Source organism: Fundulus heteroclitus, chromosome 12, assembly GCF_011125445.2.
Source record: "Fundulus heteroclitus isolate FHET01 chromosome 12, MU-UCD_Fhet_4.1, whole genome shotgun sequence".
Taxonomy (NCBI): Eukaryota; Metazoa; Chordata; class Actinopteri; order Cyprinodontiformes; family Fundulidae; genus Fundulus; species Fundulus heteroclitus.
Window position 1 is genome coordinate 826067 of NC_046372.1, and position 121762 is coordinate 947828.

At 42.4% G+C, this 121762-nt stretch overlaps 2 protein-coding genes across 2 annotated transcripts; one reads left to right on the plus strand and one right to left on the minus strand.

Moving 5' to 3' along the window:
• Positions 1–1493: 1493 nt before the first annotated feature.
• On the minus strand, positions 1494–10609 carry cdk7 (cyclin-dependent kinase 7). Its single transcript, XM_012861373.3, has 12 exons — positions 10460–10609; positions 10225–10284; positions 10106–10139; positions 9953–10020; positions 9788–9856; positions 7021–7131; positions 6808–6926; positions 5845–5944; positions 5685–5771; positions 5460–5609; positions 2441–2579; positions 1494–1871 (listed from the first exon to the last, which is right to left on the minus strand). Exons 1-12 carry the CDS (start codon positions 10523–10525, stop codon positions 1843–1845), a joined length of 1032 nt encoding a protein of 343 aa, XP_012716827.2. The 5' UTR covers positions 10526–10609; the 3' UTR covers positions 1494–1842.
• Positions 10610–28788: 18179 nt separating this feature from the next.
• Positions 28789–85448, plus strand: setbp1 (SET binding protein 1). Its single transcript, XM_012861330.3, has 7 exons — positions 28789–29753; positions 42243–42849; positions 65389–65756; positions 65859–67769; positions 68856–69063; positions 69149–70214; positions 78909–85448. The coding sequence occupies exons 2-7, from the start codon at positions 42415–42417 to the stop codon at positions 79415–79417; spliced, it is 4497 nt and encodes a 1498-aa protein (XP_012716784.2). The 5' UTR covers positions 28789–29753; positions 42243–42414; the 3' UTR covers positions 79418–85448.
• The last annotated feature ends 36314 nt before the right edge of the window (positions 85449–121762 follow it).

A 121762-nucleotide genomic window follows, 5' to 3' on the forward strand; every position in this document is an offset into this window, starting at 1 on the left:
ACAGCCATTTGGTCATGTTAGTGTGTAAAACCATTTATAAATAAAGTTTGCTTGATTGATTGATGGAAATTAAGAAAGAAATATCTGAGTTGGGGCAGCAAGGTGGTGGCACAGATGGAGGAACTTTTGCCTTGCAGCAAGAAGATCCGGTGTTTGAATGATGTCTTTCTGCAGGGGAGTTTGCATGTTCTCCCTCTTCATTTGGGGGTTCTTCTCTGGGTACTCCGGCTTCCTCCCAAAATAAGTATTTTGTTTTAGGAATAAAATTTTTTTTGTTTTAACAAAACCGGCAGTGCCACAATCAGCCATTACCCTACTGCCAATGCTTTGTTCAAACGCTTTGTTGTCATCCCCCTTCCCCTCATGTTTGGCACCAGTTTTTATAGAATACTGTAACATCAATACAATAAATCATTAAGGTATAAAGCCTCCCTTGGTAAAGCAAATCTGTTTGGCATAACAGCGGCAAACAGAACACCATTCTTTCTATGAAGCAGACACCAAATAAAATGAAAACTTCTATTTGGTCTCTTTAGGTCTGCTTGGATTGTGGCACATCAGTCGGTGGGGATGTTCATTTAATGGCTCACTTGACTGACAGCAATGGGAGCTTAAAGGACTGGTGTAGAACGATAACACGAGATCGTTCCCCTTGTAACATATTGATTCTAATCTTGTGAGTACAGGGAACATATTATGGTTTTACACTCTCTCAGCCTTTAATTTGTACATCTTAAGGATGTACCAGCTTTATTTAGTGGGAGGTGAAATCTCTTTTTTCCTCCTGTGTAATTTCCACCCTTGCAGTTTATCTGATCAGAGTTGAGCTGCTGACAGTGAGGCCTCCCTGACATGGCCCACGCTGCTAAAGCTGTGTTGCTGTTTGCCAGAAGCTGTCCTGTGACTCAATCTCTCACACTTCAGTCAACGTTTGGCTGCCATCAAAAGCCAAAGCTTTATTGTGATTGTTAATTAAGACAGCCATCAGTGGGATGACTCAGAACACAACACATTGTTGGTCAGATAAGCAGCGGATGAATCCATGTTTGGGACTTCAGGCATTCTTGTCGCCAAACCTACCTGGGGAGTCCTTAAAAATGTCTTCACATACGACACAAAGCTGTCGCTGCAGCCATACAGAAAACACATTAACTTGTAGTATTTCAAAAAAAGAATTGAAATAAAACCATGCAAAGAGAAAAAAAACAACAAAAAAAAACGACAACTTTATAGCTTATGTGATTTCATTGGAGGGATTTGTGTGTGGAAGCTTGTTCTGGGAGAGTATATTTTAGGACAAACAAAAAAATGTCCAAGGAAACTTTATGAAAACGACAGACTGTAAAGAAATGAAACCCAAAACAAGTTTGATTTTACAAAAATCTCCGGCTAGAAGCTCTAAAACGTGTCATACGATCAGTCCAGACTAGCAGACATTCATAAATAACACTAACCGTTTCACGTGGAGACAGTGAAACACAAAATGCACAATATCAGATTTGCATTCATATCATTTATTATTCATACATAAAAAATACACTCATGACATGAATAAGACTTGTGTTTTTTTTTATGTAACAAACTTATATATTCCCATGAGCTTCCAGAGTTGAAGCATCGATGAGGAACCATCTTGAGCCTGAGACCAGCAGCACACAGGATATCCTGAGGTAACCTAGGTGGACAGTCCCCACATAAATATTATTGCTCCCAGAAAGTCCTAAAGTCCACCTCATCTGAGCCTGGCTCTGCTGAATCTGGATTTTCATTTAAATCCAGTGGAGATTCCTGCATCCCAGGAGAAGTTCATAGATTTCTTCTTATCTAGCAGATCCCAGCAGGTCAGAAAATGAGCTTCTTCTTCATTACGGCTGAAAAACAAAAACAAAGATATTATGAACAAAAGATCTACACAATGTGTCTACATATGGAAAATAGCATACTGACTCTCTGCAGAGTATCCTAGCATGACGAGCTCTCTATAATATAGCCTTCAGAACTCAGCGTGAAGTCAAGCCCGGATATTTTCCAAACCACAAGGAGGAGCTGGAAAAAGCTTTGAACCTCCCAGTTCCACCAATGCTCGGGCTCCACTAAAACAAACCTTCCCACTAACCCGTACGTGCATTTTCAGCTTCAGAATAGCCTGCATTGCTAACTTAAGCTTTAATTACAGCCAACACCCACACAGTGAATTGCTAGTTTCAGTGTTTGGGTGCATTAGATTTAGAACATCAGTGTGCGGAGCATGAAGGTAAACTGGGGTTTATTAGGTACAGATTTAAACCCTGCTTTATGAAGCTTGGGTCTGACAGGGCTGTCTCAATGTTTAAAGCTAATTTCAAAACCAGCGGCAATGTTAAAAATGGTGCGAACAGCAGTAAATAGTTAGATCTTTAGCTCATGAATGCAGAAGAACGCAAACATTAGTTTTAATTACTTGTATCCAAGCCCTCTATTTTCCTCTTCAGTCCAACCGTTTCCTTCTCCCTCAAAGCTTCAGCTGAGGCGTTGGGTCGGGGTAGCTGGGGACCGGGAGTGGGGCCCGGGCGATTACTGAAGTACTTCATCTTTAGAGCCTGGAGAATAAAAGGAAAGGACTGTCAACATGGATTCAATATGGAACAAGTTAGAAAATAAATTCTAAGCTCAGTCCAAGTGGGCTTGTATGAAGGAGTAATACAGCGATCAGGGGACAATCCGTCTGGGGAACCACTGGAGGCAGATGGGCTGAGTTTAATTCTTACAGTGGTGGTGGAGGGGTGGAAGGCCAGTGCACAAAATCCAACCTATAAACTTTTAAAACAGTTTGCGTGAAGCTATGTTTTTTTTTTTTTAACTATTGTTTATTTTAAACCAGGTCTCAACTTCAAATCAAGGTCTGCATTATTCTTGTGAATATTTAACATGTCAATTCAGAACATTTCAACCAAAAATGTCTGCATTGCCACACCGACCACCTGGGTGCAAATCGTTTTTCACCCAGAGCTAAAAAGTAAGGATTTAGGTGTAACCGGCACACCTTAACCCAGACCCCCAGTTTATTTCCACCGCAGAGAGCAGCCAGCGCTTACTTGCATTTATATCCCTTGAATTTTCACATTGTTTCACATTCCAGCCACAAACTCCTACATATTTTACTGGGATTTTCTAGCACAGAGCAGCAAATAGCGGCACTTAGTTGTCAATTGGAAAATAAATAACTAATCACATTTGTACAATCCTCCAGGACTGCCTTGTATTTAGCTGTGTCCATCTTACCATTAAGTTTGTCCAGCTTCCCAGTCACTGAGGAGAACCACCCCCACACCATGATACTGCCACCACCGTGTTATGTTGTGGTGTGCAGGGAAGGATTTAGAAATCTGATGACATTTTCAAGGCACCTTGGCTGGCTTGCCAGGATGTTAATGAAAAATAAAGGTCTACAGAATGAAAGGAGTCACTAAATCTGCAGAATATGCTAGAAGGTGATCACATGTTATACTTCAATTTGTCTCCTCTACATTTTCAGCGGTTAGGGACGTTAAAAAAACAAAAAAACAAAAACAAAACACACAGATAAGGTTATCTAGGAACTAAAAATAAATTGTTTTTTTACTCGTAAAGTCAGTAAACTTCTGCCAACAAACTGCTAAACGAGGCAGCTATTAACCTGATCGCTAAACCTGTTTTTTAAGCAGAGGTAAAACATCTTTTAAACTGTCAAAGAAAACAAAGTAACAGAAATCAAGTTGTATTTTCTGCCTTGAACTCTTAAGATGTGTTTTTTTTCCTTGTTTAGTACCATAATAACATGTTTTATAAATCCAGAATGTTATGCCGTTAAAGTTACAGTTTTTATTGATTGCTTTGACCTGTTTGAAGAAACTGGCAACCTCTCAGTTTTCAGCGTCACCACCTCAGCAGAGCAAAAGACACTTCTTGCAAATGAGTTAACCCATTTTCATTGGTTTGACACATTTTCCCCACCCTTTTGCAAAACAGTTAACACAGATGTCATTCATGCAGTCCAAACTCCATTGCTTTAGCTGTGGCAGCAAAACAGAAACTATATGTTCCAATCTCTTAGAAACTTCTTGATCAGAATGAAATAGCTAAAGCACCTGATTGACACCTCTTTACACAATTTTGTAAAAACATTTTGCAGGCTTTACGTAAAAGGTGCGTGCCTGTGCCTGCATGTTGTGTGTTCTTTGGAAGCATGGATGGTCTAAGGCAGATGAGAGTCAGAGTAAGAGGTAGACGGGTAAGGGGAAGAAGATTATGAGGAAGAGGAGTCCGTGTACGAGGTGGAGGTGTAGCTGGAAGGGCTCAATTTACAGATGAAATTCAGGCAACTATGATTTATCATGTGGTAAATGTGGTAGCTGGGGTAGCTGATGGGGTAGCTGATGTGGTGAACAAAGAGTCCAACCTTTTCTCAATAGAAACACGGTTGCACCCATCGAAAGAGTTTTTCGATGGGAGAGCAGGTATTGCTGCTATAAAGTATATACATCTCTATATATTCCTATAGAGGAATTCTTCATTGCATGGAGATGGAAATTATATGATCACCGCCCCTATGAGCAGATGTCCGCGCTCAATGCAATGACTGCTGCTGCCCATGATATACAGTAGATGCAGAGGCATGTCAAGGATGGATCAGGCATGCAAGAAGATTTTTTCCCCAGGTGCATCGCAAGGGAAAATATTGAGTGTGATGAAGATGAGTCAAGAGAAAAGAGACCAGAAGAGACAGACAGCTCTAGTATCTTCTGTTGGAATATTTCATATGTAGCCACAATTTAAAAAAAAAAAAAAAAAAAAAAAAAAAAAGAATAAATAATCAATAAAATTTGCATCACAACATATCTGACTCTGGATCAATTTTTTGCAAGAAGGCAAATTTGACTACAAAAGAAACTGACATGTAAGCGGCGTACAGTCTTTGGCTACAATGAACCGGCAATGCTGCACTGATTCACATTGAGTGTGGTATTTTGTATTTTGTTGCTCCTTGTGTAATGAATAATTGGAAGGGCTCAAACATTTGTGTGCAGGTTGTGTTGTTTGAGGGCAAAATTTGCTTTTGGTTCATATTTTACACGTTATGGCAGAGTTTTAGCCTTTTGCAAACAAAATGTGTAATTTTGACCATTGTTGCCGCTGTTTAGGCCTCTGTGTTAACTGTTTTGAAAAATGTGGATTTTGAGTTGACTGCTGCGTCAAAGCAATCAATAAAAACTGTAATATCAGGTTATTGTTGTTATACTAGAAAACGCAGGGGCAAAAAAAAGGTAATCTTAAACTTGATGGTTTTAAATTGTCCTTACATGTGGGGGAGGGGGGGGGGGATTATTATAGCTAAGAAAGAAAAAAACATTTTAAAGCATATTTTCTTTCATAGATAGGTCCCCACTAATAACGCAGGGGAGAAGAGCTCCTTTTGTGTGAGTGTTTTTTTTTTTTTATACCTGTGTAGCCGTGGTCCTCGTTGATGGGTTAAAGGTAAAGAGGCCTTGCAGGAGCTCAAGTAAATCGTCTCCAGCCGCACTAAAAATATGCTCCAGAGGGGTGCCAGGAAACATCTTGAAGGACACGTAGTCTGGTAGGCTGGTCATCCCCTGCAGAGACATTCGGCAGATAAACGTTAAAGGTCTCACATCTCAAATAAATCCAGAAACTAAACGGATACAGACAGGCCAGGTCTCTTCTGTGGGAGTCCCGAGAGCTTCGAAGATTTTGGTCAGTTGGTCAAGATCCGAGTCTCCAGCAAGAAACGGTATCTGCAGTTAAAGGAGGTCATCAGAATACAGATAGAGAACAGGTCATGGCACAGTGCTGCATGTGGTTCTCTACCCGCAGAAGCAACTCGGCCAGGATGCACCCCACAGCCCACATGTCGACGCCCACGCCGTACATCCTGGCACCAAACAGGAGCTCAGGGGAGCGGTACCACCTGGAAAAGAGACAAGGTACAAAATTAGGAAAAATGTCACAACTAGAACAGAGAAAAGCCAAATATTCAGAGAAGTCCCGCTTGCAATTTGCCAACTGGAGAACACAACAAAGATGTGGAACGGGCCCTCTGACAAGATCCGACCAAGACTACAAACTGAACACAACCCCCCTATGGTGAAACATGGTGGCAGCGGCGTCATGCTGTGGGGGTAATTTGTTCAGCACGGACAGGGAAGCTGGTCAGAGTTGACGGGACTTAGCATCAACTGAACCGGGGCAGAAGGTCACCTTCCAGCAGGAACACATACCTAAAACGTTCAGCCAGAACTACAACTGAATGGTTTCTATGGAGAACTGAAATGGCCTAGTCAAAGCCCAGCCCTACATCTAACTGAAAATCTACATCAGGACATTTAATTGCTGTAAGCAGGTGTTCTCCATTCATACTGACTGAATTTGAGTAATTTCGGAAAGAAGAATAGGGAAACAACTCTTTAAATGTGCAAAGCAGGTAGAGACATGCCCTAAAAGCACTGCAGCTGTATCTGCAGGGAATACTAATATAGGCACTTTCACTTAAAATACTGTAGGTTTGAGGTTCTAATTTGACAAATAAGGGAAAAGTTCAAGGGGTGTTAATAATTTGCAGGACAATACATATATCCAGTAAAAGCACTAGGCATTCTAATTTGCTCCTCTGTTTATTTTAGCTAAATAATTGCAATCAACCAAAATTCCTATTTTAGAACCCATATTCTAGTTGATATAATGCATGCCGTTTCTTTTGATCACATAGATCCACGAAAGATCCAAGACAACGTCTCTTTATCGTTCTGTCTGTATTAGAACAACATCTCTGACCTGGTCACAACTTGATGTGTGTATACTCTGTTGGGGCTGCCAAAAGCTTTGGCCAAACCAAAATCGGCCAACTTCAGCACCCCGCTCCCGTCTAACAGCAGATTGTTGGGCTTCAGATCCTAGCCATGGAAAAAAAAAGAAGAAGAAATTAGAAACCAGCATGAAATATGTGGTTATGATGTACGTGTCTCTGTTGTGTTTACGCTCTCTTACCCTGTGCAGGACCCAGTGTCGGTGCATGAACTCCAACCCTTGTAGCGTCATGAGGATGTAGGCTTTAATGTTGGCTGGAGTTAGGACAAGGCTGGTGTCTTTAATGATGACCTGAGAAAAAAAACAAAAACAAAACACAAATATAAATATCTAAAGCAAACCTGGACTCACGATCAATGATTAACTGATCAAATAGAGATAAAACCAGAGGGAGAAGTGAAGGAAATAATATGGAGGCCTAAAAACAGAAATCACTCTAATTCAACTTTACACCCTCCATAGCTACACTGGTTTTCAGAGAGCTTTAGAAACAGGTCATGTAATGTCATTAGTAATTAAAATAACAGTCAGGGTATGCTCTTAAAATAATATCTCAGCTTCACACTTCAGCCTCCCCTCTCCTTAGTCTTCTAACCACGAGCAAATGATGGCATACATTTATATCCAGAGCCAAGACCAGATTGATATTGATTTTCTTTAAAGCATGTTCATCTTGCGTCACCCGCTTCAAGCCTAAACGAATTAGTGACGGCCGCCCATCTGGAGCCCTGTGTGCTAACGGAGCGCTAAAAATACAAAAGCTCTGATGCCTTCAAGCTTTAGTGATGCCTGCAGACTTTATCGTCCTGCTCGTGTTTTCATTGCTAAATCGTAAATGTGATCTGACCTTACGGTCAATTTTCCCCTCTTTGTTTAATGATGAGAAAATATGGGAACTGTTTCGCAGGTGTTAGACAAAGAAGCACAGGAAAGAGGGAAACAATAAAAAAAATAAACATTTGCTTTCAGGTGTTTCCTTCCATGATTATTAAAGAGCAAGAAGAGATAAAAGAGTAAAACGTAAAATAGAACTTTTAAAAACATTTTACTGACTTAAATCTCCAAACACAGCAGAGACAGATGGCCGCTGCAACATCTGTTCTCGGTCAAGTAAACACTTAGAGTCCTGCCGCACAAATTGGTTAATCCAGGGAAATTCAGGAACAAATGCGAAACAATGAGATTTAGCAGTCTGGAAAAGGTTATAAGCCATTTCTTAAGTTGTGGGACTCCAGCGAATCACTGCGAGAGCCATTAGCCACAAATCGACAAAACATGAAACGTTGGAGAGTCTTCCCAGGAGTGGCCGGCCGACTAATACTCTGGGGAAAAGATGAGTGTCCCATTACATCTGGTGTAAAAGTAACAGCTTTTCAGAGAGGAAACAACGTAACAGTAAAATGGTGGTGGTGTGATGATTCGGGGCTGTTTTGCTGCCTCAGGTCCAAGGAAGACATACTGTGGTAAATGGAGCCGTGAATTCTGTTGTCTAGCAAGGCATCCTGTAGGACAATGTCCAACTAGCCGTTCATGACCTTAAGCTGGAGCTTGGGTCTCGCAGCAGGACAACGATCCAACACACACCAGAGTCTAAGACTTTGGAGTGGCATAGTCAAAGTCCCGGGCTGTATCCCATTGAGATGTTGAGGCATGGCCTTAAAAATGTCCGCTCACATGTTCAAACCTACAATGAGGCTGAATGAAAACTATTCTAGCAAAGATTAATGGGCCAAAACTCCTCCACAGCGACGTCAAAGACTCAAAGTCAGTCATCACAAACACCTGATTGCTGTTGTTGCTGCCAAGGGCGGCCCAACAAAGTTTAGGTGGCAATCCTATCTTCACACATAGCCATGTAGGCTAGGATTTTTCCCCCTTCATAACAAAAACCTTCATTTAAAAACAGCATTTAGTGTTTAATGTGAAGCTACAGCCATAAAGCCACTGTCTGTATTGTAGTGTTTCTACATAGGAGTTTTTTTTCTGGTTATATGGAGCACAGAGTCATGCAGCATTGCTCCTCTCCCACGATTGCAGAGCACTGCTGGTCAGCTGACTGAAAGAAGGTTGCTCATACTTTTTATTTGGTTATGAGAGGAAGATAAACTTAAATGTATGGGAATCATTCCAGACGCAAAAAAAAACAAGGAAAGCTCAGGTGTGGAAACTAAAGGAGAGCCAAGCACCCCTCTTAATAAGGTAATGTCATTTTAAACCTGCGTTTGATAAGCTCAGAGGGACCGCTGTTAAGCGTCGGTTGCTTACCTGAGCCGACACCCGGATCAATTACTCAGCTAGGTATACTCTATAGAGCAGGACAGCACAAAAACATAGTATTCTACACAGGCATGTGATGACTACTACTAGATCTAGCTGCCGTTTAGATATATGTGCTTAAATTAATGTTAAAAATAAATCCACCTGATGTTAGAGATGGCATTATGTGTTATGTTTAACATAATTTCACAAGTTAAACAATATTTAAGCAGAATTAGGGATAAATGTTGCTTTTCTATAAGACCGGTCTGTTTAGGGAAGGTGAACATAAAGTGACCGTTCCTACTCTTGTCTACCAGGCTTAGCACATCTTGTCTATGTCCTTGGTTCTTCATCTGAACTGTAGAAAATGACTCCCACCAAGGCTGGCTATGGATTCACTGTCGTCCTTGGGATGGCATTTTTTTTAATTTTTAATTTTTTGGAAAGAGTACTCAAACATTGATGTTTTGGGGAACCAGAAATCTACAGATTTAACTACGGTGTTGTTTGTTGAAATACTGTGCATAAGGCCAACTGATTCTCTAGTTAAGATGTCTTTAATTAAATGATTAAATGACCTATTAGTTAAAAAAATCCTGCAAACAACTAAATGAGTTCTATGTAACAATAATAATAATAATAATAATAATAATAATAATAAATAATAATAAAAAGAGACAAATCTCACCTCCAGGTCTGTTTCCATGAAATCAAACACCAGACTTATATTTGATTTATGTCCAAAGGCATCCAACAGCTGCGGCACATTGAAGCATAATATTAATAAAAACAAGCATTAGCTTGTCTCAAAAGTTTGGACTCATCTATGTTGACATAAAAACCAAACGCTTACCCCGATGATGTTTGGGTGATGCAGCTCCTGGAGCAACTTGATCTCTCTGAGCGCGGTGCGGTTTATACCTGCAGGGGAGGAGGACCAGCACTGAAACAATCTGCAGCTTGTCGTTAGAAGAGGAGTAGCTTAAACAAGGAGGCCATAACTCACCATCTCTGGCCTCCGTTCTGTGGCCGACCTTAATCTGACAGAAGCATGAAGACAAGCCTGGTGTTATTTATTTAGCGGAAATCACTGTAAAGGTTTAGCAGCGCACGGTGTGATTGTACCTTCTTAATAGCAACTATCGTGTCAGTCCGTTTGTCTCTGGCTTTATAGACCGTGGCGAACTGCAGAGGAAACAGAATCTGTTCATCATATCTGGCTGAACTCAGCAGCAGCAGCAGCAGGGCTTTGTTGACATTAGCAACCAGCTAACGCTAACTACCTCCCCGCCGGGAGCTCCGTAGAACCGAACAAACAGAAAAATAAAACAACAAAATTGAGCGCTGAAGCGATACCTACCTGACCCTCTCCCAGGAAGTCCAGCTTCTCGTACCGTTTTGCTCTGGTTTTCACATCAAGCGCCATAATAGCGGCCAACAGCTTAGCCGCTTTACCTACACACACTACTTCCTGTTCTGTTAAAGGTCCGCCGGTGTTTCTTCTTCTACTGCCGGGTCAGCACAGGCCGGCGTGTTGACCCAGCGCACCAACTGCGCCACCCGCTGGTCAAATGAGTCACACAGCAGGTGAGAAATTGGTGTTGAATGATTTTGCGGGTTTTCGATTTGGAAAGCTCTTATTTTTCAAAACTAAGAGGAAGACTTTTTTGTTTGCAAAATGAAACGTGTTTGTACTTTATTTTACACGATTTAATGAAAACAGAATACAAATAATATGGAGCTATGAAGTACCTTTATTGTCCCACAATGGGAACATTCTTTTTGGTGTGACGGTAGCAGAAACAAGGAGAAAGAAGACGCGACACTTATACATACGATTAAATAATATAGAGGGGAAAGCTAAGCATAAAGTTATGGTGTACAGCAGAAGAGAAAAAAACTTATGAGAAATGGGTTGGGGGGGAATCAAGTCCAATGATTCTTAAATAACAAGGCCTATTCAGGTAAAAATTAAATATTCTAATTAAAAAAGGAAGAAAAACAACGGCTGATTTACAGAACAATGCAGTTTACCTGCTGAAGTTCTTTGACACGACTATAGCTGCACTTTTAAATTCACAAACACAACATAACACCGGCGCTGCAAGCAGCTAAAGCTTTTTTTTATTTGTCCATCAAATTTCAAGTAAGTTTGATTTTGCTTTGTTCAATAGACATGGGCTTTAAGATAATTTTTCCTGCATGATTAACTACACTTTTGGGTTTTATCCCTGTTAATTTGTGTTTTAGTTAGTCTTTTCCCACTCCACAACTCAGGAAGTCTTTGTGTTGTTTACATTTATTTGTGGGGATTCTTCATTTACAGTTGTGTTTCCTTATTTCTGCATTTTCAGTGCACTTTATTCTAATTATTATAAGAATAAAGCGTCACTTATTATTATTATGTCACTTACTTCGCCTTTTTTGTCTCACTGGTGAGGGTTGTTTCCGTGTTTACTCTTGTTTTACCTTCTGTAAAAGCACTTTGTGTTACATTTGATTGGAATGTGCTCTGTAAATAGTCTGATTGACTGATTGCCACATTCTCCAGTCTGTCAACACTGCAGTCAGACACATCTATCCTACTTTTCTTGCAGCTGATCAGCAAACATTTGTGTAGAAAAATACAAATGACTACATCAACAACAGGAAAAACTACTAAACCTTTACACTGGGTGGTTAACAATATGCCCCCTACGTAATCATGATACAAGTGTTTCACTGCTTCTAATGTTTTGGTCAAACGTCACTTATTAAAGTTGCTTCTTTTGTAGCTGATTGATTTTCATACCTGATAAATATTGAGCTTTAACAATATGGGCTTGAATTTACGTCTCGTAAAGAACACTTTTATTTGTTTTCTGACTCTCAGTCCCAGGTAGCCCAAGACAAATACAAATGATCTACTCCTACAATTTTTCCACAGATGTATTATCAAACCAATTTCAGATAATATTATAAAACATCCACATAAAGCAACCCATAATAGCAAACTGAAAACATGTTCAAGGTAAATTTGTAAACCTGCAAGAATGAAAGAAGAAATGTAAACATTCTTCTTTTTTTCCATGTCCTGTCTGATAGTTCAGCACTAAGAGCTGCTTTCTTAATGTCCCAGAGGTCTCAGAGTTGAGAGTACATATCAGAGCAGAACCAAGCAAAGACATTTTCAGGTAAGACCCAATAATCCACTAAGGCAAAGATCTGCAGGCCATCCAGCAGGCCACACTGCAAAAACAAAACTAAAAATAAGTACAATTTTCTTGAAACTAGTGTATTTGTCCTTGATTTCAGGAGGTAAATAAGATTATATGCCAATGGAAAGAGTCATTTTAACCCTAAAATAAGATAATTAGATATACTGCACTTGAAATAAAATAGGTTGATGGAGATGAGTTTTTCCTATTCTAAGTGCAAAACTCTTATTCCATTGGCAGATTATCTTATTTACCTACTCAAATAAAGAACTAATACACAAATTTCAAGAAAATTTGAACTTATTTTAGTTCTGTTTTTGCAGTGCAACTATTGCTAAGGCATTTCACCAACCAAGCTCTGACTGCTCTGAAGGTTGGAACAGGGCGACGACAAGGACCAACGCACACGGTTAAGATCACAAAGGAGTGACTTCAGGAGCGCTTTGTTGAGACATTTTTGTGTAGACTTTAGTTAATATCACTTTAGTTATTATTAAACTTTTTTGAAAACCATAGCAAACATTTATTTACTTTAGAAATTGTTAACTGGACCACAGCCATAGACACAGATTTACCACAGCCACCAGTTTTCTAAGAGCTTAGAGGAAAACACACCAAGCTGGTATTTGCACCACACAAGGGCAGTCATGAGTTCACCTGATTTCACCTTAAGTAAAAGAGGCAAGAGGAAAGTAAATGGGGCTTTCAAGAAGAGAAACTGAATTTTGTTTTTTTATTAGCACTGTCTGTAATCAGTGGATATAATATTTACGTTTCCCTTTTGTGACAAACAGTTGAGTACAATCTAGCCCCCCAGCGTCACTCTGTGGTTTAAGACACAGTTGATCAGTGTTGCATAAATTTCATTTGATGACGCTGATCCTCTTCTTCTTTCTGCAGGTTCACTCTAAACCTCAGGGCTACCTCTCCCTTCCTGTTTCGTAGACGCGCTCATTTGCAAAGCAAGTGCAAACAAGAAACATTGTGATCATTTCTGTCTAAAGAAGATAAACTTGATTAGCACATGGCAATAAAGTGTCATGCTGATTTTGTGCTAATAGCTGTGCAAATCTGGGAGCCTGTTTTGATCCTTGAGCGTTAAGTTTCCCACAATAGGATATTGTCTAGTTATGAGAATGAGGTCTCATATAAATATGTAATATGAAATCATGAATATTACATCCTCCTATAAAATGCACACGTGGAATAAATGAATAACTGGTTTTGAAAACTTCTGACAGCAACTAACATTAGCTATGTTTAAAGTTGTGACTGATTGTCCAGAACCACCCGGCATTCATTAGTTTGATCATGATGCAGTAATCTACAGAGTTTCATATCTACAGGTTTGCTACAGCTTGTGTGATTTGTGCCAGTTCTCATGTCAAAGTCCGGCTTAAAGTCAGGCTAAGTGTAAAATATGTTGACCTGGGGCCTGCTTAATGGTGCACTTTAAACTTTTTTCAAGCACAACTTTCTTGTTCTGGTCATTTTCTTCTCTGCATGCCCTAAAAAAAAAAAAAAAAAAAAAAAAAAAAAAAAAAAAAACCCTGAGATGCTGCTTATTTAGTTTTGGACACACAGTCCTGCTGCTCAGAATATGGCCCATGATTGTTGAGGTAATTTTATAAAAAATTATGGCTTTCAGAGATGATTTTCTTGTATAGAGTCACTGTAATCCTCCTCCCCGTCCTCTTCCTCCCACCATGTACAAATCACTTTGTGCTGTTTTTATTCGACTGAACATCGGCCCTTGTTTACTGGACAAACTGTTCGTGTCCCAGAGTTTGAATGCGTGTTGCTTTTTTCAGAGTAAACCTTTTTTTTTTTCAGTTTTACAGCATGTTTATGTGTGTCACTCTGACAAGTGTGTCTTGTGAAGAATATCGTTCAAAGTTGTTCAAAAATAAATTGAGTTTGAAAAAAACAACCCTAATTATTTAAAAATGTTTTCAGTTAATTGGTTAAAATATCCTAAAAGTTTATATTTTAGATTGGGACACAAAATGGAAAAGACTTAACTTACAACAGAAACAAAAATATCCACCTCCCCACTAACCTTGACCAGCTGTCCTGAGTAGCATCCCCACAGCATGATGCTGCCAACACCATGTTTTAAGATGGGGGATGGTGTGTCCAAGGTGTGGAGCTAGTTTTCCACCCCACACAAAGCTTTGTATGAAGGCCAAAATCTTTGTTTTGAATCCTGGCCAAGGATCCTCTGTGTTGAATAAATCTGTGTTAATTCCAATAACTGATCTGTTTTCCATCTTTGTTGTGCAAACATCATGGAGACTAACGTTTTGACTCCATCTGTGTCTTTATCAGAGTCACAAGTGAACAGGGTAACAAGGCAAGTAATTGCAGCCCACCTGTGTACAGAACTCATTAGAAGCACAGCAAAATAATGCTGCAAGCAAGTGTGTTTACTGTGCTGTTACACTCCCAACCACTTTACAAAATACATACAAAACACAGCATTTGGTGAATGAACTGAATTGATAAAGGGCTTTTCTAGTCATATACTAGAGCTATATTCACCCAATTGCAATTACTGATATACATATTTTCATATACCGATGCACCGATCGGCAATTAGTGGGTAAGCACCATCGCCAGGGGCACATCGACGTGTGACGGGGGGATGTTGGAAGGGAACCCACCACCTTCCAATTACAAAGACAACCACTCTACCCACGTAGTCAGGGTTGCCATATCACAAACCACTAAACATGAAAACTTGCCAACCAAGAAATTATTCAAGTTAGAGTTAAATAGTTTTTGGTAAAATAGCAAACTGAGTAACTAATCATAACAACTAATTTGAAATTTTTAATCCAATAACCAGGAAGGTAAAAATACTGTTGGTCTGGTATTTTATAGACTAAAGTAAAAGATTTTCAAAAAATAACAAGGTTACAAATTCATGCAGAAGAAAGCCCATATTTTGCCCAACATAAAACTGATGAAACGAGTGCTTACAGCAGTTAATGTATATACACAGTGTTAGAACTGATCTGATTTAATGTGGGAAAAAAGTGTAATAAGACAAACAATAACGTAAAATCATTTACACATTCAAGTGTTTAAAAGAATAAAAGGAGATCTAAGTAAAACACATCTATCATTACAAAATAACAGATTAGGGCAAAGAAAACATTTTCCCAAATATAATGTTTATAAATAATGTTTGTGCTTAAAATGCTTATAAATAACTAATATTGCCAGTAGTTAATGTATCCATGTTAGAACAGTGCAAAGTAATGCTGGTGACAATATGTATTGTTTTCAGTATTTTCACTTGACCTGTAATTGGCTCAGTGATCTAAGCAGGAAGAAAATATCATTAAACCAACAAAGCTTGTGTTCAAACAGGAAGTCTCACGTCAACATAAACGGTAGATGTGTCTCTCAGGTGGAGTTCTGGTTAAAATAAGTCTGTTCTTTATTAATTGAAGTTAGTTACGGTGTGTAGAGTAGTCAGAGATTTCACTCAAGTGAGAGTAGCAAAACCTTTTAATAATATTACTCAAGTCAAAGTAAAAAGTAGAGTAAAACTACTCCTCAAAGTAAATTTCACTGTGAATATAACTATGTAACTACCCACTGCTGCTTGTGTTCAGTGTATAAATCAAGCATGCCTCTCTGACAAGCAAAAACTTAATTATATCACCTGCACTAGAGGTTAGGGAGATATCATTTTTAATATTCTCCAAAACTCCAATGATGCTGCAGAGCTATGTTTGGCATGTACATAAAGCAGGGCGTTAGCACGGTACATATTTGTATAGTGGTCTAAGGCTCAAATATACGGGTCTTCAGAGCTCTTTTAGTTGGTCCAACATCAAACAAACCACATAAACATGTCCAGGGTGACCTGCTCCTCTTGACCTTGCATAGAATATGCAAGTATAGAAAATGGATGGATGATGAATGTCTGTCTAAGATATAAGGAAAAATCAAAAGATGCATGTAAGCAGTTTAGAAAAGCATGAACAAAAGTCTCTAAATTATAGTTCTTTTATATTATATAGAAATGTAAATGTGTGTCCCTCTATTATTGATAATTGCACAAGTATAACGGGATCACAATTCCTGATAGTCTGGCTTTTTCCAGTCTGTTTTTTTCCTTCCTCCAGTTTTGACAATGGTCCCCGAGGACTCTGCTCTGTCAGTTAGGAAGTTTTGGTGATCCATGCACCACTGAGCACATCTCTACATCCCATCCCCATTCACAGTAAAATACCACCACATCCCACAGGATTAGGCATGCCTCCTCTCTTTTGACCCTACTTGTCTCCTGCCTCACACATTCACACAAACACACTGCATGCTCACACTTTCTAAACACTCACCACTGACTTTCATTTTAATGTTAAGTTTGACAAGGGGAGTGTGAAGGATCAGCATGCCTAATGCCCCCCCCCACTCAGATGTATGCATGCTCTTGGTCTGACAGCTCACAGATGTGACTGACAGTATGTGCCCATGCAACCGAGAAGAGGGGAGAAGACAGGAGGATAAAAAGAGAAGCAGCGCTCCACTCTTTTCTGCCACCAAATCATCAACCTTTAGAGACACACAGAGGCTGAACTAAAGCGTAATGTTGTCGTCCTGTGGTGGCTGAAACTCAGAGGCTTTCAGCTTTAAGATTAATGCGACTTACTGATCTCCTCTTATTGTGAACTGATCTGAAAGCATTCTTATCTTATTTATTTAAGGCTTCTTTTGAGACACAGGGCCAAACAAAGCTATGCTTACCCCCTCATGTCTTTCACAATTTTGTAAATTTGCAACCACAAATTTTATGGAGTTTATTGGGACCATGTACGACGGACCAAGACGGCAAGATTACAAAAAAAAATGAACAGTGATTTGAAGAGTGTGAGGTCATTTTGTATTTAGCTCCATTTACTCTGTGCTTTTCTTCAGCAAGGAGAGGAAAGCTGGTCAGAATTGATGAGAAGATAAATGTAATACAGGACATTATTGGAAGAAGATCTGTCTCAGGCTGCAGAAGCAGAAGAATCGGGTGGAGGTTTACGTCCCGGCAGGATAACAACTCTGAGCCCCGTGCCAGACGGTTTAGATGAATGCATGTCAGTGTTAGAAAAGTCCAGTCAGTCACACTCCGCACTTTTCAGATTTTGTCCCACTCTAACTGAGGATCTCTGGTAAGACTTGAAAGTCGCTGTTCAGAGATGGTCTCCACCCAAAATGAATGAGCTTGAACTGTTTAGCACAGAAGACTGGACTAAAACTTCAGTTTAGATATACCCAAACAGACCTGTAGCTGTATTTACAGTAAAAGGTGAATATTTATACGAAGCATTGACTCATGGTGGGTGGGGGGCTGAATACAAGTGCAGAGAAATTGTGAAAAGCACACATAATTTTCCTACCTTTTCACAATCATGCCCTACTGGGTGCTAGTCTATTGCATAATATCCCACAAAAATACAGACGTTTTTGTCACAATAGCGTGACCAAATGTGAACATGTGTGCATAACTTTGCAACACAACTAACACCTTAGGATTCCCCCCCATGTTACTTATTCTGACTCATGTCAGACAAGCAGATGGTGGCGCTGTCGAGCTGAGGTGTTGTGTGCATACCCCCCCCCCCCCCCCCCCCACACACACACACACACACACGAGTTCAACGGGGCAGGAGGAGAGTGAAACCACAAGGCTGTTTATCAAACGCATAGGAAGTGGGTGTTGTTGAGCGAGGACGTGTCGCACCACCACATCCTGCCACTGGGAAGCTGCTTCAGATGGGACAGTGTTCACACAATGTACAGTAAACAACAAATGCAGGCCAGGTGTCTTTTTTTTTTCAGTTTTGTAGTGTATGTGTGCACGGGCGAGTGTGCGATGTGGCTACTTCCGACATCGCACCTTATAGCTACGACTATATTCACAGAGCAGGCTGTTCGAGTGCCCACCCTGCAAGATTTCACAATGTTTTGCTTGACATTTCTCATTTACTCTCCACTGCAGCCTCGCGTACAAGCAGATCTGCTTTCATCTATGGAAGTAGATCTAAAGTATTTGTGCATTGTAACTGTGAATTTAAAGTCACGGAGAGAAATGTATAAGAAATTTGTAATTGTGATTGGTTTTTTCGCACTGGCGTGCAAAAAGGTTTTCCACAAGCACGACTCAAAATTGTCTGGCTTGTATAATAGATGTTGATTTTTTTTTTCCTTTCAGTTTCAGTTCACATTTATCACCTTAGTGATTTTTTAAGAACTTTGTAAAAAAAAAAAAGTTTAAAAAGTCAAAAGAGCAACTTTGACCCTGTTGATGGACACGTAAGCCATGAATGATTCAGCATTGTGTTTCAAACACCTGCTGCATGTTTCTGTCTTTGTTTTACTCACAGGGGGAAGTGCCAGTGTGCTCTCATCTGGGGAGTTTTCCTCTTTTCTCTTTCTGACTCTTTCACACACACGCACGCACGCACGCACGCACGCACACACGCACGCACGCACGCACGCACACACACACACACACACACACACACACACACACACACACACACACACACACACACACACACACACACAGCTGTATTTGACCACAGGCCTGGCTCTAACACAACAGGATGTTTCGGGGTGGATGTGCGAGGTGTGAATGTTCACACAAGCTACGACAAACATCATGACTCTCAGAAGTTATTATTTGGTGGCCTAATACACGGCGACGCTTAATCTGTTGCTTTTTTTTTTGGTCTGCGTGAAGAGCAGCAGCAGAAGCACGTAAACCAACATTTATGACACCTGACTGCTGAGTTATCGCTCCCTTTGCCCTCTTCGTTCCTAACAGATGTCTGCAGTGACAAGACAATGAGCAAACAGAGGGACAGCAGAAGGACAATCTTTATCTTCTTCGCTGCAGCGTGTTTACAAGCGATGTAGAGATCCATCAAATTGGTGCTGTCTGTCCCGTGATGCTTCGTTGCATGCCAGAACTGTCAGGTTGAATTTATATTAGCCCCCCACTGCTCTGTCCTCCTTCATCGTGCACCAGGTCTTATGGAGGACTTCAAGATGAGCCCATTTCTCGTCGTTCATCTCAAACAGAGCCAACATTATGATAATATCCCTATAAGTAGCATTTGGGGTGGGGGCAGTGTCATCTCAAAGACGGAGCCAGCATGGACTCCACAGCCGACTGCATTTAGGGCTGGCTTTGTTGTTGTCTTAGCTCTCTCATCTGCGTTGTTGTTATTTCTGTTCCGCTCCGCATCTCCTCTCAGACGTCCTTTTATCGCTCTCATTAAAACTATTTCATTCCGAGCCCCCAAATGAAGATCAAAGTCTCTTTGGTTGCATGCCTATATCCTACGAGTCGGGCTCCATATGCAAAGCGCAGGTGGCCAATTGAGCGCTCCAGAGAAGCCAACACACTGCTTGCAGAGCTGCTCTATTTTAATCGAATGCTCTAAATAGCTAGCAGTTTGTCCGATAAGTCATGGAGGCTTAGCCGTCTTCGCTGTTGTTGCTATGAAAGCGACGATAAATGACAAGAGGACTCAATGGGGGGTAAATAAGTACACATCAAGGGTTCTCCATGGTTCTAATGGAGGTTTTGACATGCCCTTGAAACCACATGTTGGTAACAACCCACATACACAATTAAAAAAAGACGATAAATTACGTGTCATAAAGTGGATGACGTGGATAGTTATAAAACGTGGAAAAAGGAGATCCAAAAAGGGAACAGAAAGCCATGAAACCAACTGAAAGCTGGCAGTGTTAAGAAAAAAAGACTTACCCTTATCACTTTCGATTAATGTCGGCTGGTTTAATCATAAATTACTGCCTGTAAAAAGCTTTTTCATGACCCCGGTATCTCACAAGAAACATCTCCTGCTGCAGGAAAGCAAAGCGCTCTCTCATCCAGAATTAGTAAATATACAGGTACACATTTGCCTACTCACAGCACAACGCTCCACTGCTGAAGAAAAAGCATGCTGAAGCTTGTTTCCGGTTCGCTGCAGAACATTTGAACCGTCCAGATAAACACTGGAAGAATATAGTTTCATCAAATGAGACTGAAATTAAACTTTCTGGACGGTGTTACACACTGGGGCTGCTGTGGCTTGGTGTGAAGAGTAGTTGTCCTGCAACGTTTCATTCTGGCTTTCAAGACCGCGCATTGACCGTGGGTATGACTTAACCCCACCTAGCCTACTGACCTGCATTTGGGTGAACGTGTAAAGCGTTGCGTGCACGGCTGGGTGAAAGAAGCTGTAATGTAAAAAAGCCTTGAATGTGCAGTTTGACTGGAAAAGCCATATACTATAAGTTCAGTCCATTTACCACTATGACCAACAGTGAGGTATAGAGAATATCATGGTGTGGGACTCTATCTGCAAATGCTGCTGGCAGACTTTATATATCTGAAGGAACAGAAAAACGCATTGAGACATACTTCACTAGAATGTTATGAAGAAATGAGGTTTGATTTTTCAGCAAGGCACTGACCCCAAACACACAACCAAGAAGACTCTTGGATGATTTTAGAGAAAGAAAACAAGGCTTCTATCACCCGATGATCCATCGAAGGAACAATCCATCTTACTATTTTTTTCATATAGGAGACGTCTTGAAGTTGTCACTCCAAAAACAAATTTCTTTCAAGTGGTCAATAAATTTCAGCAAGTTTATTTAATACTCATTTATCATTGTTAATTATTTTAACAACCATAACTATATAGTTTGATTTATTAGTTTGGATTTCTATGTATGTGTAGATTACTAAGGTTTTACTGACTTTCCGTTCTCTAAGTGCTTCAGGATGGATCTAAAACGAGACCGCTCAGCTTCCTATCTGCAGCTTATGGCTTTGGAAGTTATCTTTGGAAGGTAAATGAAGGAGAAGAGTCCATCTGTGTGTTTCTGTGTGTATCTGCAGCTGGAGACTGCCTTCAATAGCACGCTATCCAAGAAGCCATTCACTTCATTAACCCCTCCAGATCAGAGAGGCCTCAGCAATCAGCCTCGTCACGCGTCCCATTAGCTCTCCCTTCTATCACGATGGCCCTCGCTCCTCCTGACACCCACAAATTCACGCGCGCATCTCATTACGCTTCGCAACACACAACTCCGCAGTCCGCGTTTCCAAAGACGTGTCCTTCTGCACTCACAGATCAGCACACTCCTCTGCTTCCAGCCCTATTACCTCTGCGGGTCCCAGGGGTCCCTCGGCTCTGATGAACCCTCAGCTGCCCTGTGAGATTAGTGGACTCCCTGAGAAAAGCCCCCCCCCCCCCCCTCATTGATTGAACGCAAGTCTCTCTCCTGCTCACAATGTCAGCTCAAGGTTGGCACGTCCGCTCGGCTTCTACTTCAGTCCTGTCAAGTGCTGCTGCTCTGTCATTAATACCAGAGTCATTTCATCTCTGCTGACTCCGCGGCTCATCCGATTCACAAAGACAGCGAAGCAACTTTTGACATTCGCTTGTGTTTCTTTGCAGCGCTTCTCTCCATTGGCCCCACTCAGGGCATTTATTAATTGTTAGCTAATGTTTCCCTTGACTTCTTCCTGCCATCTCCTCTTCCCCCTTTGGATGGAACCGCGGATGCACTGATGCAACATTGAAACTTCAGCGTTTGATAAGGCGCTTTGAATGCATGATTTCACTTTTAATGTGTTGCACATTAACTGAAGGAAACCATGTTTTTTTTTTTTTTGCATCCCTCTCGAGGAATAAAGATCCTCTTTACCGAAAAGCCAGAGAGATAGAGAGATGAGAGAGTAAAGGCACTTCAGATGAACGGCTGGGTCGTAGTTTTTGACGCTGAACCTGACGAGCGATGAATGATGCACCAGATTTCCTGCAGCGGTGAATAGAGATGAAAAGATTATCCAGATATTTGGATCGTTCAGGCAGGAAGGCTGCCCCGCGCGCTGCTCCTTTCCTGCCTTTCCTCATAATTCAATATTTACAGTTTAAGCTGGAAAACGGCTCCCTCTCGGCCCTCCTGGATCCGGTATCCATGGCAGCAGATTGGAGAGCAGAGGGCTTTCTTCTCGTGTCTGTATGTGTGCGTCTCTGAGAGGGTAATCTCTGCTGATACACTGCCATTGATTGGTTGTTAGGGAGCAGCTGTTGACCCCTCGATCTCTGGGGTCCCTCTGTGCTTTCACACACACACCCCAGATCAATGCATGTTATGACACACACACACGCACAGGCGCACGCACACACGCACACACCCATCTTGTTATTCAAACATCCTTTCTGAGTCCCCTTGAAAATGATAAAAATCAACCCAAATTTAAATGTGGCATTAATTTGAAGTTAAATCCCTGTGGCTGCTGTACGACCATATTGGAACAAATGAGTTAATTTACTTGGCGTAATTAAAATTATTTCAGGACTCCCGGGGCTCCAACATAGGGAGCAATTTTAAACGTAGCCATTTAAAAAGTCTCATTATTTTATTACACATCAGGCCCCCATAAAGGATAGCAAACTGCAAATAGATACATATAGACCATAAGACAATGTATAACACAGTGCTTTGCAAAAGTATTGATACCCTCTGAACTTTGTCACATTTTTTTACATTACAACCACAAATTTAGCTGTAATCATTACACTTGGACGCCTTTTGGGGGGAGGCCTCCACCAGCTTTACACATCTATGGTAAATGTTGCCCATTCCTCTTTGTAAAACAGCTCAAACTCAGTCAGACAGGCTGGATAGCCGGTGTCCTCAAGCAGCAGTTTTCATGTCTTGCCATAGATCCCTAGAGTTCTAGGGTCTGGTGCTGGACTTTTACTGAGCCATTCTAACTCACGTATCCTTTATCTAAACCATTTCATTGTAGCCCTGGCTGTTCATTCATGGTTGTTGTTCTACTGAAAAGATGAATCTCTGCCATAATCTTCTTCCAGCATTTACGGGTCCCCCTGTCCCTGGTTGGGAATGTGACAGGCGGGTGATTTTCAGTATTTGTCACAGTTTATTGCTGAAGTGAAAGACGACCCGAATGCAGTTAGGAGGACAAAATAATCATAGTACAAAGTTCGTATTTAATAAAGTAAAGGTTAAGTTTCAATAATAGTGACACAAAGGCGTCAAAGAAGCTAAACTGAAAATAATAAGCAAACATAAATGATGGAAGGAGTTTGGGGCACAAAATCGGAGAACAACGCAGATGTCAGACGGTGAATCTGATTTGAAAGGGAAGCGGAGGATAAAAACAGAGGAGGAAGATCAGGTGGGTCTAACCTATCATAGGCCACATCTGTGGGAAAAGCAAGGATCTACAGAGCTGATGGAAAACTGGAAAGGAAGGTCTGAGAGACACAAAAGGGAAACCACAACTAAACAGAGCATTGCCAAACAACAGAGGCAGGTCCAGGATACAATATCCAGAATGGACAAAGAATATCAGTAACAAGGAAAATAGGACAGAGCACTCTGCACGAGAAGAGACAGGTTGCCGAAATAAAAGTGGAACTAGTTGATGTATTCCTTGTTGCACAAATGAATAGAACAACTACACTACAACGCTCAACCAGGTGACCTTGGGGGATGGTGTCCTGCAACTTTATGACGTTTCCTTGCTTCAGCACACCTGAATAAAATAACTTGCTGGGCTCTGTAGAACTTGACTGCGTTGTTAGAAGGTAACTCAACGGTTTAATTCAAATCTGTTGAACCTTGGACACATCTAAAAGTTGCAAGACACTGGCCCTCGGAGACTTAACGCCCTACTCCATTAAAGATTTAAAGCAGAGAACGGGATCACAAAATGCAAAAAGAAAAAGAAACGGAACCCCCAGGATCACGAAAGCTGTCTAGCACACTGCATTTGGCATGTGGGCCAAAAATTTTAATTTTGGGTTGATCTTATCAGAGCACCTTCTTCTATGTGTTCACTTCCTTCTCTTGTCTTCCCTACCAGTAGCACGCTTTAAACAGGACTTGTTGTGGCTTTGGTTCAACACAGCTTCGTCCTTGTCACTCTCCCATAAATGTTAGATTTGTGAAGGGCTCGGCCAACACTAATGATGATTCTTCCACCTGAGCTATGGATCACTGTAGTTCTTCCAGAGTTACCATGGGCTGCTTCTCTGACTAATACTCTCCTTACCTGACCTGTCAATTTAGGTATAGATGGTCATGTATCGGTAGGCTTACCGATAGGTCATACTTTTCCCATTTTCAGATGACTGATGGTTTCTCATTAATGTTCTCTCATAAATCTCTGAAGCCTTTGCAGAACAATGCAAGTTATGGAGGCGATTGGTTGCACTTGTTTTTATTTTATGCAGATCAGAGTAAAAAGGGGATGAAAACAAATGTGTGCTGCACATTTTTTGAAGACCATGTCTCATTTCCATTCACTTCAGGAATACACACAGTGGCGGTTCTAGACCAAATTTACCGGGGGGGGGGGGTGGCAAGGTGGGGCCAAGTGGGGCCAGTGTATTTTCATAGGGGGGACAGAACAAAAGAATGAAACAATAAAACAGGGCAATATTTAATTGCTTAAAATATTAAGTGAGCCACTTGTGGCTCTGGAACTGCGAGTTTCAGACCCCTGATCTAGCGGATGGAAACTGTGATCCCAGATCAATACGGCTGAAGCTAAACATGAAACACCTTAATTTTTAAATCCTTGTTAGTACAAAACCGTTAAGGTAAAAAATAAATTTGGTCAAAGTGAACAATCAGTTATGATTTCTTCACCAGTGCATATAAGAAGTGTATTTAATGTTATGACTTTAGTACAGGGGCCATAACAAGGGCCAGGACCATTTCTACAGGGGCACTGGCCCCGGTTGGCCCCTGTCTAGAACTGCCCCTGAATACACACCACTTTGTATTGATCCATCACATCCCAAAAAAACAGTCAAATCTGCGATAGCAACCTGACAAAACGTGGAATATGTGAAACATTCAGCGCATTGTTTCTCTCATAGTTTTTTTTGTGGGCAAAAAGGAGCGACACTGCTGTTAAAAAAAACAAAACAAAAAGAAAACCTCCCTCTCAATCCACGCCCGCAGTCTTCTAAGCACACAAAGACACACTGAAGCAACACGTCTGTGAATCTGATGTATCTCAGCAGGGGAAGTGAAAAGTATCAGCATACAGGCTGCTGATGGCACTACAGAGTTCTAACTACAAGCTCGGAGCTGAGTGTTTACCAACTACTGGCTTCACGGAGCCTCCACCCTAATGAAACATCTCACAGTGGGCGTTCTGCACAAACACACGTATACATGCAAAGGGCTGGGCCGAGTAACAGCTAGTAACCGTGGGACACTGAGAGCGAAAGGTCATCTGAGATCATTTGCATGGCTTGTCAGCGTTGAAGTAAGTTTCCAGTGCATGGAAGGTCAGATTTTGCATGGCACCGTGATACAAGCCGGAGCCCTGAATGCAACGTGGTGACGGAACAACTGCGGCCCATTCACGAGGGTTTGATGCGACTTTTCCATCCTCCTTTTATTCTGACATATTAAGGGGAAATCACCAGCACTCGCATGCATGCACACAACGCCCACGCATCAGCAGAGCCTCTTTAGTCTCCCTTCATTCACCAGCTCGGCCCCACGCGAACGCCCACCTTGTTTTACTCTGAATAAAATGTGTGGGCGATGTGTGATGTTGCAGCTTCTGTCTGACTGGGCACACAAGTTAAATTAAAGAGAAAGTTTACTATTGCTGTCAGATCTCATCTTTGCACATCAGCCCAGGACTGCAAACGGTTTCCTGGTAAGACCGAGGTGAGAATTTTATTTATAGGTTAGCCCACCTGTCTGCGGACGGTTTCACGTCAAAACACCCCCGAGAGTATGAACAAGGACGGTAAGGTCTGTTATTACACATCAGAGGTTTGCTTTGTGGTCGCCTGGAGAGAAGCAAAGTTTAACTATCTGATAAATCTACTTGTGTTTGTGGGTAGGTGAGAGGATTTTCTCCAGAGACAAGAATATTCTATCATTTCATAATACCACTGTAGACCGGCTCTCTAAAAAGGGATATATGCAGTGTTTTCTAAAAAAATAAATAACGATTGTGCATGATAGGGATCCAGGTACTCAGACCTGTAAGTGTTCGTCACATGGAGAAAGAACAGGAGGAAAGAAGTTTGTGTGCAGGGTGTGTGGGGTCTGCAGAGATGTTAGCTGCTCTTTCCAAACCCTGGATCTGCACAAGTCCAGGATGGAGGGACGGTCAGATGAGAACCGGAGGGAGGGAAATGTTCCTTCTAAATGAGAAGGTCCTTACAGGAAGGAGAAAACAGTCAGCACCTCTCCACACTCATTGGCACCCCGTAATAAATTTGTTAAAAAGCCTCAAAAGGCCAAAATAATCTCTGACGAGGCATGGGAGGGAGTCTGGATTGAGGCTCATAGAGTTACAAACTCAAATATGTGGCGGGAATATAAATGGAAAATTATTAGCAGATATTTCAGGACCCCAGGTGTGGTTGCCAAGATGGATCCTAAAGTACCAAGCTTGTGTTGGAGAAATTGTGGCTCAGCGGTCCCCAATCATACACACATTTTTTGGTCATGCCCCAAACTTCAAAACTTTTGGGATGAGGTGTACAGAACTATAAACCATATTTTCCCAGGAGTTATACCAAAGGATGTTGCAGTTGTGGTACTTGGTATTATACCAGATGGTTTGCAAGGAAGGGCCAAAGCATATCTGTTAAATGTTCTTTTTACAGCTGCCCTGAAATGCATCACAATAAGGTGGATGCAGCTGGAGCCTCCTTCCTATGACTTATGGGTCCAAAAAGTAAGGGAATTGTATAAAATGGAAAAGATAACTTACTCATTAAGACTTCAAAAAAACACTTTTAGCCTGCGCTGGGGGCCAGCAGAAACAATGTTGATGTAAAAAAAACCCAACACGTTTGTCTCTTGGCATATGATGTCTAGCTATCCCTCCCAAAGTGTATCCTTATTTTGGGGTTGTATGAAGATGAACCTACAATTGTGACTAAGATGTTTATTTATGGAAAACTTTATATTGTCAACATTTGTGTCATGTGCCTTTAATGCATGGTTGTATCATTGCTCTGCAAAAATAATAAAAGTCTAAGTTCTAAAAAAAAAAAAAAAAAGCCTCAAAGCAAATTCATCTTTTATTACCGTAGCATAAACTCCCATGGAAAACTATGGAAAAATAAATCCTCAAATGTCATATTTAAAGGAGAAAATCTCTTTTTTTGTTTAACAAAGTCACTGGTGCCACAGATAATGCCCCTCAACAATTCCTAAAATAAATAGCACTAAAGCCAGCTTTGATATCTATTTTACTTATTTTTAAAGTAATCAGATTATTTTGCGACTTGTAATTAGTAATCCACGCCTTTCACTTTAAATATGCCATGACACCGGGGACCTTTTCTTCCAGTCACTTTCTATATGGAAAACACAAGAGAGGACGGATGTTAACTGACCTTCACAAGTGTGGAAAAGGCGAGAAGAAATCAGCTTTGCGTCTAAACGTGTCAATATTTGCGATCAGAGATATTAAAAGGTTTGAACCAGCTAGACAAAGAACCCGAGTTTATCTTAACTGGCTTCGGACTCTCCACAACAGCCTCAGGATGCTGTCTCCATGTAATCATGCTAGGATAAGAAGAAAAAACATTTCTGCTTAGCATTACAAGTGTAAACATGTGACGTTAAACACTAAAATGATATTATGTGCTTTAGTCAGATGGGACTAAAACTGAGCTTTTATACGAAATGAGGACATTTTTGACTGAAAGTCTGGGCCTAGCACACCAAAGCATAAGGACAAAGAAACACAGGAACGGTTCAGCAAAAACAAACACCAACAGTTTTGCAGCAATTTAACTCTGCATTAAACCTGCAGCACACGTCCATTAACTACTTAAAACGTATGCCTATTTCAGCAACACTCAACTCCTCTGCGTGTGTCTGCTCACTGTGAAGTACGGTGGAGGTTCCGTGATGGTATGGGCCAGTTTTGGCTCGTGGGGTCTACTGTGTGTTGGTTTATCATATAAAACTCAATTAAGATACTTTCAGTCGTATGGTCACAGTGTGAAAAAACTTGGAAAAGTTTAAAGGGGCTTTGGCACATTGACAAAGTACTCTAAATATCCCTCTGACTGCTTTTATGACCGTATTAGAACAAAGCATTTCATTTATTTGGCACAATCGAAATTATTAATATACATCCAAAGCTACATTTTGTCACTGTGTATAATTTAATGTCATGATGTTTTAGCCGGAGTGTGATTACTTTTTTAAACGTGCATGATTCCCCTTCCTGATTCTGTTTCTCATGCATGCGTGTTAACCAGTGGAAGCAATGATTTCTCCGTTGCCAGCTCAGACTCAGAGCCTTTCTCTTAGATGCTTGTTATGCTTCAGCCCACCCCTCCCCATTAAACTATCAGCATGTCTCTATAAGCTGTCCCCTTGGAGAAAACTGGGTGAGGGCAGGTGGATGGGAGAGACGAGGGAAGTGTAGAGGCTGCTCGCAGCCAGAAGGAGGCGGTGTCGCTCCTCCTCCTCCTCCTCCTCCTCCTCTCCAGCGGTCGGCGGCTCAGCTTGGCCAGAGCTTCCAGTCTGCTGGGTGAGATCATAACCAGACACCGGGCTCCGGGACCTGACATTCACCGATTGGAAAAGCAAAGAGCGAGAGAGAGACGGAGGCGCACACTCAGGAGAGCGAGAGAAAGCCTTGATCCAGTGCAGCAGGCGCGCAAACCCCCGCGGTCTCCAGCCTCGGCTCTAACCCGGTCCTCCGCTGCACGGACGCGGCTCAAAGCGCGCTCTGTTGTCGCAGGAAATCTTTTTCACCCCCCTCGCTGGATTTCTGGCTTGTAGTCGGATGCGGGCTGCTTGTTTTGACTGCAGTAACAGAGCGGCTCCCCCTCCTTTCCCTTCTTCTTCTTCGTCTTCGTCTTCTCCTCATCCTCCTCCCCTCCTTCCAGCCGAGTAGCGGATTTGCGAGGGATCTCAGCGCCGACTCGCCAGCGATCCCGCAAGGCACCGGGAGGGACACGCTCTCTGCACCGCTGCGTCTCTTCTCCGGCTTGCAAGGAGCCCCCGATCGGTCCTGCTTTCTGACACAGCCTGGACACCACCACCAAGTTTCCGCTTGGATTTTTTTTTTATCTCTCTCTCTCTCTATTTTTTTTGTTCGTTTGCCTACATTGACTCTCTCATCGGATCGCCTGCAAGTCCTATTTCCCCCCCCTCGCTCTTCTCTTTCCAAAGCGTTGTTGACGCCATTTTCCCCGGGGTTTTCTGTCAGAGAAAAAAAAAATCATCCACATTTATTCCCCGGCAGCCCCTGACAGCTCCCCGGGAGGCTGTCAACCCGTCCGTCGCCGCGTAAAAATGTGTCTCGGCTAAATGGATTGTAAATGATCCTGATGAAATATTCACATGTTAGAACCGACTGTGTGACAACATTAGACATGGGTAAGTAGCCGCGCTTGACTGCGCGCATTCCCGCACCTGAACGCACCTCCGCTGCTGTCCATGTTGGCGTGCCTGTGCTGTTGTTGGAAGTGCTGCTTGTTTCTCATGCGGATCTGAACCGAGAGTCGTGCTGCCGTGTTCAGGTAGAGCTTGTCTGAGAGCGGGGTTGTTGCTCCATGCAGTGAGCGTGTCGAAAATGCTTGCAGTCACATGCCCACAAATAATCGCACTTGGACCAAAGCGGGCAGATTGGCGCACTTAGGATACCCAAACAGGACCGTGTCTCCCTTGGAAGGGAGGGTTTGTTATCGCCGGACAGCACTTTATGTGCGGCTTATCTGCGGCTTTGATTGGGTCTTTTCCTTAGCAATATAGGAGGAAAGGCTCTACTGACTCATACAAAAAAAAAAATGCTCTGATATTTTCCAGTTGGGATTAGCCATGTGCATCTTCATTTGACATTGATAATCCACGACATTGTGCAGTAAAACAATCAGGTGTTAGTTTTTTTAGGCTGTTTTGTTGCATTTAAATTATTTGCTAAGACGTAGGTGCATTTTTAAGACATATTTGGATTTTGGGGTTAGTCCCCAACGTCCAAAGCCCCATTTGTGCGTGCACAATTATGTCCATCAGAATTGCCATTTGTTTTTACGCCACCGATTATCAGTTGATTATAGGTGTGGACTTTGACTAGGCCATTCTGACCCGTGCATGAGTTTTGATTTGTATGGTTAGGGTTGTTGTTCTGCTGGAGGACGGAAGCTTGTCTCTCTTGCCAAGTCTCTTGTAGCTTCAGACAGGTTTTCTTCCGGGGTTGCCCAACTCCGGCATCTTCCTCGTCCCTGCTGAGGTAAAGCATCCCAACAGCATGATGCTGCTCCCACCGTGTTTCACTGCAAAGACGACGTGCTCCGGATGATGTTCAGTGTTAGTTTTCAAATCACACGTGCTGGTTAGAAAGTTTAATTTTGGTCTTATATTACCTTACACCATGTGCCACATGTTTACTGGCTCCTCTATGACTTGCATGTTGCCACTCTTTTCATATAACTCAGATTAGTGGATTGATAAAACTAATAGTTGTTCTGTCAACAGATTTTCCAACAGCAGTTGTGGATATCTGCAGCTCCTCTGGAGTTAACATACATGTCTTATCTAGGCGTTTCTTTGATTATTGCTCTGTTTTCCTGGCCTTGTCGCTTTAGGGGGACCTCAATATCTTGCTAGAGCACCACAACTTCACCCTCCTCTTGCACGACAGAAACCATTGGGAAGACCTACCTGTAAGAAACATAGGGCCAGCTAAGAATAAAGGAAGGGAATGAAATCCGAGTCAGCCATAGATTGAGTTTTTCTCCAACAATTACTTGACCCAGATGGGTCTGCCATGAAACAAAGGATTAATAAGCAGAAAGGCGTCTCTTGCGCACTCTTGAGTATGGTGGAGGTCCTGTGATGCTGTGGGCCGGTTTCTATTCCACAGGCTTTGTGGACCTTCTTGGAGTGCATGGCATGACGAAACACGAGGAGATTAAAAAAAAATATGACAGCATCTGTGGCTGCTTGATCTTTTCTCAGGATGATGATCGACTCCGTCAAGAGGACGATGCATCCATCAGTTGCTGATTAAATAAACATATGCGACTTCTTGTGGCTGTGTGTGGCATGCAAACGGGTATCAAATCAATCCTGCGGCAGATGTGCAGTATAACTTACACAAGTTTTTTTTATGTTTGATAAGAAAGAACAAGTGTAAATATATATGCAGCTACGTCTAGTTTGACGCATATCAAGTTTTTTGGTTTCTTATCTTTTTAGTCACTACCGCGAGGCCCCTCTAATGGGGCCTATTCAGTAGTGCCACCCCTTTGTAAAAAAGTACTAATTGCAGTATTTAAAAGTTTGACACATATTGGAATATTTGTAATCAGACTGGAAGAAATGTTCACCTCACTAATCCAAAACTGCTCCAAAATCAGCTCTTTTTTTTTGCTAGAACTGGCCTCTTTCCTCTTCCTTCATCATTGACAGTCCATCACATAGGATCACGTTGCGCAGCAGAGAAAGCAGAAGATGCTGGTTTTGTTTTCTGGCTGTGAAAGTGAATGTAATTTCCCTCTGTTTCCAGGATTTACTACGTGTTCAATTCAAATTGCATGCAATAGTTAATCCCAGAATCCGTAGCTAATTATTTGCTGGGATTCTTAATCCTTTATCATTTTTGCATCAAATCTGTTATGCACAAACTCTCACTCTGTAGGAGTGCTATGGCCCCTAAGCTTCCTCCATGCAGTACAGAAACTATTGGGACACCCAGCCTCCTAGAAAAGTAGGGCTGATGGATAGTGATAAAGGATAAGGAGCAAAATGGGATTCAACAAAGAATGAGGGCTATGTGGAAAGGCATCTCATACCCATTGTTAAGTAAGGTGGAGGTCCTGTGATGCTGCGGGTTGTTGCTCTTCCACACATCACGGGAACCTTGTTAAAGCGAAATTACGTTATCAAATATAACCATGTGGCTGAATCAACGCAGAGATATTTTTTTTTTTTAACCAGACATAAAACCGGCCTCCTTTTAAGAGCCACCTCAGTCTGCAGCGCTAACCTCTATAGAAAACCATTGAGGTGAGCTAAAAGATGAGTGCATGAGAGATGTTCACGGCAGAAATTCACGAAGCTCTGGTGGAGCAATGCTGCAAGATGCACACGTTTCTCCCACTTTGTAGGTTGCATTGGTAAAAAAAACAAACACCGCTGATCCTCACTGGATCAACGGCTGGTCAGTTTTCCACAGCTAAGAGAAAACAAGAGGCCAAAAGTGCCGGTCTTCCTGAGAAAGGAGCGCATCAGCCTTTCATAAAACTTCAGTCCGGAGTAGATCAACCTGAAGATGAGCACGGCTTGAGGGAGACGAGAGCAGACGTCCGGTCCGGTCTCCTGAATATGTAGGAGTGAAGTTGTGGAAGTGAGCTGGTGTGCTGTGAGAAAGGGCAAGCAGTGGATGACCAGGCGGGGGGAAAAAAGGTGATGTTGAAGGATGGATAACAGAGGTGATTTCATCGATCCTGTCTCGTTAGCACTTTCGGCACCTGGGGCAGCGATTTCTTTTCTATTTTTTTTTTTTTTGCGTGCATAAGAAGTACCACGCTGGCCGTCGTCGCTCCCTATTAGGTAACAAGATGCTTGTGCCACCTTTAAATTAAAGCATGAGAAATCGATTAAGTGTATCCCCTTCTGGGCAGAGGACCTCGGGTCGAAAAAGGATCACAGGGAGGGAGGAGAGGGGAGGAGGGAATGTGAATGGGATCCAAGGACAAATCCAACTGTTGGCAGTCTCTCTGAACAGAATATCGGCACTGGAAAACCTTTTGGCAGAGCGCGCTGAGAGGGAGTGAAGGGGGGGTGGGGTGGAGGGTGAAGGAAAGCGGTAGCAGAGAGAGAAGAGAGGGAGAGAACAGAGGTGGGGAGTGGGGGGGGGGGGCTGAGGTGAGGGGAAGGAGGAAGACAGTTGGGGAGTAGGGAGGTGTTTTTTTTTTTTTTTGCTGACAGCCATTTTGTGGCTTCTGCTGCAGTTAAAATGGTTTAACATTCATCTGCTTGTGCGAGGTGTAGTTAGGTGAGGATGTTTTCCTTGCTACCTGGCATATGGCTTGTCCTGAGGATTCGTGTGTGTGTGTGTGTGTGTGTGTGTGTGTGTGTGTGTGTGTGTGTGTCCCCCTCTGCATGAGGCAATTCCAAGGACCATCATTTTCAATTATGGCCTCCCCCACATGTGGTGTTTTATGGTCGTCTCTCCTGCTACCTTACAGTCAAGCACATGCGTGTTGCCATCCATGTCAGAGACAGCAGCGTTCTTGGAAATCATGACCTCTATAATGATCACTTCGATAGATCCTTCATGTTGCCAGTGAACTTGGAGAGCTCGGTTCTCTGCTTGTGAGATCTGTGAACAGAGCCGGTCCAAAAGCTGTGTCGGCCCCTAAGCTGTATTTGATTAGGGGCCCCTTCAAACAATCATAAATCATAAGAGCTTACCTAATATCCCCCTTTATATCCATGTTCAAACATTAATGCACTACACCTCTAGTATATGGTCCTGTGGAAAAGTGTTTGCCCCCTTAATCATTTTTGTTTATTTTCACTTTTTTTGTCACTTAAATGATTCAGATCATCGAACAAATGTTAATATCAGACAAAAAAAGGCTGATTAAATACAAGAAGCAGTTTTAAAATAAGGATTTTATTTATTAAGGGAATATAAAAAGGAACTGCCATTAAGGGTTTGTGATAGCAGGCAAAGAGTTGCTTAGTAGTGGAGGAGTTTCAGCCCACTGTTCTTTGCAGAATTATTTTACTTTGTTTGACCTGTTCAAGGTCATGCTGCAGCACTTCAATCAGCTTTAAGTCCAGACTTAGACCAGGCGCTCTAAAACCTTAAGTTTAAGGTCACAAACTGTTCTCCTTCAGGTTTTTCTGGTAGAGAAAAGAGTTTGCCGTTTCTTCATTTGCAGAAAGTTATCCAGGTGATCCATTATACTACCGCCTCCAAGGTTATTTATTCTTTTTTTCAGAATTATTTTTATGTCAGATATAATGAATGAATGCCATGCAGTGGTTTTACCTTTGTCTCATCAGTATCCACAGTCCAGAATGTCAGACTGTGGATACTGGATTCTTATCGGGATGCTTTTAGTAAGCCTTTGGGTTCTTGCCAGTCTCTGCTGGGAAGGTCCCCCTGCTGCTCATGTTTTCTCCATGTGTGGTTAACGTCCCTCACAGAGGTTCACCGGAGGCCCAAAACCTTAGAGATGACTTTTTAACAATTTTCAGACTAATAGATGTCTTGTTTTCATCTCTACTTCAATCTGGCTTGATTCGTGGCACAATGTGTTGCTTTTTGAAATCTTTTAGCCTGCTTCTTGTTGCCCGACAGTTTCTGTTTTAGCGATCTTTTACATATAAGAACAGATCTAGATGTAAGTTTGCTTTCAGAAAAAAGAGGGTATTGACAGTTAATTTTTTGATTGATTGTGGGGGTACCGGTAATTACATTTACAAGAAGTCAGGCATTTTTTTCTTTTATAAGGAAATTATCGTTTGGAACCCACATATTTTTTTTAACTTTAATATATTAAAACTTGTTTGATGATCTGAAAGTGTGGTAACAAAGCTAAAAACAGAAGAAATTTGTTTAACACTTTAAACAGCATTATTGTATTTTGTAGAAATGCACATAGCAATCGGTGGGTGACCAGAATTGGCCGACTTTAAGCATGATCAACTCTGTCAAAAATCCTCATCTCTGATCACACCAAGAGCTTCCTGGTCAAACTTAAAACATACCTCTCCAGCTTGGAAGTTGTCAGTCAGACTCCGAGTTAGTTATTTTCACTATCAGTGAGGTGCTGTCAGGCAACAAGAGAGCGATTAAGAGTGAGTCTTTCAGCAGGTAACAGGAAGGCTGAACATATTGAAGCAAAATTACTTAGTATTATCCTTTTGAGATCTTAACATGTACTGATTATGGAGTAAAAAAACTGGAAATGTTGGAATTCTCAGGGGCCAGTGGTTCCCAAATCTTACAACCTATAGTTGTAGTTGAGGTGGCCTTACCAGGTTGAAAAGTAAGACGTTAAATATTGCCGAGTTACTTCTGAACAGCTGACCTGTCTAACAACAAAATATGTTCTCAGAAAAAAAGATCTTCACAGTCTGACTAAATTGATTTACATATTAGCTTTTACAGATCAGAGATCACAGGCTTTGTTTTGCACAATAGCCACGGCTACAACACCATTTACATTAGTACACCTGAAATGCGTGACACTTCTAGCATCCTGTGGTGGTGGTTGGGGGGGGATCTGAGCAGCTGCTTAGTTGGCTTATGTATTGGACCGTTTCTCCTTGTGAATACCAGAAGACTGAGCCCACGCCTTAGGATTTTCCTCCAAGCAGAGATTGCATCCTGTAGGAAATGTTTCAGCGCTGTATTAAAAGAGTAAAGCAGATAAATGAAAAGACAGCGTTCTGCATCTCATTAAGATACTCATCTGCAGCCACAGACTGCTGGTTCTCTCACATGAAAAAGAAAGATGGGGGAAAAAAAAAATCTCCAGCTTGTGCAAATGAAAAAAAAAAAAAAAACAGCCATTTGGTGTGCATCTGAATCTGTAAATGTGTGTGTATGTGTGCGCCCGCGTTCATTTGTCTCCATGTGTGTATGAGCTATTTGCAAGTCCACCTCAGGCACTGAGCTGCTGGGTATGCAGCCTTAAAAGGTTGTGTTTCTGCTGCCATCCCTCTCTCCCCTCCTCTCTCCCTCTGTCTCGCTCTCTCTGTTTTTTTTTTTTCCACCAACACTCTTTTCTTCCTCAGTTTTGTCTGTGCGTCTGCATCATCCGCCGTCTCTATCCTCCGTCCATCTGTGTTCCATTATCGGCGTTTCATCATTAGACAAAACGTTGCGTGGACCTCCTCGCTCGACCTTATGGCTGTTTGAGAGCGAAGCTGGTTAGCTCTGGCAGTTCTGAGAGCATAATAAAGCTATTTATGCAGCGAGCCTGGCCTCTCACAATCAGCCTGCTGTCTGAGGCTAGCTGAGGTGTGTATGTGTGTGATTGTGTGTGTGTGTGTGTGTGTGTATAGGAGAGAGGAGACAGTGAGGCTCGGGCTAAGTAAGTGAGGGAGGCCCGAGGAAGGGTCAGGCTTACATAAACTCTCCGGGCCTGCCACTAACTGTACTAAATGCTTCTTAGGGCAGCTGAGCAGGGAGGGAGGAGAAGGAGCCATGACCCAGCTAAGTAGTTTATGCAGTAATAGCTTGGACTAATGCTTAATACCATTCTGCTGTCATATAGGGTCATCGTGGCAAAAAAGGCCTCCAATCTTTAAAGTCTTGTCTTTTTTGATCTGTGAACTTGAGTGCGTTGCGTTGTGGTTGACATCTGTTTCTTTTTCCTGTCATTGTCCGCAGTCACATGACGACCAGGGTGGCTTTCACACATACCACAGGGGGCGAGTCACTACTCTGGCATTAGGACCAAAGTGGGTCATGTGGGCACTGTGTGAGATCAGCCCGGGCTTAATATCTGCTGTTAATTCAGCGAAAACTCTGCATATTCCCCGAAGCCATCGAAACGACCACGGTCTTGGTTTTGGATTGTTTTTTTTTTTTTTGCAGTGATTTCTTCCTGGAAGTGAGCGGTTTTTTATTCATTCTAGAGAGGGGTATGAAATACACCCGTGAGATGGGTAATCCATCAAACTGATCACCTTGCCTGCTTTATTTATGTATCATTGTTGCAGACTGATGTAACTCTTCCCGATGTGCGGTCGTACAGTGAGCCGGATTTGTTTGGAGAACTGTTTAGTGGAGGACTTAAATCATGGAGGCTGTGACATCCAAGACTTCAGGCTGCCAAAAAGCTTTGCATTTGAGACGTGGAGATCCACCACAGAGGAAAATAATGTTCACCGCTAAAAAAGCAAGAGCATACTTTTTTGCCACCTACAAAAAAACCGCCGCTGAAAATGGAGCCTTTCTTCAAGAGGTTCTGATTAGTCTGCAGCCTTGAGTTTGAACAGTAAAACTAATGCTTTATGCTATTAAACAGAACATATGTTTTGATTAATTTATTCACTAAAAGAACACCTGACATGTATTTTTTACCTTTTTATGAGTAGCAGTAACTAGCTTTTCTGCTGCCAGCAGCTATTAATTGTTTATCCTGGGAGCAGAGGCATGTGATGAACAGGCGACCTGTCCAGGGTGTACCCCGTCTTCCGCACAGTGACCCCCACCCAACCCCAGGGACCCTTCGAGGATACGCAAGTTTAGACGATGGACGGATGGGGCTGTTGTATAAATGAGCAAAGGCAAAGTCGGATCTTGTGCATAAGAGAGGAGTTACTGTAAACCAGGATTTTTACATCATCCATCCGAAGTCAAATTTTTGGTTTGTACCCACAAACCTCTCAGATAAAGTCGATTCTGATTCTGATTAAAAGAGGGACGCAATAACTGAGTTCACATTTTAAGCTGCCTTTAGAAAGTTTTATTGACGATCAGCGCAGTTAGTGTTACTTGAATTTCTCTCTTGTGTTTTCCTGACAGAATTCCCTCGCTTTAACTCTGAGATTTCCAAAATACTTAGATTTCAAAATCCTAGGGGTTTTAAACAGGGTTTAAAAACATAAAACAAAGAAAACAACTTTGCTGTACTCCGTTCAGCCTTCCAGTTGTCTTTTGAAAGCCTGGCTCTCTCACTCTGTTGCCGCCTGAATAAACCATAGATATGTCATCAGGCTTAATTTTTAAACATTTGAAAATAAATAGTTTTGGGTCTTCTTCACCCAGTTACACAGAGTCCGCATAGAGGAGCTATGTCAGCGCCATCTGGTAGCACCTAGCAGGCAGGTTACATTTCTTGATATGATTCCTGCCACTGCACGCTTGACCTCTCCATGGTAAATATCACCACCATTGAACGGTGTTACATGATAGAGCTGCAGTCATCATTTTTGTTTTAAGTGATTTTTACAATTTAGACAGCTCTGCTTGAAACAATTCTTCTAACAATCATTTGCAGCTCGGTTTGTAAAAAGTATTTGAGCTGAACTTTAAAACCTTAACTGCTGTTTGAACAGGGGTTATAAATTATTGTGGATAAAGTAAGACCGACTTGTGGCAGAAAAACGCCTCATCTCCACGACCCATGTAAACTGAACCCCTGTAATCCTTTACAGAAGGCATCCCAATCAAACTTCTACAAGGGACGGATCATGTCGACTACTACAATGAGCTGGCTCCACGTTTGCTCTCAAGCTGCACAAAATTAAACTGATTCTTCTTCTGAACTGGTTTAGTGTTCATAAGACCAGGTGTAAACGTGCTCTTAGAACAGGCTTGGCTCTGGAAATGCTTTGATGGAAAAGCCTAATCTGTGTTTATTGCACCCACCGAGAAGCTTCTCACACCTGTGTACCCACCGTTTCTGCTACCTTCCTTTCTCTTTATACATGTTTTAAATGTCATCGGTAACTGAGTGGCAGGCTCTCCTCAGGTTTGTGTTAGGTTGTGTGTATGTCGATGTGATGCTGGCCGCTTAAAACAGTTCTACTCTTAGTTTTTTATTGAACGTTAGCTTTAAACGTTTGCCTCGAACAGTAATTTTTAACCCAAGCATTGTTGGGGGAAACTTTCCAAGGCAGAGAGACCATAGACATAATATAAGAGTAGACGCGTCATTGGGCGGGTTCTGCCTATGCTGCGATGCGTCAGAGCGTCCGCCATCTTAAATGTGGCAAATCTGCAGTTACTCAGTCACTTAAACAGTATCAGAGGGACTTTAATCTCTGAATATACTTTGTATTCGTAGTATTTCTTTTTTGTAATATTACAAGTTTATTTTCGTATCCCTTTAGCTTCAACCTCCTGAATTTATTCTCCTAAAGAATAAAAATATTTAAAATAACCTAACCTGGCCCTATTACTCCAGGAGTGAAATAATTCTGCAAACTGTGATTATTCTGGAAATGTTCCCCCTTAATTCTCATAATATGATGTTTTTATCATAACATTATCACTTTTGTGTTTGTTAGTTTATTTTTACTTTAGGACTTTTTTTTCCTCATATTATTAATTTTACCTCTTTAATACTCACCCAAAAAGTCTGTTCCTAAAGGTTCACATGTGACACGGGTTTATGAAATAATGAAGACCACAATGTTTAGATTTAACAAATTTATCCTATATTCATAACACATAAACACACACACACACAAACATATATATATATATATATATACATACACATATATATATATATACACATATATATATATATATATATATATATATATATATATATATATATATATATATATATATATATATATATATATATGTGCGTGTGTGTGTGTATTTATTGCAGCACAGGAATGAGGCATCTTCTCTGATTCACGTTCACAATAACAGAACTCGACCTTTTTCTGCCACATACAATATGGCGGTCACGTTGACGTGCGAACCTGCGCCCTATGACGCGTCTACGTATATGATGTCTATGAGAGAGACAAGAAAAAACAAATGCTGAACCGTGCTACATGCTAAGCTAGCATTAGCATCCCTTTTGAGCTGGGCAAGAAATGCTCCGTTCTGCTGTGGTAGCACAACCCAACATCAACATGTAGCAAGAGGAGGCTGGAATCGGACCCCCAACTTTCGGCCTGTGTGTATGCGTGCATGATTCTTTGTCCTGTGGTGGACTGTCAGCCTGTACAGGGTGAAGCCCACTTTTCGCCCACTCATCGTTGTCTATCAATAGTCTGTAAAATGGTGCCAAACTATAGCTGTATGAGGAAAAACAGATTTTAACGTTAAAATACAAATATTGAAAAGCACTGCTGTGGCTCTTGAAGTTTCTTCAGCAAGTAGTTTTAAGCCTGGAAAATGATACTGCTGCTACAGATTGAAGTAGCATGTACCATGTTGTTTTTATGGCTTGCTTCTGCTAAATAAACAACCACGATTGTTAAAGTGTGTTTTTATTTTTTTTATTTTTATTATAATAGTCATTCTTAAATCATGTGCTATGAGGCCCTATTTGGAATTATGTTGGGGGATCATTTGTTTGTTTTTTTTACTCCACCTTTAGCTTGTACAAAGTACACTAAGAAAGCACATCCAGGTAATGAAACACATTGACATGATGTCAAGGCGTAATAATGAAGAGGAGGGTTTCTGGTTCAGGACTGTCAGGGTCTCACCTTTAGATTTTTTGTAGATGATGTGCTTGTGTTCGTGAAGCCAAGAGTTGGGTGAAAAGCAGCTGGGAAAAGAGTTGACTCTCTCAGCGTTTGGTCTCTCTCAAGTAAAAGAGTTTTCATACCTCGGTTTCTCGGGGGGTAGTGGATTGTGGTCTGTTCAGTCTGTTAGCAAAAAAGCGAAGCTCTGAATTTTCTGATCCATCTATCCTCACACTCTCACCCATGGTCAGGAGTTATGAGCAAGTTGCTGAATTGAGCCTCCTCTGTAGGATGGCGTTAGAGCGAGAAGCTGCGTCATGCTGGGAGAGGCTGCTGCTCCTCCATATTGAGACGAGTCAGCTGAGGGGGTTAAGACATCTGATCGGGATGCCTCCTTGGTCTTTCTCTTTGCAGGTTTCACAGTATGTGCAACTTGGTGGAGTATCTGGGGAAGACCCAGAGCCCACTGGAGGGACTATGTATATATCCCCTGTGGCCTAGGACCAGCTTGGGAACTGTCAGAAGAAGCAGGATAGTTACTCTGGGGAGAGGGATGTCTGGGTTTCTAATCCTGAACCTGTTCGCCCCCATGACCTGATCTTGAATTAGTGGAAGATGATGGATGGATGGATGGATGGATGGTAGTGCTGTATTCCGGCAGTAACCGTTATGATGTATAACCCATAAGGGTTGAGGATGTTTTCTTTTTGCTGTTTGCTGTGAACACTTAGGTCTTTACATGTCTCTGGCGAGCAGCAAAGCTTTTACTTGAGTCATGTTTGCAGACTGTGGTCCGGTCTGGGTTCACATCAGTGTAAATGGTGCCAGACTAAGCTCAGCATGTGAGACAGCATTCCCCACTTCCACTCAGTCCTGCCTCATGTCATATTGACTGATGGGATTCCCTGGAGCTATAGTAAGAACTGTAGTCTAGTGTTTGTTTTGGTTACTTTCTGTTTATACCCAGATATATTTGGCTTGTGTAGGTATGTGTGCTGCACGCGTGAGTGTGTGTGTGTGATGATGATGCATGCACATATGCAATAATCTGACGCTGAAAACCTTCACGACATGAGACATTCTCCTCTCTCTAAATAGCACCGTGGATGCAGCAGTGCAGCCTGCTCTGTGACTGCAACACTGTCATTTACATGTATAACAGACTTTTAATGCATGTGTGCAGCAATGCTGCTATGTGAGTGTGTAAAACAGTTCAGACTCTGGTTTTTCCAGACCTGCTCGTAAACCACATCTGGGGAAGGAATTTAGATTCCTTTGCTCCTTCTTTCTCTGCTGGCATTTGCGCCCCCCCCCCCCCCAACCCCCACCCTCGGCTTTGGATTTAAAGGAGAAAGTCATTTTTGTTCATATTTTCAGCTTTGGGTCCTCAGGATAAGTTGAGCCTGGCTTTAGAGCATAGAAGAGGCATGTTTCATTTAATGGCAATCCTGAGCGTTTGGCATGGCTCTGCTGGAAAGGATGAAGGCAGGTACTGAGTAAACTACGAGTGTGAAAAATCAGTTTATTTATGTGAGATAGAAAATGCAAATGAGAGCCTGGCAGGACGCCTCTGCAGCTCTCTGATGATCCTGTCTTGTTTGTCTCCGCGTCTACCAGGCCGCCAGTGATGTTGTTGACAGCAGACAAGCCTGTGCTGAGAGGTTGTCAGCTAACAGAAGACGTGGTCCTCCTTTTTTCCTCCTCTAATCATGTTCTTCACCTGCTCTTCTCTCGCAGATCGTCCCTGGCTTCGCAGCGTTCCTGTGGGACAACAAGCACAACCCCAGTAGCTGACTGACAACACCAAGCAGCCCACCGGACCACTGTGCTGAATCTTCCCATTGGCCGGCTGCCAGAGCATCCCCCCCCCCCCCCCCCCCCACCCTGACTGGCTCTGGCGGGAGCGTGGATGGAGCCGAGGGATCTGGTTGGCTCAGCCCGACCCAAAGAGGCGGACCTTCGGGGCAGCAGGGCGGGGCTGAACGAGGAACATCAACTGGCAGCCGGAGGCCCCAGGCTGGTGCACGGCGATGATGTGATTAACGGCGCTGCCAGTGAGGGGGAGGGGCTAGAGGAACAAGGGGAGGGGCTTATGGAGGAGCAGGAGTTCTCTATCAAGGAAGCGAGTTTCCAAGAGGGAAGTCTCAAGTTGAAGATACAGACCACCAAGCGCACCAAGAAGCCGCCCAAGAACCTCGAGAACTATATTTGTCCGCCAGAGATCAGAATGACCATCAGGCCTCCGGCTGGAGAGGGCAAAGGGGGTCGACAGGGGCGTACGGGAGGCGGGGCAGGAGCAGGGCGGGGCCCCAAGGACGAGGAACGAGGTCCCCCGAGAAAAAGGGTGAGTCCCCCAGTTCTCCTGCTTTTTCTTTAAGTCACTTAGAATACGTAGTAAATCATCAAGTGTGATACGCTTCATAGGTCTGAGTGAGAAAAAAAACACTTAGCGCCTCAGTCCATAGCTTCTGTACGTCGTCCCTCTGGTTATGTTGACAGAGTCAAAGTTTGCTGTAACTGAAACCACTTTGACTCAGATCATACACACACACACACACACACACACACACACACACACACACACACACACACACACACACACACACACACACACACACACACACACACACCCGGCAGCTGAGAATAGGGCTGACACAAGCAAGTGACAGCTGGTGTCTGCCCTCTCCATTTGTGGTCATATACTCGGAGACCTTTCCTGTCCCCTCTCCTCACCGCTTGTTTCCTTTCCTCTCCTATTCCTTTAATGAAATCAGCCTTTGTGGGTCACAGCCTTCAACGCCCTCCCCCCCCCCCCCCCCCCCTTTGCTCCTCTATCACCCTTACCACACTATACTGGTTTCTGGTGTGTGTGACACTGTGTATGTACAGGTCCTTGGGGGAATCTAGTGTTTGCAGGGTTTGTTGACCTACACGGTGCTGTGTGTGTGTCCAAACCTGACAGCCATCTCAGCGGCGCTGAGCGCGACAGGCCCAGCAGGACTAACGGTGTCATGTTGTCAACATGCTGCAGAGTCGTGTTCTGCTCTGTTGTTTGCGCTCCAACTCAAGTGGCTCGCAAGGTAAAAGAGCCCCATGGTAGGCGTTTCAACAGGCCTCCTCTTGAATGGTCAGCTTTTGAGGCTGTTCGTTGGTGGACACGGTGGGCTCAGGAGGAACACTGGGAAAAAAAAAAAATGGTTATCAGGACGTTGTGAATGAGAGAGATACAAAAGTAGGCACACCCCTTTTACAACCCAAAACTTTAACGTGTTTCGTAAAGATTTTATGCGATAGACCAACAGAAAGCAATGCAGAATTGTGAAATACTGAAATGGAAACCAGCTAAACATAAATATGCTTTGATCTAAACCAGATTGTATGCTAGTGCAGTTGTGCTGCTGGAGGGTTAGTTACACTGCTGCTGTTTACCTCCTAAGGAAGCGCTTCCCCATAGCATAATGCTGCCACCACCATGTTTCACCCTGAAGATGGTTTGGCCAGGAAGATGTTCATTGTTTGTTGTATTTTAGTAGCACTTTTTATTTATTTTGGTGTTTTCCAACTCCAGTTGGACATTATTTAAAGGTATCAGGTTAAAGCATACCTTTATTTGCTTTTTCCTTTCACTTCAACCAGCTTTCCTGTCCCTGCTTAAAAAACAAACAAACAATCAATCAAAACTATGTGATGCTGACACCACCATGTTTCCAATGGGTCATTAGGTTTAGTTCTGTTTGGATTCTAACCAGAACACTTTCTGTTACATGCTTGCCTTTTTTTAGATTTTCTTCCTTTCTTAGTTTATCTGGTTCATATAATGCTGCTAGATCCCTTTATATCTTCAGATTTCTTTAATTTGCTATCAGTGATAACTGGAGAGTCATGGCCAAGATGGAAGGAAACAACGTTGTGTGTTCGTGTTTATTAACCTTTTTCAAACATTGGGAGCATTTTGTCTTGGGGGGAAAAAAAAGCAAAATGTGTTTTTTTGATTTGAAGCTGGCAAAGAAACCTTCTCCATATCCACAGCCAGAGTTCCTGCTGGTTTTCTGTTGGATGCGTCGTCTAAGCACACAGTAAAACTTCTGACCTGCCTGTGGGATTGTTCAGGGGGAAAAAAAAAGCATGATGCATATCCTGAAAGGATTTCAGTGTTTATATCCATTTGTGCGCTGGGTGGGTTGAGCCTTCGCCTTCTGAAGCCCGGGCAGCCGCTCATAATCCAGCGCCATCAGCCCCCTAATTAGGAAGCCCACCGCTTGGCGATGATTGACAGCTTGTTGTCATAGTGACGGCTCTGAAAAGCTTGTGTCTTGTGAGGGTTGTTGAGGGGAGGGGAGAACGTGTTGGTGTTGGTTCAGATCGGTTTCAACCCCTCCATACCCACCTCTCCGTCCCCCCAATTACCCGCACCCACCCACCCACCCACCCCCTCGCCTCATGTCGTCTGCCTCCATCCACCCATCACCTGCCACCCCAGGCAGGCTTACTGGAGAGGAACGGGTTAAAGAGACTCTCTCTCTCTCTCTCTCTCTCTCTGCATGCCTGGGTATGTGTGTGTGTGTGTGTTGAGGTTAAATACTCTCTTTGTGGTGTACGGGAGGCTGTGTGTCAGAAGGGGAGGGGAAGTGAGGTGGGGAGCAGATGGACAGCCTCTTCACTCGCTCTTGTATTGTGTCCGCATCTACTCCTTGTTCCCGCTCTTCCTCTTTATCTTTTTATCCATCTCTCTTTTCCACACTTGTCCCTGCCTCTTCTTCTTTGCTCGTGGCTTCCACTTTATTCCATCACTCTTTTCAGCCCCTACCAGATGGTAGCATGGGCAGCAGCAGCAGCAGCAGCAGCAGCAGCAGCAACAGAGCAGGAGAAGGAAAAGGGGGAAAGGAGAAGGGGGTTGTGGAAAGAGGAGGAGAAAGGAGGTGGAGGTCAGGCATATGGAGAGCCTGGTTAAGGGGCCCCCTCACAGGGAGTGTGTTTGTGCGTGTGGTAGTGCGGTGAATAGAGGAGGGGAGGGGGGGAGGGAGGATACAATAGAAATCCATTAAGAAGGAGATTTGCCTCTAATAGACAGAGAAGGGGAGAGACGGCCAGCCTGATTAGAAGCTAAACATGTAAGAGGAGATGAAAATGTTGGCTTTTTTGTTATTCTCTGTTGTCGGGTGTCACACAGCCAAAATAAAGAGGGATAATTTAAATAAAGATTATGCAGTTGCTCAAAACTAATTCCTTAACAGCAAATCAAAGGGCAGAAAACATGCTTGTGCAGATGAGGAAGTATAGATGTCTGGTGTGTAAAGAGATCGTAACACCAAAATATTCCTACCCAGAGTAAAACCTTCCTTATAAAGTCCTACCCAGGTGCTGTCAGCACATGAGTTGAAGTAAGTGTAAGCTGGTATTATGATCTCTGGGCCCGACAGGGTGAGTGCGTTAAGCTTCACACCTTGTTCCATTTGTAATAGAGACTCTTATTTTGAAGTAAGAGTGGAAGTTCTCTCGTTTCATCGTGGTGTTGACAGAATTTGCTGATGTAGATGTCGTAAGGCTAGCTGACAACGCTGTTAGTCGCTAATGGCGCTAAAGTTAGCATCTGTTTTGGTGCTTCGTGCTCGCCAAACAAGAGAGGAGCGCTGTTTTTGTTTATGTCCAGTTCCAAATCTAAAATACTTGGACTGTAGGCGCCTCAACAAGTTACTTCATACGACAAGAAATTTGACTTCTGTTCCACTTTGCTTTCAATGAATATACTTGAAGTACTATGTACAAAAAAGCTGACTATAAATAAATACATTGTTACAATTGAGGATTGGATTGGTGGAATTATAGAGCGGTGTTCATCAGACTGACAGCCTGACGGAAGAAACTGTCTCTGTGGTGGCTGGTTTTAGCTCATGGCTCTCTCCAGCGTTGGCCTGAAGGTAAAAGTCTTAACAGTTTGTGTGCAGGATGTGTAGGGTCTGTGGAGATGTTAGCTTCCCTTTTTCTGATCCTGGATCTTCGCTGAAGGCCACAACATTTTTTGTTAAAGTGTAACTCACCACTATGTAAAGGCATAATCCCACCACCAGACACATTTTTTAAAATGCCACCAAAAGTGTCGGTTCCAAGAGACATGGCTACGTGTGGGGATGAGCGGTGCGGGACCCGGGGCTGTGGTCAGGATGAGGGAAAGTGACATGTTGAAGTACGGAGTAAAGAGGGTAACACTTGGTGGTTTTGACGGAGATCAGTCTTTTGAGGTGGAGGATTTTTCAAACCCCCTCATCACCGGAGGTTGAAGGTGTTATCAGTTAGTACTGTTATTGGAAAAAAAAGATAAATGATTAAATGAATAAAGTCAGATTTCAATTTGACTTTTACAACTCATGTTAGCAGCACAGTTAGCATGACTGTAAACAGCAGTGTCTGTGTGTATTCCCCTGAAAATATAGATCTTTAACTCGGAGATTAACGAAAGGCATCTTATATTTCCAAATCCAGTGTTTCATGACAGACAGAGGTAAATATTTATAAAGAGCAGGCAGATACAAGTGTCCCTAACATGTTTTGCCTTCCTGTTACCTACTGAAAGTCTTCCTCGCTCTCTCTCAGCTGCAGACATGTTTCAAAAGATTGAAACAAAAATACTCTCTGCTTTAAAACACTCATTTTAAAGGAGTGTTGCATTACAGGGGTAACAAAGCCGGATGCATTTTTACATCCCTGATACCTGCGATTCTCAGTGTGCGAATATTACTAAGTATGCTCAACATGCCATTTTACTTTAGCGTAATTTCAAAAGTGATAGTTTAGTGCCTTCTGCACAGATTTGCTAAAAGTAAGACAGAGAGCAGTATCCCTTAATCCCATTCAGTGCATTTAAAGAAATTCACGTAATTTTACAGCTGTCAGAAATGATGTTTGACATGTATCTGCTTTCTACTATAACTGATTCTATTAGGAGGGGATTATGAAAGAGGGAGTGCAGAAAGGGGAGGCCCAAAAGGGGGTAATTTCCTTTTTTTTTTTTTTAAAAAAAAGGAATCTCCTATCATCTTCATAGCAGGCATCCATAACCAGAGGCGTCATAGAGCGAGCGTGCCGCGTCAGGGGACAGGGCCCACATTATCGCGGTATGATGGGCTCCCCTTCTCTGTCTCCAGCTGACATCACACACATGCTGGACGTCCTCTCGCACACGGCTCTTTGTCTGGCCCATGCCGTGCGCGCTCAGAAGATGAATGTGTGTGTTTTAATAGATCGCGTCCCGGGTCAACCGCTGCATCACTCCTCCAGACGTGGGGGAGGCTTGCACTCCAGCGCACGTGCAGACACGCCGCTTTGCAGGTTCGATGCCTCCGCTTGGCCGAGTGGTTTTGATACCTAAAGTGCATTTGCTTGCTTTCTGCTCGCACAGACAAACGCATACGCCGCACACAAATCAGGTTGAGCGGTGATTGCAGTCAGAGGGAGTGTTTTCCTGGTTATCTGTCCAGTTCCCTGGACGTGCCAAATGTGGCTCTTAATCCATTTTGCTATCTGTGGGGAAAGATAAGCCGGAGCTTTTTCAGGGGTCCGGGCCAGGCTGTTTGTGTTGTTGTTGCTATCCTGCATGTGTGTGTGTGTGTGTGTGTGTGTGTGTGTGTGTGTGTGTTAGTGGATGCATCCGAAAGCTTGACACTAAATACACACTTATCTTGTCTTGACAGCCCCTCCGCTTGGTGGTCCTGCCGACTGTGTGTGTGTGTGTGTGTGTATGTGTGTGTGCGTTGTTGCTTGGTGGTCTTCTCCCAGCAGTGTTTGCTATTATTATGTGTTAGTGAAGTGCATGCAGGGAAATTAATGCTGTCACAGTCGCAAGCCCAAGTGTGCGTAGATGCAATACAGGCGTATGTATGTGTGTGTGTGCGGCGAATGCTCGGGCGTTTGATGTGCATTTTTTCTTTCTTATTCCTGTCTGAGATGGCAGTTGGTGACCTGAGGGACTTGATGAGCTCATAAAAGCAAGCAGCGTGTTTGTCAGCCTGTGTGTGTGTGTGCGTGATGCATCGTGCTTTGCCCGCAGAGAGCAATCCATGATTTATTTATGAATATTTATGTACATAAAAAGATCACCTCTGCTGTGGTCTGACCGAACCATCCCGTTGACTGTCTCTGGTGTCTGTCAGTTTGGTTAAAATTCCCAAATTGTCATTTTAAATTTTTTTTTTTTTTTTTGGTGTCTGGATGTGTGCAGTCAGTGTTTGCAGCCTTTGAGTGTCTGAATGGAGAAAGCTTTAAGGGGCGTTTCCCTTTAGTGGCTTGGGGGATGGTAGATGTGAATGTGTTTGTGTGCATGTGAGCTGGAAGAAGGGGGGGGGGGGGGGGGATTTAGCACCACGGAAACACCAGCTGTCCATCTGTGTCTGACCCCCATGGACACACACACACAGACACACACACAAACACACACACACGTCGCGACTAACCTCTGATATCTTCCAAATCTTCAGAAAGTCCAGTCAAAACACAATCTGTTCAGATGTCTTACACTCGCCAAACACATCCACATGGTCAGGTTTCCATCACTAAAATCCATTTACTGGAGATCCACACTAACCTTGATAAGTTCGGCTCGTCTAATCTAGAGTTACCGAGTATGATAATACCGCATTATGATGGTAGTCATACAAAAAAAAAACTAACAAAACCTGCTATGTTATAATGTCTGTGAAACAGAAGTATATCTCATTATTCCCAATGTGGCTACAATATCATAGTTCTAATAATGTCATCTATACCATGTATTTATTATGTTTTAGATGCTTATATAAGCAAAAATAAAGAGCAAATACAAGTAAAACGTAGATGTCGTTTTCAGGTTCTCTTTGAACAGATCATCATCAGCAGCCATTTTTTTTTTTTGCCTAGCTAATTATCCAGCCAATTTCACGTTGTTCTTCCAGTTTTAAAAATGCCCAAACAATTTAGGGCATCATAGGAAAGTTTGATTATGATAATCAGCGTTAGATTACATTTTTGAGAAGTTGCAATAGTGATTGCTATTTGTTTTAAAATCAAATACATTTGTTGACGTTACACAGTTTTGTCTTAAATGTTTGCGCCGAAAGTGTTGAGAATCACATGAAACCCATGCCTTAGTGGGGATATGATGACCCCAGACTTTGGAAAATCCCCGCACAGTGACGTCTTTGATGGTTAATGTCTCCAGAATATGAGTAATGATAATAAAGTCAAACACAAAAAACAGACTCATGCTGCAAGGCTGCCTGAATGAGGTCTGCAGCAGTGCTCTGACTGCTTTGGATTTATAATGAAAGAATGAATGAATGAATGCACGGCTAGTGATCGGGAACACACACACACACACACACACACACACACACACACACACACACACACACACACACACACAAAGAAGTGCTGGAGGGAAGCAGAAGAAGAGGTGAACTTTGACCCTGCCGGACATTCAAAAGCAGAGGTGATAGCTGAGCTCCAGCCTGCGTGTGTATGTGTATGTGTGTGTGTGTGTGTGTGTGTGTGTGTGTGTGTGTGTGTGTGTGTCTGCTGCATTGTTGTTTGAACGATTGGGTCAGGGTTGAGACAACTGGAGTCTGGCCTTTGCTTTTTTACCCTCGGGGCTGGATTTGATGCCTGTCTGTGTGTGTGTGTGTGTGTGTGTGTTTGTGTGTGTGTGCTGACCATTTGGTGGGAACTGTAGCTAATTTCTCAATCAGACACACACATACCGTCTTCTCACTCCATCCCAAAAGGTCAAGCCCTATTCTTTCCCTATTGTGTCCGGGTCCCAGTGGGTCTCTCTTCCTCCTCAAGCAGATGCAGAAGCGTTGTAAAAGCCGGACCAGCTTTAGGTACGTTTTAATAAAGACCTGAAGCACTTGCTTGCATTTAAAAAAAAAATAAAAAAAAAAATGCTAATGGCTCTGTGACAAATCGGCTTGTTGTGCGCGCTCTGAGACCTGTTGCGTTGACAGGTCGGCGCTGGGAAGCTGGGGGTTTACTGGATGTCCGGGAGCATAAAACACTGAAGTTATCTTGAATGATTCTGGCTTATTGGACATCGGATTCTGGCTGATTTACATCACTGAGGGATGGTCTGGAGGGCAGCCATGTTTAATGTTGAGTCACACCATCTTGAGCTTGTGGTGGCCACTTCATTATCTTCCATCAGCCGTCTGTGGTTGATCGATGTGTGGGTGTGTGTGTGTGTACGTGCACATCGTTGAGGAGAAGTGTAGCGCCTGGAGATCCAGCAGGAACTGTTGCAGGGAGAGCAGGAAACTGGCTGCGGACTCAAAGGAGAAAGACAAGCAAGCGGCGAGTATCGACTTTCTCCGAGTCCCACTGCACGCGTTTGTCAGTGAAATCTGATGGCACCATCAGCTGTCTGGAGCACGCCTGTGTGCGTCTCAGAGGGTGTGTTTCTATACGACTGAAATAAAACACATTAAAGTGTCCAAAATCTAGAGATTAGCTCCACAAATCAAATTGTCTGCAGAAATGGATGTTGGATGTTTCAGAATAAAACGTGATAGCCAGACACACGGATAGGAACGAAATATTAAAAACATCAAATAGATGACAGAAATGACTACTTGAGTGTTTGACATGAGGAAATTTGATTCGTAGGACCCTGGAGTCATTTTTTTCCCCCAACTTTCTGCTCAAAGCTCGGTCAACCTGGATAGGTTGCTGCCGTCTGCTGTCGCAATGTGTTCTAGTTATTTTCTGCCTGCAGAAGTCTTATTATTAAGAGAAGATTTTAGGTCTCTCCACATAAGAAGGTAGTTAGCACAGTTTATGTTTTTTTTCCAGGAACATGTGCAGTAACTAATATGTTCAGCAGGGTAAGGTCCGGCCGAAGTACCCAACTATACCAAAGAACTTGCCTCAAATATTGTTTCAGACAGCTGTTACTCCAAAGTTTCTCCTCATGATTGATACATTCAGTCCTAACAGAGTCTAGCATCAAAGCAGGCCCACAGCATGATACCATCCCCACCATGTTTTACTGTTCGCAGCACCTTCTTTGCCTTATACCACATGCTGATTAATTCCCTTTATTCCTGAAGAGCTCCACTGTAATTTTTTAAACTTCAGTTTTGAGTCCTTTTTTAGTTTGCTCATTGAAATGGTTTATAAATACACATTTTTTCTAATATGCATCCAATATTCATGTAACTTTAACTGTAATTTATGGTCTTTGTCAGAGATGCGCAAATGGCCAGATTATCAATATGGATTTTGCTGATTTCAATCAGTCTTTGAGAACCTTAATATGTATATATATATATATATATATATATATATATATATATATATATATATATATATATACACACACACACACACGTAGGAACAGCATTGAGGCTGTTTTATTCCAACCTTACTGCTGTAAGAGTATAGCAGGAACAGAGGAGTTATCACACATTTTAAACTGTTTAGTGGGTTATATTGGCAATAGTATTACTGAGGGTAAACTTTTTGTGTGTTATCTAGAGTGTCTAGATCTTTACCTTTCACTTTTGACATTTCCAAATCTATCATGCTCTATGAGTAACTTTATTGTACTGATTTTGAGCCTTCCTGTTACCCTCTGAAGTCGACTCTGGATCAGAGCTCCTCTTCAGGTATTTCATGAAACATCCTCAAGGTCGATACAAACTTACTTCCTGTAGCTTTTTGTTCTGGGAAAAAGTCAGGTACAAAATGAACAGCCATGCAAAATGCACCCTAAATGGATAGCCCGTGTATTTCTGTGAAAAAATAAATAATTTCCTTCTTCTGTCATCTGTGGGTGTCCTCTGACTTTATTTTTAAACATCTCCCTGAACTGAGAATAGCTGACTTTGAGTGTTCTTCTGGCAGTACCGGCATGTATGCCGCATTCACTGGCTGGATAAAGATTGGCTTTTTGGGTTTCTAACCAATCACCCAAGGGTCAGCCGACTCTAATCGACAGCTAATTTCTCTGTGCATCTCTGGTCCTTGTGGTTGTCGCTCACCCATTTGTAAACATTTAGATTATAAAGCATTAAAGTCCTTTTACCCTGCAGATAATCGACCACAGAGGAGGACTTTTTAGGTAAGTTATCTAAGTGTAACTCTTTTATAACCACAGCCTTTATTTGACACCGAGTGTTATTACTCCTCGGGCGTTATCTCCAGACCCTGTAAAGTAATGTTGCTGTAGTTTGGCCGTGTATTTGTGCTGCGTCTCTTACGTGAGGGCACCAGCGTGAATAGAACCTGCCTGCCTGTCCTTATGTCTGGGTGTCTGTCCCTGGGCACGGCTCAGACTAAACAAACAGCAGCGTTTATGAAGCAGAGAAGAAGCCACGAGGGTTTTCAGTTTGCTGCTTCATTTCACCGCACAGACGCAGCCTCGTGTGCGGCTCCTCCTCGCTGCCCCGTTCTGTTGCTCCCCCCCCCACTTCCAGTTCGGTGTCTCCTTCTCAGGCGGTCTCTTATGGACCAAACCACTCAGTGAAATATTCAGTGGCTCTCAGACCGAGAGGAATGCCACTCCGTGTGACCTCTCACCCACTGCAGGAGGGATAGCTGGTTTTGGGCGAGGGAGCGAGGCGGCAGCTGCCTGGACAGAAACCTACACAGACGTGCACGAACAGCGTTTTCTGAGAAAACAAACACGTGCTTTAATTCCCGCAGTCTCATAAGACTCGACGCAGCCCTGGACGTGCAGCTCTCCTTCACCCGCATCTCTTTGTGGCTGCCTGGGAAGTGTACGACGCTTCACTTTGGTCTGTTAGCGCGTCTGTGAACACACGAGTGGAGTGCAGCCTCACACAAAGGCATTATTGTTGGTAAGAGGGGGCCTAAGGGGAGGCAGGCAGCATGATTGGTTAAGACTATTGTGTCTCACTTTTCCCATTCTCCCCGTCACTGAGGATGTCATTACTGCGCCTCTCTGACTCTCTTCCTCTTCCTGCAGCTGGCTAGCTGAAGATCATCCGAGGACACACGATGTTCACAGAGACACAAGATCATAAGAGATCAAGCAAAGGCACTGCCTGCTCACAGCCATAAAACCTCAAAAGGTGGACAGAAGAGTCTTATCGCAGCAATTTATTTAGGGCTTTTCCACCAGAGGTTCCCGTGCTCAGCCAGTGACGGTGCTAAAGCCAAATCGAAACTGGTTCTACGAAAGAAAAGACCTGGTTTCCCACAAGTGGAAAGGCTCGTCATTGCGACACTAAGAACGACTCGCCCACTGAGAGTCTGATCCTCCGTCTGATAATTGTGAGTTTTTTTTTCTGGGGGATCAAGGTGCAGGGAGACAATTTAACTACACAAGTCATATTGTTAATTTCAGTGTCTCCAGAGCTGGTGCTTGGAAAGAACCAGTTTATCGGTGCCAGAGCTTGTCGCAGTGAAAGTACAAAGTGCTTTCCATTTTCAGCCAATTCTGTGTGGATGTACTGCTATGTTTTGGGTTATTGTTATGTGGCAGGGTCCAATTCTGCTCCAGCTTTTTTTTTCTGACACATGGCCTCATGTTTTTATGAACCAGCTGCTGCTACATGGTAGGAGTCATGGTGGAGATGGGGAGCTGGCCAGGTGACACTTCCAGCTCAATGCTATGCAGTTGGTGTGAGGTTCTCTACCTGGAACGCTGTTTGGTTTATGTCCTTCAATCTGGTGTCCAGATAATTCACTTTAATTCCACAAGTCACAGTTTTTGCCGTCTCCCACAAACATCAGTTTTGCCTTGATACTTTTCTCAGAGAGTAAAGGTTTCCTCCTTGGACACCTCCCATGAAACGTAAACTTGTGCCGTCTCATTTCTGACTGCTCCTGTTGATCTGTTGTTCACATCAACAGGAGCAAGAACCACAGTTTTTGGAGACTTCTTTTAGTATCTTGCAGGCTTGTTTCAAGGGTGAATGTGCTTGAATGGCCAGACCAGGGCATGTGGGCAACAATCCTTCAAAATGCTGAGTAATGATGTTCTTATCATGTGCATTTAAAGTGGTGGGAAGTTTTAAGAGGCCTTTGTTTTACAGTTGTAATCGTTTGATTATATAATAATTATTTTTAGCATAACAAAAATTCATATTGAATATCCCCTTGTCCGAGTATGTTTGAAAAGGCCGGCCATTTGTAGGATGTTGTGGACTGTGTGCTGAGCACCATTACCATTAGTCTTTAATTGATAAACAATGGGTAAACAACATGTTTTCGTAATAGGCCTCACTTGTCCTGGCACATATGGGTCTACTGCAGCATTCACAGTCCCCCATGATGCAGAATCTTATCAGTCTGTGGACATCTAAGACAGCATGTGTCCCACAGATCGATGAAGGACGTAAAAGGAAGGCATGAACCAACTCTTGTGGAGTCATAGTTGCAAGTTCTGTCTATTTCTATGAGCCCTCTGCTGTCTGCTGAAGTAAATAGGTAAAATACGTTAGGCTTCATAATTTGTGAATAAGTAATCAGTGGTGGTGGGGAGGGGGGGGGGGCTTTGCTGTTTGCTGCTGTAGACCACAGAGAGGAAGTGTTTAATCCGAGCACACAGCTTCTGTCTTGAATTACCAATCATTCCACACAGGAAGTCATCCCTTAGAGCAGCTCATTGGCTGTTAATTGTTTCCTGTTGTAGAGAAGCGGGGCGATTGGGTCATATGGTGCGCAGAGTGTGCGAGCAGCATCCTCCGCTGGTTTCTTGCACTTTGTGCTGCACGTGTGTCTGTATTGGGGAACAGTTTGACGCGTCATGACATAAATTGCATTTTGACTCATCTTGAGGCTTGCAAGGAGTGTCAGATGTCGGAGCCTGCACTCGTGTGTTGTCTTTGTGTTGAGAGCGCGCAACGACTGTGTACTGCTTGCCAGATGACGCTCACTGCCTTCATTGAAAGGACCGATTGGGACATAATCACTGTAATAATCGCTGTGAAACAACCCTAATACGGCTCTTAGTGCCATTCAGTTGTGGGCCGCACTTAAATATGCCCGAGCAAACCATTAATGCTAATAGTGGGGATTAGATGTATACTTTGTGTAGCTTGTAAATGTGTCTGCCATTACTGTGCGAGTAGAAACCTCTAACTGACACATAATAACATGCTCCGGCTCAACCAATCAGGGGCTCTTGTTTAAATTGAGTCATCAACTTTCGAGCATGTCGGAAGAGAGCGTGACAAGGAGGCTCTTTGGTGGGTTTGCTGCTATCTTTAGGAGCACTCCAGTCTGAAGGGTTACGGCTGAGGATGTATGTGGGACCGTTTTTTTTTTTTTTTTCTCCAGACCCACCGCTGCGCTCCGCGTGTGTGCTGTAGATGCGATGCTTGATGGTGTCTGAGGGGAGCTAATGTGCATGACAGCTTGTGTCTGAGAGCGAGGGTGTTTTGGCTCAAGAAATAAAACTCTTTTTTTGCACAGTTATGAAGTGGCACAAAGATGATGTATGGTTTTCAAAGTTTTTGTGTAAATTAAAGTTAGAAACGTCTGACATTCTGATCCCTTTAATTTAATTGCAGTGGAACCTGATGCCTTCAAAAGGGCACCCAATTAGCAAACAGAGTCCACCTGTGTGTCATTTGATCTTGTTATTAAATCCAGACCTCAGAGGTTTGTTGGAGAACATTAGTGACCGCACACAGCATCATGAAGACCAAGGAACCAAGCAGACGGCTCAGGGAGAAAGTCGGAGAAGTTCAAAGCAGCGTTAGGTTAGAAAACAATATTTGAAGCTTTGGGTATTTCACAGAGGACAACAGTAAGCTAGGAGGGCTGCCTTATATTATCAAAACGTCTAATTGCAATGCCATTGGGAAGTATTCAAATGACAACAAAGATCATTATTAACACACTGATTCCCCACTCTTTTCTTTATTTTTTTTTTCAGTCCAATGTTACCCATCCTTTTGTCATTTTAGCTTCTCTGCCTCTAAATATATGTCTGATGTGGGCATTAAAGGCAATGAAACTCTATCCAACCGGTCAGGTATATTATTAAAAGACAACATTTGCATGCATGGCACCTCACATATGACATTACAACTATTGCATTGATATTTTGAGTTAACAATTGTCATTTGTAATATTGTTCACGTCTACTGTACACAAATCAAGACATGACTTCTTGCCTAGTAGCAGCCTAGATGCCCATGGTAACTCTGGATGAGCCGCAGAGATCCACAGCTCAGGTGGGAGACTCTGTTGGCAGGACAGGATAAGAAGTGCCCTCCACAAGCCTGGTCTTTACATTAGAGTGGCGAAAGGTACGCCATTGCTAGAAAAAAGCCAAAAGAAGTCGTATTTGCAGTTTACCGCAAAGACTTGCTAAAAAAAAGGCTCTCTTAACCACACCTGAACTTTTTGACCCAAATGCAAAATACTATGTGTAGAGAACAAATACTCTTGAACATTACCAAAAACACTAAAAAGTTTCACCTTGGTGAAACACGGTGGTGGTGGTATCATGCTGTGGGGATGCTTGTATTCATCAGGGAAGGGCAAGCAGGTCAGAGTTGATGGGAAGATGGATGGATGTGAATACAGGACAATCCTGGGAGGAAAACTGTTTGAAGCTGTAAAAGATTAGAGACTAGATCAGAGGAGGACCTTCCACCAGGACTAAAAACTCCAAACGTACCTCCAGAGCTACAACGAAGAATTTAAATCAAGGTATTTTCCTGCGTTGAGTCAGAACTAAATCTAATAGAAAATCTATGGCAGGGCATTAAAAATTAGTTTTGACAGACTCTGTTAATCTAACCTAACTGAACTTGAGCTGTTTTGCTTAGAGGAATTGGTGAAAAATGTGAGTCTCTAGATGTTGAATAAACTGAGAGACTTATGGCTGTAATTGCAGCACAAACTACAATTGACTGCAAAGCCATGTAGAAAAATGCCCACCACACTTTACAGATTCTTATTTGTCAAAAGAAATGTTGAAAACAATGTTTTCTTTTTCTTCCCACATCATATTCAAGCACAACGTTCTGTTGGTCTAAAAAAAAAAAATTCTGATAAAGCACCTTTTAAAGTTTCAAGTTGTAGCCTGAGAAAATGTAAAAAGTGAAAAAGGACCCAACAACTTTTGCGAGGCGATTTCTAGTGTCGAACTTTTATGTTTTGGAGTGAAACTTCCAAATGTTCCCACCCGCCTTTCCCAGAAGCCGCCTCAGTCTTGCGGTAGGGAAGCGCGGGTCAAAGTAGAACATGCTGAGTAAAAACAGACGCACAGTTTTGGGCAGCGGCGGGTCTGATCCCAGCCGTCCGCAAACCGTTCACCTTGACAACCCCTCCTCTCTTTCCACCCCCCCCCCTTCTTTCTCTCCTCCCTCTTTTCTCTCCCCTGCTGTGGGTCTCCTCAGGCGCATGAATGGAAGTCTTTATTCCCAGGAGAACTGGTGGGAAGAACGAGCGAACTAGAAACAGGGAGGCGGGGGGTGGGGGGGTGGAGGGGTGCTGTGAGAGTGGCCACAAGATCAACACAGTGCCACAGCTCCTCTTTTCTCCTTTGCTGCTTTTCCCTCCTTTTTTTTCCTCTCTGTCCCCCCCCACCCCCATCCTCTCGCCCTGCCCCGCCCGCGTCTCCCTACCCCGTTTTTAAGTGCTGTGGATACAAAGCCCTGTTAGTATTCATGGTGTTTGTTTGCAGAGGAGCTGTGTGTGTGTGTGTGTGTGTGTGTGTGTGTGTGTGTGTGTGTGTGTGTGTGTGTGTGTGTGTGTGTGTGTGTGTGTGTGTGTGTGTTCATGGAGCTGTCAGAAACAGATCACAGGGAAGCAACGCTCTGAATGGAGCTGGAGGGACGCGGGCATGTCGGGGAGGAGGGTGGTGGTTCCCACAGGGGGAGAATGGTCAGTTCTAGAATGGAGGAAAGCAAGAGAAAGGGATGAGGAGATGAGATGGGGGTGAAAGGATCGGGGGGGGTGTGTGTGTGTGAGAGTGGGGGGGGGGGGGTAGATTAGTTTTCTACTTGATGTTAAAACCAAGAGAGTGCGTGAGCTACAAGGTAGGAGCGCAGGGAAAAAGACAGGATCGTATCAATCATAAGATCATAAGGTTTCAGAGGAAAGTGGCGGTAAACGAGTCCAGGCACCTCTGTTCTTGTTGTTCTGTTGCAGCCCCCCCCCCATTCTCCTGTTCTCATTCTTTTACTAACACCCCCCATCTCCCTTTCCTCCCTCCCTCCCTCCCTCCCTCCCTCCCTCCCCCCTCGCTCCCTCTCTTTCTCTTTGTGTGTTTGCCTGGACAGCTGCCCAGTTCCATACACAGGGAAAAATGAAACACTCTAACCGCTGGGCGCGCTGCCAAATAAAAGGCTGCGAAAAACTATTTGAAGGGCAGCGCTGTTGTGTGTGTCTGGGCACGGGAATTTCTGCGCTTGTGTGCGTTTCCGTGGGCCGATGTGTTCGTTGTGTGGTGGGTTGTTGAGATTTGGGTGTGCCTGTTTAGGGTGTTCTTTTCCCAGTATAGTGGTGCAGCACGGGCTGACGGGTCTGTCAGCGTGAGAGAGAAGGAAGCGTTCGGCCCCGCCGTCGGCCTGGGAGGCGAGAGCGCAGGAGGCGAAAGTTTGGAAAAAGTACAGGTGGTGAAAGGAAGGCTAGATATGGGAAAAATGTATTCAGTCTTCATTCTTTATCATCTGAAAGGCAGTGTTGGTTTTCATTCAGAAATAGTGCTGTAAGGCCAAAAAACTTGGGTCTTGGTCTCCTCTGTCAGGAGCGCCATGATCCATTCATTTGTTTCCTATGACCCCTACCTGTCTTGAAAATCCCAGCCCAGATTTGTTGTAAAGATCCCTATTATTCAGTGATGCTTCTCTTGCCGTGCTGCAAATTAAAAGCCAACTTCATCATCTTGTTGATGATTTGATGAAGAAACGCCCCCACACAGCATTATGCTGCCACCACCGTACCTTTGGTAGCTCAGGCTGTATGTTTAGGGTTGTTGTCTTGCTGAGAGGTACATTTTTCACTCTCAAATCCTGTGTACCTCTGGGAAGTATTATTTGAGAATTGCTCTATCCATCTTTAAATCCATACTCACAAGCTTTCTTGACTTTGATGCTGCCACCACCACCTTCTACAGGGGGAATGGTGTGTTCATACTGATGTGACATTTGGCATGAAGGAACCGGTTTATCTTGCTCCTTTCCTCTGGCTTGGGTGTCCCAGTCCATATTTTCAGAATTATATGATTATTATATTATTCTGACCTAGAAATTATACATTTTTCGTTGCCTTAGTGTTGTATTGAGGGTCAACGTCAGAATTGTTTTGTTTTACGGTTTAGTGAAGAAAAACCTCCCCACAGCATCATGCTGCCACCTCCATGTATCCTTGGTGGGGATGTGTTTAGGGTGATGTGTCCAGTTAAGCCCCTTTCCCATCACTGGTGTGCAGTAAATATGTAACCATGAGCCCCCTATTATGGAAGTGGATCAATTCAATTCAATTCAATTTTATTTATATATGCCAATTCATGAAACATGTCATCTCAAGGCACTTTCCAAAGTCAAATTCAATCAGATTATACAGATTGATCAGAAAAATTTCCTATGTAAGGAACCCCAGTAGATTGCATCAAGTCCTGACAAGCAGCATTCAGTCCTGAAGGAGCGTAGAGCCACAGGGAGAGTCGTCTGCATTGTCCATGGCTTTGCAGCAATCCCTCATACTGAGCAAGCATGAAGCGACAGTGGAAAGAAAAAACACCCATTAGCAGAAAGGAAAAACCTCCAGCAGAACCAGACTCAGTATGAACGGTCATCTGCCTCGACCGACTGGGGGTTAGAGAAGACAGAGCAGAGACACAACAAGAGAGACAAAAAAGCACAGAAGCACACATTGATCCAGTAATCTGTTCTACATTAGATGGTAGTAGCTGGTGATCTGTCTTCTCTGGATGATGTCACAGATAACAGAACGCCAGACCAGGTGTACCTACTATGAAGAAAAAAATGACAGTGAACAAATAGTTAAAAGCTGAAATAACAACAAGCAATGCAAATTGGGGAACAGTAGGAGGTTTGGCATTGATGGGTCGACTCCAACCCCCTGCTCTGAGTTGGGACTTTTCAGTTGATCACAAGGCTTAACGTACACAACTGGATTGTAGATTGAAAGTGTGATCTGAAAGGAACTTTATTTTTCTACCAATCATAGCGTCTACAACCCAATCAATCATCTACAACCCAAATGATTGGTCTACAACCCAATCATTTGGGTTGTAGACCAAAAAGTTCTGGTCAGAGCTTCGTCTTCTACAGCTTTGCTGCTTAACGGGGCGTTGACATCCCAGCTCAGATTTGAGACAAGGTATTGCTGATTTTGGAATAAGACGTTTATCTGGGTTTGCTCAGTGGTCATAAAAGCTGTGAAATTGCTCTTTATTGGGGTACTGAATTGGAAGCCAGTGGATGCATCATGTTGTCTCATGATTTCATGAATAATAGCTTCATGATGCTGCCACCACCATGTTACACAATGGGGATGGTGTGTTCAGGGTGATGCATAGTTTAGCCTTCCATCGCACACCGCATTTTGGAGTCAAACCATCTGAAGAGAGAACTTCTACGTCTTCTACGTGGCTTAAGTAGTAAATGCTGAAACCATCTACAGCATTGCATCGTTTGTATATGGATAATAAAGCCCAACTAGGTAAACGTTTGTGCTGAAATGTCCATAATGTTATAAAATCTGCCCTATAAATCTGAGGACTTGAGTCTGGGAAAGGGTGGAAATTTTTAATGGAACATTTTGAGGAACCCCGAGAGCAATATTCAACTTCTCATTTTACAAAAGCCCGCTGAGTGGCTGAGAGTGATGCATTCAGGCGCACGCCCACATATCTGTCGGTAAATTTATGCTGACTCATTTGCAAAGTGCCTTTCAGTTGGCCGATTGCAGCACTTAGTCACATATTATCCATGACCTCCTGTGCTGCTGCGCACTGACCTTATCTGATGGTTACATCACCACTAAAAACAGGAATATGTGGCTCCAAAACAGCCGACAGTCCATGCTGAAACAGCGGCGAGCATCTTAGAGGTGATTGCTGATCTGGAACCAGAGCAGATGCTCTACAGGAAGAGAAATCCACAACAGGAGCTGAGGACTAATCGCTGATCTTTATCCTTATCTTCCTTCGGCTGGTTGGGACCTGTAGATGGCAGGGAGTGTGGGAGAGGTTGAGGACTGCAGGTCTTGTGCTTGTAAAGGTCAGAGTCCACGCTTGTGCTGGTGTCCTAATTTCCTGACTGCTGCAGGTTAACATTAAGGCACAGAGACAAATGCCTGTTCACACAGAACAGAGGAAAAGTCAGTTAAAAAAATGGAGAGTCAGACTAGAAGTAGAGAAAAACACCAACAATTACCACAAGGCTTGTTTACACGTTCTAAGATCTGGATCAACTGCACTAATATGCTGGTTAGAAATACCTGGTTCTGTTCAGTTCTTTTCTTCTTCTCCTTTGAATAGAGGTTTTACAAACCAGTGCATTATCGCCCCCTTGAGACTGCTGTTTAAAATGTATTTCTTTTTAGCCTCACATCTCTGACATTGCAGAGGAAGAACACTCTGATCGATTCTAGTCCCTTTTCTCTTGACTGAACGTCTCCCCAGAAGTCTGCCTTGGTCCCTGGCTGACCTTCTTTGAGAGCGCTTGTTGGAACCAAGCTCAGGAGAAGAGTTTACCATAGCACTCTACGCTACAACATTTATTTTTGCCTTCTTACAGACTTTTTTATTGAAGTGAGGAGTCGCTGGACAGCCCAAAAGCCAGTACCAAGAGAGACCAACGGTGCGCTCCTTACTAGTAGTGACCTGTGAATGAAAAAAGTTCATCTGTGGGAGCCAACTGTCCCTCCAGCCAGACAGGGTTGATGTGAACGACGGTACTGGAACGGACCTGGTTCTGAAGACCTAAGCAGGCTCATCCTTCACACGTCTATACCCGAAGTCCTGATTGTCAATGTCCAGACAGCTTCTGAAACAATGCTTTCTCCTAAACGGTCTTCAAAAATTATCATTAGGTCATGACACTCCTAATCAGACAATCAAAATTAATATTTTTATAGTATTTCAACAATAATTTTTGTCTTTACACATCAGAAAAAAATTATACTTAATTATTTTTAGGGTTTAATCAGCTTAATTCTTATAGAAAAAGAGCTCCAAACCTTCTGATTACCCTACAGTCGCCTGTCGCGTTTATTGGTTGTATTGGTTACTTAGACTTGCTTTATTAGATTGTGTTTAGTAACAAATAGTCATAGATTGACATTAGACATAATATCTCTCCCTGTAGTCTTATTTTTCCAAATGGATCGATATTAGAATTAAAAATAAATCGGCACTCCTTTGAGATTGTAATTGTTAAAACCTCAATAGAAAGATTTATGCTTCAGATAAAAGTCAATCCATTGTGAGGAGCTGTGAGACTTATATGATTTTTGATGACCAGAGAGAAGTCCCTTTAAAGAGGCGGATAACTGTTCGATCTTATACACCTCCTACCGGCCTGTGCCTGGTCCTAGCTGAGCGCCGAACAGGCAGCTGACCTTATGTGGAGAATAAGAGCCAAGCGCCGCTCCGACATCCATTTGTTGACTAAAACACCGCGGTGAGTGCTGGCAGCTCCCTCTTTATGACCGCTATTTACATTACCAGACTGTATGTGTGCATTTTCCCTGGAAATGCCTCACACAGAGAGACACACAGACGTGGGGGGTGGAGGGGTGAAGGAGAGGGAGGTGGAGGAAACTAAGAACAAAAAGCTGAACTGGTGCCAATATGACCCAGGCTCAACCAGGAAAAAAGGGGAGGTGTGGGGGTTGCACACCATTTGTAATTTGGTCTTCTTATTTCTCTCCTTCTTTTGCTCTCACATCTCTGGTGCCAGACGTCTCCATGCCTCCTCTTTTTTTTTTATTATCCATCCGGGGTTGCTTTGTGGTCGGTGGGGAGGATGTGTATGGTAAATGCGCGTGTAAGATTGTCTGTCTTTAACCCCCCCACCCACCCCCTTTTATGTCTCTGTCCTGGTCGCCTGCCTTTTACCCCAAGCAGCAGGTTTTCTAGGACAGGTTAAATGAGAAAGTGAGCGCGTATCGGGTGCCCTCTCACCTTACTCGTCTCTGGACTCGCGGCTCTCCTCTCTGGTGTCAGTGCGTGCGCATGCACCGAAGCGCATGCATTTATTGGCTTTGTTAATCATTTACGCTGCTCAGTGTTTGTTTGCTTGGGCGTGTATGTGCTTCCCCCCCCCCACCCCCATCCCTCTCTACCCATGTGCCGAGTACCGTGCTACTTGGCGGTTGGGTGTGTGTGTTTTTGTGCTTTGCCAGTCGAACAGACTCTGGAAACAACTCCTCCTATTTGACTACCAACAGGAGACAAGATGGCATGAAAAGTGTTGTTGGAGGGATTGAGCCGATCAAAGCAGGAGCAAACGTTAACACAGGGACCGGCGGCGGGGCATACAGTTGTCCTAGTTGTGCATGGAACCCGTGCACACAATGAATTTGCAGAGCACCTGCTCGCATATCCACGTTTTGCGTGTCTGCGTGTGAATCCGTGATTTAGAAAAAAAAAAAAATGTTTAAAACTTAAAGCGACTGTATGGAAGTGTGTCTGTGTGGGCGCTTGCACGCCAGTGTGTGTGTGTGTGTGTGTGTGTGTGTGTACATGACCATAAGAGGCAAACCTGTGGTTAGGTTTCATCTCCCTGCTGCGCAGCAGAACAGTCTTGTTGCGTCATACTGAGTCTGTTAATAACAGGCTAAACCACAAAGGCCATCCGCTGCTCTATTTCTCATCTTCCAGCGGCACACTGATTATGCAGCAGTGATACATCAGGCACGGTTGTCTCGTCTGATGCAGCACATTGAGATTTTACATCCTCAGTTATGGACGGACAGATATAAATTATGTATTGAAGTGTAATGCCTTGCTAAAGCAATTGCACTAGTTCACACTCTGTCCCCTTACAGCCACAACCTTTATGCATTTTTTTGAAAAGTTGTGTGATAGACCAACTCAATGTAGAGCACAACTGTGAGGTGGAAAAAAAAAAAGAATGCATGATTTTCAACGTATTTTGCACATAAAAATCTCAAAAGTGTGGCATGCATTTGTAATCAGCCTCCCTGAGTTGATGTTTTGTAGAGGCGCCTTTTGGGGGTATTTCTGTGAAGCTTCTGCACATTTAGACAATGAAATTTGTTACAATTTGTCTGCTGCAGTGGATTTTGTTTAGGGCTACCAGAGAAAATGGGACAGAAAACAAATGCAAAGCACAAGTTACATATTATTATTTGTAAAAAATGCATCGGTTTTACTTTCTCTGCACATAGAATCCCAGCAAGAAACGTTGAAGCTTATTATTGAAGCCTGACGAAATGTGAAAATGTTCAAGGGGAATGAAACATTTTTAAAGACACCGTAAAACCTGACTTGACGTTTATCCTTGCCCACTGTAGAAAATGTTAAAACCATGTTGAGAATTTCTGCCGTACAGTTAAGCGTTTAATTTGTAAATCAAACATCTCCAACTCTACCCTCCCTGCTCTCACAGCAGGCAACATCCTTGCCACAGGAATTTAATTGCTCTGTAAACAAGGCCTTTGTTTTGCCGTGCATTGTTTGGTCTCGCACAAAAGCCGTTTTAAAATCCTCGGCTGTACTGTGAATAGGGATGAATGTCATATCAGAGCACAGTGGGGTTCACTGATTTGAAAGGTGCTTACACTATGAAAAATGTACCCTAAGCTGGTTGAATAGTCATGGTAGTCATTCTTATTTGCTATTATCAGTCTGTCCCTTGCAGCTGTTTGTGCAAAGCTGTTTTCTCATTCCCCCGAATGAAGTAAACAGCAAGATTCTTTTGTCCTCTGTCATCTCCAGACTTACGAGCGCCAGTTCAGGATGCCTGAGCAGAGAGACGGAGGTCTTCTACAGCTACTGGGAGATCCCGCTCCGCCCAAACACCAGCCCCGCGGCTCACTCCTCTCCAACACGCAGCAGACGCAGCAGCACCAAATCGGTCCAGGCTGGATCACATCCGCGGCGCCTTTTTCTTCCCCGGGCCATCCGGCCGACATCGAGCCGGCCGGAGACCTGGGAGGAGGGAGCAGAGGTTCATCGCTTGACCCGACACAACCTTACTCCCGAACGGCAACTCCAAGCCCGTCTCCCCAGAGATCCATGACTCCGGACCTGCAGCTACCCGTGGTCACGGACGCCAGCATTCTCAACCTCACCTCATTGAGCAGGTATAGTTCCCTGCAGATAAACTGCTTGAGATGATTGTCGATCCTTTTATTTTTTTTCTCCATCACGTTTAATCTTCCCTTCATGCGTCCCCTTCTCTTCAGGGGAAAGGGTTTGCAAGAGGTCAGCGAGCAGCTCTTTGGGAACATCAAGAGGAAGTACGGAAGGAAAGACTCTCAGAGGATGTTCGCAAACCCCCACAGCGCCGACGCACCTTGGGGAAGGCAGTCGGAAAGAGATCCGGAGAGCCTGGCCAACTCTGAAGAGAGGCAGAGGTACAGGCAAGAGGGGACGGCTGAGCAGTTTCAGGACGAGAGGGAGGAACGGAGGAAAGAAGAACGAGAGCAAGCGAACGCAGGAAGGAGAGGCGACGAAGAAGAGAGAGGCATGGCCATGCAGGTGGAGGACGGGAAAGGAAGAAAGAGGCGGAGGAGGCCGTCGTTCGATGAGTCGTTTTCCATGGAGGAGCGTTCCCAGCAGCAGGTTCTGGATGCTGCAGAGAAGCCCCAGGCCGGACCACCAGAACCTAAAATAGCACATAAGATAGAGGCTCACAAAAACGATTCCCGTCTTTCAAGCCAGACTGATGGCAGTGCAGAAAGGATAGAAAAGGCAGATAAAGCTGATAGGAGGGATAAGGGAGAGAGGGCAGAGAGAGGAGAGGCCGCTACATGTAGGCCTGACCAGGAATCTGAGCTGAGCTCCAACAGGGTGAAGAAGAACCCTGTGGGTCGCCCCAAGAGCATCACGGATACGCTGAAACTCAGAGAGGCAACATACAATCAGATCAACAAACCCAGTCTCGGCATGAACCCCAGGTTCCCCAGCCCCAGCTCTCGAGTTTGCATGAGTCCGACTTCCAGCCCTAAATCCAGGATTAACATCAGCCCGAGTCCAAGTCCTAGACCCCGGATGGACCTGAGTCCGAGCCCCAGCACTGGCAGCAACCCTGGTGCCGGTTCCAGGCCAACCAAGGCCACCGAAAGATGGTCCTACCTGAAAGCTAAAAGTCATACGAGTCTCACTTCCCCTCAGAGAGACAGCATGGGCAGCCCCTCCGCCCTAACCGACCCGCCCTCCGCCTTCCCCATCACTCCCTCCAGCCCGCTCTACACCAACACCGACAGCCTGACTGTGCACGCTCCCATCAAGAGGAAGCGTGGACGTCCCAAGAAGCAGCCCCTCCTGACCGTCGAGACCATTCACGAGGGCACCTCCACCTCACCTCTGAGCCCGCTGGCGAAGGAATCAAACCTGGGGCTCAACCGCCGGAGGAAGATGCACACACTGAACCCTCTGGTGCACGCGGCCTCAGCTTCCAGTGACGGCTCCAACAACACGAAAGTGAAGCGCGGGAGAGGTCACCCCAGGGCGGCGAATAAGACCAAGCTGGGAAAGATGCAGAGCATCCTGAACGAGATCCTCTCCGGATCCAGTCAGAACGGCTCCCTGGCTTTGAAGTCAGCCTCTGCTCCGGTTACCTCAGCCATGAGTGCCATGGCGACGACCATCGAGGCTCGATTGGGTAAGCAGATAAACGTGAGCAAGAGAGGGACCATCTACATCGGTAAGAAGCGAGGGCGGAAACCCAGAGCAGAAACACAAGGCTCCGTCTCCCTGAAAACCGGCAGGGACAAGCCACAGATGTCTCTTTCCACGTCCGGTTTTTATGACAGCCCTGCAGTGCCTTCCACCAACTCATCTCCGAGCTCCAGTGCTCCATCCCTGAGAGCCGGCAGCGCAGACGCCACCATGCCCAGTTTGCAGCCCATCTCAGCCCTGCTCACCAAACCATCGGGGAGAGGATTTCTCTCAGGGGGCTGGAAACTTTCTCCTCCTCGCCTTCTGGCTAACTCACCCTCCCACCTGTCAGAGGGGGCGTCAGTGAAGGAGGTGACCCTTTCTCCCATCAGCGAGTCCCACAGCGAGGAGACGATTCCTAGTGACAGTGGAATCGGCACAGACAACAACAGCACCTCGGATCAGACCGAAAAGGGTCCTGCCTCTCGCCGCAGGTACAATAATCTGCTTACTTAACCCATCATTGTTGAATAATTTACCACATGCAGCCCCTTGCATTCCCTTTTAGCGCTTTCAGATATTCTTTTAATTCCAAATGGTAAACTTCAGTGTATTTTTATTTGGATTTTATGTGATTTTAGTGCGTAACTGTGAAGTCAAAGTAGAATCACGTGGCTTTCAGGATGACTTACAAACAAAAATCTGAAAAGTGTGGCATGCATTTGAACCACCTTCTCCCGCAGGTGCAGGTTTTTTAGGGTATGTCTCTACCAGTGTTGCACATCAAAGACTGAAAAACCTTCATCAACAATCACAAGTGTTTATTGTCATTATGTAATCATAGTGAAATTTGGCGAGACGTCCGTTCGGAATTCATATATAACACACAGAAACATTCAAAGATTGGGCCAATTTAATACATGGATATGCTTTAATCTGAACCAGTCCATTGCAGTTTAAGCCTCCTCCCCAGTTTTCAGTATTTCTTTGACTTCCCTTTTCCTACTGCAGAAAAACAGGACAAAAAATAAGCCAAAAAGTTCAGTTTTGGTCTGGTTCTGACGTTTGCTCTGATCCCTTGTGGTAAACCTGTCAATGTGAATGGACGGCTTTCTTCTTGCTGCTGTTCTATGAAGGCCAGATCTGTGGAGTGCACGACTAAAGAGTTGTCCTGTCAGCACATTCTGGCAACTGAACAGTGGATCTCTCCTACTTATCACAGGAGTTATCTGCTTCCCCAACAATATCCTGTTCATTATGGGTGGACTGTATTTACTAATTAGATTCCTTCTGAACTTGCATGTCACTTCATTTAGAGGTCTCTCAGTAAGTGGAGTTCAACACATGTTCACGCCACACTTAACATTGTTTTATCTGCTGAACATTTTGAAAACTATGTTTAATTTTACTTCCGCTTTACAGCTATGCACGATTCCTTGTGTTGGTCTATCAGATGAAATCCCCATAAAATACAATGAAGTTCGTGGTTGTAACCTGGCAAGATCTGTGAAGGTTCCAGGAGCTTTGTAAATTGTTAGTTAATGCCTATAATTTATTGATCTAATGCTGTGTTCATGCAGGTACTCATTTGATCTCTGCGGGTTTGAATCCCCGGAGGCTGCCGCCCTGGACACTTCCAACAGGGGCAGCAGACCACGCTGCGAGCGAAAAGTTACGGCCGTGGACAGCTATCTGTCGCAGCAGGAGAAGAAGCAAAAGCATCACCGCCGGAAGAGGAAGTGCCTGCAGACCCGGGACCATCTTCACTTTCTCTCTGAACTGGAAGAGGTTTGTAGCGGGACGATGACGCAGGCTTCATCTGTGAATAACGGCGAGCGTTAAACGTGGCTAACGTGGCTCTATGTCCTCGCAGGTCGTGCTAAAGTTCCAGCAGCTGCGAGTATCCCACAGGCTGTACACCTGCTACCCCCAGCATCCGTACCCGTCTATTTTCCGACTCAACTTCCACCATTACTATCCGCTCAGCTACGACTCCTACGCCTGCGACTCCAGCTCGTACCTGCGCAGGAGTGCCGACCTGAAGGCTAAAAGGAGACGCGGCCGCCCAGCCAAAGCCAGCGAACCCATCGCATCCAAGCTGCCGTTCGTCCCGGGATATGGCTATTCGCTGGGCGGGGGTAATTACTATGCAGCGCCGTACGCAATGCCTTACGCGCCTCCTCTGAATCTGGGCTACTTCCCCCCAACGCCGCCGTTTTACCTGCCCCACCACTCGCTTGGACCCGCTCCTCCATCTCCGTTCATGAGGCCCGCTCTCCCCCCGCCCAAAGCTTTCCACACGAGTGGGCACCCCAAGCTGCAGATGGGGGCAAAGATCCGCAGTGCTAGTGGCCCACTGCAGGGCCCCACGGTAAGAGCGGAGGCCCTGGGCTCCCTGGGCAGCGGCGGCGCGGCTGGCCTCGCCGGGGTCCGCCTTCATAAGAGGAAGCACAAACACAAGCACAAGCACAAGGACGAACCTCTCCTGTCCCCACGGGACCGGCAGGAGCTGGGTGGACTTTTCAGCGGAGCCAAGACCAACATGCGGCTAGGCATGCTCAGCGAGAGGAGGGACTTGGCCGGTCAGGGTTCCTCGAAGCATCTGGAGAAGCAGAGGGGCAACGCGAGAGGCTCGAACCTGGGATCAGGCATGGGGATTTTCGAGTCGGACCAGCTGTCCGCGCGGGGTCTCGCCGACAGCCAGTTTCACTCGTGTCAGACTTCACAGCCTGTGAAGGGCTTCATGAGCGGCTACAGCAGCCAATCGCAGCGGTCGGAGTCGGCGTCTGACCTTTTTCAGGGGTTACGGGAGGAAGAGTGTGCCGGGAGGAACAGAAGGACTAGGCTCACTGTCTTCGGAGATCAGGGCTTGATGCCTTTCCAAACGGCCAGGCAGGAGCCGGAGCAGATGAACGAGTGCTCCAGTCCAGCCCTCAGTGGTAAGGATTACATTTTAACCATTCACTTTTATTTCCAAAGAAAATGCACGCCCTGCCCCCTTTGATGAGCTCAAAACAATGCATTGAACAGGTGCACCTGAAGGTATCAGAATAAAAGGAAAACTTATTCCAGAAATTATATAGATTCATCCCACATGTTGATTTCTGTTGATTCTGAGGATTATGGCTTAGAAATAATGAAAATGCACAACTTATAGCATCTCATGAAACCAGAATGTTAAGTGAGACCAAACAAAAGGATTTGTCATAGCCGATGTAATGACGCACAATAGGCTGATGACTTGTCAATTGTCCAGATGACAGTCATCGGCACTGTCCACGAGAACGACGAGTCACAAAAAATCCTTTACAACGACGCTGCCTGTTCATAGTGCAGCGTCTAGGCATGTGTGATGGAAGATGGAGTGGAAGAAAAGTGGTAGAAAAAGTATGGTAGGTGATGGAGAAGCTGAGGGAGCAGGATGCCGAGGCACAGAGGAAAGAATACTAAACGAACAAGAGTAAACACTCAAAAATGACCAAAAAGGGAGGAATTTAGTTAACATAGAACACCACAAATAGACCCAAATGGCCAAACTACGCTAAATGTCCAGAAGTAGGTAATGAGTGAGTGTGAATTGCAGCGCTTCTTTCCCATTCTGTGTCTTTAAGCCACTCCAGAGCCAGAGACAACTTCAGAACCTGTGATAATGAGAAAAGGGACTTGATTGTTACTCAGTGGCCCAAAGTCCTCATTCCAGACGAAAGTCAATTTTGCATGTAATTTGGAAATTGACAGTGATGGATTGGCAATCTGTTAAGTTTGCTGATTGATTGATTGATTTCAATCAAGTTCCCAGAGTCTGGAGGAAGAGTGGAGAGGCACAGAAGTTGCTTGAGGTTCAGGGTTGACAGAGAATCTCTGGAGTATCATCAAGAGGAAGACGAGAGATACCGAAGGCAACGATGCAAACCAGCTGGAGGCGGCTATCACAGCAGCCTGGGCTTCCATTACACCCCAGCAGAACCACAGGCTGATTGCCTCCAGGCCACACTGCATTGATGCGGTAATTCAAGCGAAAAGAGGCCCAACCAGGTCCCGAGTGCATATAAAGAACAGCACATAGACATGCTTTTCATTAGGCAGGCGTAGATGTTATAGAAGTCCTGTTATTAATGACCTTATGTAATATTTAAAGAGTCAGAGGAAGTAAATTGTTGGTTTTCATTAGCTGGAAGCCATATTCATCAACAGAATATTAACAGAAACAAATGCTGGAAACGTATGCACGAACTGAATTACTGAAATTTATTAACTTTTATGTGTCATTCTAATTCATTGAGGTGCACCTGCATAATTAGACATCCCGTTGGTTCCTCACAGTGGACCCCTTCAGACTGGGCTGGGCGGACATTCTCAGACTCTTGTGGTCGCCTGACTGAACCCGTGTTCAGACAGGAAGTTTTCAAAGTGAAATGAAGTTCCCTGGCGTTTCAAACTCGCACATGTTCATTGATGAAAACTGCATGTATACAAACAAAGGCCAATCTGCTGCACGCCCACTAATCGCCTGAACGCCAGCGATGGGAGAACGGCTGCACGTGTTGTTGCAAGGCAGCTGTGCGGGATCCTAACCTGCCAAGGTTATTGGACTGGTAACGTGGGCAGATTGAGATCACTCTCTAGCTCAGTGATAATGGACATCTGTCCTGCACTGGTTCTACGCGGGCATGCAGGCAGCGTTAATAGGACTTCCTTGAATGGAGATGCGGTACCTGTGAACGTTACTCCTGTTTATGAATAAACCCTCGCGCTGCGTTATCGGGCGTCAGAGCGCACAAAGACGCAGGTTAGGTCCACATTCTCCCAGAGCAATGTGTAATTTGTTATGTTCCGTATTCGGCTGTCTGTGAGCACATCTGGCCGGGGATAAAGAGAACGTAATGCATTGGAGACAACTATAATTCACTGATCTCTCCGTCCCCCCCCCCCCCTCCCCACCACCTCCCTCTCTTCCTTCTCTCCTGCCAATGCGTTCGCCAGAGATATATTATTCACACAGTGTGATTTACTTTCTACAGACACGCCGTAAAAGGCTCTTGCCTGTGTTAAAAGAGCTGGCTGGGTGCCAGGGGTTTAATGACTGGGGCCCAGTCCAGTGGTGGGGAGGAGAAGCCAGGGGCTCAGTCAGAACGCACCCCCCCCCCCACACCCCAGGGGATCCAGGACGGATGACTCATATGCATGGCCCCTCAACCCACCCCCACCTCTTCCATATTATCGTTATAGTACCTCATCTACTCCTGCACATCCCTTACCTACCTTCTCCCCCCCCTTCTCTTTTGCTTTTTCTGCTGCTCTTGCCCTTGCTCTCCTCCTTTACCTTACTCCCACAGCTCTCACATCCACTCCCTCCCTCACCCCCTGCCTCTCTCTTTCCTACTTATTTCCTTTGTGCATTTTCCCCCTCGACTCCCCCTCCTCCCAGATTACCTACTCTATTCCCCATTCCCGCTGCCCCTTCTCCAGCATGACTTACTGCTTCACTTCACAGCCTTAGTCCAATTAAAATACAGGCGCGTGTGCATATGAGTGCCGCTGCGCATGCTTGCACATGCAGGCATATACGCAGACGGAGAAAGAAAACCCCACATCCCGCAACATCCACAGCAGATCCCAAATTCATTACGTGCGAGCGTGCGGCTAAGATTTTTATTTATTTATTTATTGCGCGCCAGGCATGGGACGCGTGAGATCCTCATGATGTGATAACGGTCAGTAAAAATAGCAGGGCTTCGCTGTAAGCAGTTTCAAGCTATAATATATATCTCATGATCTGCTTTATTTTAAAGCGGACCATTAGCTGGTATTAAAAAAGAATAGAGTTGAATAAACTTTTTCTGTAACATCTGTTTGTTATTTTTATTTTGACAAACAGACTTAAAACATCGTTCCTAAAATAAGACTGATGATTAGTTCTGCCGTTGTTTCCACACTGCGACTTTCTGGTCATTCAAGCACATATTCTGGTATCTCATTAAATAGGAAAAGTATGACAGAAAGTTTTTCCCAATGTGAAACGGTTGCTATTTAAAACCTTGATTCCAGAAACAGACTAACGTCTAGAGGCAACAATTTGAATCAATGAATGAGTAGTCTTCCACATTGGTGCTGCTGAGGTTGTTTTGTTAATGCTACTGATTTATACCCAACAAGATTTACATTTCTACAGCAATAATGGTTATAATATTAGAAAACTTACACTTTTAGCTGCTTCCGTTCACTGCAGCTTTATATTTAACCATATAAAGTAGGCTGAATGGGAGTGCCCAGGCACACTAGAATAACAGTGCTGGTAAAAGTCTCTCTGCTTTTTTTCCACTAAAAAGAACTTGAAAGAACTTTAAACCACAAGAATGATATGATGAAACATTTTGATGGATGGAAAACAACTTTCAAAAATCTTGATACCTGAAACTGACAAATGCCTAGTGATAACCTTTTATACTGATGATTACTATAGTATATAGTTATTGTGTTGTAAGTAGTTTTCCACACTGGTGTAGCTGAAGTTTTTTGTTTTGGTTCTACTGATAAATAACCAACAAGATAAACGTTTCTCCAGCGATAACAGTGGGAATATCAACACGTGGAAAAATAAGATTTTCATCTCCTTTCATTGACCTTTGCCCATTCTGACACAATTTAAAATAATCCGTTCTAGTGACACAGTTATTTGGTTAAAAAAGCAGATTGCTGAAACATGCCAAAGCATGAATTACGTTTCACTTAGTGCTGTAAAAGTTTTTGTTTTTTCAAAAAAAAATTTTTGCTGCCATAATTAAAGCTCCTGCAACTCCGGCATTTTCTCCGGCCTTTCATGAATACAACTTTAAATGTGATGGAAAATATTATTTGGGCTTTTATCCACAACTCTGATCTAATTCCATTTTCTTGCACAAATAATTTCCTAAATGACAGAATGCTCCTATAAGTTGAGTCAAGTTGTGCAAAAAAAAAAAAAAAAAAAAAAAAGGGAGATTAAGATCTAGAAAGTATAAAACACCATCTGCTATCTGGTCCTCAAATTAGATTAGTACACATTTCGTTTGATGGAGGGGGAAAAAATGCAACTCCAACAGAGGTCACTTTTAGAAACATAAACTGGAGAAGAAGAACACATGACGAGAGGAAGATAAGTAAAAAATGCACATATAAGACAGAGTAGGAGCAGCATGCCGGAGGATGAAGATAAATATCAAAAACATCTGGAAAGAAGCAGGAACGACCAGGAAAGACGATTCACACGACGTGCTACAACATCTGCGCACGGAGAGAATATGAAATAACTTTCATCGGATTCCATGCTTGGAGGATGACTTTATTCAGTTAGAGACCTCCTGTCAGATGTGAACCAGGCTGTGGAGGTGGGGATGCCTCTCAGATCCTCACAGGTCCTCGGTGCTGTCGAGCCCCTCGCGCCTGTGAAGGTCATCAGTTTTATGTTCCGTGTATGCAGCTCATAAATTTCTGTTACTTTGTAGTGTGCATGTGTGCCTGTGTGCTCACTTCTGTGCAGCTCATAAACCGCTGCTACTGAGTGCTTTCTGCAGTTACTAATTTCACTGCCTCTCCTAACTTTTTCGGCAACGATAAAGTGACGATTTACCGCATTCGGCTGATATGAGCGGTTCGAACTTTTATATCAGTCAAAAGTCCCGGGTCTATTGAGGGTCGGCCATCTCATTGGACCCGCCTGTGAAAGTCCTTAAATTTTCAGATGACACTAATGTCATTAGTCTGATCCAGGACAGTGATGAGTCCGCATATAGACAGGATGGAGATCCGCTGGTGGGGTCAGAACCACCTGGAGCTTAACTCACTCAAGACTGGTTATGATGGTGGACTACCACACTGCCTCCCCACCCCAACTTCAACAACACGGTGCCTGCTATGGCTCACTTCCAGGTCCTAGGAACCACCAGTTCTATGATCTTAGCTGGTCTTCACACAAAGACACTGTTCAGAAGAAGGTCCAGTAGAGACTGTCCTTCCTGCAGCAACTAAAGAAATAAGAACCTTCCACAGGAGCTTTTGGTCCTCTTCTACTCTGCCCTCATTAGCTTTTCCCTGTGTTCGCCAGTCACTGTGTCGTTTGGCTCGTCCACATCACAGGACAGGTCCAAACTGCAGCAAACAATTAGGCCATCTGGGGCAGACCTCTCCTCCATCCAGGATCTGTGCAGCCTTAGGGTCAGGAACAACGCTGCAGATCCCACACATCCTGCGCACAAACTGTTCAGAGGTTTATCCTCAGGTCAGTGCTACAAAAACCGACTCCACAGAGGCAGTTTCTTCCACACCATAAACGCCCTCCAGCCTAAGTAGTCAGCTTCACTGCTGTGAAACAAAATAAGTTTATTGCACTTTCACAACTTAGAATCTCTCTTTTTTATTTTGCTTACATATAAAAAACATAGACCACTGTTTTTATAATTCACACCAAATGACTGTACACTGCAGCATCGTCACTGAAATCAAGGTGAAATAAAATGGATTCTGGTTGCCTGTGCGAATTCTCAGCTATCCGGGTCATCGCAACAGCAAATAGGCTTAAATCAGAGGCAACTGGACTTTCTGCTCAGTTGTTCCTGAAAACATTTCGACACGCTCAAGTGCGAGCCACCAGAATGGACAAAGACTCCCGGATAGTAGGAGTGTATCTGTCATTGATTAGAGCAGGCAAGTTCAAATGATCTGCCAATGGAATAAGATTTTTGCACTTAAAATAGGAACAATTCGTCTCTATCATCTTATTTCAAGTGTAACATATCTAATTGTCTTATTTTAGGGGTAAAATACTTATTACATTAGCAGATAATCTTATTTACCTGCTCAAATTAATCACCGTCATCTAAATCTCCATGAGGATTCAAATAGTAAAAAAAAAAAAACAATAACAGTGTTCAGATTGAGACTCTGCTGTAGTTATGAAAGGCTGCATTCCTCCTAATATACCATGGATGGTAATGCAACTTTCAGAAACCTCCAATAAGAAATGAAGCATCAGTGGCTCCAAAGGCCGATAGTTCAAGGTCAACTGAGACAAACGCATTCTCGGCTCAGTTAACAAGTAACGAGCAAAAAGTACCTTACGTGTAATTTGATTTATGTTAAAAGATATATAAGAGTAAAGGCGTGTTTTGCCAGAGGATGTCAGTGAGGTAGAGGCTCCCTTCAGATGTAGATCAAACAGCGCCTGGCAGGGGAGCATCAGCTGTCACACCTCTTGATGGCCACGCAGCAGCGCAAGTTCCCTAAGAAGACAGTTTGACTCCTCGGTCAGCAGTGTCTCTAGAATCTCCCCAGTAAAAAACTCATATAGTTGCCAATCCTTGGTCCCTATTTCTATTTACGTGACCAGAACAGCAGCGTATGCAGCAGACCCACCATTTAGCCACTTGCTTGGAAAGATTTTAGCTGTCAGCCTCTTAACACCCAGTATGTATTTGGACTCAATAGTGTTGCTATGGGGGAAAAAAAGATTTTCTTCTGTGTTCCTGTATCTTTAAATAATCTATTCTCTAATGCAAGGGGTGAATATTAGCAGGAAATGTAGTGGTGTACTTGTTATCTGCAGGTGAGCCCTAAGCCACACTTGGCTAAGTGCTCTGCTGCACATCCTCCGTCTTCAGGCACGCCACATCCCATGCGCCGTCTCTCAGTCAGCTGGCTGCCTTCTTTGCAGTTTCTTCATGTAGTTTCTTCTCCATACATAAACAAAAGCCATCTTCATTTCCTTTGAAAACTTTAGAAAAAAGAATTACCAAAGTGGAAGTTACCAATAATAAACCAACTTAATCACAGGGTAAGAAAGCCGTCAGCGAACAATTCACTTTTAACCAGAAGCTCTTCAGCAGATTGTGATGATGTGAAGAGACATGAGCAGAAAAGGAGATGTGGAATACTTTAAATACATCTAATTTCTGTGTTAAAAGATAAGAGGAGTATTTAAAGAACAACTAAAAAAATATGTCCAAGAACTCCTTGTGGGTTATATCCATCCAAACAAATTTGGGTAATTTGAATAGTATGGGGTCTATTTTCTTGTCACATTGCAAATGAATACATAACCTGATTAAAGTCATTCTCAACAAGACATCGGCTGAAGGTTAAACCAAGCCTTAGTTTAACCTTAAACCTTGAAGGTTTAAGAAGTTATGACTCCAAATCTTTTTTGTCGTAGCGCTCCCACTATTTAAATTCCACCTCCACTTATTGCCGCACACAGAAGTGCAAACAGCCTTCTGATTCAGCTTTTTCCTTCCTTACGAGAAATGTGAAATTAAGCCTTTTGGAAATATTTCTGCTGGTGAAAAACATGGGCAGTAACGGCGTGGCGAATAAATGAGTGCTGCACGGCATTCCTATTAAGGTCATGCTAAAGGGTAGCAAAACACTGTCTGATTGACAGACTGTCTCAAATACAAGCAATTAGATCATACTATGCATTGTTTCTTCTAAATGTTAGTATTAATACAATAAAACCTGCTCAGTTATTACACCATGCCCTTTCTCATTTGCCTTTTGTATAAACTTTAGTTATCATGCTGGAATCCAGCCAGGTGGAGCAACTGAGGAATATTGAGAGATCTTTTCATTGAAGTGTTGATTCACAACAAAAAACAGCTAAACGGTAGCAACAGCATTATGGATCCAGGAATAGAAGCAAAAAGCTACCAGCACAAAAAAAAAAAAAAGAAAAGAAAAGAGGCAGAGCACGTTAACATGTGCAGCGTTTGGGGACCAGCGGCTGATTGTGCTTTTTCCTCCATTTTGGCTCTTGCTCGCTCTGAGCAGCGGGAACGGTGCCCAGACAGGGAGGAGAGGGTAGGAGGAATGTTGGGAGTGTGGTGGGGGTTGGGGGGGGGGGGGGGGGGGTCTGGGGTAGGGGACAAAGATGGAAAACAAAAAGAGAGACTGAAGCAGACCTAAGATCAGGAAGCTGTTTGTGAAATGAACACGGAAATGAAACGGTGCAGTGTTTCCAGTTTAATTGAAAATGAGAGAGCAGCACATTGCGTCCCATGAAGAGTGGAGAGGAGAAGAGAAAAGCGAGTGATGGGAAGGAGGGAAGGAGAAAGAATGGGACAGCGTGTAAAGGGCACACTGCCCAGTTCATCAGTGTGAAGGAAACAATATGGCTCGAGTTTCTTCTGCTCAGCCATTCTGAACTGCTGAATTCATTATTTCTGCACGTTGGGGCCTTCTGCATGTGTGCACATGTGTTTTTCTATTTGTGTCTATGTGCTGCTGGGGGTGAGCCTTGGGATGTGCATGTGTGTGTGTGTACCAGAGTGTGTGTGTGGCTTTTTGGCAGCCTTGTCTCCAGATGCACCAGTTTGTTTTTGTGCGGCGACATATTAAATGGTTGAAGGAGACATTTCTTTTGGGTTTCCTGCGATCTCCTCCTCTCTGCTCTCTAACAGACAATTACAGGATAGGATCTGCTCTCCTGGCTCAGCTGGGCTTTGAAAAGCTAACATGAATATCTCAAAATTAGCAGGAAGCTCTTGAGGCAGAAAAAAAAAGAACTTCTCCCACGAGCTAAATTACACGACGCTTTGCACGAAACGTCTTGCTTGCTTTGCAACCTATTTACTCACCTAAATCGTTCCCTTTCACTCCCCCAGGTGTCCCCGCTAAGAGGAGGTACAAACGCCGTGAGGTGGAACAGATCCAGAAGGACGTCAGGAGAATGCACTCTTTGAACTTTGATCATGTGCAGAAGATCCTCCGCGCCAAGCGTCTGCAGCGACAAGCCAAAACGGGAAATAATGTCATCAAGAGGCGGCCCGGGCGGCCCCGAAAGCAGCCCTTAGCGGAGTCGCAGCCGGCCAGCGTGAGGGAGGAGCTTTGGGCCGATGCTCGGGGTCTGGATGTACTGGCCGGCAGGAAGAGTGACGGGAGGACTTTGGGGATGCCTGTCCTGGAGAGGTGTGATAACCTGCCAGGCAGGCACAGCCTCAGGCCGAGCCTGACTCTCGAGCCTCGGGAGCTCCCCGGCCACGACTCCATCTTGGCGACTATCGAGACGGTGGTGCATCAGGCGCGGTCCGTGCCCCCTCCAGCGAATAAAGAGAGCAAGCGTAGAGGTAGGGGCCACAGCAGGGACGAACTGTGGGCCCCTGGCAGTCAGTAAGACTGCACGGGGGGTGGGGGACGGGTGGGGGGGAAAGACTGCCACCCCTGAACTGAAGGTAGAGCAGCGATCAGAATCAGAGCTGCTTCACCCCTAACAGATGCAGTGCCCTTCATTTGGGAACTCTTCGATGCACTTTGACTTGTTTTTTTTTGCTCTTGGGTTGGTTGTGAGGAGCACAGTGGGGCGGAGCAGTAACGGTGCAGCAGGAGGAGACAACAGCCTCCCTCAGTCTGCAGGAACCCCCCACCAGACACGGGCCTTTCAGTGATCCACCGGACCTCTACTCACATCGGCACTCTACGGTACTCTTTGATACTGAATCTGATGCTATAAAAGTGTGCGGTACTTATGATAGAGTAGGATTTCATGTGATTCTTTATGTATCTGATACAGTGACGTGTATGGTACTTTGCGATACAGTATCTGAATGTGGCTTTAGCCATATATTTACCAGCAAATGGGAAGGGGGGGGAGGGGGTGTGGTTCATATAAAACTGTGCAGCTCTGCTTATTTTTTTGCCTTGTTTTAGAAGCTTGTGAAAGATATGCAGGATAATACATCAGTAATTAACCCTCCCTACCCTGTCTGGGATTGTTTCCTCCATCATAAGGTATTTTCTAAGGTTTCTCACCCCTTTTAGGAAAAACAACTCACACTTCCTGGCAGCTCATCTTCCCCGTTTAACCCCCGATTTTCCCCAGATTTGCTCCTACTGATGTTTTCACTCTGCAGTTCTTGAGCTTCCTTGTTTCAGTCTGTTCGTCATGTATTTCTCACCTCCCGCTCAGGCCTCTCCTGGGCAGGGAATCGAGGCAATACGGTGGATAAGACTTGTCCCCCGACTGTACATAGAACTGAAAGTCCACTGTTGCCTGCCTTGTACAATGGGGGGGGAAAAAACCAGCTCATAGATGTGTACTGGCTTCCAGTATATTAAATAGAATTGTAGATAATGAAAGTGTGTATTGTTTTATAACCAAAAACAGACATGGGTGTGACTCAAGACAAGTATGTTTTCAGACAGAAGAATACCATGTATATTCATTCATACGTTCATTATTGTGTTTGTATCCCAGGGAGGGGGCAGGGGAGGGAGTGTTGGAAAAAAAAACAAAAAAGAGGAATGTCGGGCGTTTTTTTTTTTTTTTTTTGGTGAGCTTTTTAGAGTTTGTTAAATGCACTATGAAGAACCGTTCACTAGCATCAATCAAAATGCAGCACTTACATGCTTGTTCTAGCCTTATGTGTTCCTTGCATCCACTGGTTTGGGCGTCCATTCCAGAGAGCATGCGTTATTTTTTTAATCAATTCGTATATGCAGGCCGCGCAGCCAAAAAGCATTTAAACAAAGTAAATGAAGCCTGAGTTTAAGTCGCGATGGGACAGTTCAGTTACCCCCACAACCCCCCCCCCCACCCCTCCCAGCCCACTTTTCTATTCAAGCTGATTTTCATAAAGTAATTCCAGTGTTTTGATTTTGAAACCAAAGTCTGTGTAAGGACGTAGTATTTTGAAAGTAAGGCAAACTCTCCACCACATTGACAGCAAAGTAAAGCATTCCTGCGGGCACTGTAGAATGTAGCCATGTTGGATCACGGTGTCAGTAACATTTCTGTTTAACTCTCTGACCCTCGACTATAACAGGGTTTGGGTCCTGCTGGGATTTTTTCCCCAGACATAAACAATAGTTCAGTGTTTCTTCGGGAACTTTTTGTTTTCGTTCCGTTTTCTTTGGGTCGGGTGATATTCTCAGTTGCAGCAGCTCTACTTGTGCCTTATGTTTCCTTTCCGTCACTGATTGCATTTGACTGAAGGAACAGAAAGTGGCAAAGAGTGCCCCCCCCCCCCTCCCATCCCCCTCAGAGAGTGACCCAAGCATGTTCCTGATCTTGCATATCGACGCGTGTGTCTTAAGTCACCAGAACCCTGACGCCGCCTGTGTCCATTCGCATCTCTCTGTCTCTGGGCTTTCTTCTTGCTTTCTGACCCGTGTCATCCTGAAAGAGCTGGAGGGGCAGGACTCGCTGTATTTAACGCACATCATATACCGACCTAGAAACCGCCGTGCAGCAGAAGTCAAATGTGCTTCTGTGCGAAGATATTGATTCTTCCCGCTGTCTTTGATGTGTAACTGAAGATCGCGCGCTCATAACGAGTAAAACATCTGACAAATGGAGGATCAGAAGCAGCTGTCAGGAAACACATTTGCGTATATTATTTGCTATGCATCTGGCAATGTATCTGGCAACGATCTTAAAAGAAATTCATGTTCCAGGTCCACCCTCCGACAAAGAGAAATAAGTGGTCTTATTTGCCGAATAAAGTGAACCCCGGGTTAGGAGAACTGTGAATAACACCAGTATTGATTTGTAATAATAATGATGATAATAATAAAGTTGTGCAGAAAGTGACTATCATTTCAAGAAAACTATACTTACTGCCTCTCTATGCAGTACAGCCTTAAACAGATGTAAAACTACAGTATTGACGTGTTTGTTGTAAATAGTGTTTTTTGTGTCCATCGCGCGTGGTTGCTAACCAGAGACCGCCCCCTTAAAGCCACAGTACCCCATATGTCTCCATCAAGACTGAAGCACACTGACAGAAATGACGTAATAATGAACTTTGTTACCAGGCATGGGTCGGTTACTGGTTTTATGGCGCACCGAGATTCTAAAATGTGCCGGCTGAAGTTCTCTGTCGTACCATTTAAAGTAATTTTATTGACATAAGAGTAATGGGAGGTTTCTCCGGCTCCATAAAATAATGAAGTGCTACTCCTCCCCCACCTGTTGCTGGGTTCCACCGGTCACCTGACTGAAAGAAAGCTACTTCGCTTCGCCTTTGCTTATGAAAACAGGCAGCCATATAGCAGAAACTAAAGGGGCACCACCCATACCTCTAATTGACAGTAATGTCCTAAAGCCCCGGTTGGCAAGTTGAGAGCAACACGTCAGTAAAGCCGCTGATTGCAGGCTTGCTACCAGAGGAGATGATCTGACTGAATAACCAGCTAACACCAGCTTGTTGCCAAACAGCAAAAAGTGTAAGATCATGTGCAATAAGCCCTAATCAGGTGTTTATTTTATGTTTTTGCTTTAGTCTATGTATCATGAAAATAATAACTAAAGCCCTATACATACTATCATGACAAATATAATAATTTGTTATATGATTTTGGCAATGGAAGTAGTCCTTTTCTTCTCTTTTTGGATTCAAGGCACCATGCTATAGCTTAATAACCTGAAACTGTGATATTTTTACTCAAGGTTACAATATCGGCAGAATCTCCTAACAGCCCATGCCTATTTGGTACAGTCATTATTCCAGCCCATTAAATTACAAAGAACGCTGAAATAATCTTTCTCACTACCTTGTGAGACTTCCTTCGAGGCCCAGCTGTAGTGTACTCGACCAAAAATAGGGATTTCAGATGACTTCTGGCTCCTTTGCTTGCAGCTAGAAGGTGCGTTGCTGTAGCGCGAAAAGAAAGGTTGTGTGTTGGTCGGGGAGTTCTCAAAGGAAAACGCCAAAAATACTCCCAACCTGATGTTAGCGTGCCTAACCTTGCTTTGGTATAGAGGACTTTCTGTGGGTCTTCAGTCTGGTGTGGTGAAGGTTAAATCTATACCAGTGGGCCGCCTACGCCTCCACGCTGCGGTGGGACCGGTGGTCTCTGGACGGTGGAGTCAAAGGCCCCCAGGTGATGTCTGTGCTGTCGTGTCCTGTCTGTTTTGTCTCTCCTTCTACCAGCCAATGCTCCAGTGCCTTCTAACACTGACAAGTATTGTCCTAATCCAGAGCGTTCAGTCGACACAGAGACTTCGGAGGGGACGTGGTTGTGGGTGGGAATCGTGCTCTCTTGTTTGCCGCCAGTCTGGGTCAGTCGGTACAGGTACCTACGGTTATAGGGTGCGGCCCTAAAAAATTCATACTCTGTGAACCTTTTTGAATCGTGTTGCTTTAGAAGCAGAAACACTTCATATGTGTGTTATTGGGATTTTATGTGATAAACCAGCACATAAGTGGTGCATATTGAAAATGATACATGGTTTTCAACCTTTTTTATTTTTTTACAAGTACAAATCTGAATGTTGTGGCAAGCATTTGCGTTCAGCCTCCCTTGTCAATTCTGTACTTTGTTGAACCACCTTCAGCTCCAGTAACACCTGCAGGTATTTGGGACTGTGTCTGTACTTCTTTGCATTTCAGTTAGACTTTGACTAGGCCATTCCAATACAAGAAAATGCTTTCATCTATACCATTACATTATAGCTTTGGCTGTGTGTTTTGAAGGCAGCTTCCGCTCTGATCATGTACCCTGTCCCCACTGATGGTGTGTTGAAGGTGACTTAGAGTGTTTTCTTTTGTATCCTGCAAACAGGACTTGTTATGCCTCTCCACCCGACAATATGAGAACGCGATTCAAAACAGTCTCATTGAAAGTTTCTCCCACCTGAAGTCATAAGCTCTGCAACTCCTCCAGAGTTGCCATAGGACTCTTGGCTGCTTCTCTGATTTAATGCCCTCCTTGGCCAGCCTGTCAGTTTAAGTAATTGGTGATGTCTTGATAGGTTTTTCGTTGTCCCATAGTCTTTCCATTTCCAGATGATGAATTAAACAAATCTCTGTAAGATGTTCAAAGCTTGGCAAATGGTTTAAAAACCCAGTTGAGCTTTAACATGCACCATAATTTCATCCCTGACCTGTCTGCTCTGTTCCTTGGTTTCCATGATGCTGTTTTTTTCACTGATGTTCACTAACAAACCCCGAGGCCTTCACAGAACAGTTTGATACATACTGAGGCTAAATTACCCACAGGTGGATTCGCTTTACTCATTACGTGACATCTAAAGGCAGTCAGTGTCATCAGATTTTATTTGGAGGGGAGTATCAGAGTTAACGATACAGCTTTTGGGTTTTTATTTGGGAACCATTTTGAAAACCACGTATCATTTTCCTGCTGCTTCACAATTAGGCGCTACATTCTGTGTTGCTCTGTTCCACTAGATCTCCATAAAAAAGCATGAATGATTGCAGCTGTAACAGGATAACATGTGAAAAGGTTAAAAGTGTATGAATAGTTTAGCAAGGCACTGTGAGCATCCTCTAACTCGTAAGCGGCGTTTAAGCTTACGTTATTGTATTAAATGTACGACGGACATCGTTTAGGATGAGACAAACTGGCAACTGCATTCTGACCTTATTCCCCTGATAAGCATGCAGTGATTGGAGTCCTACACCTGAGATGGTGGGGGTGGGGGTGGGGGGGTTGTTCATATCACATAGTCATAAACCTTGTCATCCTTCCAGCATCTGTTTCCCATTTGAAGCTGTAACGTTGTTCCGAACTCAGAGTGCAAACGAGGCATTGAGAAAACCAATAAACGTACTTCTGTAGAGCACAAAGTGAGCTCTTCTAACAGCGTGGGCATATTTTAATTTGTATACATTGTGTATTTGAACCTTTTTCTAGAGTGGCTCTCCTTGATTTGCATGCTCAATTTTGATTGTATGCATAAATATTTTAGACAAGTTGAATTTCAATTGAATTTGAACCAAGACTTGGACATTGTTTGATATATTTCTTTTTGTAATGGATTTTTTAATTCATGAAGCATTTTTGTACATTGTATGAATATTAAAAACTGCAAATATTTGACATATAGAGTAAATAGAGATGCACATGCATATGCATATATTCCTCACAGTATGTATGTGTAACCGTACACATATATTTTGTATTTGCATTTGCCAGCATACAGATATATGTCTTAAGCACATATATACCTGTATTATATATGTATATCCATGTCTGCTGGCATGCTTTTGGTCATGTTTCTCTTTCATGATCTCGTAGGTTCTTTTTTTTATTATTATTTTAATTCCTCTTTCCTTAAAAAGAAATGCTCATTCTTTGCTACCCTTCTGTTGGCTGGCAGCCTTGAGCACTTATTAAGAAGAACTACAGTTGAAGTTGTTCATGTTATCCATTGTGTGAAATAATAAATGACTTTATTGACAGCTCGCAGTGGTTCGTGCTTTCTTCTTTCTGTCAGAGATTGTATAGCCTTTCTGTTCCCCTGAAAACTGCTTGGTCACCTGCTGAGAAATGCCTCTGTTTGTGAGTGTGTGATGGAGCGAGATGACAGGCAGCAGGGTTCCTGCACTGCTGAATTTAAGATGCTCTCTGAGTGAGTACTACTCTACCATTTTGCAGGTAAATTAGAGGGAATCCTCTCATCAGATTTTACTGCCGCATCACACAACAACACACACGCACGATCTCCTTCGCACTCATTAGCCAGTCTCAAAGTCGTTTTTGCACGAGCCCATCGGTGTCAGTTCGAGGTGGGCCGGGCTGGAGGCTGTTCTGTCATTGGACGGAGGTGAGCGCAAAGTGCCCCGCTATTGGCTGCTGCCAACTAGTAAAAATCTCCTGTTACCATGGTTGCAGAGTGAGCTGCCCAAATGTTACTCAGTGCATCTGGTGGTGCTGATGGAGCTGTTGGCACCACTGGTGTTGTGCTGCAAAAAAGAGAAAAAAAAAATAAAAAAAATTCCCCAACCCGATGGAAAGAAGTCAGAGGAGCAGGCGAGCCTGCACCCAAATCACTCCGCACTGATGGCTGCAAATGAGCCCACATGGCTCGTCTTCACCCTCCTCTGCACGTGAGACACAGGATGAGATGGATGAAGGTGAAACAGCAGTGCAAAACGTATCCTGCATGATGAATGTGCTCTTTAACCGGAGGGAAAACAGCCTCATCAATCTGAGCTTCAACGCATGGATTTCTTTCCCCCCACCAAGTTTACTATCAAAGTTGGTTTCATGCCAGAAACCTCTGTGCCCAGCAGCCTCTTTAGATACAAAGATTACCTAAAACTGTCAACATTCACAATGTGAAAACTAATGATGATTAAACTGTTCTACATAACATTACTCACACCCCCTAGCAGATTAAAGTTTAATGCATTTTTTTTATGTGCCAGCATGTTTCTTCTCACCGGCAGCAATATCAATGTTTTGGAATGTATCTGGTACACATTATCCTTTCATACTGTTTTTATAATATTTAATTAGGTGTCAATCTCATGTCCTATCAGAAACAAACTCCTTGTAACCCAAGCAGTTTGTTAATTTTAAATCTAAAATGGTGGAGGATGGAATAATTTTGGATCAGATCACTAAAACAATTTCCATTTCAGACTTTTATGTTTTCAGACTCAAATTTCAAGCCTTTCTGAACAATCTTCCTGTCCTACGGATTTCAGTACAAAACATTAACCTTGTGATGGTTTATTATTTACAAATCATTAATTACTTGTTATTGTGCTTATTTTGTTTTGCTTTTCCATCTTTTTTCATCAGATTATGGATATTTGAGTATAATATATTCACATCGTTTGGTTTTACTGTCTATGTTGTCTACAAAGAAGCAACAAAGTGCTGAAGCTGCCATCTGTATCTGCTTTGTGGAAAAAGGTTATTAACTTTTTTAAATAACTAGACACTAGACAGATTAGATTTGGATTAGACTTAAATACAGATACTTTAAATCACAGTTTACAATCAGAAAGACATGAATTTCACAAAAATAGGAATATGTAATAGCATTTATTTAGGCATCCAAACTCTACTCAGTTCAATAATCTTAACTCCACTTCAAATCCCTGAAAGAAAAGCATATATGGGCTGAAAAGCACTGAAATGACTTTTTTGTGTTTATTTCTCTATTAAATCAGAAACCAAAATGATAAATTTGGATTACACACTCAAGTTTCCATGTGGCAAACCAAAAGTAAAGAAGTGAACTCTTTTCAATAAAAATCAGTGTAAAAACCATATATATTTGTCTTAATGTCAACTTCATTTATATAGCACTTTACAACAAACAAGTTGCACCAAAGTGCTGCACAGTAAGAACACATTGATAGGGTGGTTACACACCAAAGACATTAATAAAATAATTCATTAGTTCAAAAGGAAATAAAAACAATGCAGATATCCAGCCCTATTAAATTTAAAAGCCAAGGAGTAGAGGGGGTCTATAAAAGCACCTTAAAAGCCTGGAGATTATGAGCAGCTCTTAACTGAATCGATACACTATTCCACAGTTTTGGAGCTGCAACAGAGATCACCGCAACTTTTCTGGAAGGACCTCAGAACAAGAGCAACTGGCAGTTTGACCCTCGTCTTTCTGTGGAGGAGTCTTTCCCTATCATACACAAAGGATCTCATACAAAGCTATATAATGCTTAAAAATCTGTGCCAACATTTTAAAATCCATCCAGTAACCAACAGGAAGCCAGTGGAGTGAAGCCAGCCCTGGAGTTATACGTACATTCCCACGTAGTCGTTCCTGTTAACAGACGAGCTGCAACGTTTTGTACAAGCTGCAAGCGGTGAAGAGATGACTGATCTAAACCGACATAAAGGGAATTACAATAATCTAGCCAGGTTGATGTAAAAATATGGCTCAATCTTTGAAAAATGTTATGAAGGAAATAAGCCTTTAGATGTTGTAGGTTAAAAAAAAAAGCTTGTGTTGACAACAGAGCAGATTTGCTTTGTGAATTTAAAGGAACTGTCAAAGACTATGCCAGGATTTCTGACAGAGCGACTGTGTGATAGAAGTAGCTTAGGAAAGATCTGAGCTCCCAAATAGCATAACCTCAGTTTAAAATATTGTTGAAGTGGAGGAAGTTTGAGTTCAACCATGCCTTTTTATCAACAAGGCTGTTCAATAACGGCTTCAAAGAGTTGCTGACCCAACAGATGGAAAAACTTCCTTGAAAAGATGAGCAGGAGCACTGTATAAGAAAGAGTTTGTAGGGTGCAGATGTTTCACAATCTCAGTTAAACTGATGACACAGGCCCAAACTGGTTAAAAGCAGAACGGCACAATGGACAAGCAAGTCACTCCCCAGATGAAATGAAGGGATCAGTACCACAAAGAGTTTATTAACAGAAGTCTTTAATTTAGATTCTTATCTTTTAGAAGACTGAGTGGGAAATAACCCCTGAAATTATAACTAGTTTTCATTCCTAAATTTCCTTTCTCCCTATTTATCCAGATTTGGAAAAGGATAAAAAAATATAAACATTTCAAGATTTTTTTAGAACCCACTACATTTCATCAGTATTAGAACTAACTCTCATTGATGTTCAGGACACTGCAGTTCCTCCTTTTCCTCAGTTCCTAGTCAGCAACAATAAATATTTTGTCCAAACCTGCATTTCTGCTGGTCAGCATTAATGTGCTCATCCAGCTCAGTTTTAACCAGGTAAATAAAGTTGCTTTCATCAAATTCCAAAGGTCCCTAATGTGCAGACATATCGGAGGTACTTGCACTGATTAGTACGTTTTGTGGATACTTGTGTTTTTAAGAGGCTTTAGGCTTAAAACAAACCATATAGCAGCTAAAACCAAAAAATCGAATGTACTGAGACCGTTTGTGAAAACACAAAAGGACTCCCGCATATAATACATGTAATAAACATTTAAACTGGAATGAAGATCCACTTGAAAGGATAGCTGGTTAGAGGATAGGCCCACAGCTTCTCCCGGGCATTACATATCCAGGTATGGTTAACTATTTTGTCTTCATGTCAACTCTGTACACCTGAAGCCTTTTTACAGGGGATGCCCCCTGGAACCAGTGCAGATGGTGGGAGACAGAAGGACTGTAAGAAAAATCTCCTTACTGATAGACAATGTCTCCCAGCCCATGCATGGAGCTGTTGCAGAGCTGGAGAGCTGACAGACTGCTGCATTCTAGATGCTTAAAGGAGCGTTTCCACAGGTCGTTCCTCCTGGCTGCAGTCACACTTTATAATCTCTACTGCTCACAACAGACTCACTAACTGTTTACATCATGCTAATGGTTGCACAGCTTCTGATCCAATTGTTAAATGTTTACGCTGTTCCCCAGATGTTATGGTAATTTGCACACGCCTCAGCTGCTTCAGGAGGCTGCTGCACTATCATGCACATTGCATAGCATAGTATTGTGTGTTATGTAAATAGGCTGGACCGTTAAAAAATCTTTCCACTGTGCAATATTTTTCTACTCTGGTATTTACTTTTTTACCTTCTGCTCTTGTTGTTTCTTTAGAGCTCATTTTATATTAGACTAGTTTGTTCTTTCTGTTCTTCTTCATTGCTAATAATTGTGTGTAACTGTCACACCCGAATTTCCCCACTGCGGGACAATAAAGGAATTCTTACCTTATCTTATTATTATCTAATGCTATAGATCCAGATTTAAATGCATGAAACTGTGTGTTTATGCATTTAAACAATTGTTTATGAAAACCGGGGTTTCTAGTAAAATCAAAGAGTAGACAGATAACCTTACAGAGGTGGTTGCTTCCACAGAGTTAAAGCCAGCGCCCTGAGGAAACCGCGTCACGGCGGGGTCCTTGGCAGTCGAAGGAAGGCGCCTAATGGCTGCGTTCTTTTGGCACGCAAAGCCTCAGTCAACCATTCCCCTGTCCATCTCTCATGTGATGTATGTGATGGATGGTTGTACTGAAACTGTAATTTCGATTGCAATGCAAATTGTAGTTGACAATAAAGATTGATTGATTGCTTGATAGATTGATTGATTGATATGAAATGAGTGCATGTGCATTTCTGATAATATCCTCAGACCTTCAGTAGTTCTGAAACGGCTGATTATTCCTTGTATGAGGTAAAACTTAAGTTCTTTTTCAGCATATCGGTTCATACAACCATAAATACATCAACCTGACATATTGATGCCAGTGGTAATACTTGTTTGGCATTTGATTTAATCTCATTTCCTCCTATTTTGGACATCAGTGGGTATCTAATATCCTTAGGCTAGTCCTCTGTTGCACTAGTGTGTGTACAACTTCCTAATGACATAGGCTGTAAGCAAGGAGTGCCTAACTAAACACACAGGGGCAAACTTCCCATTCAATGTACAAAAATAAGAGTAATAGAAATTATCTTCAAGGCACAAGTGGAAGTAATGTCACGTTTTTTTTTTTTATCTGGTGCCAGTGGGCTTCCTTTCTAATGTCGCCCTGGGCAACTGCCCATATGGCCCGCATCAAAAACCGCCACTGGAGTGGAAAAACAGACATAAACACAACAGGGAGAATTATCCATGTTCCCAGGAGCCCCTGTTCTTGCATGTTTCTATGTTTATTCTTGATGCCAAATGTGAAAATAACTTAAAACATCTGAATGATGTGTGTTGCAGCAAAAAACAAAACAGCAACAACAATAAAAAAAAAAAACAGTATGGCATCGCATGGAGATCAACCAGGAGTCAGTGCAGCAAGCAGGGCAACACAAATCATGTACATGAGAAAACTTTAACTAGACTTTAAACACGTCAAACAATAAAATAGTATTAATGAACAACTTAATTGCGGAGATTGCTACTAGAATGCTTTTTTTTTTTTTTTACATTTCCTGAAAACGTGCCTCCTTAAAAACAAAGAGCTTTATAATTTGCTGACTCCACACATACAGCTCTTGCTTTTTACACTGATGTCCCCTCTGTTTTTATGCTATGCTAGGCTAATGTTAGTGAGTTTGACCTCTGCTATAACATGATTCAGTGATAATTCAAAAGGTATCATACTTGAATATGATTCAATATCTTATGAGAAAACTTACAGAAGTTGCTCTCCTGCTTTAGAAGCTCTGAGGATTCTTCTTAAAGTTGTTAAACTTTTAAACCAATATCACCAAGAACTCTGTGTGTGCACATGGCGAATGTTACCTAACACCCAAAAAGGACAGGAATCTTCATGATTCTTTGAGGGGAAAACCAAAAATTCAATCAACCAAATAATAAGGCACCAAGGGTTTTGTCAAGGACTCCTGATATGTATTATTAAACAACAATTGGGTCCAGTTTCTGGTGCATGTTTTTCAGGATGTGAACAATAACACAGAAAAACATTTTACCTTTTGCAATCTACTTATCCCCAAACATTATTTGTTAGAAACTAACATTAGGTTGTTACATCAGGTTGCTAAGAACTTCTGTCTTATTTAATTAGCGTATGCAATATTTCCCCCAACTCATTATTGTTATGACAGCTTTCTGAAGTTTTGTGACCGGTATCTTCCATAACATCTGAGCATTGCACAAAACTGAATATTTGCAGAATTAGTTCACCACTGTTGTATTACTGTGGGAGGAGGACAGGTATTATAAATGTCTCCTTTAGGTTACTGTTCCCATCTCACCATGAAGTAAATGCTCAAAATTTAGGAGGATCATCCTCCCAATTCTCCACGGACCCTCCCTTGTAAGGAATGTTGGATTTATTGTTGAGGGAGGTCTCACAGTGTGTGCATCTTAGGATGTGTACGACCCACTGATAAAGCACCAGTCACAATCTCCAGGTGTTTGATTTTCTTTTGTGTCAATATTACTTTGTTGCTTGTTTATATTTATTTAGTTCTTGCCATATTATATCATACAGTGTGTTCAGTTTCTTAGTCTATTTTGTGTTCTGTTTTTTGTTTTTTTTTGCGTTATTTATGTTACATCTCTGTGTTGCGTGATAGTTCTTTGTGTCTCAGCTCCACTCTATCTGTGTTAAAAAGTCTCTCTCCCTCAGCTTCACTGCGTGTCCACGCTCTGTTTCCTGTTCTCCTTGTGTCATGGCTTAAGTTTTAGCGTTTTGTTGTCATTAAACCTTTCAATTCACCATGCTGCCCCCAAGATCCCATTACCGCTTTGGTCCATCATCCATACCACAAACTTTGACTGCATCGTTTTTGTACTTGGTGATATTTCTGACATTAGTTTAGTTCAGGCAAAACCAAAGTTAGTTCTGCTGACTTGGACAGGTTATCCACCAGTTCTGGTGTATTTTTCTTTGTACTCTTGCCAAGTGCAGCATTTTATCGTTAGCTGCACATGTTTTACAAAATTTCAATTGTGATCATGCTCAACAGATCAGTATTACAACCATAAGAGGTATTTTAACAATAATCTATAGTAAATTCTGTCTCTCTAATTGATTTGGTAATTTTCTTACTTTTTTCTGAGGATGGACTCAACAATGGACAGCCTACACTGGATCTGAATGGCAAGTATAGATTTTAAGCTCATTGTATGTAAAATGTAATGATCTTTTTTAGTAATGTGGGTTGATACTGTCTGAATGTTGTTATTTCCAAAATCTGGCCTCTCCACAAATCATATTGTTGTATATCCTTCTGCTTTCATTTCTATATGATTAAAATGTAGATAAAAAAAAGAGAACACACATTTATGTGGATTTGTGGACAAAATCTTATAGTTACAAAATTATGTCCGCCCAGCGAGGAGAGTGCCTTGACAGACTTTGTTTCTTTAAACATTTATTTAGATTTTTTTTGTTACTCTAAATGTTTGAGATTAGAAAATGTTAATATCCGACAAATATAACCTGAGTAAATACAAAAAGCAGTTTTTGCATAGTTATTTTATTTAAAGCAAGCCAAGCTACCCCTTTGTCAAAAAAGTAATTGTTCCCAAAACCAAAAAAATGCTTGCCACACCCATGATGGCAGCAGTTGCCATAAAGCGTTTGCAATGACTGGAGGAATTTTGTCCCACTCATGTTTGCAGAATTGTCTTAACTCTGCCACAGTAGATGCCTGTTTAACATCTTGCTGCAGCATCTCAATCTGATCTAATTCAGGACTTTGACAAGGTCATTGATAAACATTCATTTTGTTTTGGAGCCATTCAGGGGTAGACTTTCTGGCTTTGAGTCATTGTCCTGCACTGTGGAGAGTGCTTCAGCTTAAAATCACAAACTATTGGTTTTATTCAGGATTTTCTGGAAGAGAGCAGGATTCATGGTTTCATCTTTTACAGCAAGTCGTTCCTCTCCTGAAGCCGTAAAATGTTCATTTTCTAAAATGTTGTTTTAGTTATTCACCAAAATAACACGAGGCACCACTTCCAAAACAGTCTACTTTTTTCACAGCACTCCTTATTCATATTTTACTCCATAACACGTTGATTTTTATGTGTGAAAGGTGTTATATACATAAAAATACCTTTGTGTGGGTATATGCTTTTCATATAAACTGAACATAGTTTTTTGTTTAAAGATTTAGCTACTCTTTATGCGAAGGTAAACTGCCTGCCCCCTGCATCACATTAAAAAGAAACTGTTAAACTGGTGGTTCTTATCTGATTTTCTGAATCTGAATAAATGCATTACCACAAAAAAAAGAAAAAAAAGTAGAGCCATCTGGTGTAGATGTATTCTTCCATTCAAATGGCCCAAGTGCAGCAGAAAACACATGCATAAACAAAGACAAAGAAAGAAAAAAAAAAGGAAAATCTAAGCATCCCCTAGGTAAGACTCTATCAGCCAATTCTGATTAGATGAGAATCTTTTTTCCAAGATGAAAACAAGAGTATGTTCACATGTGCTGTTTCTTAGACAGACTCCTTAGCCCTCAGTGATGATTTTCTGAGTAAGGATGCATGACTGAATGCCAATGAATACCAGAGACTGTTTCAAGCACATCCAAAGCCACAGAGACCACCGACAACAAACAGAGCCATAAATTTACAACAGATACTCCTGCAGTCCTGGCCAACTAACCGGGAAGCCTGCCGTAACCAAGCGTCCTCTCAATTTATCTCTGTTGCTGTTTTCAGAGGATGACTATTGCTTGTGTTTATGAAGATGGATAGAGCAGGCAACAACCAAAGCACCTCCTCCCACCCTCCTCTCTCATTCTTCTCTGTGCAGCGATGGGAGACACCATCTGGTGGCTGAAATGTAAGAGTGCGGATCCAGCTTCCAGCTCCCCCACCACCCTCCTTTAAAAACCCTCATGTCACATCCACAGGACAGAAACATCCGCTTCTTTACTAGTGTTCAAGCAGAAAATAATTTCCCATTTTATGTGGGGGTTGAAAGGGGGGGGGGGAGATGAGAAGCTTTTTAGAGATTTGAGGGATAGAAATCGCTCTCTGACCTGTGGTAGTCAGACACGAACACCTGAAGTGCTTTATGCATTGATGCACTCCAGAGATCAGTGCAGGAATTAGTGCAGCCGAACGGTGGCTGTGGCTGTGTGTGGCGCGCAGGGAAATGGGAAGAGAGATGACAGAATGCGTTCTGCATGGAGTCGGCCACTGTTGCCACAGTGACAGTGTGACTCATGGCAGTTTGATTTGGATTTAGAGAGGTGTACAAGCCTGCGTCTTTCTGTGTCATGTCTGCAGGGCTGTGATGGAGTCTTTGCCCCTTTATAGACGTCTTGCGTTTTTGCTTTCTGAATCATTTATTTCTGTTTCCGGTCATCAAATATGTTTTATTATCAGACAAAAATAGCAAGAGTTGGTACAAAATGCATTTTTTTTGTATAAAAAGGCTATCCAAACCAACCTGGCGCTAAGTGAAAGATAATGGCCCCCCATCGGATCTTTTGATTAAATGTGATTAACCACATTTCTTGGGGAGCTTGGTGCAGTTTCATGAGCTACAAGCAAAGCTGTTTAGTGCTGGACCTTAAAAAAAAAATAAAAAATCAAGAAATGACTTAAATCAGTGGTCGCAAACTCAAAGCTATAGTTGGTAATCCTGTTCAGAAACACTTTTTGTTATTATGCTGGGTGAAATCCTCCTTCCTTCCTAAGAGTAGTCAGTACATTATGTATTTGAAAAAAGGAATAGTAAAAATTAGATCTCTGTGACTGTAATAAAACAGAACAGTGGACCAAATAGTGGATGTAATAGCCTCTCTGACAGCTGTGGCGAACGCTTGACGGCAGCAACCAATGGGGGTTCAGCCTTTACGTTTGTTGATGATTACTTTTTTCACAGACGGCAAGGCTATTAGAAATTGTTGCTTGAAACTGCATTTTATAGTTACTCAATTTACCCTTGTCTGAAATTAGTTTGATAGCCGGAAACATTTAAGGGCAAATTTTAAAAGAGCTAAAAGACAATAAATCTGCAAGGAATTAAGTTATTTTTCATAACAAGTAGAAGCTGAAACATGAAGTAATTATTCACCGCTTTATTGTCTGCTCCGTTATATTTAAAGCCCTTGTTACCACTGCCTGAGCCTGTGTCTTATTAACGATACCAACACTTAGTTAATGTGCCTTTTTGATGAGAGCGGTGCTCTTAATCTGTTCATTTAGGCTTCATCTCTCTCTCTCTCTCTCTCTCTCTCTCTCTCTCTCTCTCTCTCTCTCTCTCATACACACATACCTCCCCCTCAGTTCTTCTAACAAGCTACCTCTCTGTCTCCTGTAATTTGGCAGACAAGTCTATTATATGGCACAGTCATATTTTGTTAATGGACCCCCCGCAGCGAACACACACGCACCTTTAATGGATGAGATTATGTGACGCACGGGAAGCGTGCCTCTGTATTTAAAAAATGATTTCTGTTCTCATCTGCGAGACTTGTCCGTCTCATTGTTAAGTGTTTGGGGCTGAGAGGCTGAATGACAGACATTTCAGCTGAAGTTGCAATCGTTCTCCTCCACACTTCATTACACATCCATCAGCTCTCAGATAGCATGGAGCAGTGTGGCTTCAAAAGGCAGAAAACAGCAAAATAAAAGACAGCGTTCAATTATAGACTGGGAGATTTTGTGGAAATGTTCTTCGCGTCTCTTTCTCTCGCTCCCTCTCTCTGTGTGCCTTTGTCTCCCACAGTGCTGCGCAGATAATTCATACCACATGTTTTTCAGGAGTGCCAGCCATTTTATGCAATCCTGGTGAAGTTTACTCCTCCAAAGATATTTCTTTCCGAAAACACTGCATTGCTTCAATTAACTGCTGCTCCAAAAAAAAAAATACCATTGTTTGCTGTAAAAATCAGGGCCCTCTGTATTTTCCTTTTGTTGCATCTACAGTCCTTTGCAGTAGTAGTCAATCCCCATCAACCTTTACACATTGTCATGTTACAACCTTCAATGTGTTTTTGGAGGTGTTTTATGTGCTAGAACAGGACATGTAATGCTTAATAGAAGTAACAGCAAAAAGATACGTGGCTTTCAGTTTTTTTCTATGCAAATAAAACCTATAAAAATCGATGAGGGCATTTTCCAACTCTTTGTAGAACGGCCTTTTGCTGCATTTATGGCTGCAGATGCTTTGGGAAATGTCTCCTTGCTAGCTTCGAGTATCAGTAGACTGAAATTATTGCCCTTTTTTTTTTAAATTAGCTCAAGCTCAGTCAGACTGGACAGAGACTGTATGCTTAGAGTCATTGTACTGCTGGAAGGTGAACCTCCAATACAGTCTCAAGTATTTTGCAGCCTGTAACAGGCTTTCTTCCAGCATTGCCAAGAATTTTTGGAGCCATATTCAGATCAGCTATAACCATCTTCCCTATCTATGCTTAAGAAAAGCGTTCCCATATAACAGTGGTTCCCAAACCTGGTCCTCCAGTACCCCTGCTCCACATGTTTTAGGCATCTCCTTGCAGCTGTGTCATGTAAAAGAAATGCACTCAGGCCCCTTTACTCTTACATCCCTAAAATTAAGACCAAACAACAAATAAAACATGTCAAGGATAAAGTTATTGAGCCATACTCAAGGGTACCATCCAGAACACACCATCTTCTTGGTGAAACATGGTGGTGGCCGCATCATGCTGTGTGGTTGCTTTACTTTAGGAGGGACAGGGAAAGTGGTCAGAGTTAGGGGGAAAATGGATGCAACTAAATATGGGGCAATCCTGGAAGAAAGCATGTGAGAAGTTGCAGGAGACTTGAGATTGGGGTGGAGCAGCACAATAACCCTGAACGTACAGCAAGAGCTACAAGGAAATGGCTTTGGATCAAGTCAAAAATTAATGTGTTAGAACGGCCCAGTCAAAGTAAACCTCTAAATATAATTAAGAATCTGCAGAAAAGTAAAAAATTTATGCAATCTGACATAGTTTGGACTTTTTTACAAATGGGTCAGAAATTCATCCTGCAGATGTGCAAAACGTGACGGAGCCCCAGAAGACTTCCAGATATAAATGCAGCAAAAAGTTGTTTTTGCAAAAGCATTGACTCATAGGCTAACTTGGTCTGTAAAAATGTTGAAAACCGTGTTTTCATGTTCGAACAAAATACACTGAACTTTGCTGTTTTTATTTTCTGAAAAAAAAAAAAAAGTTAAAGCTCAAACACTATTGCAAATCAATGTGTATTAAAATCATTGAGCAGCTATGTTTAGTTCACGATAACTCGGGGTGAATAGCATTTAGTTTAAAATAAGTTTAGTCCTACACAGTAACATGGGTAAGTTAGGCCACCAAAATCGCCATTTACGCTGAGAGGAAGTTAATCTGTGCGCCAGATTTTACTGCAGCCCATTAAGCTGTTGTTGAGATGTTTCACTCTAAACCACAAATGTAAAACTCATGGAGCCACAGAGGAGAAGTCTGGGGATCACCAGACTAATTAGGATTAGTCCTCTGGGGATTGTGAAACTGCGTTGTAATCCGCACATTAGCCTGCAACATTTCAGGCGGGACCGACAAACGGACAGATAATGCCACCTCTGGAGAGATTGGCTGTAGTGTTTGCTGAAACATAAAAAAAAAAAAAAAACAGAAACATTGCATTAATTTTATTTACTGTTGTGTTGAATTCTGCAGTATATTTACTGACATTCATCTGATCCGACAGTAGATGATCTTGTTTGAATCTCCTTTTGCTTGGTGCTCATTATGTTTTGATTTAGTTTCTATTTATAAACCCTGTACGTAGAATTCAATCAATATACATGTTTTGGTTCTTATTGTTTTTATTTTCTTATTTCATTGTTCACGTTCTACAATTACAGTCTGATGGTGATCAGTGGAACAAAATGTGCTTCCTATGCACTGAATGTGGTCTAACCCATGCACCTGGTACTGTTACAGGATTAAAACAATTGTTCTTCTGATAAATCAACCTATTCCTACCTCTGAAGGTGCATTTCTAGTGCAGGAACCTTTTTGTGGAATCAGGCCAGTTTTGGGACCGTTCTTTTCTTCTTTCCACTTCCACTGCTGGAACAGCAATATGGTTGCTTATCTGGATAAAAATCTACCCAGGGAGAGGAGGGGGGTCATTCGTTTTGATCTATCGTGAATGGGGAATGCCGTTTTGGAGGATGTGGCACCTAAGCATCCCCATACCATGATAATTCCAGCGCCAGTGTTATTTTTCTAAAACTCTGCATGTGGTTTAAGAGTTTGGCTTCTTTTCTTGTATCTAAAATGATTCAATTGTAGAAGACTTCTGTAAAAAGAACATTTCTACAGAAGTCCTTGTGTTCATTTCTGTTCTCTCTGACAAGCCTCAGTCTGGCCTTCATGTTTTTCTTAGAGAGCAAATATTTCCTCCTTACACCCTTTCCATGAAAATTAAACCTTTGCCGTTTCTTTCTGATTTTAGAGGCATGTACTTTCTCATAAACTGTGACAAGGGTCTATTGTAGCTCCTGCAATTATGATTTATGGTTTTTAGAGATTTCTTCTAGTATTTTGCTGTCTGCTTTTCAGGAAGAACTTGCTTTGACGGGCAGACATGAGAATGTTTTCAGTTTATTAGAATACCCTCTTGAATTTGACATTCATTCATTTAAAGCAGGGACAGCATATATATTGTATAGTAAGATTGATTTTTATCTTTAGTCCACTTGGAGAGGTTCATGGGCTCTAATACACAAGAGAAAAAATAAATAAATATGAAACACAATAACAACAACAATGGTGATGACATGGTCATGCAACATTGTGATTGTAGCTTTAGTTTTAGCTTTTTTACTCGACAGGACAACGTATTCTGTCCAGAAACACTTTTTATAAATGGGATAGTGTAATCTTCTCTACAGCCCATTGTAGAAGACCTGTTCATGTTCTGCTTAACAAATTCTTGCAAAGCTAGGCCATTAAAGATTTTAAATAGGCCTATTGTTCCAGTTTCTTATTCATCTTGTGGCTTTTCCCTTTCAGAGGCAGAGGTGGGTAGAGTAGCAAGAAATTTTACTCCAGTAAGAGTTGCACTACTTCAACATATTTTTATTTTAAGTCGAAGTAAAAAGTACCCAACCAACAAATTATTCAAGTAAGAGTAAAAAGTATTTGGTAAGAAGGCTACTCAAGTACTGAGTAAATATTTATAACAACTGATTTAATATTTAAAAATGTCGGTCAGGCAAAAATATTAAATCATGTACAAATTCTAGTATTTTAATGACTAGCATAAACATGTACAAACAATAAAAATTGCAAAGTAACAAGTTCAGGCAGTAGAAACACTTTTCTAAACAATGTTTTTCAAGATAAAACTTGTGAAACCAAACAGTTAATGTATATACAGTAAGCTAGGACAGTGCAAAGTACTTCCAATAACAATATCTACTGTTTCCTGTATGGTTACTTGATCTCTAAATGGTTCAATAAGCTCGGCAGATAGAACATTAAAACAACAAAACTTGTGTAAAAATAACAAACTCACCTTAATGTAAACTGTAGACGTGTTTCTCTGGTGCATTTTTGGTCGAAAAAAGTTTCTTCATTATTCAGTGAAGTCACTCACAGTGGATAGAGTAGCCATACTTCTTCATTTTATTTACTCAAGTAACAGTAAGAAGTACAGCGCAGTAAAACTACTCTTAGAAGTACATTTTGTTCAAAAAGTTACTCAAGTAAATGTAACTGAGTAAATGTAACTAGTTACTACCCACCTCTGTTCAGGGGTCGCCGCAGCAAGTCCTCTGTCTTCATCTAATCCTGTCTTCTGCATCTTCTTCTGTCACACCAACTACCTTCAAGTCTTCTTTACCTCCATCCACAAATCTCCTCTTTGGTCTTCCTCTCAGCCTCCTGTCTGCACTTCCTGTACATGTCCAAACCATCTCAGTCTGGCTTTTCATGCTTTATCTCCAGTGCATCTAACATGAGCTGTCCCTCTGATGTACTCATTCCTGATCCTATCCATCTGCATCACTCCCAAAGGGATCCTCAACAGCTTCATCTCTGCTACCTCCAGTTTTGCCTCCTGTCTCTTCCTGAGTGCCACTGTCCCTAAACCAGACATCACTGCTCTCACCATCGTCTTGTACAACTCTCATTCTTGCTGATATTGTTTTATAAAACAACACCCCTGACACTTTTCTCCATCCATTCTAACCTGCTAAAACCTGTTCTTCGCCTCTTTCTTGCACTTGCAGTTACTCTAAAATGGTTATTGTTCCAGTTTAACAGTCCATATTTCTTCCAAATATGACAGTGATGGTATGTTTTCACTTTTATTGTTAAAACGCTCAAAACTTGTTTGCATGGGCTAATGTATGTAATGTAATTAGTGCATTAAAATGCAAACCTTCTGATTCTATGGTTAAATAATTTTCTAGCGTACTTGAAATTTACCAGATTGAAGACTTAAGACAAGATAAGATAGGCTTTATTAATCTTACATTGGAGAAATTCACATGTCACATCGGCTCAGTAATCAGTAATCATAGGAAGAAGGTGTCAAGTAGGACGAGGTGCATCATATATATATATATATATATATATATATATATATATATATATATATATATATATATATATATATATATATATATAGTGTGTCCTCGTTATACCATGGATCAAAAGTAGTTAAGAAAAAGAAAAAAATAACATACAAAAAGAAATAAGGCAGAGGATTACAGTTGCAGTTATAGTTACAGTTATTGTTACAGTTATTTTGCAGCATTGTATAATCTGATGGCAGCAGGAATGAATGACCTGCAGTAACGCTCCTTTTTACAAGCAGGATGTCTAAGCCTGTCACTAAAGGAGCTGCTCAGCTCCTCTACAGTCTGGTGCAGGGGGTGGAAGGTGTTGTCCATGATGGATGTGAGCTTAGACAGCACCCTCCTCTCGGCCACTTCCTCCACAGAGTCCAGAGTGCAGCCCAGGACAGAAGTGGCCTTCCTCACCAGCTTATTTAGCCTCATTCTGTCCCGCTCTGCGCTGCCAGGAGCCCAGCAGACGACAGCGTAGAGGAGGACGGAGGCCACCACAGAGTCATAAAAGGTCTTAAGCAGGGGCCTGCTCACGTCAAAGGACCTCAGCCTCCTCAGGAGGTGGAGGCGGCTCTGCCCGAAGGGCCAGGGCCAAGTCTCTCTCTTGAAAGAGAGACTTTTTAATCCTCACTTTTTAACATGATGATTCAAACTGAGTTCTGAATCAATTATTACACCTAGATATTTGTATTGTTGTACCATTTCCAGCCTTTTCCCCTGCACCAAGATCAAAGGGTCTATGCCAACATTTGCCCTTCTTGAAAAAACTACATACAGTTTCAGACACATTGAGGTGAAGATGAGGTGCTTCTTACCATGTAATATATTTTACTTATGACAATTGTTAATTGTTGTGCAGATGATATTTGTTTTTATATGCACATACCAAACATCATTAGTATGTAATAGCTTGTAAAAACCAGCTTGGTAACGAATTTAAAGGAACCATGAGTAAGAAATATACGGTAAAATGAATCAAAATCATTCTCATTTGTTGCCTGGCATGGAAGTAACATTCCCTATAAACAATCAGTGCTCTCCATCAACAAGGTCTTAGTCACAATTTTCTCCTTTCAAACCTAGAGGTACGGTTCAGAACTACTTTGGTGCAATGAGTAGCCAGTGTTTACTTCCTGGTTCTTGAGCCAATCATATGAGAGTTCTCAGGGTTCCCAAAGCAGAGCGCAGCATTTGGTATTTTATTTTGGCAAAAGAGCAGCAGCCTGCAAACATGGACGCCAGTAAGAGAAGCGGACCAGAAAAAAGAACAGAATACAACATCACAGACTTGACCCGTGGAAGTAAAAATTCAGTCAGGTTTCAAAGCAGCAACGGATCATTGAGGAAACAGCAAGCTGTTCTGTACATGTTGTTCCGATTTGAAACACTAGGTGTCATTATTACTTATTGCTCCTTTAAGTAGATACTAAATAACAATGGTTCAAAGATTGAACCTTGTGGTACCCCATAATTGTTCTCACAGGGTAAGGAGTTCATTTGTTGTCCTCAAACACACACACTTTTGGGTGAAGCTTATGTTTTCATCCACCTCACACGGTTCATGGAGACGTTAACAGAGATTAGCTAGGATTAATATGATGGTGGACTTTATCTAGAGAATTTCTCAACTCAAGAAATACAGTAACAATGTTACAACCTTGATTCACCTACTTCTTCATAGTTTAGAAGAAATAGTTATAGCTGTCTTGGTGGAATAATGTTTCCTGAATCCAAATATAAATTTAAAGCCTTAAGCAAATATGAACTGTTTTGAGTTTTTCTGTGTTCAGTTAAGTAATCAGGGTACAATTATGTGAATACTTAATAAATGTGTATAGCCTCAAGGAGTGGCTCTTTAATCTGTGTTTTATGAGTAACAACACCCTAACGAGTCCAACCTAGCATTTCTGTTGCCAAAACAGACTAGCAGGTTGAGATTCACTGAGCCAGTGATAGAATAATTGCATCTTATTACAAATTCTAAAAGAACGTCTTGCAATACTGTTTAATGAGAGCAATTACTTTGCAGAAAAGCTATTCTTAACATAAGTGCACATCTCAAAAATGGCTGTATCATTTTAGAGGCACTTGAAGCTGCGTGTCTTTCACAACAACAATTTGTTTAAAACCGCTGGAGTAAAACTGAAGGACTCATCATTAGCATCATCATGTGACAATATTCAGTTGACAGCCTGCAAGACAGACAGGAGAAATAACAGGAATGAGAAAATTTTAGATCAGGAAGGCAATCAAGGGACACCGGATAGTTTACTTACAAGAAGGCTTTCAAGAATCTGGCAGTTACACACAGGGAGAGCCTGGAATATAAAGTGCTCCTCACAGGGGCAGCGACTCTACTTAATTGGAGCCGCCGCAGGTGTGACTGCTCAGACCTTAATTACCTGTGCAGCACAAGGAGCAGGGCGTGCGTCATGGAGACTGAAAACAGGGTCTTTTCAAGCATGATCAGACAGAATCATTACAGGGACAGCACCAGAAGTTGCTCTCAGACGCACCTCTGATCAGGGGCAAAAGACGGGCTGTGGGGGTAAATAAACTGGGTATTCAGACTAAAGAAATGCAGTGCCACTTTATATCGACCACAACTGAATGATTTCAAGGTAAAAAGGAAGACATTTAAAACCATATTTCGCTTTTAATAGACAGTCTTTAGACCATATTTCCAACAATATTTCAGAACAGCCCAATTTGCATTTCCTTTAAATGTAATTGTAAATACGTTTATTCAAGAAGCTGACCGGCAGTGCTCAGCTACAGGTGAGGGAGAAGTAACACTGCATCACTTCATGTTCCAAGCAGACAGAGAACAATCCATCAATCAAAAATTTTCTCAAGCATTTTAAAACCATCTTAAGGGTGCAATGCCGCCACCCGCTGGATGGTTTTGATGTTTTATGCAAATTGTTAACCCAATGATCAAATAACAATATCCTAAACTGTCAAAAGTTGCAAACGAGAGTAGTGAATGTTAACAGTAAAAATTTAATTATCCAGACGTTTTAACAGCTTGTATGTTTTTTAATTCACACCTAAATGGTAACTAATTCTTAAGAATGACCATTCAGACCTTTGTTTGAAGTATAGCAGCAGAGCTACTTGCAATGTGAAAAAGGAGAGCTTGCGACGCACTTTTTGACAGCGTTTCTTCACTGTTAATTTTGTGAGAAGTTACAGCCCAGTATGCTTTCCATAGGAAGGGATTACTGAATTCCCTGGGAAAACATCTACAACAGCATCTGGGACTAATGCTTGGCTCAACAACATGTAAAAGCAGTTTGGAAGTAGTGTTTTTGGGTCCAGCAGACGTCAATATTTGAGTGCCACTTTTATGTAAAAAAAAAAAAAAAAAAAAAAAAACACCTTTAGGTTTGCTTGCCCTTCTTCGTAGAGGCAGAGGTGTTTTTCTCTGTCTGTGCTGATTCCAGCCCTCTGAGGCGCACAACATAACTACACTATCACCGTTCCATTCTCTAAATGTTACTGACTCACTGACACTGCAGGAGAAGCACAGAGACAAACAGGACAGTTAATCCAGTGAGACGAGACTAGTTGTCCAAACCAAGATACTCCACTGTTTCTCTTTTCGTCTCTTGTCGTCTGTCTCTCCTGTTCCCGTGTCCCCAATAGTTCACTGGTGAAGCACTGGATTTCCATTTGTTCATTTCCCACAGCTTCCAAAATGTGTGTGTGTTAGATGCATACGTGCGGGTGAAGGCATGTGCGTGCGTCTGCACATGTGCGTGTCTCCAGAGTCTCAGAACAGTATTATTGTAAACATATCATTTGATGGGGCGAGCGGTTCAGGTTGTTGGCCAGCTGCCCTGCTTTCATTTGGAACCGAGCTGCCAACATCTGGACTGTATCAACACTCACTGACAGTATGAGTGTGTGCATGTGTGTATATCTGTAAGTGTGTGTTTTCCTGCCTCAGAACCAGGCCTGTTGGCCAATGGATGGGGAACAGATTTGCTGAAATTAATCAAAGGTGTAGCATTAATAAAAAGGAGCCCTCTGCCTCACAGCAGCCATTTTAGGAGCCCTGGAGGCAGCTCTGCAAGATGCCATATGCTGTCATGCATGCACAGACTTTCACATGAAACAGACACTCAAAACAAACGCAAAAATATGCACAACTGAAAAGTGAAAATACCATTTGCATAGTGAGGTGACCAGCAGCTACTCAATGTGCACTTGTTGGAAAAGAGCATGCCATGTCTCCATCAAATCAGAGTCAATAAGTGTTGGGATGAATGGATTATAAACAGCAATGATCACATATATATATATATATATATATATATATATATATATATATATATATATATATATATATATATATATATATATATATATATATACATATATATATATATATAAAGCTGTTTTACGCAGGTTTTACTCAGACAGAATAAACTAAGAGTTGACATGTCGTGACAAAATGTGCAAATCTGCATCAGATGGAGAGGACTTTCTAGAATCAAATCCAGTTGGAACTCATCGAATGCACATAATCTAATAAATGTGCAGGTCAGGACATTTTCTCTAAAAGCCCTAAATGTGCAAACAAACTCAGTCCTAACAGTTGTCACACCATTTTCTCTCTATATGTAGGCTACTTTCATCTTTATCCAAACATGTAGATTGAAAGATGAAAAGACAAAAATGGCAAGTTTCACGGTATATAGATTGGGCCTCAAGTGGACCAGGAAGAATCTCAGCATAGTGTTTAGTACATTTGTTGCAGTTAGTCTAAGACACTGTCCAAGTTGCCCATGAATCATTTTAGCAAAACTGGGGCCATATTTGCTGTTTATTTCCATATCAGATTCTCAAAGTTTTCTGTCATTTTGATCAAGTGGCCAAAAATGGATCCACAGATTTACTTAGGCTTGTGCCAAGTTTGACTGGCCTGGCCTCTTGAGAACGATTTACCATGGAGGAAATCCTTCCAAATGTGACTTTGGGGGGAAATGTGGGCCAGTCCCAAAAAACTAAGTAACCTGCCCCCTCTAAGGGCAGCGCCAAACAAAGGAGCCGCCCTTAGAGAGGTAGGCCAACTCCCCACTGACTGCACAGACAGTAACATAAAGCATCACTAACTACTTTTTTATCTGCCGTTTACCTGCTTCAACACAGCTAATTAAGGGTTAAACTACCTTCTTGGATGGTCAGTGAGCTCTGAGGCATGGACCGTGTAGTCACTGAAATTAGGTTTGTTGAAGCAGGAGTACATTAAAATTTAAAATGTGCAGGACAGCGCGTCCTGAGGACCTAGGATGGTGACAACCGCTTCTCTGCATATTTGAACTTTTCTTTTACATTTTAGTTTGCTTTGTCTTCTCACTTAATGATGTATTCTGCAAAGTCTTTGTAGTAAGAAATTTGAATCTTAGGGCTCCTTAATTTATCAATAAATGTAGTGATCTGTGTGTGCATGAAGCCACAATAGAAGTAAAGCGTTCATGGAAAAACCAGACGAAAAGTTGTTACCTCTTCCTTTTATGTAAACTGACTGCAGATGCAAAGGCTTTATAGCCGCATGCTTGGTGACAGTTTGAAAGTTGTGAAAAGAGAGAGAAAGATCTGCTGCCGTGACACGAATGGCCTCAAATAAGATGCAGGAGTTATTTCAACAACAGGCCACTGATCTGAATATTCACCTTACATGCCTTTAACACCAGCTGGTGTTGTTAGTGCACAGTTTGAGCACAGCAACGTACAGTTTCCTTCTGTCGGTGGTGGGAAAACTACACCTCAAAGCATAAACACATCATACAAGAAGTGTCAAACCTTGTGGTTTTTCGAACCATGAAACAAATACCTTTTCACTTCTCTGTGCTCGGTGAATGTTAAGTCTGAGTTAACTGTTGTTAAGTTTGACTGTTCGTGTATCTTTCTGTGCATTATTAATCTGTAAATGTAGATTAATGTAATGATTTAGAGAAAACGTCGCCAGAAACTGTGGAGGTTCATCTCTGTTCATCTTCTTGTGTTGTTTAACTTTGCTACCTTAAATCGGAAAAAGTATTTAAGCTCCTTGAATTTTTTCACAGTTTGTCACATTACAACTACAAACATCATTGTTTTTTATTAAGATTTTATGTGATAGACCAACACAAAGTATTTCTCTCCCTTTTTCTGTGGGATTCCTTTTTTATTCATCTCCCTTTGCCTTGACACCTCTAAATAAAATCCATTGCAACCAGTTGCCTTCGGACGTTATCAGAGCACCAAAGAACACAGCCGACAGGTCAGAGGAAGTTTAATGTACAGTTAGGTTATAAAACAATATCCTAACTGTTTAGGATATCACCATTCAGTCTATCTTCTGATAACAGAAAGGGTACAGCACAAGTGAAGCCTACCAAGTCATGGAGGTCCACCCAAACTGGCATTAATCAAAGATGCAGGGAAGCGGTCCAAGGTAACTCTGGAGGAGCTGCAGAGAGCCACAGCTCAGATTTGTCTACTGAACAACGACTTATCATGCACGCCACAATATTTACCTTTATGGAAAACTGGCAAGAAGAAAAACGATAACAAAAGGCTTGTTTGCACTTTGCTAGAACCCATTCAGGGGAACACAGCAAACATATGGAAGAATGTAGGACTAAATACTTTCTTCTTAGCCTGCATGCAAAATATGTGGTGTGTGGTGAAAAACCACTTAATGCACCATCCATACGGTGACAACAGGGCGGTGTAAACATTAATTCTCTAAGGATAGTTTTTGAGCATGGATAAAGAAGCTGGTCAGAGGTGATGGGAAGATGAATGAAGCTAAAGAAAAGGGGCACTACTGGACATAAACGTAGAGACTGGTTTAGATCAAAGCATATTCACTCACAATTCATGCTCAAATTCTGTTAAACATTTGTTGTAAAACTTCATATTTGATTTTTAACAGACGTTCTCCATCCAGTCCGAGTGACAAATGTTTTGCAAATAAGAATAAGCAATCTCCGTCTGTAGATTGTGAAGCTGGCAATCTGCAATCCCTGTGAAACACAATAACGTTTGAAATCTGTCGTGACACAGCACACCCTCTTTGGGTTTTTTTACATTTTTAGCTGTAGTGAGCGCTGATGTGTTGCTCATGAGTTATGGTTAAAGCGGTGCTCAGATGTATTTGGGCTGGCTGGCTGAGAGATGGAGCCTGTTTGCCTACAGGGGCCGAAAACTCTGCAGGGGGCCCCCCGCCTGATCTGCCGCACCATCCGACAGCTTAATTAGTGTTTCGCTGCTGCGCTCACATACACTCTGCACACATGGCTCGCCTTTTCCACACAGGCACATCACACTGGGGCATAGCTCGTTAGTCTAATAAAGAGCCATTAGAAGGTTAAATGTGGGTCTCATTAAAGATTAGTCATTTACTACCATGCATAATAAGACTCTCTTGTGTCATTCTGATAACTGCTCATATGGCTGTGAAAGTGAAGAGTCAACTCATGCAATGTTAATTTACCGTGTTACAGCCTGGGACTTGGCCCGTCTCCTTCTGGGAGAATAAACACCATGAGAAACGATACAGTCACTCCCAGTCGATGTCTGAGGGCCTAAATGTCATTACATGGTCGAAACTCCTCATGAGGGCGTGCTCCACAGTGAGATAATTTTGACAAAAGAAGTGTAAAGAGGATTTTAGATTAGCTGAAATGGATCTTGGGTAATAAATGTCAATATTTATTATTTTAGTTTGCATGTTTGTGAAGATTCCTGTCCCAATGCCTTCTGAAGGCAGAGCATTGGGCATCAGTCAGTACAAGAGGGAGACAAAAAAAAACCTCCTGTTGGCAGTTTACTCTGACCCAAACAAGGCTTTGGTTTTATCTCAGACTGCAGTGACATTTGAAGTCACAGCCGCATGAAAAAACAGAAGAGCTATAAGAAGGAAATTTAGTTTGTAATGAGAGGGAATTAAAGCATTGAAGCAGCCAAGTCTTTGACTTAGTGTAAAAAAGCCTCTGAGCACGCCCAACTGGAGTAAAACAGAGGGAGAAGCTGGGAGAATGTCAAACAGCAGGCTGTTTTAAAGCATGAAAACAGGGATTAGCCACTTAAAGCCTGTTTTTGGGCACCACACTGCTGCTGAACAGTCCTGCACCGTAAAGCAAGGTGTTGTCTGAATATGTATCAGGAAGAATCTCTTTATCTTAAAGTAAAGTCTAAACCATCTAATGAAATTTACCTTTTAGCCATACTCAGCTGCACACCTAACCAAATTATTCATAAACACAGTTTGTCACATTACAACCAAAGACCTAAATGTATTTTTACTTAGGATGCTTTTGAAATACTGACACAAAGTAGAGAATAGTTGTGAAGTTGAAGGAAAATGTCACATTTCAAATAAAAAAAAAATGAAATCCTGAAAACTTTCCTCAATACCTATGAATAAAATGAGGTGCAGCTAATTAATAAACAGATTCCACCGGAGCACAGTTTAATCTCAGAGGGTGGCCTCAGAGATTTGATGGGGAACATTTGCAAACAATCGGCATCATGAAGACAAACAGGTCAGGAAGAAAGCTGTGGGGAAGTTTTCAAGCAGGGTTAGGTTATAAAACAACAGCCCAAGCTTTGAACACCTCCCAGTGCACTGTTCAGTTTATCAGATGAAAATGGAAAGAGTTTTGCACAACTGTAGACTTACCAAGACCTGCATGTCTGTCCATTCTGACAGACTGGGTCAGAAGGTTAATAAATAAGCAGGCAGCCTAGAAACTTGAGGAGTACAGGCGCTACATAGATCCATAGTTCAGCAGGGACAATCGAAGTAAAGGACAAATATTTGTTGCACATTCAACAAATTTGATCTGTATGGACGAGTGGGAGGAAAGAACATTTAAGGGAATGAAAACAAACTTTTGCAAATAATCTAACTTTCCACGTAACCCTGAACACACCCTCTCCACTGTGAAACATGGTATTGGCACCATAATGCTTCAGGAATTCTGTTCTTCTTTATTATTATTATTATTATTTTTTTACAGTGTCCTGTCTGGCAATGTGGCAAAAATAATTGTTGTCTTAATGCCAAAAAGAGCCCAACAGATTTTACTTTCACAAGTGAAGCAGTACGGCTTCCGACCCAGCACCTGTAGTTGAGCGCACTTGTGCATGTGAAGTTTATCCAAAAGAAAAATGATCAATAGTGGTTGTGAAGAGCCAAAGACCCCCCCCCCCCAAAGCACTGACCCAAAACCCCAGATGCCCAAAGGGACCCCCAAAGTAAAGGCTCGCAAGAGGGGCCAAGACAGGAAATCCCCCCCCCCCCCCCCCCACCAATTGAAGACGAGAGACGGCCCCAAGTAAATCCCCTAGCTCCCGCAATGCTGAAGCCCCCAGGAGCCGCAGGGACGAGCCCGTGGTGAACCCTGAAATCCAGATGGGGTGGGGAGGACCAGGTAGGTTCTGCAGGAACCTACCTGGTTCCTGCAGACGACCCTCAACATAAGCCCCCGGGCCCAGGGCCAACGTGACCCACCCATGAATTCTGTTCTTCTGCAAAGACTGGGAGGCTGGTTAGAGTTAATCGAAAGTATTATGGAGCTAAATACAAGGGGATTCTGGAGGACAGCCTGTTGGAGGCCAGAAAAGTCTTGAGACTGAGGCGGAGGTTCACCTTCCTGTAGGACAACAACGCTAAACATAAAGTCAGAGGTACAATGCAATGGTTTATCAAGGGTGACCAACTCCAGCTCCCCAAGAGCAACTGTCCTGCATCCAACACACCGTAAGCAAATGAATGGCTCATTAACAGGCCTCTGCAGGGCTGAATGGTCTTTCTACAAAGTATTGTCTCAGTCATGTTGAGAACAAGTACACATAGCACGTTCAGGTATGACAATTATGAAAACCATCTTTTGCTTCAAGATCACAAAAATGCGCTGTAGTTTTGTTGCATTTTAAATTTGCTGACTTGCCAGATGAAGACTGCAGGACAGGAGAGCATTTCAGTGTGCATTTTTCTCCATATCTGCGTTGTACAGGTTAGTTGAAAGCTTACAACATGGGTGCAAAAGAAGAAAAAAAAAAAGCATAAAAAAAGACAACTCTTAGATTTTACCATTATGTTGACAGGTTTGCCTGATCCACTCAGGGAATGTCTTGCCAAAGGTTTAAAAAAAAAATTTTTTTTATCAGTCTTTTGGCCTGGTTGTTGAAGCTGTTTTGGCAGAGCAACATTCAATGCTGACACAGTGATTTGGAGATAAGTTGGATTGGATAACATTACATTTTATGAGTCATTGCTTGGAACAACTAAATTGATAAAAACGTCATTTTCATGCAAAAGTGTTTTCATGTCTGGTCAGCTAGAATTACTCAGTGCTTTGATGTTCTGAGTCATAAAATATGCAGTAAGTTGATGTTAGGTGCTTTTCGGCAGGTCTTTTATCACCACGCTTGACAAAAGGATATAACACTGTCAGAACAGCTCGGAAACTATGCCACAAGAAAATGTATCCATATTTTGTTACATTTTTCATTTTTATTTGTGCAAATATTCATTGCCTGAAACCAATAGTAATAGTAGAAATTTAGTTTTTTTTCTCTGTAATGACAGCTTGTCTAATTACTCTGTGGTTATTTTGTGTAATTTATTTTTGCCATGCAGACATGTGTGTGTGTGTGTGTGTGTGTGTGTGTGTGTGTGTGTGTGTGTGTGTGTGTGCAAGAGTAATTCGTTTTGAGAGACAGTCTTCAGCTGCAGACAAACTTGCTATCGTCTCTCAAACAGATGTCAGCTTTTGCTTTACACTCAAACGTATATCCCATCCGAGACCCCGCAAACATCTGCCCATATGGGCGGCTGTCATGGGGATTTTGTCACCAGCAGTTGACGTCTCCTGCTGCTGTTAAGTCCTGACGATTTAATTTACATATTCTTCCAACATATTTGTTTGTTTTAAAACTGGCTTGTGGTGCATAAATGTCTTATTCAAGGTGGGAGAAGTTTCCACTGTGTAAATCTTAAAAAAAAAAAATCGAATAATTTTGCTTTCTTTCATTTTAATTAAAACCTGGCATTTTTACAGGGGGTGCGTATATTTTTAGACAGTGACAGTTTTTAATATTGACCATCTGGGCGGCATTAGAAAAGCGGACTCAAAAATGTAATTTTTTGTTAATCAGACACACCATAGATAAGTTTTTAATTGCTTTTATGCATGTGCACAAAACCAACGTTCTGATGGAAACCAACACAAGTAGAATAGAGTGGAGTCCAGCTGAGTGGAACAGAGCAATTAGATTAGAGTGGTGGTGTTAAAGGGGTTATGGTGCCATTCAAGCAAGAACTGCAACTGATCTACTGTGCTACAGTTCAGTGATATCAGATAAACATAGAACTGATATACAATTGCTGAATGTTAAAATAATAATTTTATTGACAATCAAGTCACCTTTTCTCAGAGGTGGACAGAGTACACAGCTTCATTACTTGAGTAAAAGTACAGATACCCCTTGCTAAATTTTACTCAAGTACAAGTAAAAGTACTGCAGTCAGATGTCTACTTAAGTAAAAGTACTGAAGTACTTGTTTTTAAAAGTACTTGAGTATCAAGAGTACATTTTCTAAATATTGCATTACTACTGCTACAGTGCTTACATTTATGTAAAGAAATGTCCTACACATCGAGTTATGAAAAATGTTAATGTTAATACCTTGGAGAATGTAAAAGGAATTGAAAGTAAAACCAAGTCATTTAATCTTTTTACCATGTTGCTTTATTTAACATTTCTCACAAGGCAGTAGCACAATGGCAACACTCTGACAAACCTCTGCTAGAGTTTGAATGTATTTTTTGCACCCACATTTGAACCTGACTGTGTTAAACACACCGCATACTAAAGAACATCAAACCAAATGCTTGGCTTAATTATTGTAGGCAGTGATGAAGTTCTGTTTGGGTAAACACAGCAAACACTTGAAGCGAAACCTATCATTCAATTGTTCCGAAAATTGAAATAGTCGGGCGAGGTGGGGCCACGGGTTGACACATTCCCGGGATGGAACTGCTGCGTCTTCATCCATTGTTCGTCTCTTGTCTAATAAATCTGACCATGGAGTTGATTTCAGCGGAAAGCTGAATGTGATTGCTGATAGGCTGTCCCAATCAGTGGCGCCTTGCCGCCTGCACAATCCAATCCCGTTTGCGAGGGAAACAACAAATTAAAGGTTTCCGAGATTTTTTTATTTTATTTTATTTTTTTAGAAGATTTTTTTTTTTACTCACAGTTATGGATAGAAATGTAGTGGAGTAAAGAGTACAATATTTACCTCTCAGATGTACTTGAGTAAAGTCATGAGTACTCCCCAAAAATTATACTCGAGTAAAGTACAGATCCCTCAAAATTGTACTTAAGTACTGTACTCAAGTAAATGTACTCCGTAACTGTCCGGCTCTGCCTTTTCTTGACTCTTTTCCTTTATCACGTGCAGTGTTGTATAGTAACGAAGTAAAAATACTTCACTACTGTACTTAAGTATATTTTGGAGTACTTTATACTTTTCTCGAGTATAACATTTTTTGATAACTTTTACTTTTACTTCACTATATTTCTGAACTTAATTGCATACTTTTACTCCAATACATTTTCAATGTTTGGTTTAGTTACTCGTTACAAAAAGAGTAACTAAACCATGTTCTTACTATACACCCCCTTTACCTGCACTTGGTTGTGTACAATTTTAAATTGCATAGCACTGACCGTACTTGAAGAAGGAAAACTGAAAGCTTACAAAAAGGTTGTATTTTCTGTCTTTTTTACTTGGTCTAAATTTCTCCTGCACTTGGTTGTTTATATTGTTTTAAGTAAATTTGACTTTTAGATATTACCAAAATCTAAAAAACGTCATTCAAACTGCATTTGCTTTGTTTTACTTTTTACTTACACTTTTTATTACATTACTTGAGTACATCTATTTTTACAGTAATTTTCATACTAAAGTACAAGACATTTCAGATACTTTAAGACTTTTACTCAAGTAACATTTCAGTCAGTGACTTGGACTTTTACCAAAGTAATATTTTGGAGAGGTACCTATACTTTTACTTGACTCCGAGATTTCAGTACTTTATACAACACTGATCACGTGTCCCACCAGATACCTTAGTGTACTTATATAATATTAGTATTAATACTACTACTACTACTACTACTACTACTACTACTATTACTACTACTACTACTACTACTACTACTACTACTACTACTACTACTACTACTAATAATAATAATAATAATAATAATAATAATAATAATAATAACAATACATTTAATTTGTACACCAGTCTCAAAGGCAAAATGCAAAAAAAAAAAACAACAACAAAAGAAAACTAAAAATAGAGTAAGAAATGAAGCAACAAATTTAAAAGTGCATTTAAAGGGAATGGGGGCAGGGGCATTAGGGATGTCTGAGCAGAGACCAGTTCTTAAAGGACGTATGGAGTATTACTGTGGATATATTGTTGGGTGAAAAAGGAAACCTTGTGTTCATTGCGACCTGAGATGGGAAGCCAGTGACAAATCACACAGGGGACCCACAACACAGGAGCGTAAGTTAAAATAAAATAGGTTTCCTGAAGCAGAATCAAGATAGCAGCTTGGGAAATGTCTTATCCCACAAAACTCTATTAAGATAAGAGAGCAGGCTGGTGACTGGGCTGGATCAAAAGGAACTTGAAATGTTCACTTTCACTAACCTGCAGCGCTTTACAGTATGCAGAGCCGCAGCTGCGGTGACGTCAGTGTTATTGGCAAGGCAAAGGGGTAAATCCGTGGTTGTGGAACAATGTTGATAACAAAAGCACTCGAGAACTTGGAAAGGAACCACTGGACTTCTACTGGCACAAGGTGGTTGATGATCTCGCGAGGAGGCAAGTGGCCGTGAGGTGCTTAAGTAGTGCAATGCGCAGGTGAAGCAGGAAGGCAATCAGGCATGGCACAGATGGACCAGATGAGACGGATTGGGAAAAAGCAGGAAAGTTGTGGTAGCATCAAAGCACAAACATGGAATGAGAAAACAGGAATCATTTCAAGAGATCTACATGTTAAATTTCCATCCATCCATCCATCCATCCATCCATCCATCCATCCATCCATTATCTGAGTCGTGGGAGCTACATGTCCAGGAGGGAAATCCACACATCCATAATCCTCACCAAGCAACCTGAAGTTGCAAAGAGGTGACCCTCTTGCTCACCGGGGGGAAACTCCAAAATCAAGGCACTCAGCCAGAGGTTTCTGAATATCCCTACTCTCGCCAACACCTCTCTTCTTCAAAGGAGAAAATCAAGTCAACTCTCTAGGACCTGGGCTCCAGAGCCCAAACTGTGCGTAGAGATGAGTCCAACTGTTTCTAGCTGGCACTGCTCAGCATCACACATCAGCTCAGGCTCCTTACCCACCAAAGAAGAGACATTCCACGTCCCTAAAGTCTATGCATCCCAGGGAATAGCACGCCAAAGTCCTCACCCTCAAACATGCATCACACCCGACCCGTTCCCCACGTTCCTCTCTGCAGGTGGTGGGCCAACATAGAAGGGGCTTCCTGTAACTTGTTCAGCTTGTGCCTGGCTGACCCCCCTGGAGCCAAAGCTGTATATTTTCTAACACCAAAACATGTTGTGCTGCAAAAGAAAGTATCTAAAAGATGGTACCATCTCTGAATTCTTAAATTAGATTCATATTATACATGTTCAGCCATAAACAAGGGAGGAAAACTGACCTCTATTACCCGACAGTTTGAATTTTCTTGTCACAAGATGTATTTTTGAGATTAAAACAGACAAGAAAATCCTTGCTCGCAGACATGTTCAGAAAAAGAAAAGATTGTATTTTCCTGCTGCAGTGTGACCGTACTTGTATGTGCACAGCATGAAAACTCGGTTTGGACATGTGCCATGCAGCTGGAAGCCATCATAGCACCAATTACATTCTGTCTCCTGCTCTCTCTCTCTTCCTCTTACTTTCCTCCTCTCTCTTTGGCGTTCACTTGATCTCTCTCTTTTCCCTGTGCCCTCATTTTTTTTTTTCTGTCTGCCTGTCTGAAAATTTTCAGGACTGTCTCTTTGTAAACCAAGAGCTCACCACGCCGTTAACCCTTCAGGTTGGCCTTTGGCTGTTTCTTCCCTTCGTGGAAGTCATCACCGTCAAACTCATTTCATCCATCCTGCTTCCCAAGATCAACTCCAGTAACGTCATCACTCTCCTCAACGAGATCTTGAACAGGCTTATCTTTAGGTTTGAATCTGTATCAATTAACCAGCTCCACCTGTCAAAAGGCTAATTTACAGCCGCAGGTTAGAGCTGCAACTCATGCCAGGAGTGAAGGGCAGATAGAGCGTAAACACGGATTACAGACGGTGCACTAAATGAACGTGCCACCGCAGTGAGGGATGGAGGAAGAGAGGGAGTTAACAGTGTAAACAAATGACGAACATAATGAGGATGAATTACTGCCGGGAACAAGAAGGTCTTTGTTTTCAACTTTACCTGCTGCTTTCTCCAACTCTCTGAAACCCATTCACACAGGACACGGAGGAATATTATACATAAACATTTAATATAAATGGCTGTTGGCTCAGTGAAAAGATGGGGGACAGGATTCGGTGAAGTTGTTGAAGTGTCAGATCAGAGGCAGCTGTGTTAGCAATAGCTGAAATCAAATAATCGGTTCTGCTTTTCAGAAATTTTACAGACCTACAGAAAAGTTTTCCCTCCGGACAGAGTTTACTTTTTCTGTCAAACCTAAATCGTTTAGATCATCAAACAATACGAATGTTATTTTCAGACAAAATTTGTATAAGTTTGTGATAATTGGTAAAGATTTTTTTTAGTCATTCTTTCATTTTGCCGTTTAGAGGTGGGCTAGCTGATGTGCTTTGGATCATTCTCCACCTGCACAACAAGGACACTTTAGATTAAGGTCATGAACTGAAGTCAGAACACTCTCCTTCACAGTTTTCTGGTAAAAAGCAGAATTAATTGTTTCATCAGTTGTGGCAAATTGCTCATGTGTTGCAGCAGCTCAGCAGCTCCAGAATGTCACCGCCACCATGTTTTACTGTAGGTATAACGGTATTTTATGCCAGATGTAATGGAATGCACTGCATCCAAAATTGTGTCCACATAATGGTCTCCCAAAGGTCTTGGGGATCCTCAAGATGTTTTTATGAGTAATAGTTTGTAGTCAAAGAGTTTTTAGTTCTATTCCAGTTTCCTACCCCACCGCATGTTCTTGTGACCCTGGACAAGGTACCCAAGTAAACACTCTGTGTATTTTGATGAATGACTGTATGCAGGTTTGTCAGTGCAGTTAGATGAGAGTCATTGTTCATAAAATTAATTTCGGCTAATCTAAGATGACCTTTGTATTCTTTTTTTTTTTTAATCGGCATTGGTTTTGGCCTTGAAACTCTGCTATGGAGTCCATTCATGCCCACGAACACTGACCTTAACTAAGGGTCCACGTTTGCTCCATTTGTGAAAAATGACTCTCACTGGAATTGGCTAACATAACCACAGAAAGGGAGACACTAAATTTGACGTGCTATTTTTGTTTATTTTTTGTAAAACAAGTTTAATTTGGCTGCAAAAAAAGATTAAGATGAGAATCATTGTCTTTACCTACATTTTTATGGAGTATTTTATATATTTTACTATAATAGGTTACCCACAACAACCTAACATTTCATGCAAACCGTTATCTGTTCTACTATCTGATTATAGAACAAATCAATCTAATTATCTTGTATCAGTTTAAAATGGTTCTAATGTTTTAAAAAAATCTGTATACAGGTTTTTTATTACCAGCAAAAATATTTTGAAAACTTGTTCTGGCACAACTGAGAGATTACTTTATTCGATAGTTTCTGCTACTCCCTTGGCTTTGCCATCCTGGGTGGTGTGCTGTATTAGCTATGTTAAGAACTGCCTTAAAAGGCTGTATGATTTGCTTAAAAACTCAACTAACACATTGAACTTTACTCACCCAAACAAACAGAACTTCCAAGACGGTTCAATTGTGAAGTACAACTGAGGGGAAATGCCATTAAAAGGATAACATGACAAGCTCCCACCAGTTAGGGTAAAACTCACTACTGCCACCTCTCAGGATGGATTGACAATTTTAATGCATAAGTTCAGAACTGTGGCGAAGTTGTATGAATAAAAGCATACAGTAGGCATGTAAGCAGGGTGTTACCTGCTTGTTCACACAGAGGAATCCTCAGGCCTTTAAAAAACAACATCAACACACGTGTTTCACTACCAAACACCCAACCAGTGAGCTTTATTTTGCAGCCATTTAATGTTGTCAGAGGTGTATTAAAAAAACATAAAAATTAAACTATGTACCTGGATTTGATATTCAGAAAGTGGATGAGGTTCTGGAGATCAGCTAATATATTAATGTAACTAATAAACATATTTTACTATGCAAAAGCATTGGGATTTATTTTGAAGTATCAATCTCAGTTTGCAAAAATAAAACATTAATAGGTTAATGTTTTCTTCCCTGTTGCTTTTTAGAGCGCAGATGTGACAGCACAACCATCATAGGAAGAATGTCTCACTGTGCAGAAAGAGGCCACTCATTAAAGGGGGCAAATTGTAACAAGTAATACTCTCAAGCACACACACAAAGACGGAGATGTGGCCGGGCATCAAGCCAGATGCTCCAAGAGAAGGAAACTCACATTCTTGTGAAGAGGAGTCATCAAGTATCAGGTTCCATAGACTCTGGTGGGAGTTAGAGCCCCTCATCACACACACACACACACACACACACACACACACACACACACACACACACACACACACACACACACACACACACACACACTGGGGCCTCCACCTTCATGCCACTCTCTTTCTTAATCTGCAGAGCCTTTGGGTCGGATGGTATGGATAGGATAAATGTTTTACTTTGTGACATTACAGCCTCCGACATCCATGACTTTTGTCGGAAACTTAGCTGGGAAACATACAGAAAGTGGTAGTGCATAATTGTGAGGTGGACACAAGTGGAAAGAAACTGATTAATTGTTTTTTAAATTTTTCGACAAATAAGAGCAAGAAAGTTTCATAATGTGTTCAACCCCTAAGTCTCATACTGGAATTACACCAGCAAGTCCTTTGGTCTCACTACCAGCGTTATAAAATGAAGGTGACTTTTCACTGAAGGAGCCTTTTCAGGTACTAAGGCAGTTTTCTGGGATAATTTTTCTCTCTTTGCATTTCCAATACATGAACAAGGCCAAATCAGACTAAGATGGATAAAAACATACTCCCAATTGTAGAGAAGTAGGACTTACTGAGTTCTTAACCTGAAAAACCGATAGAGAGGTCACAAAGCTCACCATTTCAGCTCGCTCAATGATGTTGAGATCAGGGCTCTGTGGGGGCCATGCCATCACTTTCATTACTTCCTGTTCTTCTTCATGCTAAGGAAAGCCCTTAATGACTTTGGCTGCATGTTTGGGGTTGTTGTCCTGCTGCAGAATAAATTTGGACCCAGCCATACGCCTCCCTGATGGTATTACATGATGGATAAGTATTTGCCTGTATTTCTCTGCATTGAGTGCACCATTAATCCTGACCAATCCATTGCAGGTCACTCCATTTTTAGAAATGCAGCCCCAAGCGTTCAAGGAACATCCACCGTGCTTTACTGTTGTCTGCGGACGTCTAATCATTGAAGAGCCAGGTTTTGTGAAGCTAAAAGGGATTGTGTTAAATACAGAAAACAAACATTCTGGCAGCTTTCACTGCCACCTCATACACCTTTTACCTTCGCAACACTGCGTGCCTTCTGTAATCGTTCCTCTTTTAACGCATCCACCTTCACTGCTTCAGCTTCCCACAGCCTCGCTGTTCCACCTGTTCAGCTCTCATATCTGGAAGATATAAAAGAATCAGGCCAAAAAAAGCATGTGCAATTCTAACTCTCTCCACTAGATGTCAGCATTTGCTTGCTCTTCCTCCACCAGCAGTGTTTCTTCCTGTCTTTGTGAATCAATGTATTTTGAAAATTGAAAAACATTCTTACAGTGTGGGACCAAAACTTGTTTTACAGTTTACAGTTCACGTGTGCGCAATAAGCATTCTTAACCCACACTTGCTTGTGATAGAGTGATGGAATTTATTCTTCTAGTTTTCACAAAGTCTGCTTTTCCACTTTCTACTTTTCCATCCCTTTCATTTAGGTGATACCACAATGTTCCAAACAACTTTCAGTGGTTGATCTTCCAGCTGGTAAAACGCTTCAGGTTACACGTTACACGTTTACACGGTCAAAAAACCGCTTGCCTCCGTCCCAGCTTAACACACCTGAGCTGGATTAAATAGGTGAGGAGATAGAGACAGGTGATATTTCTACATTCTCCTGTGTTGACAAGTTGTCACAGCACTAACAACAACAAAATGGCTCTAACAAAAAGAGTCACTCTTTTTTAACCCATCTCTATTATGTTTCATGTTTTTCTATTGCTTACATGAATATGTGATAGAGTAGCCTCGTCACAGACATACAGTTGTTCAGTTCAGTGTTTGTGTAAACGGTTTGTAAAAAGGTTATTATAATCACACAAAATGTCCTCTGTTAGCCGTTTCTTACACCTGGCTGTATACACTATGAGACCACTGTGATTTTTTTTATAAGCCTGTGACTGTAAGACTGGGAGCCCTTCCTCTTCTTTGGTGTCATTGTTTTGTTAAATTGTGATCTTCTCCTGTGTGTGTGGCTCATTTTTCATCAAAACACATCCAGTTTATTTACAGATTTAAATGCATTTTGTTACCATCATCATGGTAATATCTATATCGACCCTGTGATGTGTCTATTTGAGTGAATTTAAGACTGTAAAGCAAAAGGGATTAACTTTAGTTTTGTTGTATACTTTTGCTTTGAGTAGGACTTGGAGCAGGGAGTCCCTAACGTGGTTTTTCTGTTTACTGTTTTTGTCATTTATGTCAAGTGCATAAACGTTTATTGCGTTCATATTAAAAGTTATGTGATATGGTCGCCTGCCAACCTTTTGGGATCTTGTCCTGCAGGTGAGGACTTGAAGCAGGCAGTCTATAACGTGTTTTTTTTTTTTTTTTACTGTTCTTGTTAGAATAAACAGAGAAACCATTCATCTTCAAAGGCGAACTGTGTCATGGCAAGTTCTTCATTTATAACCAACACAACAGAACCGGTTACATTTGTATGCCAGCACAGCATGGTGGCATACAAACTTCACAACCTGCTTTTCAGTTAAATGGTTGGTTGTGGTAATGATATGCAGATCTACCAAGTTGTCTTCACGCTGATTGGCTACAACAATATTTGGAAAACCAGTCAAACGCATCCCCCCACACCACATTCACCCTCCATCTACACCTCCCTTCTTGGCGCAACACTCCGTTACAAATCCATTATTATAGTTTTATGGCTGGTGGAAGTGACAGCACTATCCAAACTGTGAAGTACGGCAGTGAAATAATCATGTTGGGCTGATGTTTTGCAGCACGAAAGATTTGGGGACATCACACATGGTTTCTTGAGTAAATTAACATTATGTGGACATACTGTGGCAACATCACAAGACATCAGGAATAAAATGAAAGTATGTGCAAATTGGCTTAAGGACAAAAAAGTCAAAAATTTGGAGTGGTCATCACAGAGCCCAAGTCTCAGTTCAATAGAGATTTTTTGGGCAGTTAGAGTTACAAGGTTGCCTACAAACCTGACTCAGTTACACCAGCAGGAATGAGTTAAAATTACACAAAAACGATGTTG

Excerpts from the sequence above, each read along its gene's own strand:
- cdk7 (XM_012861373.3), bottom strand. The coding sequence starts at position 10,525 with ATGGCGCTTGATGTGAAAACCAGAGCAAAACGGTACGAGAAGCTGGAC. Across the intron at positions 10,140-10,224 it reads CGATAGTTGCTATTAAGAAG|ATTAAGGTCGGCCACAGAAC; the intron begins GTACAATCACAC and ends TGCTTCTGTCAG. Across the intron at positions 9,857-9,952 it reads ATCACCCAAACATCATCGGG|CTGTTGGATGCCTTTGGACA; the intron begins GTAAGCGTTTGG and ends AATGTGCCGCAG.
- setbp1 (XM_012861330.3), top strand. The coding sequence starts at position 42,415 with ATGGAGCCGAGGGATCTGGTTGGCTCAGCCCGACCCAAAGAGGCGGAC. Across the intron at positions 67,770-68,855 it reads GGTCCTGCCTCTCGCCGCAG|GTACTCATTTGATCTCTGCG; the intron begins GTACAATAATCT and ends GTGTTCATGCAG. Across the intron at positions 70,215-78,908 it reads CTCCAGTCCAGCCCTCAGTG|GTGTCCCCGCTAAGAGGAGG; the intron begins GTAAGGATTACA and ends TCACTCCCCCAG.